Consider the following 129,492-nt stretch of genomic DNA (forward strand, 5'->3'; position numbering starts at 1 on the left):
TAATCAATGTACATTGATGATTAACTAAGGAAATGTTAATGTGATTGCCTAATTGCCATGAGATTGATTGGAACATGAAATTTTGTTCATTAAAAAGTTTCTTCTACAAACTGTTCACCTACAAATCAATCGATAATAAAAGAATTTCACCTAAAGGCCATGCAATGATCATCAAATCAATTAGCAGAAATCCTGTAAAACTCCAGGAGGAAGAAGCCTACCAGGCCAAAACTCCAGAACTTAAACCTAAACAAAGATAGTTTCCGGGAAACAGGGTAAAAACAGGGGACTTGTTTGATTGGCAGAGGTGAATTCGCAAAAGGGCTTATACTTATGCTTTCAATGGAAGTACCACTAATAAGCTTCCACGGAAAGTGCAAAACAATCCAAAGAGAAAGAGAAGAGATTAATATCTATTGAACGACATAATGGATATAAGTTACCAAATGAAACAACTACTACAATAACATAAGCAAACAAAAGATCTCCGTAGATGGTACTTCCATTAATAAGTCCTCAACGAATTATGATTTTCCCTAGTGTGAGAAAAGCCATTTAATTTATAATTGAAAAAGTAGACGGTTATGGTAGATGAGGAAAGTTGCAGGTTATGATTCTTAATTTAAATTATGTTGTTCAAAAGTCTATGGCGAATGAAAGGATTTTAATTGATAAACAGAGGAATTTAATTAATTTGGAAACCACGAGATAATTTCTTCGATAAAAATTAATGGAAGATTGAACGATCTGGCATTCACCATATCTAGCATTTCCATCCTGAACGAGAAGATGATCAAAATTGATGGAAAAATTAAAAGTTAGAGAAGGGAGGACTGTGTTAACCAACAAAACAACCATTACAAACATTACAAATCAAAAGTATTTTACATATTACCCAGAGGAAATTGATTAACAAAAGCTAGTAATACTTCATCTCTACCAGAGCATTACCCAAACAATACAACAATCACACAATGTCAGATATCGCCACAATACTACACCATTCACAAGAAAGAAGCACATAAAATCTTGGATTACCTGGTTTATTCATGAGGATGACAATTTAATCATGATCTTCCAACAATCCAAGATCATTGCCTGTTCATGATAGTAGAAAAAACACAAGTCTTAGTTATTTATAAGATAAAAAAAAAAAAAAAAAAAAATCACACTGTACTTGATATTCAGTTCTATGCATTAACAGCGTTAGAAATTCATCAACTAGTAGTCGTCTCTTGTAACTAGAGAATTTTTTTGGCGTGCTATGGTAACAAATTGATATTAAAAGGATCGTTCTAAACAATCTATCTATCTATATAATTTTAAATTCGAAAAATGATTGTGTTTGGCTGGGATTTGACTGAGAAAGTGCAACCACGTGAACTTTCTCCGTCCAATCCTAGACAAACATTGCATACATTGCTAAAAAAATTGTAGATACAGATAGGTCTCTAAAATTGAATTATTTTGATATCAATATTGTTACCCATATTGCCACCAAAAAAAAAAAAAAAAAAAAAAAAATGGGCGACCAGATCACGACTGTCGATACTGGATTTCGGAAATCGAAACTAATCAATTAATTAAGGTTTTTTTTTTTTTAAAAAAAACATATTAAATAAAACAAGTTATAAGAATATTTGTATTTACATTTATTAGATATTAGATTATGTTTTATATATATTATAAAAAAAAAATCACATTTAGAAGTAAATTAAAAAATTATACTTTTGCATTAGTGAAAAGTCAAAACACACCCTAAGTCATTGCTCATTTGCCATGAAAAATTATAAGATTTTCTTTTATAGTTGGACAATGTATAAAACCAAGTCACTTTATACAATTTAAATGGAGTACCTGTTGTTCACCGATAAGAGGATTCATTACGTTGCTCTTCAATCAATTGCTCAAAATCCACAGGCAAGATAGATGGAGAGATGCTTAATAGTGTGATAAGATAGCTTTCCTCCATTCAAAATGACAAAGACTTCGGGTATATGTTGAGTAACTTTCTTCCACTTCTCATCTTGTATCATATAATAAATTCTTTCAACATAAGAATAACAAAAGAAATTTAGGTTTCTTAGATGTCAATTCCAATTTGAATCTCTTTCAATCGGGCATGGTCCAATATGTAAGTTTTCAAGGTTACACATTGCACCTGCTCTTAATCATCAACTCCACCCCTAAAGTCAAAGAGGAACAAAACTTTTAGTTTGGGAACCAACCTTCTTTGAAATAGTAATTGCTCATCAGGGCATGTGTTGTGTAGCCTAAGCTCTAATAAATTAGGCAGGGCCTGAAGGACCTTATGGGATCATCAGTTAATCCTGACAAATCCAAACCAATTCTGACAAGATATTCAAGTTTAAAAATCCAATCTGGCACTTCTATATTTCCTTTTAAGTAGAGGCGCTGAAGACCATGAGGAGGAGAAGCCATGGATTCTATGTCAAGAACTTCGTCTCTATTGTCGACTGTACAACTAGACATTCAAGTTTTTCCATATTTGCAATGCAAGCACAAAGATCATTTCCATTTCCATTTTTCAGCCAAACTCCTAACTTTCTCAATGTGTTAGCTTCCTAGCTCTTCAGAGTTAGCTTCCACAAAAAATGTTTTACAAGATCCATTAAAGACCTAATCCCTGGGTATTTTCACTGCTCTTCCATAAGTACCATGCTCGCCCAAACTGTATGCCGCCAGATAGCGAATTTTTTCAAATTGATTTAATTGGGAGCATAACACGCGAGATAGCTTCAAATTCAATGTCTCCAAGTTGAGAAGTTACCAATGGACTGGGAAGTACATTTACTTTTGTATTTTTCACACTTAAATAGTGCAAATGGAGAGGTTTCCACTCCTAGGAAGATATTCTATAGGACTATCTTCAAAATCAAGTACTTTATAAGTTTAAAATCCACAACAAGTGTCGTCATGAAAGAATAGGCATCCTATCAACATTGAAAAGAGAAACAGAACGTATCTTTGAGTCCTTGATGCTCTCAAGAACACTATCAGTGCTTCCTTGTATGAAACGCGCCGATTGCTAGAGAGATTTGAGTGTTCTCTGTTCACAAAATGAGAGAAGCCCAAATATTCAGTCTTTCTAAGGATAATCTCGTGCATCAGATCATGGACTCGACAATATCTAGGTCTTCCCCACGATCTGTCTCTACCACTTGAACTAAGCTTCTGTTAATGAGATCAATTAAGAATTTTTCAGCAACTTGTTCAGATGTGAGGCGTTGGAATGAGGGACAAACCTCAGAATCCATAGGCGAATCAGTCTTGACAATTGATTGAGTAGCTTTCTGGGAAAAAACCAAAGTACAAGAGACAAGATTTGAGATGGTGAGGTAGACCTAATAACCTCAATAAAACTTTGTTGCAATTTTAGATGAGAATCTCTTCAAACCGTGACCCCAAGTCATCAAGTAGCTTTTTCCATTCAAAAGTAGCTTTGTCCTTGTTTGAGAGAAGCCACCTACGGCAACAATTGCTAGTGGTAAGCCTCCACATTTCCGAAGGATGTCATGAGACAGTTTCTCCAACTCGGGGGGCAACACCCTTGAGGACCAAAAGCCTTTCTACGAAAAAGTTCAAGCCTTATCTGAAGGCAAGGGTTGTATCCTACAGACATTAACAAAAGGAATCAGATCAACAATGCCCTTGTTTCTAGTTGTGAGCATAATCCTACTACTTTTGTTGTTCTCAGTAAGCATACTCTATATCCCCAAAAATCAGCTTTCACACATCACAAACACAACCATGACACTTGTCTTTTAATTGCTCCTAGTGTGCTGAGCAGATATTCTCTTCCATTTTGTCCATCTCTCCATAAGTAGGCCCTGTCACACCTCAAATTCTTGTATAGCTTTCCTTAGAATATCCCTTTGGTGCTTCTTTCCCACGTGATCCAAGCCTGCAATGAAATGCTTTTTCACTCTATCATTCTTATAAATTTCCCAGCAAGAGGTTTGCCAAGTCCTCCTTCGCCCACAACTGCAACTACTGAACGGTTGAGTTCCACTTACCAACAAACCAATCAATTGCTCTATAGTAGATTCGATGCCCAACAGCTGCTTGGATGAAAAAGGAACCAACTCGGAGTCATGCGGTACAACATCTCCTTCATCTATGTGCCTCAAGTTATAGTGTTCGCTCTCTCTGTATATCAGCAAGTGATGATTTGATATTTAATCTTAGATGAAATTCCATGACGCACTAAGTTCATTCATGAAGCAACATGTTTTACGAAGGAAACCAGTGAGACCTTTCCCATCATGCTTCGCCTCATTAAGTATGTACTCATCTTGACGTCTTCAATGTGGTAAGCTTTTCCCTTACTTGCTTTACCAGGTAATTACGACACGTCCATTGCTTTCTCCTTCTTCTTCGGCTGCTGCCCTTGCATCTGATCCCTGAGGAAAGATCTGATGAACTCCAATTCTTTTTAATGCTTTCAACTTCTTTCTTTACATTCTCAACAACTTGGTTTCTTGGAAAGCAAGGAAGCCAAGGTTTCTATAGCAAGTTACAGGAAACTCTGCCATATCATAATCTTTTTCTTGTTCACTCCATCCTATTTTAAGATGTATGATACATCCATGTAATGTTCGATGTTTGGTAAGAAACCATGGGTTGGGCAAAAGTGTGAACAATATAGGATCAAAATTTGTATAAATTAGGTTAAATATTGGATGCATAAGTCCTACACTACCAAATGTTAGTTGCAGTTTTTTAGTCTTTGAGACATCGATATTTCAGAAGAGTGGTTTAATTTATAATTAATAAAGTAGCAGGTTATGGTCCAAGAGATAAGGTAAGGTTCTTTATGCAAGGCACAATTATGTTGCTCCAAAGTCTATGGGGGAAAGGATTTAATTGGTAAACAGAGGAGTTTAATAATTAATTGCTCAAGAGACTGAGTAAAGGTTTCACCGTCGCTACACGTTAAAAGTTGGCACTTAATCATTTTAAATTAAAAAGCTCAATAATAGGAAGCTTTGTTTTTCTTAATTAGAATTTTTAACCCGCAATATGTTTTCTGTCAATACAATTAGTAGTAGGTGAAATCATACATATTGGGTCACAATCAGTGAAATATATTAATAACTTTTTATTTAGTTTCCAATGTGTACCTTTCAGCGTATTGATAATTATAAGTATCTATGATAACTATAAGTAACTTATTGGAGAAGGAGGATTGAAATTAAACTACTTCATCCAAAACTTAATGTTAACACAATGATCACATAGGAAGGGCTTGACAGAAACTGTAACAAGGTCAAGTTGATTTCTGTAGGCTGTACCCACCAGTAAGTTCACCTCATCAATTCACTCAACAAGTACACAATTTCACCAAGTACAAACCAATACAAGAGAAAGAAACTACTTTAATTAATAGAAACAAAGCAGAACGTAACTATCATGTTCAATTTGGAGAAAATATATACATATAGAAATCCAAATCTGGAATTGCGTCTTCCTCCGAAACGCACGTAATTATTAAGGAAATAACAACAGATTGACGCACTCAGCACTAAGGAAATGGTAGATATACATACTGATCATATAAAAATAAGGCCAAAGCAATACTTGTTATCAATAGAAAAGTAATTCAAGGTAACTATTCAGTTCAATGTTATTTTTAGCTTATCTCTGTATAATTTCTTATCTTCCACTATCATTTTTCAGTCCATGGAAACAGGGAACAGCATAAGGTCTTGTACTATTCCATGGAAAGGGATAAAAGATTCCTTTAATTGCCATCCTAAACGAGAAGATGGTAAAATTTAGACGAAATAATTTAAATGTGGACACGTAGGTTTAATCTACAAATGTACTGTCAAGACTTATTTAAAAAGTTGTGTTCGTCTGGAATTCTCAACTTACTGCCGTTTGTTAATTAGTAGTAATTAGTCCATGAAACAGGGCACAAAAACATGGCACCTAATTTTGATTTGCCAATGGTTCATGAAAATGTATAGGGATTGCGATGTAGCACATGCAACTAATAATACTCACAACAGAAAAGGATTTATACAAAGCCATTGTCATGAAAATACTGTAAGATTTTTTTACTCTATATCTTTTATTTCTTGCTCATTCCATCTTAATTCTCCAGATCCATGCTCACAGATACACTGTTTAATAAACTTTGGAGAGAAGTGTGAACACAATTCCCATACAAATAAACGATTAAATTTCATCCTTGGAATTTCATCAAATTTCATGGTGAGTGGACTATGTATTCACAGTGATTTGATTGATATTATTCAAGTTTGTATATGGTAACCTAGATATGATTTAAAAATAAAACGTATGTATTTCAATTAGACCTTCAATTCCATTAGGGGGGCTGAAAAATGAAATCAAATAAATATATTTTTAATTATAGGAACCTAAGTGTGAACATGCATATTATACACAATTGTTTATTTCAACAACCTGGAATTTGTCTTTTATCTTCTGCAAGTTGATTAATCATACCTAATATCTTATTTTAGTGCTGGCCGGCAGTGCCTTTTGTTTTCTTTCCTTTGTTTTAATTTTTTTTTTTCCTTCATCCGCTTTAGCTACTATAATATAACCATCTGGCATCTACCCTATAGAGCTTAATATTAAAAGATCCAGGTCTCACTGCCCAACATTTTCCATACTAAACGCTCGATATTTTAATCCTTGAGCAGGTAGCAGGTCATGGTCATAAGAGATAAGACAAGGTTTCTTTATGTAAGTTGCAGAATTATGGTGTTTAAAAGTGTATGGGAAAAGGATTTTAATTGATAAACAAAGGGAATTAATTAATCTTGAAGACAAGGACAACAAGCTTCTTCCCAGAGGCTACACAGTACAGGTTGGCACATTTTTCCTTTTAAATTAATAAGTCTTCAAGGATTTATGATTCTCCATTAATTTGCGTATCAATAATTTGACACTATGAGGAAGAAAGATGTAGTTTAGCCTCAACTAATATAGTTGTTAAGAAATACACAAGGTCCTCGTTCTCACAATCTGACATTTCCAATCTTAAAAGAAGAAATTCATCAAACTTAGGCGGATTAGGTTAAAATGTTGGATGCAAAATTTTTAGTCATTTGTGACAAATTTATTTGAGAAGAGCCATTTAATTTATAATTGAGAAAGTGGTGGGTTATGGTACAAGAGATAAGGGAAGGGTGAAATAAAAAGTCAAACTCATTAAATTCACTCTTCCATTCATTTTTTACCACATCACTTTGTATGAAGATCTTTGTACAATTTCTTTTTAAGTGTAGTATTACTCTTTAATTAATCAACGCACACGCACACTTATCTGGGATACATAATCCCACCCTCTTTGCCATTGCCATTGCCCATGCTCTACATAATTACTAATATTATAAGAGTCGTGGCGGCCTTATCGTCTCTTTTCTATTTTTAATTTCATTATCTTCTACACACACTCTAGACATGGCAACCTTTTATTTAGAGGACCTCCTATTTTTTTAATTAATAATTAATTAACTCTAATGACTTAAATTATTACAATGCAAATTGCTAAGAGTCAAAAGTAGGTATCGTTCTCATCAATACAATGTCGTTTCTAATTCCTTTGTTAATGGTTATTTACTTATTTTTGGTGTGTCCATATCAAGAAGTCGCATCTTCATGATCTTGTGACAGGGAACTTTGTTTCAATTTGATTAGGAAACATGTCTTCCAATTCTGTCATTTTCAGGTTAATATTAATCTTAAGCTGGTGTTGAGTGACATTGCTGGTGTGCAAGCTCAAAGTATATCATAATACTTTTGGATTGAAGAAGATTGAACACAGGGGTTTTAACACTTGAAATCACCAAGATTCTCAATTTTTTTTTCTGATTCAACGGTTAGATGGCGGTCATTTTGTGTTTCTTTTGTCATGTTCACAAGGATTAATCATTTTAAATTAAAAACTCTTCAAGTATTAGGAAGTTTATAGAGAGACTCCGTATAACTTGGTGTAAAATTGACTTATTTGTAAACTAATTAATTTGGCTAAGGTTAGGTATGGTTTTAAACATATATTACTTGAAAAAGTTGTAGCAGTTAAACCCTTCACCCTCCGTAACGTGAGGGTGGAGATGGGTCCTTCATATCAAATCAGCAAAGCTACTTTATGAATAGTAGTATTTGTTGTAAAATAATTGATATTGTTTAAAAAAAAAAAAAAAAAAAATTGATGTACTACTAGCTCAGAACATGAAATTACAATCTGATTGGCCAAATCAAAGATATTATTAAAGAATAATCATGTTAAGAAGCAATCAAACACAAACTTAACCTGTTCCTCAAAGAAACAGAACCAACACACAGATTCATTGCACAAATCAATCAAGAACGAAAACACAAACAACACAGCCAAGATTTACCCTGGTTTGTTTATTCCAATGGAATAAACTACATCCACGTTGAACTCAAAGAAATTTTGAGACTCCCTACACTATAAGGATTGAATTATTTACAAATTACAAACAAGAAATGCCAATAACCCAAATCTCTCTACTCACACAACCCTTCAATCTACCCGTAATCAACACAATCAAGACAACTGATACAAGCATCTCTACCAGAAGAATCTACTGCTTCTTCTACCCACAATTCTAATAACAAAATTGTGACCTGATTACAACTTGAAGGAATTAATACTAAGAACCCTGGTACTGACGAAGAACGCGAGACAGAGAGAGACAGTTTTTTCGATCTACTTTCTTCAGTGAAGTTCAACTTTAAATAGGTTGACCATTTGGGCTGATTTCCACCATTGGATTAAGCTGAGATTAATGGCTGAGATCTATCACTTAACATAGCTTCAAAACGACAGCGTATAGATCACTCTAATATGACATCGTTTGAAGCTTCACTCAACAATCTCCACCTTGAAGCTTCAACACATCACAGAATCAGATATCTTACCAATGCAGTTCACCCACAAATTACTCATCATAGCTCGATTGCTGCATCTCATTGAATATGCAATAGGTTCAAGCAGTGCTTGAACTTGGTTGGAGAGACCACCTTTGTTCCCATATCTGCAGGGTTATCCTCGGTTGGCACCTTTTTCAAAATGACCACCCCTTTATCCACCAGCTCCCTCACAAAATGGTATTTAACATTAACATGTTTGGTCCTCTCGTGATATACGGGATTCTTGCTCAAATGTATGGCACTTTGGATGTCAGAATAGACAGTGACTGCACCGTCCAGTAGTTTAACTTCTGACAGTAGCCCTTGGAGCCAGAGAGCTTCTTTGAAAACATCCGTTACAGCCACGTACTCTGCCTCAGTTGTGGATAGAGCAACGATTGGTTGGAGTTGGGACTTCCAGCTTACACAGTTTCCTCCCAAGGTGAACACGTATGCAGTGGCTGATTTCCTTGAATCCTTGTCACTTGCAAAGTCAGAATCTACAAATCCTATGAGATCAAGTGAGTCATATCTTTTTCCATATTCCAAGCCAACATGCACAGAACTATTAATGTATCTAAGAGGCCATTTGAGAGCAAGCCAATGTTCAAAACTAGGGTTTGACATAAATCTACTTAAGAGGGAAATTGGTCTGGTGCTAATCATGGCATACATGACGGACCCAACTACATTTGCATAAGGGATATTGTCCATTTTGATTAAATCAGCATCAGCTTTGGGGCATTGCGATTTACTTAACATAAAGTGTCCAGCCGAGGGTACCTTCACAGTTTTGGATCTTGCCATGCCAAATCTAGACACTAATTTTTGCAGGTAAGACTTCTGATGGACTTTTAACTCATAGTTCTTTCTATTTTTGTCTATTACCATGCCTTAAATTCGTTTAGCACTTCCTAAATCCTTCATATCAAATTCAGAGTTTAATTTTTTCTTTAACTCTTCTATCCTTAGACTTTCAAATTAAAAGCATGTCATCAACATACAGTAGTAAATATAAAGGTATGTCATCATATAAAGCATAATAGAAACAACTATCATATTTGCTTCTATTGAAGCCAATGCTAAGAATAAAAGCATCAAAACGCTTATACCACTGCCTAGGGGACTGTGTCAATCCATATAAGGATTTGTGAAGTAGGCATACATGGTTGGGTAGGTTTCTATCCACAAAACCTATGGGTTGTCTCATGTAAATCCTTTCTTCTAAGTTCCCATGCAAGAATGCAATCTTAACGTCCAGTTGTTCTAATTCTAAATCTTTATGGGCAACGACGACTAACATGATCCTAATGGTCTTGTATTTCACAACGGGGGAGAATATCTCATTAAAGTCTATTCCCTCCCGCTTTGTGTAGCCTTTGGCTACCAACCTAGCCTTATACCTAAGAGGGTCAGAAGAGTTTATACCTTCTTTAAGCTTGAATAACCACCTGCATTCAATCAATTTCTGGTCTTTGGGATTTGGAACCAAAGACCAGGTTCCATTTACCTTTAGGGACAACATCTCTTCCTCCATTGTAGCTTGCCATTTTTCTCTGTCTTTGGATCTGACTGCCTCTTCATAGTAGTCTGGTTCTATTCTCTAGACTTGAGCCCCTGTCACCAGGGCTGTGTAAATCAGATTAGCGTAGGAGTATCTTGTTGGTGGTCTGATTTCTCTCCTACTTCTATCCCTGGCTAGCTAATATTGTGCTAATGGATCAAGATGGAGTTCATTAGGTGTTGCTACATTTTCCTCTTCCAACTCAGGGTCCACGTCTGGCTCATTGACTTCAGCTTCTTGGCGTTCTAAATCAGGTTGAATTACAACAGGCTCCATCCTCATTGGGACTCTCCTGGGTTGATCCTGATTCGTAGGTTTGTTGCTTGTTGAACCTGCATCAGGGTTAGTAGTTTTGCAAGGAAATACATTCTCATTGAAAATAACATCCTTACTGATTATTATCCTAACTCCAGGGGCATTCCTCTCCCAAAGCCTATACCCTTTGGTTCTTTCTTGATAACCTAAGAAGACACACCTAAGGGATCTAGGATGTAACTTCCCTTCACTGTTATGGATATAGGCAGCATATCCAAGGGTCCTTAAGTGTCCTAAGCTAGGTTTCCTATTACTCCACCTTTCCTCAAGACACATAAGCTGATGGCACTTAAGGGACTTCTGTTAATAAGGTAGGCAGTTGTGTTAAGGGCTTCTCCCCAAAAAGACTTAGGTAGGCTAGATGTGAAGAGAAGGCATCTCACATTCTCTAAGAGGGTCCTATTCATTCTTTCAGCAACCCCATTCTGTTGAGGGGTTTTCCTAACTGTTCTATGTCCTAGGATGCCATGTTCAGTGCAGTAAGAGTCAAATTCCAGGTTACAGAACTCTGAGCCATTGTCTGTCCTAAGGGTTTTAACCTTTCTGTCAGTTTGGTTCTCTACGAGAACCTTCCAACTCTTAAACCTACCCAATGTTTCATCCTTAGTCCTAAGTAAGAAAACCCACACCTTCCTACTGTAATCATCTACTATGGACAGAAAATAACTACTACCCCCATGCGATTTTACCCTTTCAGGTCCCCAGAAGTTAGCATATGTATATTCCAAACAATTGGCAGCCAGGTGAGTTCCCTTTTGGAAACTCAGCCTCTGTTGCTTACCCATGATGCAAGTCTTACAAAACTCAAGGGGTTCAATGGGATCCTTACCAAATAGGCCTTGCTTGTGGAGGATGTCAAGGCTCTTTTGGCTCATATGCCCTAGCCTTAAGTGCCATTTTTTGGTTAGTGGAAAACAGTGTAGAATTTAAACAATCAGAGTAGTGGGTTCCACACAAGATATACAAACCATTCCTTGTCATCCCTTTAAGCAAAACACTGTTATTTTTATAGACATAAAGGCACCCATTTTCAGCTTTATAACTACATCCAGATTCATCTAAAATGCCTAATGAAATTAGGTTTCTTTTTAATTCTGGAATATACCTTACTTTAGTCAATTTGACAATTTTACCAGTGTTTAGTTTTAAGGTTATGTTGTCTATCCCTTCAACTTTACAAGCGTTGTTATTTCCCATATACACCGTCTCTAACCTATTCTCCTCAAAGTCCTAAAACCAATCTTTATTGGGACTCATATGAAATGAGCACCCATAATCCATTACCCAGTCATTTATATTGTCAGTTTTAGACACAGTTAAGACTTTAGATTCTTCAATGTTAGACTTAGAGGTTGCTAGGTTGCTTTCAATGTTCCCTTGTTTCTGTTTCTTAAGCCAGGCATAGCAATTCTTTTTTAAATGACCAGTTTTATTATAGAAGAAACACTTCTTGGTTTCTCCCTTGGTTTTATGGTTCATTTTTCCCTTTTTCTTATTCCTAGGGCCACTATCAGATTGAACAGTATTGCCTAACTGGTTTAGTTCACCCTTTCCCTTAACAAACAGATTACTACCANTTAACTCTTCTATCCTAGGCTTAGAATTTCAAATTAAAAGCATGTCATCAACATACAGTAGTAAATATAAAGGTATGTCATCATATAAAGCATAATAGAAACAACTATCATATTTGCTTCTATTGAAGCCAATGCTAAGAATAAAAGCATCAAAACGCTTATACCACTGCCCAGGGGCCTGTGTCAGTCCATATAAGGATTTGTGAAGTAGGCATACATGGTTGGGTAGGTTTCTATCCACAAAACCTATGGGTTGTCTCATGTAAATCCTTTCTTCTAAGTTCCCATGCAAGAATGCAGTCTTAACGTCCAGTTGTTCTAATTCTAAATCTTTATGGGCAAACGATGGCTAACATGATCCTAATGGTCTTGTATTTCACAACCGGGGAGAATATCTCATTAAAGTCTATTCCCTCCCGCTGTGTGTAGCCTTTGGCTACCAACCTAACCTTATACCTAAGAGGGTCAGAAGAGTTTATACATTCTTTAAGCTTGAATAACCACCTGCATTCAATCAATTTCTGGTCTTTGGGATTTGGAACCAAAGACCAGGTTCCATTTACCTTTAGGGACAACATCTCTTCCTCTATTGTAGCTTGCCATTTTTCTCTGTCTTTAGATCTGACTGCTTCTTCATAGTAGTCTGGTTCTATTCTCTGGACTTGAGCCCCTGCCACCAGGGCTGTGTAAATCATATCAACGTAGGAGTATCTTGTTAGTGGTTTGATTTCTCTCCTACTTCTATCCCTAGCTAGCTAATATTGTGCTAATGGATCAAGATGGAGTTCATCAAGTGTTGCTACATTTTCCTCTTCCAACTCAGGGTCCACGTCTAGCTCATTGACTTTAGCTTCTTGGTGTTCTAAATCAGGTTGAATTGCAACAGGCTCCACCTTAATTGGGACTCTCCTAGGTTGATCCTGATTCATAGGTTTGTTGCTTGTTGAACCTGCATCAGGGTTAGTAGTTTTGCAAGGAAATACATTCTCACTGAAAATAACATCCTTACTGATTATTATCCTAACTCCAGGGGCATTCCTCTCCCAAAGCCTATACCCTTTGGTTCTTTCTTGATAACCTAAGAAGACACACCTAAGGGATCTATGATGTAACTTCCCTTCACTGTTATGGACATAGGTAGCATATCCAAGGTCCTCAAGTGTCCTAAGCTAGGTTTCCTATTATTCCACCTTTCCTCAAGACACATAAAGCTGATGGCACTTGAGGGACTTCTGTTAATAAGGTAGGCAGTTGTGTTAAGGGCTTCTCCCCAAAAAGACTTAGGTAGGCTAGATGTGAAGAGAATGCATCTCACATTCTCTAAGAAGGTCCTATTCATTCTTTCAGCAACCCCATTATGTTGAGGGGTTTTCCTAACTGTTCTATGTCCTAGGATGCCATGTTCAGTGTAGTAAGAGTCAAATTCCAGGTTACAGAACTCTGAGCCATTATCTGTCCTAAGGGTTTTAACCTTTCTGTCAGTTTGGTTCTCTACGAGAACCTTCCAACTCTTAAACCTACCCAATGCTTCATCCTTAGTCCTAAGTAAGAAAACCCACACCTTCCTACTGTAATCATCTACTATGGACAGAAAATAACTACTACCCCTATGTGATTTTACCCTTTCAGGTCCCCAGAAGTCAGCATGTGTATATTCCAAACAATTGGCAGCCAGGTGAGTTCCCTTTTGGAAACTCAGCCTCTGTTGCTTACCCATGATACAAGTCTTACAAAACTCAAGGGGTTCAATGGGATCCTTACCAAATAGGCCTTGCTTGTGGAGGATGTCAAGGCTCTTCTGGCTCATATGCCCTTGCCTTAAGTGCCATTTTTCGGTTAGTGGAAAACAGTGTAGAATTTAAACAATCAGAGTAGTAGGTTCCACACAAGATATACAAACCATTCCTTGTCATCCCTTTAAGCAAAACACTGTTATTTTTATAGACATAAAGGCACCCATTTTCAGCTTTATAACTACATCCAGATTCATCTAAAATGCCTAATGAAATTAGGTTTCTTTTTAATTCTGGAATATACCTTACTTTAGTCAATTTGACAATTTTACCAGTGTTTAGTTTTAAGGTTATGCTGCCTATCCCTTCAACTTTACAAGCGTTGTTATTTCCCATATACACCGTTTCTAACCTATTCTCCTCAAAGTCCTGAAACCAATCTTTATTGGGACTCATATGAAATGAGCACCCATAATCCATTACCCAGTCATTTATATTGTCAGTTTTAGATACAGTTAAGACTTTAGATTCTTCAATATTAGACTTAGAGGTTGCTAGGTTGCTTTTAGTGTTCCCTTGTTTCTGTTTCTTAAGCCAGGCATAGCAATTCTTTTGTAAATGACCAGTTTTATTATAGAAGAAACACTTCCTGGTTTCTCCCTTGGTTTTATGGTTCATTTTTCCCTTTTTCTTATTCCTAGGGCCACTATCAGATTGAACAGTATTGCCTAACTGGTTTAGTTCACCCTTTCCCTTAACAAACAGATTACTACCAATTCTCCTTTGCACCTTAAGCTCTATCTCTCTAGCTTTTAATCCTGAAACTATTAAGTCCACGCTTGGGACAGTACCAGTGTATTATAGGGTATTTTTTACAACCTAGTAATCCTCGGTCAGGGAATTCAATAAAATCATAGCTAAACTAGAGTCCACGAGTTCTTAATCTGTACCCTTCAACACTTGGGTCATTTTCAAGAACTCGTCAAGATTTTCATCAATGGTCTTAAAGCTATCCATTTTATATGCAAACAAAACACCTTTTAAGTAAGCTAAGTTTGGTGCAGATTGTAAAGCATAAAGGAATTCAAGTTTACCCCATACCGCAGTCGGAGTTTCATACCCGTCTAATTTCCATAGGACGCCATCGGAGAGATTCATGATGATCAGGTTGTATGCCTCCTCCTCCAACTCTGCTTTCTTTTTCAGTTTCTCCTCTGACCATTTGGTTTCATCCTTCTCCAGTGCGATGGCTACCTTATTATGTGACAATAAGGCTTTCATTTTCTTCTTCCAACTGTTGAAATCAATTTTCCCATCGAATTGGGTGATTTCAACTCGTATAGTAGTCATAGTGTTTGGATTTAGGGCTTGTGTTTAGATTTTGGGTTGGTGTTTGGATTTAGGGTTGACACAATAGGAACCCTAATCTGTTTAGGATCGAATTGGAGTCAATTTCAAGAAATTGACAAAACAATCTAAGGTTTTCTTAGCCCTAGGATCCTAATTTGACTGATTTTCGAGAAACCCCCAATTTGTATAATCTTAGGTTACACGAACAAACAAGGCAGACCAAGAAAACCCTAATACTCGCTCTGATACCACTGTTAAAATTAATCAAACACAAACCTAACCTATTCCTCAAAGAAACACAACCAACACACTTATTCACTGCACAAAACACAAAGAACACAGCCAAGATTTACCATGGTTCGTTTATTCCAATGGAATAAACTACATCCACGTTGAGCTCAATGTAATTTTGAGACTCCCTGCACTATAAGGATCAAATTCTTTACAGATTACAAACAAGAAATGCCAATAACCTAAATCTCTCCACTCACATAACACTCCAATCTACCCGTAATCAACACAATCAAGACAACTGATACAAGCGTCTCTACCAGAAGAATCTACTGCTTCTTTTACCCATAATTCTAATAACAAAACCGTGACCTGATTACAACTTGAAGGAATCAATACTAAGAACCCTAGCATTGACGAATAACGAGAGAGAGAGAGTCAGTTTTTTCGATCTGCTTTCTTCAGTGAAGTTCAACTTTAAATAGGTTGACCATCTGGGCTAGTTTCCACCGTTGGATTTAGCTGAGATTAATGGCTAAGATATGTCACTTAACATAGCTTCAAAACGACAGCGTATAGATCACTCCAATACGACACCGTTTGAAGCTTCACTAAACAATCTCCACCTTGAAGCTTCAACACATCACAGAATTAGATACCTTACCAGTGCAGTTCACCTATAAATTTCTCATCATAGCTCGGTTGTTGCATCCCATATCTGTAGGGTTATCCTCGGTTGGCACCTTTTTCAGAATGACCACCCCTTTATCCACCAGCTCCCTCACAAAATGGTATTTAACATCAACATGTTTGGTCCTCTCGTGATATATATACAGGATTCTTGCTCAAATGTATGACACTTTGGCTATCAGAATAGATAGTGACAGCACCCTCTAGTAGTTTAACTTCTGACAGTAACCCTTGGAGCCAGAGAGCTTCTTTGAAAACATTCGTTACAGCCACGTACTCTGCCTCAGTTGTGGATAGAGCAACGATTGGTTGGAGCTGGGACTTCCAGCTCACACAGTTTTCTCCTAAGGTGAACACGTATGCAATGGTTGATTTCCTTGAATCCTTGTCACCTGCAAAGTCAGAATCTACGAATCCTACAAGATCAAGTGAGTCATATCTTTTTCCATATTCCAAGCCAACATGCACATAACTCTTAATATATCTAAGAAGCCATTTGAGAGCAAGTCAATGTTCAAAACTAGGGTTTGACATAAATCTACTTAAGAGGGAAATTGCAAAGGAAATGTCTAGTCTGGTGCTAATCATGGCATACATGACTAACCAACTACATTTGCATAAGGGATATTTTCCGTATTGATTAAATCAACATCAGCTTTGGGGCATTGTGATTTACTTAACATAAAGTGTCCAGCCAAGGGTACATTCACGGTTTTGGACCCTGCCATGCCAAATCTAGACACTAAGTTTTGCATGTAAGACTTCTGATGGACTTTTAACTCATAGTTCTTTCTGTTTCTGTCTATTGCCATGCCTAGAATCCGTTTAGCACTTCCTTTGCAAGTACTTCACTGTTTGCATGCACATATCGTAGCTGCTGCAACTCTGTTAAAGCCCCAAAACCTTCTTGTATTTTTGCTCTGTCTTCGTAAGGACCTTTGTTGTCCAAGCATCGTACAATTAGACAGCGCAATTTTTTCAAATTCTTGATCTCAACCGGGAGCTCACTCACAAAAGTCCACTTCAAATCAAGAGTCTCTAAGTTGAGAAGCATGCCTATGGACTTGGGAAGTTCTTTAACTTTTGTATTTTTCAAACTTATGTAGTGTAAATGGAAGAGCTTTCCTACTCCATCAGGACGACAATCCAAAGGGGCATTTTCAAAATCAAGTATCTTTAAGAGCTTGAAATCAGCAACAAATTTAGTCATGAAAGACTCAGGCAATTTGTCTACATTGAAATGAAAAAGGAACGGATCTTTGAATTTTTTATGCTCTCTAAAACACCATTAGCGCATTTGTCAATTGAAATACGCCTAGTTGTACTAATGTGACTCAAGTATTTTTCGTTAAAGAAATGACAAAAATCACATTCCTTCATCTTTTTGCGAATAATCTCGTACATTAGATCATGAACTCTACAACTTCCAGCTCATCCAAAAGGTTTTCTCTCTGAAACTTGAACCAAGCTTCTATCAATAAGTTCTTTCATGTATTCTTCAGCAACATGCTCAGATTAAAGGTGGTTGTTGCACTGAACAAAGCCTCAAGCTATCCAGAGGCGAATTAATCTCCCAAATTTAATTTCGTAGCCTTCTAGAAACATACCAAAATATAAGAGACATGGCTTGAGAGGGTGTGGGAGATCATAATAACCTTCAGACAAAACTCTATTACAATCTTCAAAATGGGAATCACTGCTTAATTTTGAGCCAAAATCATCAAGTATTTTTTTCCATTAAAAAAAAAATCTTGCTTTTTCTTGAGAGACGCCCACCTATTGCAACAATTGCTAGAGGAAGACCTCCACATTTTCCAATGATATGTTCTGATAATTCTGCCAAGTTTGGAGGACAACAACCGTTAGAGCCAAATGCCCTTCTACAAAAAAGTTCCCATCCCTTCTCTGAAGACAAGGGTTCAAGCATGTGAATAGTACGAATTCAACAACTGCTTTATTCCATGTCGTTAGCATTACTCTACTATTTTTTTTTTTTTTTTTTTTTTTTTTTGTTATCAAGTAGCATGCTCTACATCTCTCAAAATTTATTTTCCACACGTCTTCAAACACAATCATGTAACATTTGTCCTTTAAATGTTCCCTCTAACTTCATGATAAAATCTTTCTCTTCCATTTTGTCTATCTCCGTTAGAGTGGATTCTATTGAATGGTAAAGTTCTTGTAAATTTTCCTTAGTAAATCTTTCTTCAGTTATTATGAGGTAATTCACAATTGTGACAGATTCTGGCAACCACTGACAGTGGTTGACGGAATTTGACAAGTATAGATCATGAAAGTGTTTTGTTATTTTTTAAACTTTTTTTTTAAGGGGTTTTTATGAATTAATAACCTAGTTTAACAGTAATTAAAAATAAGATAATATTTCTAGAATAATATACCAAACATTATTTGGAGAATAGGATTGGGAATATAGACAAAATAATAAGCCAAAACTGCCCTAAATTGTCTAAATTCTTCCGTCATAAAAAAACAGGAACACATAAAACACAAAAAATTAAAAATCAGTGATATAATAATTACAAAGAAACTTCTTCTATTAAAACAAATTATAGTACCTACTGAATATTTTTGACCCCCTTCTGCACAATAAACATCCAGCTCAATTATTTAATGGTTTTATCACATATACATAATCTGTCGATGATTATCAAGCATACCATTGTTGAAACGCCAAACTTGTACCATATTAGCTCTTACAGGATTAAAAAAGAAAGAAAAAAGAAGCAGCAAAATATTTTGTAACAAATATTTACAAGAAATGTTCCACCATTGGAGACGGACATGGGTTATTCCCATCACTGACATTAACATATTAACACTTTCACGGTAGGTAAGCTTGCATGAGTGTTATGTCAAGAAGTGCTCACAACACAGAAAATGATCCCATACCAACCCTAAGGTGTCCTTAAACATATTAGATAGTATCAGTGTCCACTTCTGCTCCTGGAAATTGCAAAAAAAGAAACAATAACGCATGTAAGATCTTTCATGTACTGAAAGATAAGCTAATGAAAGTGCAGAAATAAATAAAACAGAAGCAATTGCTTGCTCCATATGATTCATTGCAAGCAAAAAAAAAAAAAAATCATTGAACCTAAAACAGCTAAACGTAAAATATTTTCATTATAATCTTCCATGTTGAAATTCTTCATAAAAATTTTGCAATTCATTGAAATTTTCTATGCTGAAATTGTTTTGCAACTCAACGGTGAAACTAGAAACAAGATCTGGAAAACAAGCACTTCAATGATAAATTTCTGAATAGCAATAATTTCAACATTTATTAAGTCCCACATGAAAAGAGAAGGTCAAGTGAAAAAGTTGAATGCAATAAATGACAATTACCAGTATGTCTGAAGCTAATCGCTTCAACTTCAGAGTAATCTCCAATGCAGACTCCCCAGTAGAAGACTTAAAACTAAATCGATCAGCATGTCTTACCTTGAGCCTCAGTGATGAGCTTTCATACAACTTAACTTCTGTGTGCCAAACCCCACTAACACGATACCGAACCCCTGAGTTTGACTTACCTAGGGGCCATCTCAAACCACCCTTCACTCCTGGATCTAAAACGGCTGAACTAATCAGATTTCTAAGGCTCTGCATTTCTTCATCCTGGAAGAACGCATATAATCAGTTTGATCATAGATGTCATTCTCAGGGATAACTGAAACAAATATAAACTAATACTTTGGAGTCTCAAAAGATAGACTACCACAAAAAAGGAAAAAAAAAATCAAATAAGGAACCTCATTGTACAAAGCAAAAGCATTAAATTTTTTTTTTAAGCCTACGAGTTGGCAATTAAAACTTTGATTCTGATGATTTTGTTTTTTACTTCAACCATTTGTTAACTTTCATGATGTCTGGAAGGAAAACTCACATAGATTGTAATCCTCAGTGAAAAGGTATTATATATATGACTGTATGTTTAACTCTTTGAGCTTTGTCTTGTATTTCTTCTTTCTTCATCCTTTAGAAAATAGAGTTTGGCCAGATAAAATCAAGTTATAGAACAAAGATTTCCTTCTACTGCTTTAAAGTTGTTTTTTTCTTTGTTTGAAATGAATAAATATTCTGATTAGTAACAACAAAGATAAAATTAACATGATTAAAACAAAGACAGAAAATAGAAACAAAGTTATGCTAAATTATTCTACCCAAAGCATCTAATGCGTAGGTTTGCACATTAACTTACAGTTAAGTCAGTGACAACACTCTTGGTCCATAGCATCAGCCTCAGGTCTAAATTCTTATCCACGCATGATATGTCTATGACCGTTTGACGAGTATGGTTTAGTTCAATCTACAAGAAAATATCTCTGATTGAGCATGAGGCTCTACATACAAAATAAAGATGAATTTAAAGTGAATATATAATATTTTTGGCAATTCAAAATATAAATAAACAAATGAATCCAATGAGGTACTTAAAATTTCTTTATGTCCCTGATATATTACCCAGATCCAAATCCTATGAAGCAAAAGGCACTCTTAAAGAAGGGCAAATTCAAGTTGGTTCATAATCAGCAAGGTTTTTGCAATTTAACACTCAGGATCACACCTGTAATGGTACATATACTTTGGTTTATGTCAGGGCTTCTTACTCCTGTATAAGCAAGTCCTTTACAAACAATTCAAAAGAGTTGAAAACTATTTCTTTTTTCTTCTTCTTTTAATGGTGAATTCAATTTAAATGTTTCTAGGAAGACTACAAAAAAAAAGGTCTTAATCAGATTCTAAAAATTTCTATCCTTATCCTGTTTCATCTTTTCTTGTTTATAATATAGTAGTTCCATCACTTTTTACATCAAAATTCATCTCACAAACTCAGTTCAATCCATTTTCTTTTTATTCAAAAACATACATATAGGTACTGCTGACAGCTTCATTTACCTCTACAGTTCCTGGTAGAATTAACTTTAGCAAAAGCCTTGTTTCATTGACTTTTCAAAAGTAACCAACTCTGAATGTTTAAGAATCATGATTATCAAATTGAAGCATTGACCTCCATCATCCTATTTTCACAACACCGATTTATTTTTATAATAGGTTAAAATAAGTTAAAATAATGGCGACATTCATGCAAAATCTGATATATTATCCACATATAATGTAAGTAACAGAAAACTTGCCTTATAGAGCTCAAGCATTTTATCTTCTTTTACTCTACATTTGCATAAAATTGTCTTTCGTCATGCATTGTCAATCACCTAGAAAATGAAATTTAAGTCAATAGCTATATTATATGAAGTACAAGTAACATGATTGTAATAGACAGGGGTTTAGAAGAACAATTACCCAGATATAGTATACATCCTTATCTGCTTCAAAATCAACTCCTACTTTTGGCACAACTTCACTTATAATGTTTTCCATATAAGACGTAGGAACATTTGTATAAAATTGTCTCCGCAATTGTTTCAGAGTGGTTTCAGCTATTGGATCTTTTTTGACCTTTTCTATGTTCACAGAATAGTTCCTGCATCACAAAGATTAATCTTATAATAGCTGCTTAGTCCAATTTTTTTGTCACCAACTATTAGTACATATGTTTGCTTCACATTACAAACTAATTGAGCCACAGACATGACTAGAAGGGGAAATACATTTGGTACATAGAGTATCATCATTGTATGGTTAGAAATAGGCCAGCCAGCAGATTGATTGTTTTCCCAATTAATATGTTATGTGACTGGTCAGTCAAGAAAAAGTCAGGCTGGGGAAATGATAAACGAGTTACTAGCACCAACAATCAAGCAATTCTCAGGTACGGCAAGGCATCAACAGCAGTGCTAGATATGTGCTTTTGCAAAGTGTTTCCATCTTCACAAAGGACAATGAAAGGGTTTGAGTGAACTAGTAAATCATAACAAAAAAAGTCGCCAATTCCAAGGCAAAGAGGTAGCGTGCATGATAAATCATTGTTTTAATTTTCTTTACTTTGGCTTTTTAAGAAATATTACCCGAACTTTCTGATTCACTCCTATCCCTTCCATGGGAATAGGTAGGGGACAACCTCATAATTTCCCTCTATTTCAACTGCTAATTCTTAATTGACCATAAGATTCTATAAGATTCTCGTAACAGTCTCAGTCATGTTGGCTTATGTAACATTCCTAAAGAAAGACAAATCAAGGAAGCATTATATAACATTCAAGCCAATAAAGCAAATCAATTCTTTACCCATGAAAAAGAATTTTGCCAAATCTAGCGACTAATACTGGCTTTACTTTCTCCAGCTCTCTGCACTCCATTTTGTTCCTCAGATTGTTAAAAGAAGTCAATAAATCTGGCCATGCATTTTTAGCAACAAATTCCCAAGGTCGTCTTGATATATTCCCTCCCACTTCATCATTACCTACAAACAAGAGAGAAAACGATCAGTACTACTACTTTAAACACTAGAATGAAATTAAAAAAAAAAAGTATAATAGATTAAGATAATACTAAACAGGGCATAACACCACCTTTATCTGCATGATTGTTCACTAAAACTAAGGACTTTTCTCCTATAGTCCGCTGAATGGGTTCTGAAATCGGCTCAAGGTGGACAAATGAAGGAAATTGGTGATTATCATCCAAATCAACAACGAACCATCTGTATACGCATTGGTCTGCAAAGATAAGTTTCCCAACCCTGTCTACATTATGCTGAGATGATCTCAAGTTCAAATCTCTCTTGAAATGTGGAGCAAGCAGCTCTGCAGTTGGAGATGGACGGTTCGAATCCTTTGAGTGTCGCTTGTGTGGTGGAATATAAGCCATAAAGATATAGCAACAATCTTAAACCCTGTTACAGTCAATCATTAACAACGGAACTTTGCCGAATAAAACCACTTTCCCAATTAACACACAATTCTTGCAAAAATCAACAAAATAATAGAAAAACCCAAAACCTCTAATACTCTAGCCTCAAAACCTCTGAAAATAATAATGAGAATTAAAAATAATAATAATAAAAAAAAACACACGCAAGAAATTTTCCTAAGTCTTCCCTCATTCATTGTTACTCTTTTCTTTGCCATTTTTATGTAGATTCAGTAGCATCTACAATCACAAAAGAAGGTGATTATTATGAGAAGAAAGAAAGAAAATCTAAAGTTTTCAGACATAAGTCGTCAAAACATATGATCCAATAACTTACAAACAAGTGAAAATCATTGTAACCTAAAAATTTGACTTCAAACGAGATACAAACTCTCAGTCTATCTCGAATTGGAAATTTAAGTGCGGTTTAAGTTAAGATTTTCAGTCAGGCTTTATTAACAGTAAAGATTACACCAAAACAAAAAAAAATATGAGCATAATATGACATGCAGGAAAGGGAAAAAAAGATAAAATACCGGAGAGTTCAAAGGGTTTAGAGGGTAAAGTGGATGATCTTGAACAGGCAGCCAAGAAATACAAGAAACGCAGCCATGTGCTCTTTCATCAAGAAGATATAAAAGTGGGGTTGAGTAGAAATACTATTTCTCCACTATGTAGGAAAGAGAGTGCCACTCACCAATCCAGTACAAGGAGGAAGGTTGGTAAAAACTCGGGTACAAACCGCTCCGACCAGGTCCAAGAAAGTCCAAAGTTAATGAGGTTTTATGTTTGGGCCTCAATCAATATCAATTGGGCTAGTACTTCACACTCCAAAAGCGTAGGCCTGGGCCTGGGCCTGCTAGAAGTTAGTAGTAAGGGTGGTTGTTTGGGTGTTCTCTCCGACGCTCAAGTCAATCTATAGTCAAATTACCGATTTATTAAATGTGCATTTACTTTAGAAAAATGAGAAAGAATATTTCTTCCTTTTTGATGAAAAAAGTGCCAAGGTCCTAGAGTTTTTTAATGTCTTGAATGACAAATATTCATTTAATTTACTAGTAAACTTTCATGTGGCGGGACACGTATATCAGATCAAGGATGGTTGTGATTTTATTTTTCTTAAATTTGACATACCAACTCTTGTCCTTAGTGGCCCCCGTAGACATACCTTCTACCTCGAGTGGATCTTAGGAGCAAGTTGGTATTAGATAAAATAACTTAGAATTTAGTGTTACTACTCAAAGAAAGCGCCATATGTCCTATCAAGGATATTGTGAAATTATCCGTGAACAAACTATTAAACGAATATTTAGCACACAGAGATATATGCAAACACTGTAAGTTGAAAAGAGAAATAAGATTTGGTCATGTTTTCTTTCATGGAATTAATTGATTATTAGTGTTTTACATTCAATTAAGAACACCAAGAAAGAAACATATGATTAATCATGTGGATGGGAGAAATTTGTGAGGACTTTGTTAAAAGGGAACAGAGGAAAACAGAGGACTTTGTTTTTTTATTGGCGAAGCTTTCCACAATGGTTTACAATTCATTGACTTTTATTGAAAGAGTAAACATAAAAGTCTTTTTATAAAATCAAGTAATCAACCAACAAAAATTGCTGAGCTTGGAGAACTAGCTATAGTGGGGAAGAAAATTTGATCATTACCATGTACTATCGCCTCAGTAGTCAGAATATTATCTTGGAGGGCGAAATTGAAGCTTAGAAACAATACTTTTTAGCAGGTTCATAGAATAAAATTCACCAAATAAATGGAAACATGGTACATCAGGAGAGCTGCTTACTATTGGCAGAGGTGACATACTTTCTTCAACTTCAAATGGAAGTAGCCACCATTAAACTTCCACTAAAAGAGAAAAATCTCAAGACAAGAAATTAAGTTTATGTGCACTAGGATATCATCTTAGAAGGTGAAATTTAACCTTAAATACAATATTTCAAAGTAGATATTACACGGAAAGTTTAAGAAAACTCCCCGCCCTACAACATGGAAATTACAAGAGGAAAACATTGACAGTAGATATTGCTTGTTGATAACAAGCAATACTGCACCATTATTGATGACACTACACACATGAATTACAAGCAATACAAATCCTTTATTACAAGAAAAAGCCATAGTCATCTTGGGTGATAACAGGAAAATATGGATTCATCAACATCATTCTTCATCTGCTCGTGAAAATAGAAGATTTACATCAGTAAGCTAAATTAATTCATAGGATAAGTAAAAAAACAAAATGTAAAAAAAGAAAAACAAACTAATAATTTCGTTTCCAGTAACCGAAGACTTTTTCGGCATGTTACAGTAACAAAATTGCTATTAAAATAGTCATCTCTAAACGATCTATCTGTCTATATAATTTTAAACTGGAAAAATGATTGCATTTAGCTGGGATCTAACCGAGAAAGCGCAGCCACCCGAACTTTCACCATCAGATCCTGGCCAAATGTTGCACATATTGCTGGCAAAAATTGCACATATAGATGGATCGTTAAAATTGAATTATTTTGATACCAATACTGTTACCTAATATCCTAGTTAGTAAATACGGGTATGGCCAAAAAAGGGTACCGAAATTTTACAGGTATAACACGGCAAACGGTGAAAAATAAGTTTATAAAAATTCGGCCATAAAATTCGGATACGAAAAAAATACGATACGGGTATATACGGGTTTAATACGGTGCATTGTCAATAATACGTTTTGAAAAATACGGCAATATCAATCTTAGTGTTAATAATTTTATGGATTACCTGGCTAAAATCAATATAGTATTTTAAATGCAAAGTATTTAATTAACCAATAACACAAATATACAATATATAACTGATATTCAAATTATAATCTCTAGACTCAAACACAATATTTAGTCATGATTCTTTAATAATTTAAAACTTGATAAGTTTGATATTAAATGCAACTAATTTTAACTTCCCATTAATCCATCAAGAAATAAAATTTTGTCTCACAAATCTATATAAAAGATTAGTGTTACAATAATCTAACTATTATTTTATACCTATAATATATGACAGTTTTTTTTTTTTTTCACAATAAATCATTATTTTAATATCATCAATCCAATCTAATTTATTAGATAGTATGAAAATAATTTAAGAATATAAAATAATTTTGTATGTGTTTTGAGTTTAAAATGTAAAGGTGTGGGCAGGAAAATGGATGTCAATAAGTCATTTTGAGTTTTGAATTTTCTGAGAGGATTATTTTATATTTTTATTCTCCTTTTCCAATAAAACAAATGGATGTCAGTGGGTAAATCAGTGTGAAATAGGCGGGAAAATGGATGTCAATCAGTTTTGTTTTTTTTTTTTTTTTTCAATTATTCGCGAATTATTCGGATACTCCAAAAATTCGCGAATAATTCAGCAGCTCTTTGGGAAATACTTGGATACGTGTTTTATACGCATATTTACTAATTAGGCCTAATATTACCAAAATAAATTCCAGTGACGGGCCTACGGCTGCCAGTAGCGGATTCCGGCAGTCGAAACTTTATCAATTAATTAAGGTAATTTAAATCAAATAAAATACAAGAATATTTTTATTATGATAATTAGACTTGTGTATTTATTAAAAAAAATTCAGATAATTGATGATTAATTACAATTACTACCATATTAGAATTAATCCAACTATTAAATTATAAAAAAACCTGAACTAATCTTTGCCCGTAAAGAACATTTATGTGAGTGAAAAACTTTCTCTTCCCTAATCGATACCATTGAGATATAACTAATTGTCCTAGTTTAGAGAATGTAACAAATATTATGAAAGAAATTAAACTTCATATCTTAGGCATAACCTAATATTTAATAGCAGAGAAGTGAATTTAAGAGAAACTTACTATTCAAAAGGCTTACGTGTTTTAGGAAATTGACCTATTGATTATGTGATGGGACTGCTCGTTACTCAGCCTCAATTTCTTCAATAAGCTCCTCGAAATCTTCTACCGAAAGAGATGACAGTTGTTTACTAGTGTAAAAAGAGTAATCTTTTTTACTTGTTATCTGTTTATAGTTGACATGTACTTGTGCAATGTGTTTAGTGACATTCTCCCAATTCTCATTTTTTATCATGCAATAAACCTTCTTCAACATCATATCAAATACAAGTGTCTTTAGCTTATTGAGATGCTCAATTCCAGTTGGAATCTCCTTCAACAATAGGCATGGTCCAATCACCAGGTATGTAAGACTAGGCATTGCACCTTTCTCTATCATCATGCATTTCAATCCTTTGAAGTTGTAGAGATACAAGCGTTGGAGCTTTGGAAAACAACCTTCTTTGAAATGCAATTGTTCATCATAGTCATGCACATAGAGGATAAGCACCAATAAATTAGGTAGAGCTTGAAGGATTGTCATGGAATCATTGGTTGATCCATTCAACCACAATTCTAATCTGGTTAGGTTTTGAAGTTTAGGAATCCAAACTGGTAGCTTCTTGATATTCACACTCAAGTCCAAGCGTTGAAGACATTGCGGAGGAGAAACCATGGATTCTATATCAAAAATCTCTTCTACACTTGTCAACATTGATATACTCAACTGCTCAAGGTTTTCCATATTCTCGACAATAGAAAACAGATCCTTCACATCTCTATATCCAAGTTCAACGCCCAACTTTCTCAACTGCTTTAGCATCCTAAGCTCATCAAGCACTTCAAAATTTGCATGCACTTGAAGTAGCTTATTCAACTCCGTTAAAGCCCCAAAACCTTCTTGTATTTTTGCTCTGTCTTAGTAAGGACCACCATCCCAGCGTCGTGCAATTAGACCACAATTTTTTTCAAATTCTTGATCTCAACTGGGAGCTCAATCACAAATATCCACTTCAAATCAAGAGTCTCTAAGTTGAGAACCAAGCCTATGGACTTGGGAAGTTCTTTAACTTTTGTATTTCTCAAACTTAAGTATTGCAAATGGAAGAGCTTTCCCACTATATCAGGAAGACAATCCAAAGGGGCATTTTCAAAATCAAGTATCTTTAACAGCTTGAAATCAGCAACAAACGTAGTCATGAAAGACTCGGGCAATTTGTCTACATTGAAAAGACAAATGGAACGGATCTTTGAAATTTTTATGCTCTCTAAAACACCATTAGCACATTTGTCTATTGAAATATGCCAAGTTTTACTAAAGTGACTAAAGTCTTTTTCATCAAAGCAGTGACAAAAATCACATTCCTTCATCTTACTGCGAATGGTCTTGTACATCAGATCAGTAACTCTACAACTTTTAGCTCGTCCAGAAGGTTCTCTCTCTAAAACTTGAACCAAGCTTCTATCAATAAGTTCTTTCAAGTATTCTTCGGCAACATGCTCAGATGGAAGGTGGTTGTTGCATTGGATGAATCCTTCAGCTATCCAGAGGCGAATTAATCTCCCAAATGTAATTTCGTAGCCTTCTAGAAACACACCAAAGTATAAGAGACATGACTTGAGAGGGTGAGGGAGATCATGATACCCTTCAAACAAAACTCTGTTGCAATCTTCAAGATGGGAATCACCACTTAATTTTGAGCCAAAATCATCAAGTATTTTTTTTCCATTCAGAAAGAATCTTGTTTTTTCTTGAGAGAAGCCCACCTATGGCAACAATTGCTAGAGGTAGACCTCCACATTTTCCAATGATATGTTCCAATAATTCTACCGAGTTTGGAGGACAACAGCCGTCAAAGCCAAATGCCTTTCTACAAAAAAATTCCCATCCCTTCTCTGAAGACAAGGGTTCAAGCATGTGAACATGAACTATTGAGAATGGTACGAATTTAGCAACTGCTTTATTCTGTCGTTAGCATTACTCTACTGCTTTTTTTTTTTTTTGGTTATCAAGTAAAGCATGCTCTACATCTCTCCAAAATTGAATTTTCCACATGTCATCGAACACAATCAGGTAACNGTATAATGAAGCTCTTGGATTTTTGGTTAATGGTGTAGATTTAAAGTGGACTAGAGTTTGTTACATACTCTCGCGTGTATATAAGACACAAGTGTACCTTAGTTTTATTGAATTGAAAAAGATGGAATAAGATAAACTTCTTCTTTTTCCAGAATTCTTTTACTTTCTGCTCTGTTTTTCATTTCTTTTTCTGCTCTGTTTTGTTTTTCCTCTGTTCAGTGTGAGTGAATCAGGTAGTTTTACACAACTAATTATTAGAGAGAGAAAAAACTCAAACTCAATTTTCCCTGCCCACATGGAATTTCAAACAAAAAAAAAAAATATGTTGACTGGTAAACTAGTAGGTTTATAAGAACATTTCTGAACTTATTTTATGTGTAAAGTTCTCTCTCTGAATTTATTTTTACTACAAATAATACAAAAATTAAATGGTCGATGTTTTTCAGAAATTGTTTTTCAGAAAATGACATATATATATATAATTGATGCAAGAAATTGCATAAAAATAATTAATTGAAGTTCCCCTAAGTGCAACTAGCCAACTACTGTTCTAACCCATACGGCACCCCATAATTAATTGTTTAAAAGATTTTATGAACCCACTCAACAAATCTTGTTCAATATGCGCTTCAGCAAAGACCTTCTTTAGTTGCCTCTTCTTTAGATTATTAGAATATATGATTTGATTAATTGAATTGATTGAATTTTATGTTAAACAAGTCCTTGCCATGTATGGTTGTAACACGTAGCAATGACTCCTACCCAGGCCTGCAATCGAACCGAACATGAACGAACAGGCCCGTTCAAAAATCGTTCGATAAGCACGTTCGATTGTTCGTGTTCGTGTTCGTGTTCGTGTTCGAACGAACATAGAATGTGTGTTCGTGTTCGTTCGATTAACAAAATTCTTGTTCGTGTTCGTTCGATTAACAAAATTCTCGTTCGTGTTCGTTCGTAACTTGTTCGTATTCGTTCGACTAACTTGTTCGACTAACTCGTAAATACCTGTTCGAATAACTCGTTCGATAATTTGTAAACACCTGTTCGAATAACTCGTTCGATAACATGTAAACACCTGTTCGAATAACTCGTTCGATAACATGTAAACACCTGTTCGAATAACTCGTTCGAATAACTGTTCGAATAAAAAATATATACCAACTTTTCAATTCATTCTCTAAAAAACAAATATACAACAATTTATAATTCATACCCATTTAATTCAACATTTGAAAATAAACCAACTCTCTATCTATATTTATATTTTAAATAAATATAGATAGAGAGTTGTTATGTATAGTCTATAGAAGTATTATAGCAATCAAAACACAAAATCTGAATTAATAAAAAATTTGAACAGATCATGATACTTACTGTCCCTGATTTCAGACTTATGGCAAACGATATATATATGAAAATGCATAACTACTTCATATTTCATTAACTGCTATAAAGTACCCCAATCTCTATCTATTGAATCAAATATTTTCCAGACTGCTCCACCAATAGATTAATTAGAATTAACGGATCACCACAACTAAAAATAAAAACCATGGATAAATCACAATACAATGAAACCTTTTTTTCTTCATGTATTTCTACAATGAAAGAAAACAGTCATATTAGTACCATTACATAGAATTTAAACAAACTGTAAAGAGACTGGATAGACATTACAGCACAACCAAAAGGATTCCAAGGAGTGAACATGCCACGATATAGTATATAGTGTGAACCTACAAAGAAAAAAAATTGAAAATCATTAGTAATAATAGACTGATTTTAAATATGGCTACACTTAAAAACATAATCATATATCAATATACTTGATTCAATTGATGGAAAGATCAATCTCCAATTTCTCCTCTGTCTAAAATACAAAAAGAAAAAAAAATTAAGTTAGAATAAATATCAAACCATTAAAATAATTAAATACTTATATAACTTAAAAACATAAATCTTACTTTGCTCTTTTTCTTTATTCCATGGAGATTGCGACACCAATCTCCACCACAAAGTAGCACTTCTACAGTTGTCGGAGACAATGATGATCGATAAGGGTCAATAACTCTGCCACCAGCACTAAAAGTCGCCTCCAAAGCCACCGTGGTTATAGGAATGGCTAGTATATCACGAGCCATCCTAGATAAAATCTTATGCTTCATGCTGTTCGCCCTCCACCACACTAGTGCATCAAATGTGTTTGTACCTGGTTGACAAACATAACATGACTCCTCCAAATAACAATCCAGCTCTGACTTTTCTGAATGAATATCTTCATCCTCAATAAGATAATGCTCTAAATCAAATTCCCCATAAGTATGACTTCGGTTCCTACATTCATCTGAGTAGACATGCTCATTCCAACATTTTCTTCATTGTTGGAAGAGTGGAATTCCTCTACATATTCCTTGTACAACTCATACAATGCATCCCGTACTTTGGTGATATTTGCTCGTGCTTCAGACTCGGGATACATTCTAGGGAAAGAAACTTCAATCACCCTCATTTTATATCTCGGATCCAAGACAGCGGCAATCGACATCAACAAATTAGATTCACCCCAATATTTATCAAACTTCTCCTTCATCTTTTTCACCATAACTCGAATAAATTCATTTTCATCTGTTGCCTTTTTATCAAGCATTTTTTTTATCCGAAAAACCTCATTTAAAAATATATTAGAAGTAGGGTAATCACTCCCAGAGATTAAATTGGTCACCATACTAAAAACTCCCAAAATATCACATACCTTCTGAACTTTCTCCCAATCCTCATCACTAGGAGAGTAAATAAACCCAGAGTCCCTGTCTTTTGATCTGGGAAACTATTTTTAATTGTAATGCAATTACCATCATCTCATACGTCGAATTCCATCTTGTTTTACAATCTAAAATCAACTTTCGACTAGGCAACTGTAGTTGTTGCACAATCGTGAGAAAATTTGGACCCTGCTCTCCATTGCTTGATGTACCACCCACTGTCATGGATTTTTTTAACAATATCCTTAATCTTAGAAAGGCCATCTTGAACCAAAAGATTCAAATATGTGCACACAACGCACATGGAATAGCTTCCCTCCACAAACCAACCGCCTGGTTACTGAAAAATTCTCTCTTAAGTTTTGATTGCTACATCATTACTAGAAGCATTATCGACAGAGATAGTGAACACCTTGTTTTCAATACCCCATTCCTTAGACATTATACAACGAATCAGCAATTTGAACACCCGTGTGAGGAGGTCAATATGTACAAAGCTCAATACCCTTTTCTGCAACCTCCAGTTACCATCAATAAAATGTCCAGTTATAACCATATATTCTATTTTCTGGTTACGTTACCTCCCAAATCCGTCGTCAAGCTTATCTTATTGACATTCTTCAAAACTTCATTAAATTCTTCTTCTCAATCTCAAACACAGACACACAATCTTTTTTTTTGTTGTGCGCGATATTTTTTCCCACTCAGCATCCCGCTTTTTTGCATTAGATTGAAACCTTCTTCCTCCAAATGGTAAAAGGATGCCTCATGCATCATGACCCATTGCGCAACTCTTTCCCTCATCCTCGCCATATCAAATTTGCCATCCCAAAGAACAGGGGGTTGTGACTCACCAGAACTTGAACTTGTGGAAAAATTGTTGTCCACCACTATCTGGCCTTTCGTTAAGCCTTTTCCTGAGACATTCCTCTGAATGTCGTTTAAGTTGAGTAGTGGGCCTCGTTTTCGTAGCACATAGATTATCTTACAATGAATGCATTGTGTCTTTACCTTTCCATCGGGCAGTTGTAACACCTCTTTGAAATCATTCCACACCGCCGATGTCTTTGCCCTCTTCTTCCTTCCAAATGCGTTAACATCACCCCCTTGGGTCTCCTCTTGTTCTTGACTTGTTGCTTGTAACCGAGGTAGAACTAATTGTATTGATTCCCTGTGGTTGGGGCTTCAAGTCTTCCATTATTTCACTGATATTTATATCATGAGAAAGAATTCACAATTGAAATGATTTACAACATTGAAGCTGATGATAACACAAGAATGTAAAATGATTTCGAAATTAAATTTAATACCTCCAGAAGCAATGGATGTTGAAATGCACACAAAACACCCTCCCTCGGCCTTCTCGGCTTGTCTAGATGTCACAGTGCTGCGTTACAGGTTAGCAACATAAATTATTTGTTACAGGTTGCAACAAAACATCAGGTATATCTAGCATCTCTAAAAGGAACTCTCTATGTTACAGGGTCAACATAAATTTTTTGTAGTAGGTTTGTTGGTATTGCAACAAAACTATAAAGGGTTTTTCTTTAACTTTAATCAGTCTACAACTCATAGAAACAAAATTAATATCAATGATCAAAATAGGAAAATCTGTAATTGCTTATACAGCTATTATACTTGAGTCGTCTTAACTCATATGAAAGAAACAATAGATATATGGAAACACTCATGTTATGTCAACTGCAGGTTAGCTATTATTGAAAAATACGAGCAAGTTTACATGATTTTTCGCTTCTTTTATAGCCCTAGAAACTTGCAATCTAGTATATTTACATGATTTTTCGCTTCTTTTATTAGCCCAATATGTTAGCAAAAAGCCGTATGAAAATTTTCAGACAAATATGTTATTTGAAAAATATATGGATCTGTTTGTCCCAAAGTAAAATGAGCAAAATTAAACGAATATGGACTTTCCTCAAGAGCCAAGCAGCGATTCATGAAAACAAACAAAAAAATAACTTACCAGAAAATTAAAACTGCAGCTTCTTTGAATATGGACTTTTCTCAAGTTGTTAACTGCTGAGTGTTTGACTGTTGAGGCATTGGGTTGTCGTTGACCAAGCGAAAATTGCAGAAAAAATTTGAGCTGAGACTGAAGTGTGAATGCGAATCTGTGATGTGGGTCGTGGATTGTGTCTGCGTGAGGGCTTTACTCTTGAGTCTTGAGGCTGTCGCAAATCAGAATTAGGGAAAGGAAAAAGGTGAATTGGGATTTGGATTTTGGACTTTGGGCCGGTAAGGAAAAATGGATTTGGACTTTGGATTTTTACAAATTTGGGCTAGAAATTGTGGGTTTGATTAGACTTTGGATTTTAAAAATTTGGCCTGGGAAAAAGTGGGCTTAGGAAATTGTGGGTTTGGAAATTGTGGGTTTAGACTTTGGATTTTAAAAATTTGGGCTGGGAAAAAGTGGGTTTCAACTTTGAAATTTGGATTTTCAAAAAAAAAAAAAAAAAAATAATATATATATATATATATATAGTGTGTGTGATTGTTCCCTCTGGTATTAGAGATTCAGAGCCAGGGAGGAGACAGGGATTTAGAATTGTTAAATTTTGTTTATTAATTTTTTTGAGTACCGAGTCTTTTTGGGTTGTGTAAGGCTGTAGGATCTAACCGTTGTAAGTCCCTTAGATTAACCATTGTAGGGAAAGAAATAAGTGATTCACAAAATGAAAAACTTTTCTAGATCAATGTCTACTTCCAGTTCTAATACTAGAGATGAACAGATTGTTCATCAAGAAGAGATTTGTATAAATCAAAATGACAACATAATTGAAACAAGTCATGCTTGTACACAAAAAGATAAACAGGCCATAAGACATCAAGATTTACAACATTTTGATAAATGGAACATTCCCAAAATTTCTGTATCTGATGTTTACAAAGAAGGAAAATTATTATCAAAATTTCTGTATCTGATGTTTACAAAGAAGGAAATTATTATCAAAATTTCTGTATCTGATGTTTACAAAGAAGAAATTATTTTGATAATTGTGTATGTACAAAATTATTATCATACAATATATAATTAAATTAAATATGTTTAATATGCTATAAAATTACTAAAATCATAGGTTATCATATATTTATTATCATTAAATAATTATCGTAAATTTTTAAAGTTTACATATATATTTGTATCAACACCCATAAATTCATAGTGAAATAGGGTCTATTTAATAAATTATCAATACATATGTGTGATTAATTTGTATATATAATGTGTAATTGTGTATATACAAATTATTATCATACATATATAATCATAGGTTAAATTTATTAAATTGTTATGAAATTATCGAAATTATAGGTTATCATATATTTTTATTATTACATAAATTATCATAAATGTTTTAAATGTTTACATATATATTTTGTATCAATACCCATAAATTTATAATGGATAAAAGTCTATTGTAATATATGATCAATACTATGTGTGATTATTTGTTATATTATCATTACTTTCTATATATATTTTTGTATCAATGCCTATAAATTCATATGGTACTGGTACGAGGGTTTATTGTAATAAATAATCATAAAAATGTGTGTTAATTTAGGTTTAATTAAGCTATTATATTATAAATTTGTTATGCTATACATCACTTAATTATACAATATGTTATGTTTATCATTTACCATACTATATTTTATTTATTAATTGAAATGCTATCTTATAATATTTAATTATTGATTACATTAGAAAAATATGAAGCTATTATGTTATTGATTTACTATATTATTATCACTTGATTATACAATCTATTATGTTATTAAATTTGTCATGCTATGTATCATAATAATTTATTACTTTTTAATTAAAATGCTATATACTTATATATTTAATTATTGAACATTTGGAAAAAAAAATCCAAACATAATATATATAAAGAAAACAAATTTATTACTTTTTAATTAAATGCTATATACTTAATATTTAATTATTGATGACATTTTGAAAAAAATCCAAACATATAATATATAAAAAAATAAAAGTACCATAATATTTTATTATTGATTAAAAAAAATTCATCCAAAGTTCCAAACTAAATCAAATATAATATAAAAATGAAAAAAAAAATTAATTATAATAATGCATAACATATTTTTCGAACATACGAACGAACAATCGAACGATTGTTCGCGAACAGAGATTGAGTTGTCGAACGTATAATGTTCGCGAACATAATCGAACAACAACCCCTGTTCGAACTCGATCGAACTATTTCGAACGAATATCGAACTGTTCGCGAACAAATGTTCGCGAACATTATCGAACAGTAATCGAACAACAACGAACGTTCGCAAACTGTTCGGTTCGTTTGCAGCCCTAGTTGTAAGTAGCTGGTGGAAAATAGGGGCTCTGTTTTTACTGATGTAAATGCAAGGGCCTATGTAAAATCGAAACAAATGAAAACAGTAACTGTTTTTTAGCTAGGCTAAACATAAAATTTAACCATAACAACAGTATTTGTTGCTTTGTTATATATAATATTGTCCTTAAATTATTTACCTATAAAAGACAAGGTTGCTATAGGCTCTCCACTTTTAGTTCTACGTCTGTCAAATCCCATAGAACTATATTCACAGTTTAATTAGCTACAAAACTATTTCATAGAAAAAACCAACTAAATCCAGGGAAATAGGGTAAGATGCTCTTCAAGCTCGTGAGGTGTTAAGAAGATGAATTTGGCATTTTTCCCGGGCCTGTTTGGTTGCTGAGAAAATGAAGGAAATTCAGACTAGATGTTAGTCATTTGCTCTAATACATTATAAGAGAACAAGAAACACATAGAGAGAAGAAAAACAGAGAAATCAAATTTTCGTAAACTAGCAACCTTACACACTTGATTCACTTGTTGTAAGTACTTATACAAAACACAAACTAACGTTGACTTTTACATTTTAAGTATGAAACTTAAAAGCTGCTATTGGTTGATAGCAATTGATTCTTAACACCATGAAACAGTCGATCAGCTGATTGTCGTAATTTCGAGTTTCTTATTCATACCACACTAATACTAGATTTAGGCCGTGGACCAAGTAACATCCACAACACCCGCCTCAATATTGAGCCCCAGAGCATGCCACACAGCATCAGACCCATCAACAATATCATTACTACAAGGTGGCTGATAATCATGCTCTTTATCACATCCATTCACTGAGTCACACTCACCAACCACGTTTGCCATCACATTCTTTCCATTACTAGCCCTTATCTTTATATTCTTCCCACACCTTGACCCTCCATTATATCACCCAGTCGATAGCGCCACAATCAGTTCCGAGTGATTATGATACTTGTCATCACACTTCCATGGACCTCCCCCATCGCCACCTTCGCTAAAATCATTGTTTGTTAGTTTAGCTTTCGTTGAGGAGGTGACGGTAGGGGAGCATTTTGAATTGAGGAAAATTTTTGCCGTTGCAACTTAGTGTACCTGAGGACTGGCATTGACCGCTGGGCGTAGAGCCAGGTTTTGCACATATATGAGTCCCAACGTCGGGATCGTCGTTGCACTTGCCGTTGATGCAAATGAGCTGACCGTCGCAGTCGTCAAGGGTTTTGCATGGCCCATTGCAGTGGGAGATGGCATTCGAAAGTAATGGATGGTTCATGATAAGAGAAAGAGAAGCCATGTTCAGCTTGCAATTAGCTTTTTAAGTTTAAGAGTTAGAGGCTGCTGGTTTCATTGAATTTGAACTTTAAAGAATTTAGTGACTCGTAATTGGTGCATAGCAGGCTCTACACAATTTGTCGGGTCATCAACTGACCACTATCACCTTCCGCCGCCCACGTACCAAACACCCTATATTATATGTCATATCTATCAATAATGTGATGTGCCGATATGAGAAGATTCATAAAGAAAGACTTACTAGTTAAGTCTGTCCACAAAAGCCATTAAATCTTATCGTTTGAATTGTCAGAGAACTGAAAAACTTCATAAAGAAAAAGAGGTTGTATGGTTTCATAAAAAAATATCTAGACTATTAGATTGAGGTCAAGTCAACATTTGACCATGATCCAAGGGTCTATGTTAATTTGATGTTTGTGTAGTCAACATTTTATCCATTATGGTGTATTTGATTCAGGGAATGTTATATTATTGAGAAATATTGTATTATTGGAAAGATAGATTACTAGAGAATCTTTAAAAAAATGTGTTTGATGGGTTGGAATAAATTAATGGGCATATTATAATAATATGTTTGGTTGGGAGGATAAATGAGTGGGTATGCTATGTAGAGAGAGGATAAATGAGTGGGTATGTTATATAGATTACTAAATTGCCCTCATTTTTAAATAATAATATAATATTATTTTTATTATTATTTTATTCTATTATTTTTTAAATTATTTCTTTTAACCCTCCTATATTTGAAATTTTACTAAAACACCCCAACCATATACAACTTTAATTTGTAGCAAAATCACCCCTACTCACCCCAAGCCACTGTCGGCAACCACCACCACCATCGTAATGTCCTGCTAGATCTGGCCGGTTGTACGCCGATAAGGCCTAATCCTGCCAGATCTAGCCGTGAATATGGCAGTTTCACGGCTAGATTTGGCCGTTAATATGGTCATTTCACAGCCAAAGATGTGGCCATGAAACAGCCATAGATCTGATCGTGAAAAGACTAGATCTTTGGCAGTGAAACGACGACCATTTCACTGCCAAAGATCTGGCCTTTTCATGGCCAGATCTATGGCGTTTCATGGCCATATCGTTGGCCGTGAAACAGCTAGATCTGGTCATTTTCGGCCATGGATCACAAATCCATGGCCAGAAATGTCCTTATCGACACACGACTGGCAAGATCCTGCCAGTCTTGTGCCGATATGACGACTTTTGCCAGCAGCTAACGGTGGTGGCTAGCGGCTAGCGGTGGTCTTAGATGGTTGGGGTATTTTGTTAACTTTTAAACTTTTTGTGGCGGGGGTGTGTTAGCTAAATTCTCAAATGTAGGGGGTCTGGGTGATTGTTAATTAGTAGACATATAAGGGCAAATATGTTCGAAATGATAAAATATTAAGCGCAAAATAGGGTCAAAATTAAGATTACCTCGATAATCTTATATTAACACCCCTTGGGAAGGTAATCTGATTACCCCCAATTTTACAACAGTAAACACTATTTACAATAAAAGATTACGTAATATTTTATTACTTGACAACCAAATTAGGGAATCTTGAAAATTAAACAAAGATTACAGGATTAATCTTATATTACCCTGAACCAAACGCTACCTATAAGTTTAGAATTATACCATGCAAATTACGATATTATTCCCTTGAAAACAGCTGCTATAACCGGGGACATGTCTTTGATTAGAAACAGGGCAAATCAGAGTAACCCAGAAAGTTCAAAACAATCCCTAGCCAAAAAAAAAAAGGGGGGGGTTATTAAATCATTTGATCAAAACAAGTTAATATACATAACCATTTTCCGTAAATTAAAAGATTGTTCATACAGTAATATCAAGAATAGAACATAGCAGTTGATTGAGAGTACTTGAATAGACACAATGGCGGTAACACATACAGTAAACTTTACAATAACAGCAGTAACAACAGAAAGCAGGAACACAATCGATACTTGAAATTTAGTATTGAATGAGAAAATGATTCATAGAATAAATAAAACCATTAGCATCAGAACTTGGCAGTCAATTGAGAGTACACACGAATAAATACAACAAAAAACATACAGTAGCGTTGAATTTGAGTATGATTCATAGGATAGATAAAAACATTAGCATTGGATCATTTTTCACCATTGGTAACAAAAGTTTTACCTTAGAGCCTACATCAAATTGCCATGAAAATATAAGGAATTACTTCTAGCCAGATATTTCGCTTTATAATTGGACAAAAGAAGTAAAATCAAGATGACATTTTTCGAAGTGTTAAAGAGATAGGATGACTCTCTTATTAATTTTTATTACAGATTTGAATGTGTTTTCTCTTGTGGTTTAGGTGTTATTATACATCATGTTAATTAGAGCAAAATTATATATTTCATGAAGAAACTTAAACTAAATCCACTGAAATAGAGTAAAACAGGGGATCTGTTTTTTATTGGCCGACAACAAGGAAGACCATAACAGTAATACAACACCATGATTGATGACACTACATCGGTTACAAGCAATGAAGCAATACAGAACCTTTATTACAAGAAAAAGCCAATCATCCTGGGTGATCACGGGAAAAGATGGATTCATTAACATCATTCTTCATCTGCTCATGACAATAGAATATTTACATTAGTCAGCTAAATTAATTCATATGATAATTGATGATTAATTACAGTTACTACCACATTAGACTGATTAAATTAATTTTAGAAAAAAAATTATTTGTTTACTCTTAAAAAAACTGCAATATTTAATAGCAGAGAAATGAATTTAAAAGAAACACACTATTCAAAAGACTTACTTGTTTTAGGAGATTGACCTGTTGATCCTCTGAGCGATGGGGCTACTCGTTACTCGGCCTCAATTTCTTCAATAAGCTTCTTGAAATCTTCTGCCAAAAGAGATGACAGATATTTACTAGTGTAAAAATAGTATCCGACTCTATCTACCTCTTCATAGCTGACATGTATTTGTGGAATGTGTTTAGTGACATTCTCCTAGTTCTCATTTTTTATCATGTAACAAACCTCCTTCAACATCATATTAAATGCAAGTGTCTTTAGGTTGTTGAGATGCTCAATTCTAGTTGGAATCTCCTTCAACAATGAGCATGGTCCAATCAACAGGTATGTAAGACTAGGCATTGCACCTTTCTCTATCATCATGCATTTCAATCCTTCGAACTCCCAGAGATATAAGGATTGAAGCTTTGGAAACCAACCTTCTTTGAAATGCAATTGCTCATGATAGTCATGCACAAAGAGCATAAGCACCAATAAATTAGGTAGAGCTTGAAGGATTGTCATGGAATCATTGGTAGATCCAATCAAATCCAATTGCAATCTGATTAGGTTTTGAAGTTTAGAAATCCAAACTGGTTGAATCTTAATAAACATCCCTCGCCAAGAAAATTGCTGAAGACATAAAGGAGGAGAAGCCAAGGAATGTATATCAAGAGGCTCTTCTCCACTTGTGAACACTGATACACTCAAACCTTCAAGGTTTTTCATATTCTGGACAACAGCAAACAAATCCTTTGCATCTCTATTTGCGACCCTAATGCCCAACTTTCTCATCTGCCTCAATTTCTTAAGCTCTTCAACTACTTCAGTGTTTGCATATACATACCATAGCTACTGCAACTTTGTTAAAGCCCCAAAACCTTCTTGTATTTTTGCTATTTCTCCATAAGGACCTTTGTTGTCCAAGCGTCGTACAATTAGACAAAGAAATTTTTTCAAATTCTTGATCTCTACTGGGAGCTCACTCACAAAAGTCCACTTCAAATCAAGAGTCTCTAAGTTGACAAGCATGCCTATGGACTTGGGAAGTTCTTTAACTTTTGTATTTCTCAAACTTAAGTAGTGCAAATGGAAGAGCTTTCCCACTCCATCAGGAAGACAATCCAAAGGGGCATTTTCAAAATCAAGTATCTTTAAGAGCTTGAAATCAGTGACAAATGTAGTCGTGAAAGACTCGGACAATTTGTCTACATTGAAAATACAAATGGATCGGATCTTTGAATTTTTAATGCTTTCTAAAACAGCATTAGTGCATTTGTGTATTGAAATACGCCGAGGATTACTAAAGTGACTCAAGCCTTTTTCATCACAGAAATGACAAAAATCGCATTCCTTCATTTTTCTGCGAATCATCTTGTACATCAGATCATGCACTTTACAAGTTCTAGCTCTTCTAGAAGGTTTTCTCTTTGAAACTTGAACCAAGCTTCTATCAATAAGTTCTTTCAAGTATTCTTCGGCAACAAGCTTAGATGTTAGGTGATAAGTTGCAAATTTGAGTGTTTTTAGGGTTGTTTTGATGTTAGTTTAGTTAACTTCTCATTTGTTTCCTTTGTTTTGATGTGTGTTTTTGTTAAGTTTGAGATATGAATGGTTACCTATTGATTTGGATAACTTTTGTGTTTTTTTTAGGCTTTGATTGAGTAGACTGGACTATTGGAATGAAATTGAGACTTAAAACTTGAAGAAGTTAAGATTACCTAACATTCTTGAAGGCCACGACCATGCCTTGGTGGTTCACCATGGCCATGGGGGTGGAACAAAGAGAAAACGAAGAGACCAGGAAACACCATGGCCTAGGCTGTGGTGACTTAAATTTGGCCACGGCCAGGGTTGTGGCGGAAACTATTAACGCGTTTTTATCAATTTTTCTTTCTTTTTTCACTTAGGACTCTTTTGGGTATTTAAGTATAATTGGGATAAGCTGTCAAGAGACGAATTTTGCATATTTTTTAGAGGAGAAGACGCATTCTTGGGGCTTGAAGACTGAAGATCAGATTAAGAGTTTGATTTTTATTTCTTTTCAAGTCTGAATATGTTTTCCTTCTTCTCTATTTATTTCTTTGTTCTTAGGATGAAGTAAATCTCTTTTGTTAGGGGAGGATGAAACACTAATTATGTTTTGAACAATTTTTATTCTTAATAGCAGATTTATGTTTATGAATTTGTGCAAGAGTTTAGGTTTAATGCTTTACGAATGTTGAATTGATTCAATTACCTTAATGATGTTTCGAATAGAGAAGTTAGGGTTTATTGCTTAATTCATGTTCATAATTGTTCTATGGGAATAACATTGCGCAACATATTAAAACTAGAAGTAATCGAATAGAGATTCTAGGATTAATTTGTGGTCCATCTAATTCATAACCGAATAGGGCGAATTAGTCATAAGGAATTGATGAATTTATGCTTCTTAATTTCAGAGTAACCGAATAGGTATCTGTATTAAGTTGAATATTATGCCTGAATAAGGATAATTGGCCTTAGAAGAATCCTACCAATTCATAACACAAACACTTATTAAGAGTAGTTGTCAAGCATAATTAGGAGGAAATCTGTACCCTAACTTCATTAATATTGCAAAGTTCATCACATTGTTTATTTGTTTAATTTAGTTATTTTTAATCCGTTGCTTTTACACTCTAAGATTTCGTTTTCTCAAACAACGTGTAGGTAGTTTTAAGTAATTACAAATATTCACTTTGATCTCTGTAGGACGATACTCAAACTCATCACTTTATTACTTGAACATGACTAGTGCACTTGCTAAGGTTGATTTAGTCGCATCATTAGGTGGTTGTTGCATTGGACAAACTCTTCAGCTATCCAAAGGCGAATTAATCTCCCAAATCTAATTTCGCACCCTTCCGGAAACACACCAAAGTATATAAGACATGACTTTAGATGGTGAGGGAGATCATAATAACCATCAAACAAAACTTTGTTGCAATCTTTAAGATGTGAATCGCTGTTTGATTTTGAGCCCAAACCCCAAAGCATCAAGTATATTTCTCCATTCAGAAGCAATCTTGTTTTTTTTGGAGAGAAGCCCACCAATCGCAACAATTGCTAGGAGTAGATCTCCACATTTTCCAATGATATGTTCTGATAATTCTTTCAAGTTTGGAGGACAAGAGTCATCAGAGCCAAATGCCTTCCTACAAAAAAGTTTCCATCCCTCCTCTGAAGACAAGGGTTCAAGCTTGTGAATATGAGCTATTGAGAACGGTACAAATTCAGCAACTGCATTATTCCGTGTTGTTAGCATTTTTTTTTAATCAAGTACAGCATGCTCTACATCTCTCCAAAATTCAATTTTCCACACATCGTCGAACACAATCATATAACACTTGTCCTTTAAATGCTCCCTCAATATCGTGATCAAATTCTTCTCTTCCATTTTGTCTGCCTCCATTAGAATGGACCCTGTTGAACGATAAAGTTCTTGTATAATTGTCTGTATTAAATCTTTCTTCAAGTATGCTTTCCCAACTGTGATCCAAGTCTGGCAATCAAAATGCTTCTTCACCACATCGTTGTTATAAACTTTCCCGGCAAGAGAGGTTTTGCCTAGTCCTCCTTCGCCCACCACTGCAATCACTAAGCGAATATTGGATGTTCCTTCTACCAATAAAGAAATCAATTTTTCTTTAATAGATTCAATACCCACAACTTCAGCATCTTCAATGAAAAAAGCATCAACTCTAGAGTCATGAGGGATAACATTTCTCCCTCCACTGCCTGACCCTTGATCAATGTACCTGAAGTTGTAGATTGCTCCTTTTCGTTGTATTTCGACAAGTGATAGTTTGATATCTTTAATCTCAGTGGCGATTCCATGTCGAAGCTTTAGAATCTTCATGAAGTACCACGCTTTATGAATGTAAGCAACGAAACCTCTGCCATGAGGAAGTCTCGCCGCCGTCATTGTGTACTCATCAATGGCATCTTCAATCCGGAAAGCTTCTTCCCTCAATTGTTTCACCCAAGTTTTGACACCTTCATTGGCCCCTGTTTCTGCTTCTTATGCAACTCTTGTATCAGCATCCTTGAGTAAAGATCTGATGCTCTCCAGTTCACGTTTGATGTCTTCAATCCCTTGTTTTGCATTTCCCAACAACTTGATTTCTTCGAGGAGCAAAGCAAGATTTGTAGTACAGAGTTCACTGCACCCTCTGCCATATCTGACCTTTTTCTTGATACTCACTGCATTGATATCAAAAGTTTCTAAAAAATTTACTCCACTAGTGGTTCTTTTTTCCTTTTTTAATTCATAACATTTCTATTAATGGGGAAAGCACAATATGAGTTATTAAGTTTATTTAAATTTTTTCTATCAATATATTATTTTTTTTTTTTTTTTTTTTTTTTTTCCTATCACCAAGGTTGGCTCGCTTAATACAATTTTAACAAAGCATATATCCCTAAGTCCTTAACTAAAAACAGAATTAAAAATCTAATCCAACCTATATTAATTTCTAGCTAATCTATTTCTACAATACTTATAATAGAATGCATTCAATAACTACAGTGATTTTGTTATGAAATTCATATTTCTTGTGGTGATAAATAAGCATAAATTACAAGTACTAAAGAAGCAAAGTTTAACTGACTACCTATTATTAGATGATATTTGAATGAGACCTAAGAAATAGCACCTGGATCTTCTTTGTTTACATAAACCTTTCAATTCAATAAATAAATAAAAAAAGGAAAGTTAAAACTTAATTACATTGTCAGAATAAAAGAAATATAACTAAAATTTTTTTTGCAGAAAAAGCAGAAAACTGGCACCTGCAAAATTTTTTGAGCCACCAAACCAAATTCAAGGTATCAGCTGTTTTAACTTCAGAAATATTGAATAGTTTAGAATTGTAGTTGAGACAAGAAGCCCAGTTGTATAAGCAACATCAAGCAGAAGGGGACTTACGTTGGCCTTTACATAATAGTTTTCAAAAGGTGGGAATTGGTTGGAACTTGGAAGAGATAATATTTTTTATTTATTCATCTTTTGGTGATTTGAAGTAAAGTATCTATGCTTTGTTTAATTGCCAGCCAAACACTATCTTAATTTTGAGTCTGCTTTGTGCCTTGCTGATGCTTACTCTTTAATTTCAATTGGTCTGGAGAATATTATGTGAGTTTCATATACAAATAAAAAGCTCTCTATGCAGATAAAGTAAAACACAAGTGCTATAGAAACCCAAGAGAAAGAAAAGAATTCAATATCTCTTGATTCTTGAACACATAGTGGATACAACTATACCTGGGAAAGGGACTGGTCCCAAATGGGACCAGTCTCTCATGGGCCTGGGACCTCTCATGGGCCTGGGACCGGTCCCAGGCCCATGAGAAAAATCAGGACCCGGACCAGGCCTAAGGCCTGGTCCGGACTGGTCCCATAGGGTTTGAAAAATTTAATTTTCCCCCCTCAATTTTTTTTTATATTTTGGGGGCAAAACGAAATTTTATAGGGGGTTTTTAGTATTTTTTAGGGGTTGATTAGTAAGTTTCTAAAAATTTAATTAATTTTAAAAAATAATAAATTAATAGTTAATTTTAATTTTTAACATAAATATAATATTCACATTTCACACATTCACGCTTCACAAATAAACAATTAAATAATTTTTTTATTAAATTATTCATCTTCATTTTCATCGTCAACACTAGTTACATTATTCAAATCTGTATTCCTAAAGAGTTCGAGTAGTTCGGGATCTTCAGGGTGCTGTTGTAGTCTTCTTTCTCCATGAGTCCAATCCCGTAAACACGTTATCACTTCAATCATCTCATCGGTTAAAGAACATCTTCTGTCTTCAACAATCCGACCACTCGTTGAAAATGTTGACTCGGATGCAATTGTAGAAACCGGCACAGATAAAATGTCACGTGCCATTTGGGATATAATGGGGAATTGACTTTCTTGTTGGTTCCACCATTGAAGAATATCCATGTCAAGTTGCTCCTTCATCGTCATAAAGGTTAAGTCCACCTGTAGGTAGCGAGTCATCTCATTTGGTCTATGTATGTACGAGCTGGAGCTAGAGCTGGAGCTTCCGCTACGTCCCACATACGCCCACTTGGTCGACCATTGAGGGGGGGCTACATCAAGGTCCTGATCGCCTCTCCCAGATGTTCCACTTCCACTTCCACTTCCACTTCTACTTGCATTGTATCTGTTCTCATATAAAGAAAAAAGCCTATCCAATTTGTTTTTAAAGTCAGTCAAATAAGACGTATAATCATGTCCTAAATAATGGCCTAACTCAGTAATTACACCGTTAACTACGGATAATTTAAACCTAGGATCTAGAAAAAGGCCTAATCCATATAAGAATGGAATATCTAACCAATATCTCTTATATTTTTCTTCCATACTTGAAACAATTTCACTAAAAATGTTATCATGTCTATATTGATCAAAAGTTTTAGCAATTTGAACTAAAATATCTAACACTAAATTAGTAGTTGGATAATAAATACCACTTAATGTATTAGTAGCATCATAAAAAAATTTAAGAAATGAATAAAAAAGTTCACAAACCGCCCAATCATCATAATCGACAACTTCCTCTGGATAGGTCTTCCGGTTGACGAAATCTGTAATTTGTTTCGCGGTTGGCAAAGCTTTTTCCAACATCAAGTAGGTAGAGTTCCAACGGATAGGCATGTCTGTACATAACTTCAAAGGTCGAACCGGTGGGTCCTCTTGCTTACAATATTTGACGTACTCCTGCCATCTTTTATTGCTACCGCCGACGATAAATCCGATAGCTCTACGCACCCTCTCAATCCTTGAATGTATAGCATCTAAACCTACTTTAACTATCAAATTGATGATGTGACAAGCACATCTCTGGTGATAAAATTTGCCTTCACCAAGCGGATCCAATTTCTTTTCAAATAAAGATATTGCCGCGGTGTTAGCAGCTGCATTATCAAGCGTTAGCGCTACAACTCTATCAGTTAATAAATATTCTTGCAAAACTTCAAGAATCGTAAAATAAATAGTTTCAGCACTATGTTTTTCATATAATGGTTTAAAACCTATCAATTTTTGTTGTAAACCCCAATTATGATCTAAGAAATGTACTGTAACAGTTAAAAAATCGGTTTTTGATCTACAAGCCCATATGTCTGATGTAAGTGCAATAGATATATTCCTAAAATTTTGAAATTCGTTTTTAAGTTTATTATTTATTTTGTTATAAAGTTTTAGTATATCTCTTCTACTTGTAGTTCTACTAACAGGGGTATATGCTGGACAAAATGCAGTTTTAACCATATTAACAAAAAAAGGATTTTCAGATAAACAAATGGGAGAGTCTGTAGCAACTATATATCTTGCTATTTCCTCTCGTGCAACATGTGTATTGTATTGCCATGTTGAGAGAGTTGAGGATTGTGGATTAAAATTAAGTTGAGTTTGAATTTGTCTACCTGATCCGCTTGAAGATGCATTTATTTGGGGATGCTTCTTCTCTACATGTCGTCGCATCGTCGAAGTCCCCTTCTCAGCCCCAATAATGGTTCCACATAAATTACATATCCCACACGATTCTTCCCCCTCCCCATTTGTCTTTGGCCATTTTGATTTGGTGAAGTATCGCCAGACATCGGACACGACCCTCTTTGACGGTCGGGGGGGTTGGGCTATGTCCGTGCCCGTTGACTCGCAGCTCACATGTGTTTGGCTACACCTCGTCCCGGCCGAATGTGGTTGTGGAATTACAGCTGCATCCTCTGGAGGAAATGATGAAAATGGATCGAAGGCTTCAATTTCTTCGGTGGATGGAACGTAAAACTCATTTGGGGAAGACATTATAAATTTATGATAAAATAATAAATAATTAAAATGAAAAGAAATTAAATAATAATATGAAATTATGATGATATTGAAAAATAGAAAAAAATTTGAATAATATAAATAAATTATAAATATAAATTGAATGAGAAATTGATTGGAGATTTGGAGTAGAGAGATTGAGAGAATGAAAGAATGAGAGATTGAGAGATTGGTGTGAAAAAAATTAAAGGTTTTAGGGTTATTTATAGTGTAGTTGTGGGGGGGGGAATGAAAAAAAAAAACTTATATTATATAAATAATAAATGTAACCGTTGGCACTTGGCAGTTACCGTTGGCTGCAACGGTTATTTTTTTTTTTTTAATAAAATTTGTAAAATTTTATTTTAGTCCTTGAATTTATACTGATTTTAGGGGGTTTAATGTAATTTTACAAAGGATTAAATTGATAAAAGACAAATAAACTTTTGGGCCCAGGCCTGGGCCTTGGAGGAGGGCCCGGGCCCTCCTCCTTAGGCCTGGTCCCGTTTTGGGACCAGGCCTCCTAGGACCAGTCCTCCGAAGGACCGGTCCTAGGCCTGGTTTTTGGAGCTGGGCTTTTGGGCCCGGTCCCAAATGCCCAGCTCTAGATACAACTATAATGTCAGAAACAAGACACTCTCAATTCATATTACAAGTGAATTTAGATGTTAACTCTGTGTCTTGATACCAGATCCCATCAATCTACAAATTTCCTGGACAATGCAACAAGTAATTAATACATTTACAGATTTGGTAGCAATATTACAGTAGCTATTACATTTTGATAGCAAGTAGTACTTCACCACTATGACAAGAATACAATGCACTTCATCAATTTATTCTCACGACTGTATTTCAATTGTTCGTGGCAATCATTTAAAAAATATAATGTTGTTGGTTAACTTTAAGAAATCAAATGTTTATATTACTCATAGGATAAATAAGAAAAGGAAAGCTTTACTAGACAGAAGTTTTGTCAAGCCAGTAGATAAAATAATTATATATTACACATTTAATGCAATAATCCTAGCTTCTGCTAATCAGATTATAACTTTTAGATAAAAATGTGTTGCCCACTTCTGACTTTGAGTCCACACTATTCAGTGAAATTTTCTCATAGGTGTTATGCCTGGGAAAGTAGGGCTGACGCAGTACCCTATCAACGCAAATAGTCAAACCTCGGGAAGGTCCCGCTGACATTCTGGCGCAGCCACATCGCGTGGTGATGTGAGCAACACACTCCTATCAGTGAACTGGGTGCGCGCCAGACTGAAGAAAGGCTGGAGGATGTCCACGTGTTTAAATCTCTGCACACGTCGCGTAAAACCCTCAAAATAGGTAAGCGACGGGACGCAGGGAAGGATCTACACGGTATATGCCCCCTTCAATGGTTTTAGCAATGATTACACCAATGTATCCCACTATAAATAGAGAGCCTCTCTCCCGTTTGTGGGATTCGCTCATTCTACTCTTTATTAGCTCAACTTACTCTGTAATAGCTACTCTCTCTTCCTCTCATTTGTAATCTCAACACTGTAAAGTTAGCTCAGTAGCTACGACCTGATCCCCCAAAATATAAATACTATACCAGTGGACGTAGGATTCGCTTTTGAGCATCCGAACCACTTTAAACATTGTGTTTACTCTTACACTCCCAATCCCTTATTCATGTATGTCTCCTGAGTCAGCTCAGCGTTTCCCACGTGCGAGTCGTTGGTGTCAAAATCAAGTATCAACAGTTTGGCGCTAGAAGGAGAGGCCTAATTTAGTATTCGTCCTTCATCAAGAGAACCTCTGACTAAACGGTCCTACAACAGCAAATGACTCGCAGATTTGAATCTAAACGAACCAATCATGGCAATGAAGAGATCCCCTAGGTACAAGAGGACACTTCTCCCAAGGTGCCCTTAGTCCCACCAAGTACTGCTGGAGATATCTTGTCGAGCTCACAGCTCGACCTAGCTGTCATGAGTTACCTGGATAGGTTCAATAATACTCTTCAAACGATCAACTGAAGGTTGGACCGATTAGATCAAGTCGCGCCACCTGAAGTGAACGACGTGATGCTACCGCAAAAAAAGCATGCAGGTCACGTGAAAGCGCGGAAAAGGGAAATAGTGTAATAGCCACTTTCTACTCAAATACTCATAATAAAATACATATGAAATAATATAAAGAAATTGGGCCCAAAATTTTTCTTTTTATTAAATATATATATATTCTTTACAAACATATACATTTTTACACAAACTTATAATGTGTACAAAAAGATGTTAAAACATGGTGGACAGTGTAACCGCTTCCCCTCGCGTGTCGACGTGCATCCGACTGTGCCCTCACCTGGATCCTGCAAAACATAGGAAAACAACGGGTGAGCACTAAAATAATGCTCAGTAAGTAAATCCTCTACTCATTCTATCCCCGTAACTCTCTCTCTAATACTTTCCCTACCATTTAATGACTCCTTCTCTTATACAACTCTTTATTTTCTCTTTCTCTTAGAGCTCTTTTCTAATAACTCTTTCATAAGTCACGGCCCCATCTTACCGGGGGCTCGGCCGGGACTCGCTCCCACTCTACGTGACCTCTACTCATTCTAGCCAATCGGACTCTTTTATGCATTGATTTGGAACCCTTGGCCATGTGAGTATATAATCTCTCTCTCGGGTACTCGGGTATAGCCCTCATCCGCATGCACTCTCACGGGCTACACCACTTCTCTACCTGATACTCATGCCGCTCTCTCAATGCGGCGTACATGCGGGAATACTCTACCCATTACTCACGGGTTCCCCATCGCATAACCTACTCTATTCTCTTTCTCTTAGCTCTTAAAGTAGCTTATACTCAAATTCTCTACTATGTCTCAAGCTACTTTTTAAGTGTATAAACAAATGTGTATAGCTAGCTCATGCTCACTAATGCACTAATGAAATGCCAAATACAAGATTTCCTCCAAACAGTCATTCTGCACAGGTCATACTAAAAAGGCCATAACTTGCGTTATACACCTCGGATTGCTACGGTTTTGGTCTCGTTTTAAAGCTTAGAAACAGGGCTATAACTTCTATGTTTTGGTCTAAGCCCAGTTCAATCCGTAAGATACCCAAAAATTACTTAGAAAGTTACGGCAGTGACAGGGCAGATTTCACTTAAGCATTTCATCAAACATAAGGCATGCATACTTTAACTCTATTTTTGATACCTCTTTACTTCTTTCTTTAACCATCCATTAATGGAGCAAAACTATTCCACAATAAATCTAAATATGGCCAAGAAAAACATTTCAAATATTCTACTTAATTTCTTTCTAAATGTAACCAAACTTCACTTGGTTACCACAACTTCATTTCTACTTCTCATGGCTCAAATCTTCTCATCAAAAGCCATCAACTCATCAATAATATCATTCTCTATAATCAATCTCAAGTTCATTAACATAATCATACATATGCATCATTTGATTGCTTGAACCTTAACTTGGGTTGGATTTACTTACCGTATGAAAAGGTGGCTTCTTTTACACTTTTCCTTTCCTTTGTTGCCTTGTCTCCTCTTTACAACTCAAAACCACAACAAGAACAACAACAACCAAATAAGACTTCACTACAATTATAAGAAAACTCACATCTAAAGCATGAATCCTTACCTTAGGATGCTTTAGATGAAATCTCTACTCAAAAACCCTCTTAAATCCGTTAGAAATCTTGGAAGATTGGATGGAGAAATTGAGAGAACTTAGGCAAATGGAAGAGGCGGTGGAATGGATGGACTAAAGGGTTTCTCTACACTTAACCCTTTTTAGCTCATATTATAAGCATCATTTCCCATTTTGCCCTTGTCCTTCCTTAGAAATCCCATCTATGTCCTTTGATTCTTTACAAATACACCCCTATTCAAACACAATCTCTACTAAATTTCCTTTCATTTTACTCCCCACTTTTCCTACTAATTACGGGTAGAATGGTCATTGTGCCCCAAAAGAAGGATTCTCTAGAAAACTCAAGAAACTTTGTATTAGGTTCGTCGCCGCGGCGAAGAACTTTCCGTTGCCCCGGCGAAACAGGGCAGAACCTACCCGTGGGTGCAGCTCCTCCTTGCCGCAGCGAAGCTTCTTCTTCGCCTCGGCGAAGATTGGATTTCCAAACTTCACCAAGATTCAACTAATTTCAAGGCAACCATTCAACCAACTCAACATACAAACTCAATTGAAATTGAAACAGTAAACTTTTAACTAACACAGCAAATCTTAAATACGTATCTCAAGTGGGATATTACAAATAGCCTATGCCACGCGCACTACAGCGCGTCAAAGAAAGGGAAAGCAAGTGGCAAGCAACGAGCTTAGAGGCTCCAAAGGGCTAGCGAACACCGACTGCACCCCTAGTAGAATACCCGCAAAGCTGCGGCTCGGTGACGTGTCACAACCACAACCGTCCCATGCCACGTCGCACAAGCAGTACCACAAAAGTGCAGGGTAGGGCGATTCCCATCACCGCCGAAATGACGACCTTGGTCATCTGGAGGAAAGTCATCACACTCCTCAGGTCGGTCAGTACCACCGCGGAGGTCGTGAAAATTCCCTGAATAATGCAACGCCATTACACAGCTCTAGCTAGCGTGTGTCGAGATTGGCCGAGACTACCGGCAGAGGCGAGGAAGAATCTGACATGCGATCATTCCTCAACCATAATTGTGAGAGTTGAACCCACGTTGTGGAAAGTAATCCTCAGGTAGCGCCGCTACCTCAAATCGAAGAGCTGCAGCGAGCTCTTGATCAACTAAAGACTCAGCAAAACGAGCAAGTGCAGGTCCCAGAGGCATCCTTCTTTTCTCCGGTGGTACTAACCGCCCCTCTCCCACTAAGATTTAGAATGCCCGACATGCGGGCGTTCGATGAAAATTCTGATCCGCAGGATCACTTGTACGAATTTAAGGACCTAATGGAAATTCGATCCGTAGGATCACTTGTACGAATTTAACGATCTGGCGAAGTGCCGTTGTTTGGTAGTAACTCTCACCGCTCATGCCAAGCGATGGTTCATATCGCTACTAGCGGGGTTGATTAGCTTATGGAATCAGACGAGCTCAAAATTTCTGAGGCATTTCCAAGCGAACAAAAAATTTTCCATGCCTTTGAGCTACCTCAGCAACATAAGACAAGAAAGGGATGAATCCTTTCAATCTTATATCAACAGATTCCACAGGGAGCTTCATAAAGTAGCCCATACTCCCAAAGAGTCTGTTCGGACTCTCATCATCGCTAGAGTTCGCCCACAAACTGATCTATGGAAAGAGCTACAAGCTAAGGATGATGTTTCCCTCACCTGCTTCTACAGCCTGACGGAGAAATATCTCCGTATTGAGAACTCCATGGTGGCACTCCAACGCCACAACCTCGGCACTTCAGGCAATGCACCTGGTGGGGGGGGGGGGGGGAGGGTGGGGGACAGAAGAACTAATCGTCATTAGGCTAATGACAATCAATGAAAAGGAAAGAAACACGGTTTGAGCCCAAGTCTTATGCTTAGGTTACTCGTTGCAATCGCGACAGGAATCAATATACACCTTTGAATGCTTCTGTATCGGTTATTTCTGACAAGTCAGAAGAAGCCAGCATGCTTGGAGAGCCTGAGCCCATGAAAAATCCCCCATCAACCAGAAACAGTAAAAAATACTGTCGCTTTCATCGGGACAATGGGCATCACACTGATGAGTGTCGAGCTCTCAAACAGGCAATCGAAAACCTAATAAAACAGGGGCATTTCAAGGAGTATATTGATGACTCCGCTCCCGTGCAGGAGAAAGATCAGGGAGAATCGAGCAAGAAGCGTCGTGATCGCAAGGGCATTTATAGCGTTGGAGTCATATTTGGGGGGCCGCACCTTGCGGGGAATTCACGAGGTGCCTAGGAAAGATATGCTTGCGCAGCTCATTACGACCCGATTTGTGTGATGAACACGACGCAGTGACCACCGAAGGTTCGCAAAGAGGAGGAAATTTCCTTCTCCGAGAAAGATGCAGCACGACTGCATCACCCTCATGATGATGGTCTCGTCATCAGGCCCCTGATCGGGCGCTGCAACCTCTACAAAGTGTTAGTGGACAACAGAAGCACTGGGAACATTCTGTTCCAACGAGCTTTTGACAGAATGAATCTGGAGGAGGCCGACCTGAAGCCAGCCTCTATTCCCCTGTACGGCTTTATCGAGGATCACCTCATACCCAAAGGAACAGTCTCGCTTCTAGTCACGCTGGGTGACTCTAACGAGGTGACCAAGGTCACTGAATTCTTGGTAGTAGATTGGCCCTCCGCATTCAATGGCATCCTAGGGCGACTTCTACTAAGAAGCTTCAAAGCAGTCACCTCGATTTACCATCTCAAGATGAAGTTCCCCACCTCGACGGGGATAGGGGAAGTGAGCGGATCTTAGTGCGCATCTCGCGACTGCTATGTAAGGGCAGTGTAGATAGCATGCAAAGGGAAAGACATTTCACGGGGTAATCCTGAGCAGTCAATGGCGATCAGTCGGATCGAACCATAACCTGGCCCGGCTGAAAACAACTTAGATCCCTGCATTCGGGAATGCCCTTCCAGTGGGCCTGTTGAGGACTTAACCGAAGCGTCAATCAACCAAGGCGAGCCGAGCCGAGCCAAGTGTTGAAGATTGGAAGCAATCTTATTCCCCAGCTTGCCTATGAACTGATCAGCTTCTTTAAGGAAAATATCGATGTGTTCGCATGCAGATATGATCGGGATTAGCCCGAATGTAATTTGCCATGCCTTAACATCGACAGTGAAGCTAAGCCAGTCCGCCAAAATAGAAGAGCGATGGATCCGGAGCGATATGCTACCCTAAAAGCCGAGGTGGATAACCTCCTTCGAAATGGATCCATCCGGGAAGCGCTCTACCCGAGCTGGGTTGCTAACCCAGTTCTGGTAAAGAAACCCAATGGCAAGTGGCGGACTTGCATCGACTTCACCGACCTCAACAAAGCATGCCCAAAGGACAATTTTCCTTTACCGAGAATCCACCAGCTCGTGGATGCCACCTCCGAGCACTAGCTGTTGAGCTTTATGGATGCATACTCGAGATATAATCAAATTCTGATGTATGCATCGGACGAAGAGTATACTTCATTTGTTACAGATTGGGGGCTATATTGATACAGAGTTATGCCCTTCGGCCTAAAGAATACTGGCACAACCTACCAGTGGTTGGTTAACCATATGTTTTTCGAGCAGATCGGGAAATCGATGGAGGTCTATGTAGATGACATGCTGGTCAAGTCGCATGTCGCGTCAGATCACATAACGCATCTCACTGAGATGTTCGATATCCTCCGAAAATATAGAATGAAGCTCAACCCCCTTAAATGTTCTTTCGGGGTTTCATCGGGAAAATTTTTGGGGTATATGGTTAACAAGAGGGGAATAGAGATTAACCCCGAGAAAATCCAAGATCTCCTCGATATGAAGAGCCCGACCACTAAGAAACAAGTTCAGAGTCTCAATGAGTGAATCGCGGTACTAAGTAGCTTCATATTAAGAGCTACAGATCGATGCTTGCCATTCTTCAATGTGCTAAGGGCCAATAAACGGTTTAAGTGGACTTTCGAGTGCGAACAGGCATTCTAGAGCATCAAAGCACACCTTGAGAAGCCGCCTATTCTGTCCAAACCTCTCCCACAAGAGATCTTCCTCCTGTACCCATCCGTCTCTCAATTCGCGGTCAGTGCAGCTTTAGTTCAGGAAGAAAACAGGGTCCAATGGCTAGTGTATTACGAGAGCAAGTGTCTGTTGGATGCCGAGATGCGGTATCCAAAAATGGAACGATTAGCTTATGCCCTGCTGATCGCTTCTAGAAAGTTGCGACCTTACTTCCACACCCATACAATCCATGTGATGACTAATTACCCACTTAAGAAAGTCCTCCAGAAACCGGAGGCATCGGGTAAATTGCTTAAATGGGCGATGGAACTAAGTCAGTTCGATTTGAAGTATAGACCGAAAGCGACCATCAAAGGGCAAGCTGTTGCCGACTTCATATCAGAATTCTCATATCATCCGACTGAGTCAGAGTAACAGCTCAGCGAAGTCATTCAGGAAACTGCCCAAAACCTATTGACCTGGAGCCTCTACGTCGATGGATCATCGAACAGAAAGAGAGCCGGGGCAGGTATTCTCCTTATGAGTCCGGAAGGGGCTTGCATTCATGGTATCCTCTGGTTCGGTTTCAAGGCAACCAATAATGAGGCCGAATATAAAGCTCTGCTCGCTGGATTGCAATTGGCTCGGGAAATGGGCAGATTAGTGTCCACAGCGACTCCATGCTGATTGTCAACCAGATTTTGGGGGAATATCAAGCCAAGGAAGAAAATATGATCAACTATCTGAAGAAAGCTAAGGCCGCACCCGAGCCGTTCAAGCACTTCACGATCACACAGATACCCAGAGATAGCAACTCTGTGGCAGATGCCTTGACAAGGATAGCCTCGTCATTGGATTCGGATGCACCGGAAAGCATTCCTGTTCGGCTTATCGAGACCCCCAGTATTAGCTCGACCAAATAGGCTGTGAATGTGGTAGAATCAGTTTCCTAGATGACCCCCATCGTTTAGTATCTTCGAGATCGGATCTTGCCCAACGACAAGGTCGAAGCAAGGATCTTATGAACAAGAGCTGCTCGTTACACACTCATTGGGGACCAACTGTACAAGGGAGGATTCAGTGCCCCTTTCCTCCGACATGTAACAGATGAAGAAGCGGACTACATCATGAGAGAGATACACAAAGGGATCTGTGGTAATCACACCGCCGCACGATCCCTCGCCAACAAAGTCGTTCGTCAAGGATACTACTGGCCCTTAATCCAAGAAGACACCTACAACTTCGTCAAAAGGTGTGACAAGTACCAACGGTTTGCAAACATACCGCAAGCTCCTTCCCACTAACTGATAACTATGACTAGCCCCTGGCCGTTCTCCATGTGGGGAATCGATCTCATTGGTCCCATGCTGGTTAGTAAAGGGGGAGTCAAGTATGTCGTGGTCGCGGTAGATTACTTCACCAAATGGGTAGAAGCCGAGCCATTAGCCGCGATCACGACCAAAAAGCTCAAGGACTTCGTTTTCAAGAACATTGTGTGCTGCTACGGGATTCCTCATACCCTCATCTCAGATAATGGTAAATAGTTTGACAAGGAGTTCAAGCAGTTTTGCGACGAGCTGGGTATTCATAAAAAATTTGCCTCAGTTGCGAGACCGCAAGCAAATGGTCAAGTTAAAGCTATCAACAAAACCATCAAGCACACTTTGAAGGCCAAACTTGATGCAGCCAAGGGGAATTGGGCCGATGACCTTTCCAAAGTCCTATGGGCATATAGGACAACTCCGAGAACCTCTACCTCAGAAACCCCTTTTTCGCTAACATATGGCTGCGAAGCGATAATCCCTATGGAGGTAGGAACCAGTTCACTTCGGAGGGACTTGTACAGCGAAGCCAACAGTGAAGTGCTCATACGCACAAGTCTGGACCTAGTTGAAGAACATCGCAGCAAGGCCCAGCTAAGAATAGCAGCCAATCACCAACGCGCGAAAAGGTTTTTCGACTCTAAGGTCCGAAGAAGAAACTTCCAGGTCGGCGACCTTGTATTGAAGAAAGTTCTTCTCAGTGCTAGAGAACCAAGTGCAGGAGTTTTGGGACCAAATTGGGAGGGCCCATACCGTATTGCCAAAGTGATAAGACCAAGGACTTACCACCTCAAAATGCTCAATGGTTCCGTAGTACCGCGAGCTTGGAATGCTGAACATCTTTGACCTTACTATCAGTAATTTCGGACTCAATTTTTCCTTGTAAGGCTTTTATTTTTCATAACCTTTGTAAACAACAAATGTAATCTAGTTCCTTTGTAATCACTTTACATGTACAATTCTGTTTGCATAGAATGTATAATTATGTTTGCATAGATTTGTTCTAGTGTAATTGTAAGCAATTAACATGTGATAATATATGTAATTGTTGAAAGATCTCGTAAATAATTGTGATTATGTACCATATTTGTTATACTCTATATTTAGTTAGTTTAGAAGTTTATGAGCTGTATTAGTAATCTTAGGAATCAATATTTATTTTCTTCTATATTAGGGTAGTAAGTTGACTAGTATATTTCTTCTTAATTAGGGAGATTAGCTGCCTTTTTTTGTTCCTAGTTAAGCTCTTTAAATAGCTATACATCAATATAGAAAAATCATTCAGCCTTCTTATATTTTTTGTTCACTGTTTTTAGGCCTTATTGGGTGAGGAGTTAGGCCCACCTCAAATTCTAACATGGTATCAGAGCCCAGGTTTAGTTGAGCTGAGCGTTTGACCAGCGAGTGAGGAGTTAGAGCCAGCAACTACCTCCAATAACAGGCATGACCCAACATATGGGCTTGACCGTGAGGGGGAGTGTTGGAGTCCCATATCGACTAGGCACGTTCAAGCCTATTGGGTTATAAGAGGGGCTAATCCTCCCATTCAACAAGGCCTTTTGGGTGAGGAGTTAGGCCCACCTCAAATTCTAACAGTAATAAAGGGTACGAAAGTTATAAGTACTCATGAAAGATTATCAAAAGCGATATCTTTATTTGTTTGTAATAAAAAGTACATAATCGAGCAGGATAAAGGCTACAAAGGCGGATCACTGGTCCTCGTCCCCAGGCCTCGGAGGGGCAACCTCAACGTCTCCAGGTTGGTCGCTGACCTCCTGTCCAGGTGCGAACTCCTCTAGGACATACTCCGAATGTTCTTCCAGATCAGATCCCCGAGCCATCTCCTCAGCCTCGACCCGCGCCAGGGTAGCAAGTTCGTCCTGGTACTCACAAGGGAGATCGGATAGATCCATCTTAGGGTTCTTCGCCTGAACGGCAAAGATAGACTTTATCTTCCACTCCGCAACCCTGTTCTCGATCTCTGCTTCCTGCTGCTGCATTTTCGCAGTTAGCAAAGTGACGCGACCTCGAGTTAAGTGCAGCACGGCCTCGAGCTCTGATCGCTGCTTCTCAGTAGCCTCCCATAGATCGGCCCTTTCCTGCTCAACTTGCGAGGCTCGCTCGGAGGTATTTTGCAGCGCTTGGTCTTTCTCACCAGCCTCCTTAGAGAGTCTGGCCACGATCTACTGAAGCTCCTTCACTTCCTCGCTGCGTTTGTCTAGCTCGATCCTCTGAAAGTCCACTGTGCGGTGGGCAGCGTCCCTCTCAGACAAATGCTGGCTTGCTTGAGCAACGGACGAGTCTTTGTCTGCTCGTTCGACCTCCAGCTCCTACTTAAGCCGCGCATTCTCCTCCTGCAGCTCAATCAATTCCTCGGCAGTCCCCAACCGAGCCTTCTGCTAGGACATATGAAGGGAAAGCAAGGCTTGCACGATAAAGAGTTAATCTACTTCCCTCTAAAAAGTGAACAAAAGTCCTCGTTGGGGATATCTAGTTTACCTGGCTCAGGAGTTGGAATGATGTGGACAACAGGTTGACGGAGTTGGATGCCAGAAATTGCTCAAACGAGTCCGCAAGCCCACATTCCAACAATGTTAGAACTACCGACTGCAAATGATCTGGTAACTAGGCCATTGAGTCTAGCATGGGTGTGCCGGAACCTCAACAGGTAGAGCCTGCCCCTCTTTGCCCGACCTCTTCCTGAGGACTGCAGCCGCTGGTCGTGTCAGTGACCGATGGAAATGCCGGTGGGCCCTCTAGGTGGCCCTCCCTCCCGAGACGCTTGGTAAGACTGCGACCTCTCGGGCAGAATGTCCAAGTCTTCCGCTTCGGACTCTGATTCCTAGGTCCAAATTTTTCACCTCTTCTTAGGCCTCTGGGCTGTGGTTTTCTGCTTCGGGCGATTAGCCAAAGACTGGGGAATGTCCGTAGGTCGGGTCAAAGTGCCCGTCGGTGTCTCTCCGACAGGGGAAACACTAGGAGCAGCTCTAGTTGGTCTGGTGGTATGCCTCCGGGGAAAAGAGAATTGCCTTGGTCGTGGTGACTTGGACACCCTGGGAGGCATGGTCACTGTATGCGAACACCGTTAGTAAAATAGTTCGCTGCAAGAAAAATTAGAAAGGACACGTCATGAAACTTACTTGGTGGGGTCTCAAAGGCCGCGTCCACGTTGAAAAAGTCGTACCTTTGCAAGTTTTCGGTTGTCACGAGCAACCTCGCATCTCAGCTTTCCTCAGGCAGAAGACCGAATGTTATGATTCTGTCTGTGAGCAGATTCAGATTGGTCGTTCTGTTAACTGTCAGAAAAACAAACAGCTCATTATCGAAGAATAGCAAAGTTTAACGAATTCAAAGGGAAAGAGAGCTTACTTGGATCCCGGAAGCAGCAGATGCCATCATAACAAAAGAAGAAAAATTTCGCATCATATGGCCCCACATTACTCGGATAACTATGTATCCCCGCTTGTATTGTGTTTCGCCTGGACAAGTAGTAGGAATCCTTGTCCTTGCTCTTTTTTAAGATGTAAGAACAACCGAGCTCAATTGCGGTTAGCTCGCCCAGTCCATTCTCCCGACACGCGATGGACATGGTAATGACAATCATGTACGCATTCGGGGTAAGCTGTATTGGTGCCATCCTGAAGTGGTCAAGGACCGACCTGATGAATGGGTGGAAAATGATCAGCCCCCCACCTTTGAAGATATCTTCGGAGATCGCGGCCAACCCATATGGCAGATCCTGAGCAATATGCGCCCTATCGCCAAAAACCTCTATGCTGACAGCGAACTGGTTAACCACCCTTTGCAACTCGTCATCAATAAGCATTGAGTAAATTTCTCAAGGAGGACTCGCAGGGGCATCCTCTGCGAGTGAGCTAGTCCCTTCCTCGGCTCTGGTCGTTGGGGGGTCCATTTTGCAATCTGCAAAAGCGACAAGAAGGGTACCATTCAGTCTTCATACACTATTTCGTACAATGACGTGGAGGAGAGATATTTCCTCCCTAAAACCTAGAGAAACCCTAATAGAATACTCAATGAGCCACCATTAATGGTTCTGACCCAACGGAGAATATTTCATCTCCGACGAGCAACCGATGGACAATCGTCGCACGACGACTATTGAAGAAAAAAAACAAAACCAAAAACAGAAAGAAATTGTCTGTACCTCTTAAAATGAAAAAGATGACTTCTGTTTCGAAAGAGAAATGAACACCACTCTGGAAGGCTAAGAATCAAGACTTGCGAAAGTTTCTCGCTGTGTGAAAATGAAAATACTATGACTTTGCCTAAAGAGAGCTTGGGGTTTATATAGTAGAGGAAATGACGCTTTGGTTTCTCGAAATCAAACGACGTTTGGACGGAAAACGCATCTGACCGTTGGTCGCGACCACGTGTCATGAATCAACGAGGAAGAGTGACCGTCACGCCTCGAGAAATCAGATCATCATCCCTTTCTGTTGAAACGCTCAAGCGATGACATATTTTCCATCCACATTTAATGTGCCCATAATCGCATTTAATGCTTTGGTAGGGAATGTAGTTTCAGCATGACTCGCATTTAATGCGTATGGCTGACACTTATTGTGCATAAGACACGTCTGTCAGAGCAAAAGGCATTTCATTTAGTGCACCTGCTACAAAAAGTGCAACAGATAACATCTGAAGAGGTCGTTACCTAAAACACTCTTCACCGTCGCGAAGCCAAGTGATTGTTCGACCTCATCTCACGTTGGCTACGAAACGACGCGACACCAGCTGTGAAGTAGCGTGACCATCTATCCTCTTGGAAGCTGCTAAGTGTAAACAGGTTGAGGATTCCACTCAGGACGGAATCATCACTCTAGCACTGGGTACTTGTGACTGGGTCGCTAACTCTGAGGTCGTAGGCTATCCCAGGTCGCTTGTGAAAGAATGTCCTCTCGATCTCCTTTGCAATCAGGTCGGACCGACCAGCATCTCCTCAAACTCATCGAATCAATGCATTTATAGTTTCCAAGGTTCGATTCTCAAACCTTAAAAACTAGGGGACTTCTGTTATGCCTAGGAAAGTAGGGCTGAAGCAGTGCCCTGTCAACGTAAATAGTCAGACCTCGGGAAGGTCCCACTGACGTTCTAGCGCAGCCACGTCGTGTGGTGACGTGAGCAGCACATTCCTATCAGTGAAGTGGGTGTGCGACAGACTGAAGAAAGGCTGGAGGATGTCCATGTGTTTAAATCTCTGCACACGTCACGTAAAACCCTTGAAATAGGTAAGTGACGGGACGCAAGGAAGGATCTGCATGATATCCGCCCCCCTTTCTATGGATTCAACAATGATTACACCAATGTATCCCACTATAAATAGAGAGTCTCTCTCCCGTTTGTAGGATTTGCTCATTCTACTCTTTATTAGCTCAACTTACTCTGTAATAGCTACTCTCTCGCCCTCTCATTTATAATCTCAACACTGTAAAGTCAGCTCGCTAGCCGCGACCTGATCCCCCAAAATATAAATACTATATCAGTGGACGTAGGATTCGCTTTTGAGCATCCGAACCACTTTAAACGTTGTGTCTACTCTTACACTCACAATCTCTCATTCACGTGTGTCTCCTGAGTCACCTCAGCATTTCCCACGTGCGAGTCATTAGTGTCAAAATCAAGCATCAACAATAGGCAACCTTGTTCTTGTTTGAGAGAAGACCAAGTACCACTACAATGGCTACCTGTAATCCTCCACATTTTGCCATATTATTCTACCAGCATGATAAAATAATCGAACTCAACTACACAATCATTTGTTATGACAAATAAATGGGCCTCGTATGATAGCAGATTCCTTGTAGAAATGCAGACTCTTAGTTAAAATCAAAAGAAGGGAAAACAGGGGAATCTGTTTCTGATGCGAAGCTTTCCATAGAGGTTTACAATTCATTGACCTTTTTTAATTGAAAGAGTAAAGCAGTTATACTTTCTTTAACTCTCCGATTAAATTGAAAGTCTATTGAACCGAGGATGAAGCTACCTTTGAGCTGGGGATGACCTCTCCAAATTCTTTGAATGTCTGTTGTTGTTGTGTCTTGCATCCATTACGACCCTGATAGAAATAAACAGTCACTTGAACTAGTCAACATCAGTTTTCCAGATTGCAAATCACTAAATTGTCTAAATTTCTTCAGGTTCCCAGTCATAAAAAAGAGGAACACATAAAATACAAAAAATTAAAAATCAATCATATAATAATTACATAGAAACTTCTTAATTTAAAACAAATTATAGGATATCTCCTGAATATTTTTGACCCACTTCTGCAACATAAACAGTCAACTCAATCAGTTGATGGTTTTATCACATGTACATAATCTGTCGATGATTTATCAAGCACACCATTGTTGAAACGCCAAACTTGTACCATATTAAGCTCTTACAAGGATTAAAAAAGAAAGAAAGAAAGAAGCAGCAACAATATTTTGTAACAAATATTTACAAGAAATGTTCCACCATTGGAGACGGACATGGGTTATTCCCATCACTAACATTAACATATTAACATCTTTCACAGTAGGTAAAGCTTGGCACGAGTTGCTTATGTCAAGAAGCGCTCACAACACAGAAAATGATCCCATATCAACCCTAAGGTGTCCTTAAAACATATTATATATAGATAGTATCAGTGTCCGCCTTCTGTTCCTGGAAATTGCAAAAAAAGAAACAATAAACGCATGTAAGATTTCCATGTACTGAAAAATAAGCTAATCATAAATGCAGAAATATGTAATAAACAGAAGCAATTGATTGCTCCATATGATTCATTGCAAGCCAAAAAAAAAAAAATCATTGAAGGTAAAAACAGCTAAACGTAAAATATTTTCATTATAATCTTCCATGTTGAAATTCTTCATAAAACTTTTGGAAAAATTCTGCATTTCATTGAAATTTTCTATGCTGAAATTGTTTTGCAACTCAACAGTGAAACTAGAAACAAGATCAGGAAAACAAGCACTTCAATGATAAATTTCTGAATAGCAATAATTTCAACATTTATTAAGTCCCACATGAAAAGAGAAGGTCAAGTGAAAAAGTTGAATGCAATAAATAACAATTACCAGTATGTCTGAAGCTAATCGCTTCAACTTCAGAGTAATCTCCAATGCAGACTCCCCAGTAGAAGACTCAAAACTAAATCGATCAGCATGTCTTACCTTGAGCCTCAGTGATGAGCTTTCATACAACTTAACTCCTGTGTGCCAAACCCCACTAACACGATACCGAACCCTCGAGTTTGACTTCCCTAGGGGCCATCTCAAACCAACCTTCAGTTCTGGATCTAAAACAGCTGAATTAATCAGATTTCTAAGGCTCTGCATTTCATCATCCTGGAAGAACGCATATAATCAGTTTGATCATAGATGTCATTCTCAGGGATAACTGAAACAGATATAATCTAAAACATTAGAGTCTCAAAAGAGACGCCCACAAAAAAGGAATAAAATGAAAAAAATTAAATAAGGAACCTCATTGTACAAAGCAAAAGCATTAAAATTTTTTAAGCCTACGAGTTGGCAATTAAAACTTTGATTCTGATGATTTTGTTTTTTACTTCAACCATTTGTTAACTTTCATGATGTCTGGAGGGAAAACTCTCATAGATTGTAATCCTCAGTCAAAAGGTATTATATATATGACTGTATGTTTAACTCTTTGAGCTTGGTCTTGTATTTCTTCTTTATTCATCCTTTAGAAAATAGACTTTGGCCAGATAAAATCAAATTATAGGACGAAGATTTCCTTCTACTGCTTTAAAGTTGCTTTTTTCTTTGTCTGAAATGAATAAATATTCTGATTAGTAATAACAAAGATAAAATTAGCATGATTAAAAGAAAGACAGAAAATAGAAACAAAGTTATGCAAAATTATTCTACCTAAAGCATCTAATGCGTAGGTTTGCACATTAACTTACAGTTAAGTCAGTGACAACACTCTTAGTCCATAGCATCAGCCTCAGGTCTAAATTCTTATCTGCGCATGATATGTCTATGGCCATTTGACGAGCATGGTTTAGTTCAATCTACAAGAAAAATATCTCTGATTGAGCATGAGGCTCTACACACAATATAAAGCTAAATTTAAAGTGAATATAAAATATTTTTGGCAATTCAAAATATAAATAAACAAATGAATCCAATGAGGTACTTAAAATTTCTTTATGTCCCTGATATATTAACTAGATCCAAATCCCATGAAGCAAAAGGCACTCTTAAAGAAGGGTAAATTCAAGTTGGTTCATAATCAGCAAGGTTTTTGCAATTTAACACTCAGGATCACACCTGTAATGGTACATATACTTTGGTTTATATCAGGGCTTCTTACTCCTGGATAAGCAAGTCCTTTACAAACAATTCAAAAGAGTTGAAAACTATTTCTTTATTCTTCTTCTTTGAATGGTTAATTCCATTTAAATGTTTTTGGGAAGACTTCAAATAAGGTCTCAATCAGATTCTAAAATTTATATCCTAATCCTGTTTCACCTTTCTTGTTTATATTATAGTAGTTCCATCACTTTTTACATCAAAGTTCATCTCACAAATTCAGTTCAATCCATTCATTTTAACTCAAAAACATAGATATAGGTACCGCTAACAGCTTCATTTACCTCTACAGTTCCTAGTATCATTAACTTTAGCAAAAGCCTCATTTCATTGAATTTTCTAAAGTAACCAACTCTGAATGTTTAAGAATCATGATTATGAAATTGAAGCATCAACCTCCATCTTCCTATTTGCACAACACTGATTTATTTTTATAATAGTTAAAATAATCGCATCATTCATGCAAAATCTAAGATATTATCCACATATATAAGCATGTAAGTAACAGAAAACTTGCCTTGTAGAGCTCAAACGTTTTATCTTCTTTTACTCTACATTTGCATAAGATTGACTTTCGTCATGTGCTGTCAATCACCTAGACAATGAAATTTAAGTCAATAGCTATATTATTTGAAGTACAAGTAACATGATTGTAATAGACAGGTGTTTAGAAGATCAATTACCCAGATATAGTATACATCCTTATCTGCTTCAAAATCAACTCCTATTTTTGGCACAACTTCACTTATAATGTTTTCCATATAAGACGTAGGAACATTTGTATAAATTGTTTCTCTTCAATCGTTTCAAAGTGGTTTCAATGACTGGATCTTTTTTAACCTTTTCTATGTTCAACATAACATGACTAGAAGGGGAAATACCTTTGGTACACAGAGTGTCATCATTATATGGTTAGAAATAGGTCACCCTGCAGATTGATTGTTTTCCCAATTAAATATGATGCGCGACTGGTCAGTCAAGAGAAAGTCAGGCAGGGGAAATGATAAACGAGTTACTAGCACCAACAATGAAGCAGTTCTCAGGTCAGGCAAGGCATCAACAGCAGTGCTAGATATGTGCTTTTGCAAAGTGTTTCCGTCTTCACAAAGGACAATGGAAAGTCAAACGATGGGTTTGAGTGAACTAGCAAATCATAACAAAAAAAAGTGGTCAATTCCAAGGCCAAGAGGTAGCATGCATGATAAATCATTGTTTTAATTTTCTTTACTTTGGCTTTTTAAGAAATATTACCCAAAGTTTCTGATTCAGAGATTTAATTCACTCCTATCCCTTCCGTGGGAATAGGTGGGGGATAACCTTATAATTTCCCTCTATGTCAACTGCTAATTCTTAATTAACCATAAGATTCTCGTGACAGTCTCAGTCATTTTGGCTTATGTAACATTCCTAAAGAAAGAGAAATCAAGAACACATTATATAACATTCAAGCCAATAGAGCAAATCAATTCTTTACCTACAAAAAAGAATTTTGCCAAATCTGGCGACCAATAGACGATCTTGAACAGGCACGCCAAGAAATAGAAGAAACGAAGCCATGTGCTCTTTCATCAAGAAGATATAAAAGTGGGGTTGGGTAAAGTAAATGGAGAAATTGAAAAGACTGCTTTTGCTAACAATGGATTGGATGGAAGTGAAAGTGAATTGAAGGGAACAAAGTAGAAAGAGAGTGCCACTGACCAGTCCGGGGCGAGGAGGAAGGTTGGTAAAAACCCGGGTATAAACCGGTCGAACCGGGTCCAAGAAAGTCCAACGTCTTGAGGTTTTACATTTGGGGCTCAATCAAATGTCAATTGGGCTAGTACTTCACACTCCAAAAGAATGGGCCTGGGCCTGGGCCTGGATAAAAGAGGATACCCTATGTCTAACATATCTCATGTTGGCCAGCAAAAGAGAAGGGTCAAGAAGGGGGTAATAACGGTGGTTGTCGAGTGTTCTATCTGATGCTCAAGTCAATCTGTAGTTGAATTAACGATTTACTAAATGTGCATTTACGTTAGAAAAATGAGAAAGAATAGTTCTCGATTTTAGATTAAAAAAACAGTAAAAGTCTATGATATCAAGATGGTAATATATAAATACATACTAAGTAATTGTTTCGTTTAATAACTATTAATTTACTGACTAATGAGATAATGTAGCGGTATTTTATATTTTCTTTCCAAAATATAACTTGCAAGACTACATTCATACTTAAATTGTAATTTAATAACTAATCATTTCAAATTTTCAATAATTTTTAGAGGAAGTTTATGAGTATTAATATTGCTTAGCTACTTACCTTCGATTGGCTGATGCGTATATTAGGGAAGAGTTAAAATTCAAGCCCAATTGGTTTGAGAGGCTCTTCCTGAACCACGGAAGCTAGTTTTAAGAAATGATAAATCTATCCTTACAAAGAAGTTTACAAAGTAGTTTACAAAGTGAAGGAAAAAACAAAAGAAAAACGGAAAAAGAGAAAGAGAGAGAGAGAGAAATGATGAAGATGAAGGGTGGAGATTAACTTTGTATGCCTCCTTTGTAGGCTTCTTTGTAAGAATAGCAACTCCCTTTGAGAAAATGCATGAAATTGAACAAGGCCTCGGAGGGACTTCGCAACCTCATCAATACAACAATTCTTTTCTTTAATTTTTTTAGGCATTTTCCGGGTCTTTTTCAATCGTTTTTATTGCGCTCTCAATTCTGACAACTTCAATTATTACAAGAATAATGTTATTTGCACTAACCCAAACCCATACTAATTCAGTACTAACTGATGTGACATACCATTTTTATTTCCACGTCAATTCCCTCTGAAAACTTAAAAAAAAAAAAAAAAATTCAAAATTTTAATTGTCTCAGTTAGTGCTTAGATCATTATGATTTGGTTAATATATATAACATTACTTTTACAACAAAGCAAGGTGCTAAAAGTCAAAAGTAAGTATGATTTTTGAACACTGGTACACTACAATGAAATATTATCTTATTTTGCAATAAAGTCTTATCTTATTTTGCAATAAAGTCCATTGAGACTTTATTGCAAAATTATCCAATAAAATATTATCTTACTTTGGTTGTTATTAACTTTATATTGTTTTATTCATAAAATATGTCCAAAAGGTATGAAATTAATTTTCTAAATGGGACAGTGTGGTATCTGGAGATCCTTCTTTCTCTCCCCCACTTTCCCACCATCGGCCCCACCCCGAACCTGACTTCCTCTCCCATCCCCACATTGTTGTGGCCTCACTTGAGACCATGATGCTGGCCTTGCGATGCCATTGTTGCGACCTCAGTTGAGGCCATAATGGTGTTCTTGCAGGGCTGCATCGCTAGTGGCCTTGCGAGGCCATTGTTGCGGCCTCACTTAAGTCCATAGCGCTAGCCGAGCAAGTCCGCCATTGTGACGTTGTTTGCACTATTTTTATCTTCCAAATTTTCTTTTCAATTTTTTTCTTTGTATTTTTTTGTTTGAGTGGTTTTTTTTTTTAATTTTGATTTATGTTTTTTGATTGTTGTGACAGTGAATTGTTTGTAAACGATGGTGAATGGATTTTACAGTTTTTTTTTTTTTTTTCCATTTTTATGGTGGGCTGAGTTAGCGTGACACAACACGCCGAGGCCCTCCCTATCCCACGAGGTTTCATCCTAAAGCCTAGCACTTCCTCATGGAGTTCCTTCTTCCTTTTCACCAAATCTTGAAAAAATCACGGTCTGTTTGGTTTATTATTTTGATATTTTTTAAAATAATATTTTGAAAAAAGTAAAATTGGGTTATATTTATAAGAAAAATAATTATTAATATTTTATGAGATGAATAAAGTAAAATATGATTTTGAGAATATTGAAACAAATGTATTTTTGAGTTTTAATTATATTGAAAAAACTAAAATAATATTTAGAAGAGTGTACAAAATTAAGACTGAAGGCATCTCCTTTTCTTCTTCACTTGGCCGGCGCCTATTTCTCTCTCACTTCCATTTTTCTTTCTTCACTCTTTTCTTCTTCTTTCTTTCTTTTCCCCCGTTTTCTTATTCTCCTTCTCGATCTTTTAATTTATAATTCACAAAAAATATCTTGACAAATTTCACTTTAATCCTCACTTATTTCAGTTATTACTACTCCCTTGAAAGTCTTTAATTTTTGCACTTTACCCTCACAAAACTCACAAAATAAAATTCAGTAAAATCCCATAGAAAATACGGGGTATTAGTTGGTGGGGATCGGATTTGTGCACTATGGAGTATGGAGTGGAGTTGGAAAGGTGGGTTACGGCAGGAGACAATGGGGAAGGGGGCAGGAAGAAAGAGGAAGGAGGAACGGGGAAAGAATATTATTTTAAGAATTAATTTTTTTAAAATCATTTTTTTACTAGGATAATTATTGTGGGCCAATATGGAAATTTAACTTCCTTGTCTGTGTTATAAATATTTTTAGTAACAAACAACAGATGGCGCTTGGCAGGGGGTTCATAGTTATTATGGATACGATGAAGGATTTATTTAATTTATAGAAAACTTGAGGGGGTTTTGGAGTTTTCTTGACAAAATATTGCACCAATTGGAGTGAAAAACACTTGCACGAAGTCAAAAAGCAAAATAAGATGAAAATATGGCATGGAAACACCGGCTGGATTAGAATGCAAGATAGAGAGACGCCCTTGAAAGTGTAGGTTAAATTGAGCAAATAAATTAAAAAAAAAAATAAACAACCTTAAACTTTGATCCTCAACAATATTCTTTAGAGATAGAATAATGGCAGAGATAGCAGTTGCAGCTGCAATATCGGTAATCGATAAGCTCATTAAACATTTCATTTTAGTAAATTCCCAGCGCAAGGAACAGGCCGCCGTCAATGATTTTCGTTCCATAAAAAACTGGCTGAACACGATGCAAGCCTACTTGAAGGATACAGAAGAAATAAAAGAAGTCACTGAAGGCTTCAAGGATCGGGTGAAACAAGTGCGTGATTTAGCATATGAAATACAGGATGCAATTGAAGAGTTTATGCTTGAGGTTCCTGATCACTTTCATGAGCATAAAATCACCCGATTTCTTCATGATGTGGCTCACTCTTTAACTGACAAAAAACCCCTCTCTCGGTTGTTCTCACGCATGGAGACTATCAAGGTCAAGATGAAAGGTATAGAAGAATTAGATCGTTTCCGCATACTTCCATCTGAACGAGCCTCGAGGAGTTCTGGTGCAGTTTGTTATCCGAAAGTCATGGATTATGAATTAGTAGGCATTGAGAAGCGTAGAGATGAACTTATTAATCTCATAAAAAGTCGAGAATCGAGGAAGATGGTGGTTTCAGTGTTTGGAGATCGTGGCTCAGGTAAAACCACTGTCATCGAGGAAGTTTATGGAAAGCTGAAGGAAGATTTTGAGTGTCATGCTTTGGTTTCAGTTCCTCACCCTGTGCCTGTGGAGGGCATATCAGATAAGATTTGTGCAGCAATGGAGATACCAGTTCCCAAAGGAACAGATGCAAACCAGAAGCTGCTTTCGTACTTACAGCAAAAGAGGTATATTATTTTTTTAGATGGAATTTGGAACAATGATGAGTGGAATAGTATTCAGCGTGCTTTACCTGATGGTCGCCCTCGTAGTAGGACAATTATTTCCACACATATACGTGATGTAGCCTCTTATTGTGCAAAGTCTTTGAATCACATCTACTCTCTAAAAGCTCTAACATGGGATGAGGGATGGGAACTTTTCTGTCATAAGGCCTTCCGAGGAAATGAATGCCCTCAACACTTGGTTAGCTGTTCTCAGCGTATCTTAACAAGGTGTGACGGATTGCCATTAGCAATAGTTGCTGCAGCTAGCCTTTTGGCCAATAAGCCACAAACTACATCAGAATTTGAGAAATTGCATGATAGCTTAGGTCATGAGCTAGGAAGCAGTGACCATTTATCAGTCCTGCGAAAGATATTACTACAAAGTTACTTTCATCTTTCCTATAATCTCAGACGCTGCTTCTTGTACTTTTGCAATTTCCCAGAGGATCGTTCGGTGACACGTGGAAGACTGGCTCGGTTGTGGATAGCTGAACAGTTTGTTGAGGAGGGAAGAAGTAAGACAGCGGAGGATATGGCCAATGAGTACCTCAATGAACTCATTCAAATGAATCTGGTGCATGTAAGTCAGAGCGATCTTCAAGGGCGAGTCAGAAGTTGTCGGGTTCAAGCTCTTGTGCGAGAGTTCATCATTTCCAGGTCCGAGGAAAATAACTTCAGTCTAGTTCTCACAGAAGGAGACAGGATTGTAGCACCTCTGCCTCCTAGACGCTTATCTATCACCAATTTTAGCAAAAATCCAATACCCGCAACGACGGACTTATCTCGTGTTCGCACCCTCATCTCATTTGGGAGAGAGAGTTTTAATCAGTTAATGTCTGGAAAGCCACTTGACAGCTTTAGGTTTTTAACAGTTTTAGATCTGGAAGATGCAGCTTTGGAATGTTTTCCACATGAGGTAGATGCTCTCACACTCCTGAGTTACCTAAGTTTGAGAAATACAAGGATCGAAACAGTTCCAAGATCTATTGAGAAGCTCCTAAACCTTGTGACTTTGCACCTTAGACAAACATGTGTCAAGGAGTTGCCCAAGAAGATCCGTAAACTTCGCAAGTTGATCTACCTCTTTGTTGACTCGATCAATGTGAATCAAGCTCGTGTAGGAGCAGAGATGCCTCCAGGAATTGGAAGGTTAGAATCTCTAGAGAAGCTGTCACTTGTCAAGGCAAGCAAGAAGATTATTAGAGAGTTGGGAAACTTGGTTCAGCTGAGGAAACTGGGGATCACAGAGCTTGAAAGTGATCATGGAAGGGATTTGTGTGCATCAATTGAAAACATGCTGTATCTTTCCTCTTTATATGTGTCTTCAACAAATGGAGAGGAGTTTCTTGCTCTAAATGATGTTAGTAGACCTCCTCGTTTCCTTTGTAGTTTATATCTGGGAGGTCGTTTACAGTACATTCCTGAATGGATTAGCTCCCTACACAGTCTCGCTAAGATATGTCTTAAAGGGTCAAAATTGATGAACTGCCCTCTTGAGGCCATTCAAGCTTTGCCTTCGTTACTGGAGCTTCGATTGGTTGATGCGTTTACTGGAGAAGAGTTGAAATTCAAGCCCAATTGGTTTCAGAAGCTAGTGATATTAGAGATCGAACAATTCAATGAATTGTGCAAGGTTGTCGTGGAGGAAGAAGCTCTTCCTGAACTTCAGAAGCTAGTTTTAAGAAAATGCATGAAATTGAACAAGGCCCCGGAAGGACTTCACAAGCTCATCAAATTGGAAGAAATTCTTTTGCGTGATATGCCTGAGCATGAGAATCTCATTGCAGAGATTCATGAAACCATTGATAGTGAAAAACGATCTTCGGAGGCTCGTCACATCAAAGTCAGTGCTGATTAATTATCTTCCATGCATAGGCAGTAACCTGCTGCCATTGCAAAATCTTTAATATATCTTTGGTAATGTTTCAATTTAAATGCCTATAATTTCTCATCTTTTCCTTTGCATCACATGTTGTGTTTAGGAGAAAGTATATGATATTATGATGATATTAGTGAGTATCACATGTCAATATATCCTACATACTAAGTAATTATTTCATTTAATAACTATTAATTTACAGAATGATGAGATATTAAAGTGATATTTTATATTTTTTTTTTTCCAAAATATAACATGCAAGACTACATTCATACTTAAATTGTAATTTAATATCCAGTCATTTCAAATTTTCGCTAATTTCTAGAGGAAGATTATGAGTAATAATATTGTTTTTCATTTCTTGAAATTTCTAAAGGAAGATTATGAGTCATTTCAAATCCTATAAACTTTTCATTTCTTGAAATTCAACTGATGGCTGTTTTTCTTGTATGTATTTCCATGAACAGATGATGTTTCTACCCTCGTGAGAATCTACTGTTGACTCGTCTTTCAAATTCAGCAATCAGGTATGTTATAACTAGTAATTGCTTCGTGCAGTATGCATTATCTTCTTCAGTATCGATAGCAATCAATTTATCAATGTGTTCTTGTTATATGGTAATAATGCGATCTGGGATCAGGGCATGCATGGAGTTTTCATTTAATTTCACTTGTGATATGTTGTTCAAGAGAAACTGGACGTACTCTTTACATTCTCTTGGGATTTCTATTGAAGTTTTGTGATGTATTATTTTATCTTTTAACAATTTCATGACATTGATTGGAATGCATAAAAATGGATTTAATGGGATAGAGCGTATTAATTAATTGATACTGAAAAAATTTCATATTATTATGAAGAGTAATTCACCAAAAGAGCTCTGCAATGATATATCAAATTAATTAGCAGAAAACCTGTAAGATTTCCGGGACAACAGAAGCCTACCGGGCCAAAATCCATGAACTTAAACCTAAGCAAGCCATAATTTAAGCCATCATAACTGCAACTGCAAAATCAAAACATGGACAGTAGATATTGCATGCTGACAACAAGCAATACTATACCATTCTTGATGACACTACACACATGAATTACAAGCAATACAGAACCTTTATTACAAGAGAAAGCCATAGTCATCCTGGTTGATCACTAGAAAAGATGAATTCATCAGCATCATACTTCATCTGTTCATGACAATAGAAGATTTACATCCGTAAGCTAAATTAATTCATAGGATCGCTAAAAAACAAAAGCAAAAAAAAGAAACAAAAAAAAAAAAAAAACTAATAATTTTGTTTTTGGCGGTAGCGAGCAGTTTCTACTTTCTAATAATCGGAGACTTTTTTGCGTGTTACGGTAACAAAATTGATATTAAAATGATCGTCTCTAAACGATCTATCTGTCTATATAACTTTAAACTGGAAAAATTATTGTGTTTGGCTGGGATCTAACCCAAAAAGTACAGTCACCCGAACTTTCTCTGTCAAATCCCGGCCAAACGTTGCAAATATTGCTAAAAATAATTGTAGATATAGATAGATCGTTAAAATTTGATACCAATATTTTTATCTAATATCGCCAAAACAATTTTTGGCGACAAACCCACGGTTGCCAGTACCGGTTTCCGGCAGCCGAAACTCAATCAATTATTTAAGTCTACGGGGGAAAGGATTTTAATCGGTAAACAAAGGAATTTAATCAGTAATGAATCAGAGCTTAATCAATAGAAAAAGATGTACGTATGGTGGGGCTTCGAAAAGTTTGAATCATACATTCCCAACAACTATATTTAATTTTAAACGAGTAAGCTGCTGCTCTAAAATAGACCTCTTGATGCCTCTCCACCATAAACGATTAAATCTTTTTTCAATCAGTGCCAGCTCAAGGAAATTTGAGGCCACAGGAGAAACTTTTCTATGAAGAATTTTGGAACAATTTCATATATCTTGATTATTGAAATTTTGAAGGAAATAGAATAGTAAAGCAGAGAGCCAAGAAATCAGCAGCTCGTCCGGCTCGAACTCGAACTCGCCTCCTCCCTTAATGAGCAGAGCTCGTTTAGTCGAAAACTCGGCTCGAAAATAGCCCTAGGTGTGCTCTCAATAAAAGTCTAAAAAGAGTGTATGATATATAAGAAATTGAAATTGTAAAAACATTAGCATCAGAACTAGCTGACAGTGCATTTGTAAAATTTTTAGAGGCAAAGCTAGACGTGCACAGAAACACTATAATTCATTTTCTTTAGAAGACACAGGAAAACTGTTTTTGACCGATGTAAATGCAAAGGAGTGATCCAATAAATTTGTAAAATCGAAACAGATGAAAACATTATTTGTTGCTTTCTTGACGTTTCAATGGAAGTATCAACCAATAAGCTTCCACGGAGAGTGGAAAACTATACCAAGAGAAAGAGAAGAGTTTAATATTTCTTGAACGACGTAGAGGAATTGGATATAACTTACCGAACAAAATAACTATTACAATGACATAAGCAAACAAAAAATGTTAATACAGTTTATAAGTGACAACTTGGTAAATTATAATAAAGTTGAAGAAAATTTGTCAAATCGAATGTATTGAATTATTACACAAGGAAGTTGATGAACAACTGCAATTAATACTTCATATCTACCTGCATTATTCAAACAAGTTTTGATTATGTATTCAAGTTTCAAAATCCAGTCTGGTAGCTTCTTCATATTACCTATCAAGACGAGGCAATGAAGACCATGAATAGGAGAAGCCGAGAAGTTATGGATTCTATATCAAGAATTTCTTCTGTTTTTGTCCATGCTATCCCCAAATATTCAAGTTTTTCCATATTGTAAGCGCACAGTATCTTTCTCATTTCCATTTGTCACCCTTTGCCCAACTTTCTCAAATGCCTTGGTTTTGTTGACAATGAGAATTGAACGATGGTAGAGACTCCGTACAACTTAGTTGTAATTTGTAAACAGCTGGTGTGAAATAGGCTTAGTAATTAGTCTCTCCATTAAATCTTATCGTTTGAATTGTCAGAGAATTGCATGTGAGTTTACTTCAAAACTGAAAGAGACTAGGGTGGAGATGGGTCCTGTTCCTGTATATCAAATCTACAAAGCTACTTTCTGAATAATATTCTCAAGAGACAGTGGCTTCATAAAAAATATCTACACTATTAGATAGAGGTCAAGTCAACATTTGATCATGATCCAAGGGTCTATGTTAATTTGATGTTTGTGTAGTCAACATTTGACCATTAGAGGAAAAGGTAGACGGTTTTGTTTAGAAAACAGAGGACACTGTTTTGGACTGATGTAAATGCAAGGGCCTTTGTAAAATCGGAACAAATGAAGACAATATTTGTTTTTAAGCTAGGCTAAACATAAAATTTAACTTTAACAACAGTGTTTTGTTTATGTCTGTCAAACTCCTATAGAACTATTTACAGTTTATGTACATGTAGTTTCATAGAAAAAACCAACTAAATCCGGGAAAATAGGGACTTGTTTTTGATTGGCAGAAAGTGTTCCGGAAAAGACTTATACTTTCTTTCAAGTTTCAAGCATCAAATTCAATAAACCCAATCGACTTGACTCGTGATATAAACGCAATAAAATTTCCAATTTTAACTTTAGAATTTTATTTCTGAAAACAAAAACATCAAATTCATTAATAAACAGTGTCCCTGTTTTCCTGAATTTTATTTCTACACTTATCAACAACTTGGCTTCTGCGACAAGCATGCAGAGTTCACTGTAGACTCTGCCATATCTCAAAACCTTTTCTTGTTCACTCCATCTTAATTGTTAAGATGTATGATCATGTATACAACGTTTGAATGTTGTGTTAAGAAACCACCGGATTGGACAGAAGTGTGAACACGATGCTTTTGTTGGCTAGTAAAACTTTTGGGAGTCCACGATAAAAATTGAACGATGGTAGAGAGTCCGTATAACTTAGCTGCAAACAGCCGGTGTGAGATAGACATCTCTCCACTAAAACCATTAAAATCCTATCGTTTGAATTGTCAGAGAACTGAGAAAATTCATAAACAAAGAGAGGTTGTAGCTTCCTGTTGCCATTAATTTGCATGTGACTTCAATTAACTCTAGTGATTTATAAATAATTAACCCTTAATGACTTCAATTATTATAAAGCAAAGTGCTAAGAGTCAAAAGTAGGTATCATTCTCCACCAATACAATGTCATTTCATTTAGACCTTTATTGCCAAATTATTCAATGAAATATTATCACATTTCTATTAGCCGAACGACATGCACCTATCCATAGTTTGTCATAAAAACAAGTTGGTACCTAAAAAGTTTGAGAATGACAAATACCCATTTTTCATCAAATTTTGTTAGTGAATTCTGTCTGCTGAAGAATAGTGTGGTAATTGCAATTGCTTATTTAGTTGAGAAAAAAAAAAGTGGATGTTTTCAAAACTAGAAAACTTTTGGTTGTTGGCGACAGGGAAATGGCCGAAAAATCTTACAATCACTCACCAACAAACCCATACTCCAACAGTTCTTTGTTGTGCAGATTGGGAGCTGGACGTGGCAAAAGGTCGGACATGTGGTGGGCGACGATGAAGCAACAAGGTTGGAGCGATGGGGGAGCGGCCGACGACTAAAAAAACACCATAACAGCAACACAAACACTTCTAAACAGAAACCCACCGATCAAACACCAAAAAACCAACAAAGCGCAAAAGAAAAGGTCGCAAAATGTGACTGTCTCGCAGCAGCAGATGCAGGTCATGGGCGGCAAACGGCGAATGGGGAGGGTTAATGGAGAGATAGGTTTTAAAGAGGAGAGGATGGGGAGTCGAACAGTGGTGACAGGGGTGGTCAAATCCTGCTGGGGATAGAGGAGGATGGTGATGGGAGGTGAGATTAACTGAAAAGGTGAAGGAAAATGGAAAGAAAGCTAGGAAAAATGCCGACGATGGTGGCTTTGAAGAAGAAAGATAGACTGAAACAAACTGAGATCGAAAAAAGAGAAACAACAAAAACCCAGAAATCTAGAAATCCATATTCCAAAAAATATCAAGAGTTTGAAAGAATAGAACCAAAGAGATCTTTAATGGCAAGAAAATATTTGAACTTATAATGGAACATTCATAGTGTAGAAAGAATTGAGTTGACATTCAATTCACAATCCCACTGATTGTGATTAGTTGTCATGAGTTGTGAAACGCTTGAATCCATACCAGGACTTAAAATCGTTTTTGTGTTCCTTGTCAATTATTAATTTCATAAAATATCCCTTGAATCTAATTTATATTCCGCTCAGGCATTTGACCGAACAGTTACCTGACGCACATAGGACTTTCAAGCTTTTAACTGAAAGGGGTAAAATGACATAATTGCGCTTTATTTGTTTTTCAATTTACTATTTTATCCTTTTTCAGTTAAACTTAACCAATAAATATTAATGGAAAGTAGGCGTTTATCATTTTCAAACTTTTTGGGTATCAACTGGCAAACTATGGGTGGATACATGTCGTTCCGCCCATTTCTATTCTTATCAACTTTACAAGTTATCCAATAAAGAAGATGGATCTTCATGATCTTGTGTTTCATTTTCATGACATCACAGGGCACTTTGTTTCAATCTGATTAGGAAACTTGTCTTCCAATTCTGTTATTTTTCTTGACCTTTTAGTGATGGAGTGTGATACAGATTGGCAATAGACCACTGCGAGGATAAGAATGAATTGTTTTAATCTTAAACTGGATTGAAGAAGATTGAACACCGGTTTTAACACTTGAAATCACAGAGATTATCGATCTGGGTTTGTGAATCAACGGTTAGACGGCGATCATTTTGTGTTTCTTTTGTCAAGTTCACAAGGATTAATCATTTTAAATTAAAAACTCTTCAAATATTAGGAAGTTGATGGAGACTCCGCATAACTTAGTTGTAAACAGCTGGTGTAAAATAGACCTAGGCAAATTAATTAATTAATAAACTAATCAATTTGCCTAAGGTTATGTATGGTTTTAACTTTTAGACATTTATTACTGTGATAAGACAAGGTTTCTTTATGCAAGTCGCACAATTATGGTGTTTAAAAGTCTGTGGGAAAAGGATTTTAATTGATAAACAAAGGGAATTAATTAATGTTGAAGACAAGGACAACAAGCTTCTTCCCAGAGGCTACACGGTACATTTTTCCTTTTAAATTAATAAGTCTTCAAGGATTTATGACTCTTATGGCTTGATTGTGAACGATTGACAAGGTCTAAAGGGTTTTTGATAAGTGGTAATATGAGTCGTAACGGTGTATAGAATATAAATTTGAATAATAAAATGATATTTTAGAAGTTTGTGAGTCGAAAAATATCGTCAAACCATTATTGGGGTCGGAAAAAGTCATTTACTCTATGATAAATGAATGAAAAATTTAATGTTAGACCTCGTGGCAATTGCGACCTCTGCTTTAGTGTTTTCGGAATTATACATTCAATTATCTAAAATGGGGAATAGGTGGAAGACATTGGAATATAAATAAATGGAGTTGACAACAAGCTACTTGATATTTCATCAGAAACTGCACATTTAACAGAGAAAATATGTTCATACTAGGATCCGCTCCCAACATGAACGTAAATAGGGGTTTCATCTTTCCCCATTGACACCAACACAAGACAAGTCACACCACTGCAATTCATTACTTTCCCAGTGCCCTATTCGGTTAAAACGCCAGGGACTGGGTTTGTATTCACCTTTAGAGTCCCCAATTCAGGACCCTAAGAACTGCAAACTCAGCCTATCTAACTAACAACTAACAAACATTACTAATTTACTTAAAAGTCCAATTTACCCCACTCAAATTAACACGTAATTCCCTGCCATCAAACATCTTTGGCCACAGCTTCTCCCCATTTGAAAGGCTATGGCGCCCTACCTAACTAAGATAACTCCTTCCCTGTATTCTCATCTTTTATTCTTTCTTCCTTGCTTCACATGCTGAAAGTGTATAGTTAAATGCAACATAGAGTTAACCCCTCCAATTGGTGTTTGAAACTGTAGGAGAACAAACAGCTTCAACAGATAAACGCTTCATGACATTTGGACATGGGTCCTGGCCAAAGTTACTGTTGGATATGGCGACTGTGCATTTCTGCTGTCCAATACATTTCTGGGAAATTTAAGAGTAAAAGAGGTGAGAAACACTGTATTTATTATAGTTTCTTGTACACACATGTGAGTGAGAGTGATTACCTTTTGCAAGATGTCATAAGATGTAGTAGCATGGCAAGCTCCTTGCTGGTAAGTCCCACAAGTTCCCAAAGGAGTTCCAAAGCTTGCAAATTTAATTGATGAAATGGTGTGGCCTGGACTACACCGCAGGTGAGCTTTGGGGCTGTGGAACTCTTCTGGTTTTCCATAGCTTTCAATTTGCCAGTTCTTGATAGTTGGATGATACTCAGTGACCTCAGCACAAACACTGGTTACTGATCTCTTCACAAGAGAAATTCTTGAAGGATTCCCTCCAAGTTCTTCAAAAAGGACCAACAGATTTTGGGTTGGCTTCAACCAAGACCGAGGCACGTGGTACCTGGAAATCAAAATTTGTTAGGGACTAAAATTCAAGGAAATATTCTACTTTGTAGGCCATTAAGATTTTTATAGCTGCATCATATACAACAGAATTTGGTTTGGTGTTTCTATCTTAACAGTAATACCATCTTTGGGTTGGTTGGCCACAACCAAGCTGACACTTTGGAGGTCGGTATGCCCCAGCATAATTGCAACCACTGCAGTTTCCATTAGCATATGCAGTCCAGTATCTGCCAATACTCTGCCCATTTATCCATATTTGACCCTTTCCCATACCCTGCATGTCCAAAGCCAAAGGCTCATCTCCTTCAGGTGCGTTGAAATGAGCCTGCAATGTTTTAAGAGAACAGGTTCAGATTTCCTAAAACAACGGCTAACTACCACAGTACTAGTTGAAATTTTCTATGTATTATACCTTATGCCATGTTAAGGGCTGTGGCCTTTGTACAGCTAATGATCCCTGCATCCACTCAACAGAGGAGAAAGCATTTGGGGAAACAAGATTCATTTCTTCTCCTTTCAGACCAACCTGTTCAAGGAGAAAGCCATTATGAGAAAAATCCCTCTATAATACAAACAAATGACAAATACAAAGGTAAGAATTAGCAACCTGGTAGGTCCACTTCTGCCAGGACAAGTCCCATTTTCCCTGATCAAGTCCATGCAATGCAACTGGACCAAGGATTCCCGTGTTCCATGTCTCAAAATGTCCACCCACATTCTTCATAAAAAAAATATATATATTTTTATTTTTTTGTTTTAATTTAAATGGGAGAAAAAACTGTCGTTTATCCTTTTCTTTTTTTGTATTTTTCATATGTTTCTACTCAAACAGATCACTTTCTCTTAAGAGTTCAATTGAATTGTCCCTTTTTCCATCAATTAAATCCCCAGATTTAGACTATTAAAATAGCAAATGCAAGGAAGGAGAACTAACAGGCAATCCAACAGCAACACTCAGCAGTGCAATTCTGTTTGTTCCAGCATGCAGATTCACCTTTCCAGTATATGTGAATCTCCTATACTGTCTTGTTCCAAAGGCAGAACCTATGACCAATACATGTTAAAATTGTTATTTTTTAACAGACAAAAAGGCAGTCCACAGGAAAAAATTCAACACAAATAGTCTACCTGACAGCTGTCCATTAATAAAGACATGCACAGCATGACCTGTTGATTGAACAATGAGAGTGGGGTGTTCCCCTCCATGCAGGAAGGATTCTGAAGAACCAATATCAACTCTGTAGTCACATTGGAAAGAAAAATTATTAAACATGTAAGTGAAGTCTTCTAGTACAGACCAAAGGCATATTTAAGTAACAAATTATTAAAAAATAGAAATCATCAAAGAGCATTCATGCTTTTGGAAGGACCTATTTCCCCAGTACTCAATGCTGTTTCTTTACTATTAAAGGATGAACGCTATATTGAACCTTACAGGAAGGTATAAGATGAGAAAGGCAGGAAATAGGGCATTAACAAACTCCTTGTCAGAGGAAAAACAATAGAAAAGCAAACCAATAACTATGATAAATGGAAAAGCTCACCCTCATTTTCTACGAGTTTAGTAAATGAATTTATCCACAAAACAAATTATTAAGTAAATGATGAAGAATCAGACAACAAAGGGAAAAACGTTTGCGGGATCAATCTCACCTAGTTATGTACCACAAATAATCACTAGCGTCCCTAGTGACATTTATCTGCTCCAATAGACCCTGAGTGGTGAATGTCGAGCTGTCATCTATTGAAGAAATATCCTCATTGTAACTCTCCCACGAAAACATCCCAGCACTTGTTGGCAACATTTCCATTTGTGATGTCTGAACTCCAACCTACAAAGAAGGATCAACTAATTGTCAAATATAACATAAAAAATAAATGACAAAAATGCTCATGAAAGGAAAGAAAAGTGTTGTGTCCTAGATTATGACCTTGATTGCTGTGTTCCTACTGAATAGGTTATAACATTGCACGAGGTCTTACAAATTTATACCTTGGCAGTATTAAAGACTACGTTTCTGCAGTCAGGGAGGATGCTGATGGACCAAGGAGGCAAGTTATAGTGCATGTTATTGAACATCACCCTTGCACTAGACTTCGTATCATAGTTTGAGAGAAAAGCTGCACAATCTCCATGTTCTGAAGAAAACAAATGAGCCTGGAAAACATTGACAGAGCTCAGTAAACTATTAAATGACAACTTTCAAAAGGGGATGGCTTCAAGATAGAAGGGATAACCTGTTGAAAGCTCCCTAATGAAGTAACTATAGGATCAGCAGAAACTAAAGCTCGCTCACACATCTTAATAGACCTGTGAAGCTCTTTTAGATGACCATACTTTGGTTGCCTGATCAGACCTATCAATATTGTAGTAAAGTAATTAGCTACATTTCCAAATATCATATATGCAGCAAACTATTCTGTTGGGCTTTCTTGCAGGTGGTAAAAAGGGCATAGATCAAAATCAAAATCTTACAATACATAAATAAAATAAATACCAGCACATATAAGCATTTTAGCAGCATTACGATTCAAAATTTATAGCTGTTGGGATAAACCAACGGTTTCCATGTTGCCCAGCACAGTTCTGTTTTCTATTTTTACTTCCCCAATGGAGCACATTAATCCTTCAAGTGTAGTTACTTGACAACATACACCAATGCAAACAAGCTTTCAAATCTCAGTTCATACCATATTCATCTATTGGAGCATCATAATCATAGCTCGTGGTGATGAAAGGGCCTCCAGCTGTCCGTCCGAAATTTGTCCCTCCATGATACTGTTTTACATACAAAGGAACTCGGGTTAGCTTCTCAAGTCATATATTGAAGCATTTCCTAGAAAGATTTTGAGAACCAAAGGTGAACCATGTAGTAGTTGATAAATGATCCTCCTTTCTGTATAAATCGAGCAACTGCATATGCCAAATCTTGAACTGGGCGCTGATGATTTGGGCCACCAAACTCCGAGAACCTTCACATAAAAGAAAAAGGTTTAACCAGTGAATTAACATTTCAACATTAAATTGCAAAGTGAGGTGACAAAATGACAACAACTTATGCATACCAGCCACTCCAAGCCTCTGTCCACATTGTAGGTTTGTATGGTTTGTTGGGAGTGAATGTATCACAGTAAAAACCATTACATGTGTTTATCTGTAACAAGCACCCCAAGTACTCAGGCTCAGCAAACAAGTATGATACTTAAAGCAAACTATTGTCAACCTCCATATGTCTACAACTGATAATAGTGGGTGTTTCATACATTCAGTCTAATCTCAACTTATATGTCACAGCATGAAAACATGAGATCAAAAGAACATCCAAAAAAAACAGTAGAATTAATCATCACTGTATGTTAAAAATTAAAGAGAATGCAATAAGGCTAAATTCATGCTTCAAGTGTTTAAGCGTAAGGCTACTCACCACTGGATCTGGGGCATCGTCTTCTTTGCACATCACCCAGGGGACCCCAGTTCCCATTTCTACAGCCATCTTGGCCGCCCAAGTCACGTAATTATAGCCTACAGAGCCTAGCTGTTTGCTTTGTGCTCCATACTCATTCTCAATCTGCACCAACAATTTTTTCTTTTTTTTCAAAACAAAGAGAAGGAGCTCGTCTACCTTCCGGTAACTAAAACAAAATTAAAGAATTTTAAAGCCATTTAAGAATTAAATCACTAAAAACCGTTTAGGGCATCAACCTATCACTACTGGCATTATATTTAATAATTATAAACGTCATATAAATATCATAAAAAAAATGAGTGAAACCACAAAAGACAACAACCCAGAAACCAAACCTGAGAGAGGATAATGGGGCCACCCTGGGACTCAAACAATTTTTCGCTCTTCATCAGCCCCACAATTTTCTCAGTGAAGCTTTGCATTGCCCTCTGCAGCAGCATTTAACACAATTACACTAATTTGTTATATAATCCAAGAGCTTATGTAATTTTTACTTCAACTTGTGGTGCAGTTCAAAGAAGGAAGCTGAACTAGAAGGTATAAAAATGTGACCTTGAAAGGTTCATTGTCTGTTCTGAAACTGATGCCTGGAACATACTTCAACCAAACAGGAAATCCTCTGCACATACCACATAGCGAATATTTAAGAAACAAAAATTTGAAACAGATAAAATGACTTAGCGAATGACTAATAGGGGAAAAGAAGAAAGAATGAAAAAAGAAAGACCTGACATTGCAAAACAACCGAAGAGGGAAACTTAGATCTAAAGAAAGAGAAATAGTGGGTACCCAAAATTCCATTCTGCACAAACATAAGGTCCAATACGAAGGTGAGCGTAGAGCCCAGCTCTTTGTACAGTTTTCATGAACCTCACCAGGTCATATCTCCCTTCAAAATTATACTATAAACCACAGAAAACATAATAGTAAGGACCAACAAATTAAGAAAACTAAATGAGAAAAAGAGTGGGAAGCAGAGTTTAGCCGAACTAGAGAGAAAGTAAAGTACATTGCCAGGAGAAGGCTCATGAACATTCCAGAAAACATAAGTTTCAATGACATCAAGACCTCCATCTTTTGCCTTCCGTATCAGATCCTCCCACATCTGCACCAAAACAACTCTGTAAGAAACCAAACAAGTACCCACAAACAAGGAAAGGAGATGAAGAGAAATGTGTACGTACATCAGGGGTGCTTCTTGGATAATGAATAGAACCAGAGAAGAGAATTCTTCTTTGCCCATTTATCATAATTGCCTTCCTATCGTAGGTCACGGTACACTGGATCAGCTGAGAACCCAAACACAAACACAGGCATAACACAATGAACAACCTGGAAACCACCAAAGTTCCCATTTTTTCTCTTCAATCTCAGGCAGCTCACACTCACACTTCACAGACAAAGAAAGCTCTCTCTCCTTTTGGCGGTGGAGGGAAACTTGAAGCTAAAAGATAAAAGGAGAAAACAAAATGCGGGAAAGAGAGAGAGAGAGAGAGAGAGAAGGAAAAGAGGTGTTTGTGTTTGAGGTCTACTTGGCTTATTGTGGAGTAAGAACAACAGGGTCCATTGCTTGCTTTGGAGACTGAAACTCTGAGCAAAGAAACAATTTATAAGTGATTGATATCCACAGCTTTCACTCGCTCATCATACAGTACACAAGTGTCAATAGTCATGGCTGCGTGGCCATGAGCTACTAAAGCTGTAGTTACAGTAAAAACATTGAATGACCTGACACAGAAAGTTAATTTAATTTTAAGTATACTTTTACGGTTTCTTAAGTCAGATTTTACGATGAATACCTACTTCTATACCACCATTGGTGAGTGTTTAGCACGCGTTAACAGAAAGAATCCAGTAAAATTAATGAAGACAAAATAAAGTAAAGTATTGCTTTGGAGGTTATTATTATTATTTTCATTATCTGGGTATCTGGGATCTTTCCCCTTCAAGCCCTATATCATTGTTTATTTAAAGCTCAATTTTGGGAAGAACTTCTTCTATATCCGCATACCTGTAAAATATATTTGTATTGGAAATTTAACTCAAATCATATCACCAATTTCTTTCTACGGTCTCAATCTATCTCATTCATATGAGCTGTCGTTTAAAATATGTTTTCTCCGAGAAATTGACAACAGTACGTCAAAATTACGTAACATGTTTTAAATCATGTTTGTCTTTTACTGTTTCACGGATGCACAAAATGCTATAACAAGACAAGTACTTAAACAATCAGTTTGACGCACTTGCTTCCAAATTTTAACCTACAGAAATATTGCACAAGCAGCCAACAGACACAGCACAAGTCTCTATAAACATGGATGATTGAGGGGACTTTGACTTGAAAATATGATTTACAATCAACGGTGTTATGGTAAATTACCAATGACCTTTCCTTAATCCATACTAAAGAACAGATTGCTTCAATGGTTGCGGTTGTCTCGGCTGGGGTCCGTCGTCCTTCTTGAAGAAATAAACAAATATGGCCCCACCATTAAAATTTCCATGTGAACTCAGCTAAGTAAGAAGCCTCCCATCAAAGTATGAACCAAATGAAAACCATCCTTTCATCACTTTTTTATTTTGTCACAATTCTGCCTTCCAACCTAACCTCTACGGCTCTATATACTTCCTACTTTGTCTTGTCTCTCTTTCTTTCTCTGTAGATATACCTAGTTCTCATGCATGAATATCACTGGGATTTCTGTCGAAATTCATATTCCAACCACCTCCATAGAGTTCCATTTTTCCCCTACTCTTTCATTCTTTAACAATATTCTATGTTCAAACCCTCACTGGGATTAAACTTGTGTTACAAGTAAATATTTCTGAAGCAGATCAGTGTAGACTGTAGAGGAAGGTTCTGATCTGAGTCATGATTTTAATAATTTCTAATTAATAAAGATATGATTTTGTCACCAAGATTTTGTATCCCACTTAGACAGCGAATGGCAGAAAAACCATGTGAATGTATTCGACCAAGTAAAAGAAAAAAGAGAAAATTATTTAATGAGACCTCAACATATATTTCTTTGAAATTCATGGACGGAGAATATTAAAATAAAAGTAGTGTTTTGAGTTTAATAATCACTTTCTTATGAGCTGTTTCATTCAACCATCAGGTTTTTAGTCAGTGTCTGCGTGGTCAAATTTTAATTCATCGTCTTTAAATCTGTCCCCACGTGGCATGTTTTTAACAAACTAGTCGTGATTTATGAACTGGTTTAGTGGGTTAGGTTTGTTCTAATGAAACTTTGGCTTTTGGCCTTTTTTATAGGGTTCAACGGCGGGAAGGACGGAGGAATCAATTAAAGTCAGAAAAAGAGGAATAAAAACCCTAAAACAATGGGGCCATAGTCCCAACTCCCAATCCGGTTAGTATGACCACTTTGCTTACCCTCTTCTTACCGCAGATTTCGGATTTTTATAACTTATTATTATTAGGTCACCCACTGATCTCCCATATTATGAGATATGTCAACCATTCATCAATGGCATACCTAACGTTTTCTAATATATTATCATATCATTCATTAAACTTCCATTAATGACTTTATCAAAAAATTCTTTCATGGAGCTCGAATATTGAGCTGATGATGGAAACGGTCCCATGAAATCAATACCCCAAATATCAAAAATTTCACATACCAATATATTATTTAAAGGCATCTCATCTTTCTTAGAAATATTACCTGTTCTTTGGTAACGATCACAAGAGGATACGTACCTTTGAGCATCTCGAAACACAGTGGGCCAATAAAAATTTGATTGCAACACCTTTACCGCTGTGCGATTTGCCCCGAAATGCCCTTCGATTTCTCTATCATGGCAATGACTCAAAATAGCTCCAATCTCTTCTTTCGGCACACATTTTCGAACAACTTGATCTGCACATAGTTTGCACAAGTAAGGGTCTTCCCAAAAATAAAATTTGACATCAGCCAAAAATTTCTTCCTTCGCTGCAATGTAAAATGCCTTGGAATCCAGCCTCCTGCAAGAAAATTAGCCAAATCAGCAAACCATGGAGATTTAGAAAAAGAAGAGTTAAGAGATAGAATTCGCTCATCAGGAAATTCTGCACTAATATCTTCCTCTTCAAGGATTGAATTATCTAGTCGGGATAAATGATCAGCAACTTGATTTTATGTCCCCTTTTGATCTTTAATCTCCAAATCAAACTCTTAAAGTAGAAGAACCCATTTGATAAGGCGTGGTTTGGCATCCTTCTTAGCAAAGAGATGCCGTAGAGCTGCGTGATCTGTGTAGACTATGGATTTCGTGCCTATGAGGTAGGATCTAAACTTCTCGAATGTGAAGACCACTGCTAGTAATTCTTTCTCGGTTGTTGTGTAGTTCAGTTGTGGACCATTTAAGGTATGACTGGCATAGGATATAACCTAAAACATTTTGTCTTTCCCTTACAATGGCATAGTCACTTGCGTCACACATAATTTCAAAAGGGTTGTTCGAATTTGGTGCGACCACTATTGGTGCTGTCAATAGCTTCTCTTTCAGCAAATTAAAGGCCTGCAAACATTCAGAATTAAAATTAATTTTTACATCCTTGGTAAGAAGATTAGATAGAGATTTTGCAATTTTTGAGAAATCTTTAATAAAGCTTCTATAAAATCCTGCATGGCCAAGGAAACTTCTGACTGCTTGAACTGTTGTTGGGGGAGGTAATTTTTCAATCACTTCCACTTTTGCTTTATCGACCTCAATCCCTTGCTCAGAGATCTTATGTCCAAGCACGATACCTTCTCATACCATAAAATGGCGCTTCTCCCAATTCAGCACAAGATTTGATTCCTCACAATGCTGTAAAACTAATGCAAGATTTTGCAAACAAGATTCAAAGTTTAGTCCATACAACGTAAAATCATCCATGAAAATTTCCAGAAATTTTTCAGTCATGTCAAAGAAAATTGCCATCATGCAACGTTGGAAAGTAGCTGGCGCATTACATAAACCAAATGGCATACGTCCATAAGCGAATGTGCCATAAGGACAAGTAAATGTTGTTTTCTCTTGGTCCTCTAGAGCAATAGGAATTTGATAATAACCAGAATAGCCATCAAGAAAATAGTAAAATTTATTACCCGCTAATCTCTCTAACATCTGATCAATAAATGGCAATGGGAAATGGTCTTTTCTAGTGGCAGAATTTAATCTTCTATAGTCTATATACACACGCCATCCAGTTACCATCCTAGTGGGGATAAGCTCATTATTTTCATTCTTCACTGCAGTCATTCCCGCTTTCTTAGGCAATACTTGCACAGGACTAATCCAAATACTATTAGAGATAGGATAAATAATACCTACATCGAGTAATTTTACCACTTCTTTTCGTACCACTTCTTGCATGGCAGGATTTAATCTCCTTTGCGGTTGTACTGTTGGCTTGAAATTCTCTTCCATGAGGATTTTATGCATGCAGATGGAAGGGCTTATTCGCTTGATATCAGCAATTGTCCATCCCATCGCCTTCTTGTGCTTCCTCAAAATGTCTAGCAGTGACTTCTCCTCCAAATCTGTCAAAGATGTAGAAATAATCACAGGGTAAGCATCTTTATCTAGAAAAACATATTTTAAATGTGAAGGAAGAGGTTTAAGCTCAAGTTTAGGAGCCTCATTAGGAGTTTTATACAAATCCTCCTTTAGCTCCATATTATTATCAGTAAGAGATTCTTTCTCTAACGCTTCAGCTTCTTCTCTCAAGCATGGGTCTTCATCTTCTGTTGTGCTTGACTTCATTAGACATCTCTCCAAAGAGTCCATCTGCAAAACTTCTTCTCTATGATCACCTACAATCCCACCAAAACTGTCAGAGTGAAACAAGATTCAATATAAAATGCAGTAGGATTTTTCATCGCTTTATGGACATCAAACACTATTTCTTCGTCATTTAGTCTTAGAATTAATTTTCCTTGTTGCACGTCTATCTCAGATTCAACATAAAGTGATGAGTTTGAGTATCGTCCCACAGAGATCAAAGTGAATATTTGTAATTACCTAAAACTACTTACACGTTATTTGAGAAAATGAAATCTTAGAGTGTAAAAATTAACAGATTAAAAACAACTAAATTAAACAAATAAATAATGTGATGAACTTTGCAATATTAATGAAGTTAGGGTACAGATTTCCCCCTAATTATGCTTGACAACTACTCTTAATACTTGTTTATGCTATGAATTGGTAGGATTCTTCTAAGGCCAATTATCCTTATTCAGGCATACTATTCAACTTCATACAGATCTCTATTCGGTTACTCTGAAATTAAGAAGTATAAATTCATCAATCCCTTATGACTAATTCGCCCTATTTGGTTATGAATTAGCTAGACCACAAATTAATCCTAGAATCTCTATTCGATTAATTCTAGTTTTAATATGTTGTGCAATGTTATTCCCATAGAACAATTATGAATATGAATTAAGCAATAAACCCTAACTTCTCTATTCGAAACATCATCAAGGTAATTAAACCTAAACTCTTGCACAAATTCATAAACATAAATCTGGTATTAAGAATAAAATTTGTTCAAAACATAATTAGGGTTCCATCCTCCCCTAACAAAAGAGATTTACTCCATCCTAAGAACAAAGGAATAAGTAGAGAAGAAGGAAAACATAATCAGACTTGAAAATAAATAAAAATCAAACTCTTAAATCTAATCTTTAGTCTTCAAGCCCCAAGAATGCGTCTTCTCCTCTAAAAAATATGCCAAATTCGTCCCTTTACAACTGATCTCAATTATACTCAAATACCCAAAAGAGTCCTAAGTGAAAAAGGAAAGAAAAACTGATAAAAACGCGCTAATAGGTTCCGCCACAACCCTGGCTGTGGCAGAATTTAAGTCACCACAGCCTAGGTCGTGGTGCTTCCTGGTCTCTTTGTTCCATCACCGTGGCCATGGTGAACTACCAAGGCATGGCCGTGGCCTTTATGACTGAAGGGCAATCTCAACTTCTTCAAGCTTTAAGTCCTAATTTCATTCCAATACTCCAATCTACTCAATCAAAGCCTAAAAAACATAAAAGTTATCCAAATCAATAAGTAACCATTCATATCTCAAACTTAACAAAAACAAAGGAAATAAATAAGAAGTTAACTAAACTAACATCAAAACAACCCTAAAAACACTCAAATTATGCAACTTATCAGTAAACAAAGGAATTTAATCAATAATGAATATGAGCTTAATCAATAGAAAAAGATGTATGTATGGTGGAGCTTTGAAAAGTTTGAATCATACATTCCCAACAACTATATTTAATTTTAAACGAATAAGCTGCTCCTCTAAAATAGACCTCTTGATGCCTCTCCACCATAAACGATTAAATCTTATCTTTTCAATCAGTGCCAGCTCAAGGAAATTTGAGGCCACAGGAGAAATTTTTCTATAAAGAATTTTGGAACAATTTCATATATCTTGATTATTGAAATTTTGAAGGAAATAGAATAGTAAAGTAGAGAACATGCATCCTATAGAAAAATTAATCTTGGAACTTCATATTTTGAACACTGCCTAAGGTTACCTGATGCTCACTCATGCATTTTGCTGCCACCCAATAATGAAATTTGGCTAATTAATAAAGTTTCTTTCTACAAATTGCTCACCTGCAACAATCGACAATGAAAGAATTTCATATATTGTGAAGTGTAATTCACCAGAAGAGCTTTGTAATGATATATAAAATTAATTAGCAGAAAAACTGTAAATTTCCAAGAGAACAGAAGCCTACCAGGCCATAAATCCATGAACTTAAAGTTAAGAAAAGCATATTTAAGCCATCATAACTGCAAATGCAAAATCAAAAGCTAAATGAAAACCATCCACGTTAACATCTTCCACAGTTCAATTGGAACAGGGTAAAATAGGGGACCTGATTTTGATTGGCAGAAGGTGTATTCTCAAAACGGCCTATACTTCGTGTTCTTACATGTGAAGATACTTCTGTTTATTATAATAGTTGAAACCCAACACAATTAGTTATTTAAAGGATAACAAAAAAACATACTTCATTTAATAGTCGTTGGATCTAAAACTTACACTTCAAAAACACTTCACATATAATGATAAACATTTCAAAATCTTATGAGTCAAGGGGAACTCCTGTTGTTCACAAATGGGATGACTTGTTACTCTGCTCAAAATCCACAGGCAAGAGAGATGAAAGGAACTGTAGTGGTGCGATAAACTGCTTTTCCTGCCCTTGTAAAAGAAACACGGAGTTCTGGTATATTTTGGGTAACTTTCTCCCACTTCTTGTCTTTTATCATATAATAAATTTCTATCAACATGAAAAAAAAAAAAAATCCAAGAATCTTAATGTTTTTTAGATGCTTAATTCTAGTTGGAATATCTTTAATCGTGGGCAGGGTCCAATCCTTAAGTCTTCAAGGTTAGGCATTGCAATGTCTCTTATACTATTTTAAGCATATTAATAAATACAAGTATGGTTGTTGCAGTAGGTGGTCTTCCCTAAATTTATTCATCTAAGTAGAGAAGCTTACCAATTGCCATTATTACAGTATTGCAGTAGATGATCTTCTCCCAGACAAAAACAAAAATGTATCTTATGGCTTTTTTTTTTTTTTCCTTGGCATCATATATCATCTAATTACTACATTTAAGCATATTAATAAATACAAGTATCTTAAGGTCAATTAATTATATGGAAACAGGGAAAAACATGATACCTGTTTTGGATTGGTAAAGGTGTGCTTAGGGTTAATTAACAAACTGAACCGCTCGCGAGCCCGCTCAGCTCGACTCTAGTCTTGCTCATTAACAGCTCAGCTCGGTTCATGAGAGAGAACAAGCCGAGTTCGAGCCTGCCTCAGCTCGGCTCGTTAGGCTCGTGAGCCAAGCCTGGCTCAAATAAGTGAGGGTTTTTTTAGGGTTTGCTGAAGTATGGGGGATTAAACTAAAATTTCAAATATAACAAGTTCTCAAAAATGACAAAGACCCCTCCAATTTTAAAATCCCTAAAATCGTCGACATAACCTCTTTGCCCCGAAAAAAACCAAACCCATACAATTTTCAACTGATTTTCTAGTTGTCTTCGGTGTGCTTCATCGTCGTTGTTGATACCATCTGATTCATCGAAGTGTTGTCAATGTCGCATACTCCATTTACCCCTTCAACTCTCGTTGTGAAACACTGAAACCCAATCCACCACCAGGTTGTCGTCATCGCCCAACACCACGTTGTCACCGTCACCCAACACCATGCTATTGTCGTCGCCGTCACCCACTGTTGACAGTGTCACCCAACACCACGCTATTTTCATCGCCGTCACCCACTGTTGTCGCCTTCTTATTATTGTCATCGTCATCTGGTCATTGTTGTCGCCGCTTTATTCTCACCGTCGCACTTGTGTTGGTATTGGCCATTGTTACGTTCTTGCTGTCAATCTCGTCGTCAATGCCTTTTGATTCCAACTTTTAGTAAGTTTTTTTAATCTAAATAATAGTCACTGCATGAAACGATTAGGATGGAAGATGCAGCGACTGATGAATTTGGGTCAATTTTGATGGCTTCAAATCATAACTTTGTTTAGTTTTTTATATATTTCTAATGCGAAGCGGATGTATTGCGCTTTCTTGAAGTTTCAATGGAAGTAGCAACCAATAAGCTTCCACGGAGAGTGGAAAACTATACCAAGAGAAAGAGAAGAGTTTAATATCTCTTGAACGACGTAGAGGAATTGGATATAACTTACCAAACAAAATAACTATTACAATGACATAAGCAAACAAAAAATGTTAGTAGAGTTTATAAGTGACAACTTGGTAAATTATAATAAAGTTGAAGAAAATTTGTCAAATCAAATGTATTGAATTATTACACAAGGAAGTTGATGAACAACTGCAATTAATACTTCATATCTACCTGCATTATTCAAACAAGTTTTGATTATGTATTCAAGTTTCAAAATCTAGTCTGGTAGCTTCTTCATATTACCTATCAAGACGAGGCACTGAAGACCGTGAATAGGAGAAGCCGAGAAGTTATGGATTCTATATCAAGAATTTCTTCTGTTTTTGTCCACGCTATCCCAAATAAGTTTTTTCCATATTAGCAATATTGTAAGCACACAGTATCTTTCTCATTTCCATTTGTCACCCTAATGCCTAACTTTCTCAAATGCCTTGGTTGACTAGTAAAACTTTTGGGAGTTCACGATAAGAATTGAACGATGGTAGAGACTCTGTACAACTTAGTTGTAAACAGCTGGTGTGAAATAGGCTCAATAATTAGTCTCTCCACATAAACCATAAAATCTTATTGTTTGAATTGTCAGAGAATTGCGTGGGAGTTTACTTCAAAACTGAAAGAGACAAGGGTGGAGATGGGTCCTGTTCCTATATATCAAATCTACAAAGCTACTTTTTGAATAATATTCTCAAGAGACAGTCCACATGTACGGCTTCATAAAAAATATCTACACTATTAGATAGACGTCAAGTCAACATTTGATCATGATCCAAGGGTCTATGTTAATTTGATGTTTGTGTAGTCAACATTTGGCCATTAGAAGAAAAGGTAGACGGGCACAGGGACACTTATAATCATTTTGTTTAGAAAACAAAGGAAAAGAAGGACTCTATTTTGGACTGATGTAAATGCAAGGGCCTTTGTAAAATCGAAACAAATGAAAACAATATTTGTTTTTAAGCTAGGCTAAACATAAAATTTAACCTTAACAATAGTGCTTGTTGCTTTGTTTTGTTTACGTCTATCAAACTCCTATAGAACTATTTACAGTTTATATACATGCAGTTTCATAGAAAAAACCAACTAAATCCAGGAAAACAGGGACTTGTTTTTGATTGGCAGAAAGTGTTTCGGAAAAGGTTTATATTTCAAGTTTCAATGGAATTAACCACCAATAAGCATCAAATTCAATAAACCCAATCGACTTGACTCATGATATAAACGCAATAAAATTTCCAATTTTAATTTTAGAATTTTATTTCTGAAAAAAAAAAACATCAAATTCATTAATAAACAATGTCCTTGTTTTCCTGAATTTTATTTCTACACTTATCAACAACTTGGCTTCTGCGACAAGCAAGGAACCTAAGGTTTCTATAACAGAGTTCACTGTAGACTCTGCCATATCTCAAAATCTTTTCTTGTTCACTCCATCTTAATTCTTAAGATGTATGATCATGTATACAATGTTTGAATGTTGTGTTAAGAAACCACCAGATTAGACAGAAGTGTGAACATGATGCTTTTGTTGGATAGTAAAACTTTTGGGAGTCCACGATAAAAATTGAACGATGGTAGAGAGTCCGTATAACTTAGCTATAAACAGTTGGTGTGAAATAGACATCTCTCCACAAAAACCATTAAAATCCTATCGTTTGAATTGTCAGATGTTATACCTAACACACCAGATCAACCAAAACAACAGCAAACCACACAACACAAATCCAACAGAATACACACACATAACACACCAAGATTTACCGTGGTTCACTTGCTCAGTGTGAGCAAGCTACGTCCACGTTGAGCTCAGGAATCCAGTGAGCTCGCTGCACTATATTGATCAAGATTACAGTACACACTTCTTCCAAGATTAAACCTTTTCCTAATCCTTTCAAAACCCGTAACACCCTAGAGACACAGATCTAGTATCCCAAATATACTGTGAACCCTAGCACCCTCAAGTGGCCTACAAACCAGCCACTCAACTCCGAGTTACAAGATTCAAGATCACAAACAAAAACCCCAACCCTAGCAGATACAGTTTTGTTTGACAGAGAAGAGAGAATACAAAATTGGTTCAATCACATGATTTGGACTGTGTGTCTGTTTTTATACCGTTGACTATCATACTGCTTTTCTACCATTGGATCCTCAGCCAGCCAATGAACAGGATTGATCTTTACTTGGCTCAAAACGACGTCGCTCCACTTAATGATGAAACGTCACCGTATAAAGCCATCACTCTAACAATCTCCACCTTGATCGATTTATTCGTGACTATAGTGTAACTCACTCTTCTTTGGATCCTTCATTGTTCTGGTCACTCTTGTCTACTATATGAATAGCAAGTTCAAGTAGTAGGAGTGACTGTCTTGGTGCCCATGTCTGCCAGATTTTCTTCAGTTGATATCTTGAATAGTGCTATCTCCTTTCTTGAGATCAGGTCTCTAACAAAGTGATAGCGCACATATATGTGCTTGGTTCGTCCATGATACACTGGATTCTTGCTCAAGTAGATTGCGGTCTGACTGTCAGAAAATATTACAGGCCTCTGATTTGTCAATTTTGCTTCACTGAGAATTCCTTTAAGCCAGATTGCTTCTTTGAATATGTTAGCTACAGCCACATATTCAGCCTCTATTGTGGATAATGCAACTATTGGCTATAACTGAGATTTCTAGGTGATATGGTTTCCACCTAAAGTGAAATAGTATGCAGTAGTTGATTTTCTGGTGTCCCTGTCAGCTGCAAAATCAGCATCTACAAAACCAACCAACTCAAGTGAAGTAGTCCTTTTATAATAATGCAACCCAACATTTAATGTAGCATTTACATATTTAAGAACCCATTTTAAGGCAATCTAGTGTTCCATACCAGGGTTAGACATATACCTACTGAGTAAGGATATTACAAAAGCTAAGTCAGGCCTAGTGCTAATCATGGCATACATTGGGGATCCTATCACATTTGCATATGGTATATGTTCCATCCTAATCAGTTCAGATTCAGTTCTAGGGCATTGTGACTTACTCAATGTGAAGTGACTGGCCAGTGGCATAGTGACAAGTTTTGCACCTACCATTCCAAATTTTTCCACTAATTTGTGCAAATATGAACACTGGTGTACTCTCAGCTCACATTTATTCCTGTTTCTGTCAATTTGCATGCCTAGAATGTTCTTTGCATCCCCTAAATCTTTCATTTTGAACTCAACACTAAGTTTTCTCTTCAATTCACAAATCAAGGACTTAGACTTGCTAATTATTAACATGTCATCCACATACAATAGTAAGTACATAGGCTGATTACCATTTAGGGCAAAGTAGAAACAATTATCGTATTTACTCCTAATGAAACCTATACTTACAATGAATGTATCAAACCTTTTATACCATTACCCAGGGATTGTTTTAGGTTGTACAAAGACTTAAGAAGCAGGCAGACATGGTTTGGGGTGTTTGGATCTATGAACTCTATAGGCTGGCTCATGTAGATCTCTTCCTCAAGATCCCCATGAAGGAAAGCAGTGGTTACATCTAGTTGTTTAAGTTCTAAATCAAGGTGAGCTACTATGGAAAACATTAACCTAATCATTTTATACTTGACTACTGGGGAAAAGACTTCATTTAAGTCTATTCCCTCTATTTGGGTAAAGCCCTTGGCTACTAATCTAGCCTTATACCTGAGGGGTTCTTTGGTTGTGATACCATCCTTCAATTTGAACAACTATTTACATTCGATTACCTTCTATTCTTTTGGCTTTGGTACTAGAACCCAAGTTTTGTTTACCTCCAAAGACTTCATCTTAGCTTCCATGACAGCCCTCTATTTGTCGCTTTCCTTAGACTTTACAACTTCCTCATATGTTTTTGGTTCGATTCTCAGCAATTCTGTACCTGCAAGAAAGGCAATATAAATGAGGTCAGCATATGAAAACCTTGTGGGAATTCTTACCTGTCTCCTAGCCCTATCTCTGGCAAGTTGGTAGTCTTACAAGTTTTCAGGTTGGGTTTCAATATCTTCAGCTATTTCTATCTCATCCTCTTGTTCTAGATCAGAATGTCCAGTTTCTACTCTAGATTCAAGAACAGCTTCAGTTTCCTGGATGTTTTCAGTTTCTTGTAGTGGTTAGGATTGGGCAAGGAGCTCCACCTCACTTGGTGTAGTCCCAAGCTGACTAGAACTCTCCCTTGAACTTGAGGTAAGATCTACATTATGGTTAGTACCTTTATAGGGAAAAACGCCCTCATTAAAAATCACATCTCTGCTTACTACAAATTTAACCCCGGGGGACTCCTTGTCCCACAGCCTGTACCCTTTTGTTCCTTCTCGGTATCCTAAGAAGACACACTTTGTAGACCTTGGTTCAAGATTTCCTCTAACAGTGTGTGCATATGCAGCACAGCCAAATACTCTTAAGTGTCTCAAATTAGGTCTTCTTCCTGTCCACATCTCTTCTGGATATTTTAGGTTCATGGCAGTGGAGGGGCTTCTGTTTATCAGGTAGGCTGAGGTGGTTAGGGAGTCTCCCCAAAAGGAGGTGGGAAGTTTGGAGGTGATAAGCATGCATCTCACTTTATCCAGGAGGGTTCTGTTCATTCTCTCAGCCACCCTATTCTGTTAAGGGGTGTATTTCATAGTCCTATGCCTCAAGATCCCTTGATCACTATAGAATTTATCAAACTCTTGGTTGCAGAACTCTAACCCATTGTTAGTTCTGAGAACTTTAACCCTCTTATTCATCTGATTTCAACTAAGAGTTTCCACTCCCTAAACCTTTCTAAGGCTTGATCCTTAGTCTTTAATAGGTAGACCCAAAACTTTCGGCTGTAATCATCTACTAGAGACATAAAGTAACTGTTTCCCTCATAAGTCTTAACCCTCCTAGGTCCCCACAGGTCAGAATGAATGTATTCAAGTTGGCTAGTGGCTTGATGTATTCCCTTTTGGAAGTTGTTTCTATGTTGTTTTCCTAATATGTAATTTTCATAAAACTCCAATGAAGAGACCTTATCTTTTCCAAACTAACCTTGGTTGTTCAGGATATCCATTCCTCTTTGACTCATGTAACCTAATCCAAGATACCACTTTTCTATATTGGACAAGTTGGTAGACTTAAGCACAGAGTTAAAACAATTTGGGGAGAGGTTCCCACAGAGTATGTAAAGCCCATTCTTCTTCTCTCCTTTTCAGGATTAGGTTTCTATTTCTATATATGTTCAGGCATCCATTCTTTGCCTTATAGCTACAGCCTGATTCATCTAAGGTACCTATAGATATTAGGTTTCTTTTTAGTTCTGGGATGTACCTAACCCTTGTGAGTTTAACCAGTTTACCAGTGTTAAGATTTAGAGTTATGAAGCCAATTCCCCTAACCCTACATGCATTGTTGTTCCCCATGTAAACTATTTCTAAATCAGTGACTTCAAACTCCTAGAACCAGTTTCTGTTTGGACTCATATGGAAAGACCACCCTAAGTCCAACACCCACTCATTAGTAGTGTCAGACATTGACACTGTAAGCACCTCAGGTTCATCTAACAGGTTTTTGGTGGTGGCTAGGTTACTCTTTGTGTTCCCTTGTTTTTGCTTCTTGATCCATTCAAAACAATTCTTTTTAATGTGACCAGCCTTATTACAGAAAAAACATTTTCTAGTTTCTTTATTCTTGTTATTACCCTTCCATTTTTTCTTATTTTTATTCCCCTGAAACATAGGATTACTCTTCCCTGTCTGACTGGACTCTGCTTTGGTTTTGACAAACAGGTTTGATCCATTTCTTTTCTAGACTTTCAATTCTAACTCTCTAGCCTTATGACCTGCAACTATTAGATCTAGGTTTGGTACAGTACCAGAGTACTGTAATGCATTTTTGACTACTTGGTAGTCTTCTGGCAGTGAGTTCAAAAGGATCATTGCAAGGCTAGTATTCCCTAGTTCTTGATCTGTTCCTTTTAGGATCAAAGTCATTTTTAGGAACTCGTCTAAATTATCCTCTATACTCCTAGAACTATCTATTTTGTATGAAAAGAAAATGCCCTTTAGAAAAGCTAAATTTGGGGCAGACTATAAAGCATATAAGGTGTTGAGTTTACCCCATAATTCCAATGGTGATTCGATCCCATCTACCTTTCTGAGAACGCTGTCGGACAGATTCAAGACTATTAGGTTGTAAGCCTCTTCATTGATCTCCTCTTTTTTTTTTTTTTTTTTTTTTTTTTTTTTTTTTTTTTTTCCTTCGGCCACTTCTTGATGTCATCTTCCACTGCGATTGCCACCTTATTGTGGGATAGCAGTGCCTTCATCTTTTTCTTCCAACTCCTGAAGTTAATCTTCCTATAATATTTGGAGATTTCCATTCGGGTGGAAGTGTTTGACATGATGGGTGTTTAGGTTTTGGTTAAAGAGGTTGCAGATTCAAGAATTCAGACTCGTTCTTGAATTTCAAGAAACCAAGAAAAGAAACCCTAGATTTCTACACTGTATGAAATCTGAGCCCGTTCGACTTGGGACCTCTACTACGAACCCTTAATTTTGTTTTGAAACCCTAAAATTGAGAAATCCCCAATGTTGGTTGAAAAACCCTAAAATTGAGAAACCTTAAAATTTCAAATAAAAAAATTAGACTCCGATTCTTCTCTCTCGATCCTCTTTTCTACGCTCTGATACTACTGTTATACCTAACACACCAGATCAACCAAAACAACAACAAACCACACAACACAAATCCAACAGAATACACACACACAACACACCAAGATTTACCGTGGTTCACTTGCTCAGTGTGAGCAAGTAACATCCACGTTGAGCTCGGGAATCCAGTGAGCTCGCTGCACTATATTGATCAAGCTTACAGTACACACTTCTTCCAAGATTAAACCCTTTCCCAATCCTTTTAGAACCCGTAACACCTAAAGACATAGATCTAGTATCCCAAATATACTGTGAACCCTAGCACCCTCAAGTGGCCTACAAACCAGCCACTCAACTTCGAGTTACAAGATTCAAGATCACAAACAAAAACCCAAACCCTAGCAGATACAGTTTTGTTCGACAAAGAAGAGACAATACAAAATTGGTTCAATCACGTGATTTGGACTGTGTGTCTGCTTTTATACCGTTGACTATCAGATTGCTTTTCTACCTTTGGATCCTCAGCTAGCTAATGAACAAGATTGATCTTTACTTGGCTCAAAATGACGTCACTCCACTTAATGATGAAACATCACCGTATAAAGCCATCACTCTAACATCAGAGAACTGAGAAAATTCATAAAGAAAGAGAGGTTGTAGGCTTGTAGCTTCCTATTGCCATTAATTTGCATGTGACATATATCAAATCAACAAAGCTACTTTATGAATATCATTTTAAAGAGAGTCCACATGAATGGCTTCATGAAAAAATATCTAGATTATTAGATCGAGGTCAAGTCAACATTCGACCATGATCCAATGGCCTATGCTAATTTGATGTTTGTGTAGTCAACATTTGACCATTATAAGGGTTCACATCCAAATTTTTAGAGGAAAAGCTAGACGGGCACAGGGACACTAAAATTTATTTTCTTTAGCAAACAGGGACACTGTTTTTGACTGATGTAAATGCAAGTGACCGATTCAATAAATTTGTAAAGGCCTTTGTAAAATCGGATCAAATGAAAGCAGTGATTTTTTTAGCCAGGCTAAACATATAATTTAACCTTAAGAACAGTATTTGTTGCTTTGTTATATATAATTTTGTCTTTAATTATTTACCTAGAAAACACCAGATATACTATTAGGCTCTCCAATTTTAGTTGATGTCTATCAAAGTCCCATACAACTATTCACAATAGTTTAATTAGCTACAAAACTTTTATGTACATGCAGTTTCGTAGAAAAAGCCAACTAAATATCCAGAGGAACAGGGTAAAACAAAGTGCTAAGAGTCAAAAGTAGGTATCAAGAGAAAGACAAGAGTTTAATTAATAATGCCTCCAACAATCTCTAGTGATTTATAAATAATTAACTCTTAATGACTTCAATTATTATAAAGCAAAGTGCTAAGAGTCAAAAGTAGGTATCATTCTATACCAATACAATGTCGTTTCATTTACACCTTTATTGCCAAATTATTCAATGAAATATTATCACATTTCTATTGGCCGAAGGACATGCACCTACCCGAAGTTTGTCATACAGACAAGTTGGTAACTAAAGAGTTTAGGAATGACAAATACCCACTTTCCATCAAGTTCTATTAATGAATTCTGTCTGCTGAAGGATAGTGTGGTAATTGCAATTGCTTATTTAGTTGAGAAAAAAAAAACAGTGGACGTTTTCAAAACTAGAAAACTTTTGGTCACCGGCGGCAGGGAAATGGCCAGGAAATCTTACAATCACTCACCAATAAACCCATACTCCAACAGTTGGTTGATGTGCAGACTGGGAGCTGGATGCGGCAAAAGGTAGGACATGTGGTGGGCGACGATGAAGCAACAAGGTTGGAGCGATGAGGGAACGGCTGGCGACTAAACAAACACCACAATAGCAACACAAACACTTCTAAACAACAACCCACCGATCAAACACCAAAAAACCAACAAAGCACAAAAGAAAAGGTCGCAAAACGCGACTGTCTCACGGTAGCAGATGCAGGTCACGGGCGAAAAACGGCGACTAGGGAGGGTTAATGGAGAGATAGGTTTTGAAGAGGAGAAGATGTGGAGTCAAATGGTGGTGACAGGGGTGGTCAAATCCGGCTCGGGATATAGGAGGATGGTAATGGGAGGTGAGATCAACTGCAAAGGTGAAGGAAAATGGAAAGAAAGCCAGCAAAAATGCTGACGGTGGTGGCTTTGAAGAAGAAAGGTAGACTGAAACAAACTGAGACCGAAAAAAGAGAAAACAACAAAAACCAAGAAATCTAGAAATCCAGATTCCAAAAAATATCAGGAGTTTGAAAGAATAGAACCAAAGAGATCTTTAATGGCAAGAAAATATTTGAACTTATAATGCAGCATTCATAGTGTAGAAAGAATTGAGTTGACATTCAATTCACAATCCCACTTATTGTGATTAGTTGTCATGAGTTGCGAAACGCTTGAATCCATACCAGGAATTAAAATCGTTTTTGTGTTCCTTGTCAATTATTAATTTCATAAAATATCCCTTGAATCTAATTTATATTCCGTTCAGGCATTTGACCGAACAATTACATGACGCACATGGGACTTTCAAGCTTTTAACTGAAAGGGGTAAAATGACATAATTGCGCTTTATTTGTTTTTCAATTTACTATTTTATCCTTTTTCAATTAAACTTAACCAATAAATATTAACGGAAAGTAGGTGTTTGTCATTTTCAAACTTTTTAGGTACCAGCTTGTCGTTACGGCAAACTATGGGTGGATACATGTCGCTCGGCCCATTTCTATTCTTATCAACTTTACAAGTTATCCAATAAAGAAGATGGATCTTCATGATCTTGTGTTTCATTTTCATGACATCACAAGGCACTTTGTTTCAATCTGATTAGGAAACTTGCTTCCAATTATGTTATTTTTCTTGACCTTTTAGTGATGGAGTGTGATACTGATTGGCAATAGACCATTAACGGAACATAGGCGTTTGTTATTTTCAAACTTTTTTGGTACCAACTTATCTTTGCGGCAAACTATGGGTGGGTACATGTCGTTCGGCCCATTTCTATTCTTATCAACTTTACAAGTTATCCAATAAAGAAGATGGATCTTCATGATCTTGTGTTTCATTTTCATGACATCACAAGGCACTTTGTTTCAATCTGATTAGGAAACTTGCTTCCAATTATGTTATTTTTCTTGACCTTTTAGTGATGGAGTGTGATACTGATTGGCAATAGACCATTAACGGAACATAGGCGTTTGTTATTTTCAAACTTTTTTGGTACCAACTTATCTTTGCGGCAAACTATGGGTGGGTACATGTCGTTCGGCCCATTTCTATTCTTATCAACTTTACAAGTTATCCAATAAAGAAGATGGATCTTCATGATCTTGTGTTTCATTTTCATGACATCACAAGGCACTTTGTTTCAATCTGATTAGGAAACTTGCTTCCAATTCTGTTATTTTTCTTGACCTTTTAGTGATGGAGTGTGATACTGATTGGCAATAGACCATTAACGGAACATAGGCGTTTGTTATTTTCAAACTTTTTGGGTACCAACTTATCTTTGCGGCAAACTATGGGTGGGTACATGTCGTTCGGCCCATTTCTATTCTTATCAACTTTACAAGTTATCCAATAAAGAAGATGGATCTTCATGATCTTGTGTTTCATTTTCATGACATCACAAGGCACTTTGTTTCAATCTGATTAGGAAACTTGCTTCCAATTCTGTTATTTTTCTTGACCTTTTAGTGATGGAGTGTGATACTGATTGGCAATAGACCATTAACGGAACGTAGGCGTTTGTTATTTTCAAACTTTTTGGGTACCAACTTATCTTTGCGGCAAACTATGGGTGGGTACATGTCGTTCGGCCCTTTTCTATTCTTATCAACTTTACAAGTTATCCAATAAAGAAGATGGATCTTCATGATCTTTTGTTTCATTTTCATGACATCACAAGGCCCTTTGTTTCAATCTGATTAGGAAACTTGTCTTCCAATTCTGTTATTTTTCTTGACCTTTTAGTAATGGAGTGTGATACAGATTGGCAATAGACCACTGCGAGGATAAGAATGAATTATTTTAATCTTAAACTGGATTGAAGAAGATTGAACACATGGGTTTTAACACTTGAAATCACAGAGATCATCGATCTGGGTTTGTGAATCAACGGTTAGATGGCGATCATTTTGTGTTTCTTTTGTCAAGTTCACAAGGATTAATCATTTTAAATTAAAAACTCTTCAAATATTAGGAAGTTGATAGAGACTCCGTATAACTTAGTTGTAAACAGCTGGTGTAAAATAGACTTAGGCAAATTAATTAATTAATAAACTAATCAATTTGCCTAAGGTTATGTGTGGTTTTAACTTTTAAACATTTATTACTGTGGTAAGACAAGGTTTCTTTATGCAAGTCGCACAATTATGTGTTTAAAAGTGTATGGGAAAAGGATTTTAATTGATAAACAAAGGGAATTAATTAATGTTGAAGACAAGGACAACAAGCTTCTTCCCAGAGGCTACACGATACATGTTGGCACATTTTTCCTTTTAAATTAATAAGTCTTCAAGGATTTATGATTCTCTATTAATTTGTGTATCAATAATTTGACGCTATAGGAAAAAAAAAATGGTTTAAGCTCAAATACTATAACCATCTACCTTGTTGTTAAGAAATACACAAGGTCCTCGTTCTCACAATCTGGCATTTGTAATCTTAAAAGAAGATATGGATTATGTTAGTTGCAAAATTTTGAGTCTTTTGAGACAAATTTATTTGAGAAGAGCCATTTAATTTATAATTGAGAAAGTAGCATGTTCTGTTCCAAGAGATAAGGGAAGGTTTCTTAATGCAAATTGCATAACTATGTTGTTCAAAAGTCTATGGGGAATGAAAGGATTTTAATTTATAAACAGAGGAATTTAATTAATTTGGCAGACCACCATAACAATCTTCTTAGCGAACTGTACCGAGGTGAAGTTAAATTCCGCAGGCTTTAACCACTAGCAAGCTTCACATTATCATTACTTTAGGGAATGGACCTTTCTTTATATTGATCCATTTCAATCCTTTGAAGTCATAGAGATACAACCTTTGAAGCTTCAGAAACCAGCCTTCTTTGAAATGCAATTCTTCATCACAGTCATTCACACTGAGAATAAACACCAATAAATTAAGCAAAGATTGCAGGACTGTCATGAAATCATAGGTTGACCCATCCAATGTCAATTCTAATCTGATTAGATTTTTAAGTTGAGAAATCCAAACTCGTAGAATTTTGATGAATATCCCTCCCAAGTAGAAACGCTGAAGACATAAAGGAGGAGAAGCCACGGATTCTATATCAAGATCTCACCTCTACTTTTGAATGCAAGTACACCCAATTGCTCAAGGTTTTCCATATTCTCAATTATAGCAAATAAATCTTTCAGATCACTGTTTTCAAGTCTAACGCTCAATTTTCTTAATTGTCTGAGCATCCCAAGTTCGTTAAGTACTTCAAAGTTTATCTGCATATGAAATAGCTTCCGCAACTCCGTTAAAACCCCAAAGCCCTCTTGTATTTTCGCTCTAACTTGGTAAGGAATTACGTTGTCCAATCGTCCAACTATTAGACAGCGCAATTTTTTCAAATTCTTGATCTCGACCAGAAGCTCAATATAGGACTCCACTTCAAATCCAATGTCTCTAAGTTGCAAACAAACTATCTATACAAGGTCACATAGCCCAAAAAGAACTCCGCGGAACTCAAAGGAGTCGTCTATGCAATCAAGAAAAAAAATGCTGCCACCTGCGCACGCAAACTTCCCACGGAACCAGCTCAATCAACTTGTCCACACAACCAGCCCACTTAAACGAACCTCGCACAGCGTAGTCAATGCATAATAGACCAGAATTGTATCTGCACAAGCTGCCCACACAACCAGCCCATGCCACCAGCCCAAACAAATGGAAGAGCTTTCCCACTCCATCAGGAAGAGAATCCAAAGGGGCATTTTCAAAATCAAATAATTCCTTTGCTTGCCTTCTCAAACAAGAAGATGGTACAAATTAGACGGATTAATTTTAGAGAACGTGAAGGCTTAATTTATTATAGAAGAGCCATTTTTATTTGTTAAGATAAGACAAGTTTCTTCACGCAAGTTCAAAATTATGTGGTTTAGGAGTCTCCGGAGAAATGATTGTGATTAATTAACAAAGGAACTTATTTTTTATTTTTTTATTTTTAGAAAGACACATATTTATGGGTGCGTTTGGTTTAGTATTTTGGATATGATTTTAGGAATAGTATTGGGTTATTGGATAGGGGAGTATTACGAGGTAAATTTTAAAAATTTGTGAAAAAACCCTTAGGTTTACTAATTTAACTAAAGACCCTAACATATAAAATGACAAAAACACCCCTACCACCTGTAGTGTCAGATTCCGGCCACCACCGCCGGAATCTGACCGGAAAATTTCGTTACGGCACAGACCGGTCGGATCTGTGCCGTAACACGCCGTTATGGCCTTTTCCAGCCAGATCCATGGTGGATCTGGCTGGAAAAGGCCAGATCTACGGTCTGTTATGGCCGTCCAAACGAGGGCCATCTTTGGCCGTCAGCGACGGCCAAAGATGTGGCCGTCGTTTTCGGTCAACGACGGCCATTTCTTTGGCCGTCGCTGACGGCCAAATCTGGCCTTTTCCGGCCAGATCCGTGGTGGATCTGGCCGGAAAAGGCCATAGCGGTGAACTTCCGGCTATTTCTGGTCAGAAATTAGGCCGTTTGTACAGATTTCGGCTATCACCGACGGTGGTTGCTGGAATCTGACAAGTTGGGTTGATGGGGGTATTTTTGTTAATTTTTAAACTTTTTTTCAGGGGGTATTTAGTGAAATTAATAACCTTATGGGGTTAAAATGTAATTAAAAAATAGGGTAATATTTTTGGAATAGTGTGCCAAACATTATTTAGAGAATAGGATCCAGAATAGGGATAAAAATATTAAGCCAAACATGCAGTATAATATTAGAAGTAGATAACCTGTCATTAGTTTTCAATGTCCATCTTTAAGCATATTAATAAAAACAGGTGTCTTAAGGGCAATGTTCCGTGGGATTATCTCTCAAATTAGGACTCTTACTATTCCAAAGGTAAGTAAACCAAAGACTTTCCTATTCACTAAACTTTTATCATTATGAACTTAGAGTCCTACTAGGATTCAAATATCTTATGACTATTGTATAAACAGAGGCATGCCCTCTCATGGGGGAGGGGAGGATCGAACATTCAATCTCGACTACTCAAAATCACATACTTGCTCCTAAGTTCTTGCTCACGAGAATTTTACACCTTTGTCATGGTCCTAGCCTTCGACAAGACTCTTATTAGTCCTTATTTTTCTTAACTCTTATTAAATATCATTTTTTAACCATGCTAACTTGAGTGTCGGAATGTCTACAGCAAACACTACCCTAGTGATTTCCGTAAACTTCACGCTTGTGTCTTCATGTATGTAGGTCCAACGGATTGTCAATGACTTCAATCACGAGATCAGACCCTATTTCTATAACCGTAGATTTTTTTCATTTATAGAGAGATATTCCAATCATTGCAAAAGGCAAAAGTACCATGAAGATGTTCAAAATTGGACCGGATAATTTAATAACAAAAGATGCAGACGGGAGACATTTGTGAGGCTTCGTTAAAACGGAACAAAGGAAAACAGGGGACCCTTTTTTTTATGGGCAAAGCTTTCCCCAAAAGGTGTATATATACTTTATTGGAAAAAGTTTCAGTTTAGCATGGAGAGTGGATGTTTGAAATTATCAAATTGTTCATCAAATACAGTGCAAATGTGCACTGCTTGCTTAATGTTTAACCAATGATCATATAGCATGAATGGTTACTATCAAGTTCAAGTTGATGAAAATATCATCTACAAATCCAAATCTTGGAATTTTGTCTTCCGAAACACTAGCAATTAATAAGGAAATAGAAGATATTACATACTGATCATATAAAAATAAATAGCCAAAGCAATACTTATTTATCAATGGCGAAGATTATTCACCCGTTCATCCTCATGCTTCAAGATTCTTCATCTATTAAGTAAAGACAATTTATAAAACATTGAAAGCCCAATAGAGCAACTGTCTCACAACGAAACAGCACGAAAGTGAACATTTACAGATATTACATATTATTTTTGAAGATATACCTCTTTAGAATTTCAGATACGATAGACTGTCTTTACCATTTTAATCTTTTGATAATGCGTCTCTATACAAATTAAAGTTTCTGTCTGCCTTTTGATGCTCCATTTTACATTTGAATTAAAAGCATAGATTGGCAGACCAAATAATTATGCTTGAGATAGCCAAGTCATATTATAGTAGTTTAGATAAGCATACCTTGGAAGAAATGGAAGTTTCTTTCTGTTCAGATGCTGACAACAGTTTGTCATCTCTCAGAACCACAGTTTCTTTATTTCTAGATGCTTCTTTTGACTTCTTGGGCTCTTCGGTTGAGTCTGTCAGAGAAAGAATATTAGCTGTGCCTCAGTCTGGTTGAAATCTTGTTTTCCAGAGCTTAAAACATCACCTGAAGCTGCTTCCTCCATCTCAGGACGGATAACCTCACCTCTATAAGACTTACAGGTGGATACAGTTTCATTCTTCAAAATGTGCTCTTTAAGTTTGACCTCAACTTTCTGATTATCCAAATTTATTCCTTCACTATGCTTGAAAGTGATTTCGATGCTATCCTCGTTTATTTTCCTTCTAGCATTAATTTCCTTTACTTCAGCAACTTTTATGCCTTTAGGCAATTCAGAAAGCCTCTCCACCAAGAATCTGATCAACTTATACAAGTCGTCTTCAGATGGATGCAGGAACTTCCTTAATCAACACATATAATCTGTTTTAAGCATAGTTTCAGAACAATAAGAATAGCAACAACAAGATGAAGAAAATTACAAAGATAAAAAAAGTCCCATCACAAAGAATTATCATCTAGTTCCTCTGTTAAGATATCACTAGGTATCCAAGTTTACAAAGATATGACAAAAGAACAACATAAAGAGAACACAACTATACAAGTGACACTACTAACTCCAATACCCACCTATTGAAATGCAGCAACAAAACGTAAAAGCAACCTGTTAAATTCTTTAGATTCCGTTCCATCCACCTGACGATAATGGCAGACAGTGTAGAGTTCAAGCGGAAATAAAAGAGCACTGAGATTACTATTTTTCATAGACTTCTGCAAGGACTTCTATAAAAGCGCTTCCAATCTAAACCTAAACCTCATGATTAAATTAATCTCCAAATTACAAACCATTATAGAAAATTCCAAAACACAATTATTCACAAAACTCAAAAAAGAATTGATTTTTCTTCTCAAGTCAATCTAAGAACTTCAAAACAAAGTGAAATCTTTTTATTTTCAAATGCAATAAATTGTTCATTTTTTCACCTTCTAATAGCTTATATTGCCGATATAACCAAAGTTCTCGCCGATTGAATCAGGCATAGAAGTACAAAACGAGGAGGCTTCGTTCAATCAAGAGATTGAGTGACTGTCCGTAGATCGAGACTAAGCTGGAAGGCGTCAGGTCTTTGATCGACAGAACGTTATCTGGGATCGAAACGCCGCCGGTTTGCAGTTCCGATTCCTCCATCTGTCTTGCTGTTGTGTTTGTATGTTCTTTCTGTTTTCTGTGCTTTTGTTTTTTTATTCTTATTTTAAGAAAAAAAAGGACTGATTATTGATAATATTAGAAGTAGATAACTTGTCATTTAGTTTTCAATTTCCATCTTTAAGCATATTAATAAAAACAAGTGCCTCAAGGGCAATGTTCCATTACAGGGCACCGACTTTGGGTTGGCAAAGTTGTGTTCTTCGATGGAATTCTCACTTGTTTTACACAAGTGCTGACGATACCTCCATTGCTTTCTCCTTCTTCTTCGGCTGGTGCCCCTGTGTCTGCATTCTTGAGGAAAGATCTGATGAACTCCAATTCTCTTTTGATGCTTTCAACTTCTTTCTTTACCCTTCTCAACATATTCGTTTCCTGGAAAAGCAAAGAAGCCAAGGTTTCTATAGCGAAGTTCACTGTAAACTCTGCCATATTGTTAGTTTTGCATGGAAACGAAAGAGAAAAATAGATGAACAAAAGAGAAATTAGGGACTGCAATGATGGTCTCTTTTTTATTCAAAAAACAGGGGTAAAATATACACTGCAAACGTTACTGTTCCAACTAATAACATTTCAAAATTCAAATTTAAACTTACTACACCTACTAATACACGTACAAACAAGTGAGAAACTACACTTAACCAAACCTAATACACCTAAACATGTCACTGAATCATTCCAACATAGTGACCAAAAAAACTGCTTCTGCATGAATTACGGGAGATCAACAGGCGTTAAACTGCAGTTCAAAATTCTGCCACCTTTCTGCATTTCCAGCATGATATCACTTTTCAACACTCCTCCTTGATATCATTGCTAGAAACACCAAGTCTGAACTGAAGATATTCAAACTTGGCTTAGGACAACGGCTTAGTCAAAATATCAGCGACCTGTTCTTCTCCCCGGCAGTGTATCAACTCAACTTCATGATCTTGCACAGCTTCCCTTACTGCATGGTATTTTATATTAATATGTTTGGTACGACCATGATTAACTAGATTTTTTGCAATAGAAACTGTAGACAGATTGTCACAGAAAATTATAGTAGGCTATCTCTGAGTTTGGTTAAGATCATTCAAAATCTTCCTGAGCCAAATGGGTTAGTTCATGGCAGCAGCGGCAGAGATGTATTCTACTTCTGCAGTTGACTGAGCTACTGTTGCTTGCCTTTTGGACAGCCAACACACAGCACTAGAATTTAAGAAAAATACATAGCCGGATGTACTCTTCATGTCATCTATTGATCCAGCCCAGTCACTGTCCGAATATCCCATAAGCTAAAAACTTTCAGATTTCCTGAACCACACACCAAGTCCAGGATTATCTTTAATATATTTGAGCACCCTCTTAGCTGCCCTGAAATGATTTTCACTTGGATTAGTCATAAACCTAGAGAGGAGACTTGTAACATACATTAAGTTAGGCCTGGTTGCTGTTAGATACAGCAAATAGCCTATTAAGCTTCTGTACAAACTCTCATCCACCCTGACAGCCTCGTCCTCTTTGTTCAATTTCTGAGTAGCAACCAGAAGTGTATTGACTGGCTTGCATTTATCCATGCCGAACCGTTTAAGAACCTCCACAGCTTACCTCCTCTTATTAACAAATATCCCACTTGAAGTTTGATTAATTTCCATGCCTAGGAAGTAAGACATTATCTCGAGATCTGTCATTTCAAATTCACAATTCATTGCTTCCTTAAATTCATCCACCTTACTTGGACTACTACTGGTGATGAGAAGATCATCAACATACAGCGAAACAATGATCAATTCATCCTCCACGTTTCTTACATATAGTGTATGTTCATTGGGACTTCTCAAGTAACCCAAGCTACTCAAGTATTCATTGATCCTGCTGTACCAGGCTCTAGGAGCCTGTTTTAGGCCATACAAGGCCTTCCTCAAAAGATAAAGTTTGTTCTCCTAGCCTTAAACCTGGTACCCATCCGGTTGCTCAAAATAGATCTTTTCATTAAGCCATCCATTTAGAAATGCAGACTTGACATCCAGTTGGAATATTTTCCATCCGAATTGTGCCGCAAGAGCAAGTAACAGCCTAATCGTTCAAGTCTTGCCACCAGTGCAAATGTATCATGTAAATCAATTCCATGTCTTTAAGCAAATCCCTTGACAACCAACCTTGCTTTGTGCTTATGTACAGGACCATCAGGATTATATCTCTTCTTGAAAATCCACTTGACTTGAATTACATTCCTATCCCTTGGTCTGTCCATAAGCTTTCAGGTCTAATTTTTTTTTATCATTGCCAACTCCTCCTGCATAACAACTCTCCAAGCTTCAGATTTTGTTGCTTCAGTGAAGTTAGTTGGTTCAAGTGTGGCCAAATTACACCTCTCATAAACCTCAGCCAATGAACGAGTACCTCTAACCGGGAGCTCTTATTCAATTTCACTTGCATCTTCTTCAGCAGCTTCATCACTAACCAAATCAATCTGCCATGGACTTTCTTCTTTATTAACTTTATTCTCTTCCCAATTCCAAACACCTTTTTCATCAACCCTTATATCTCTAGTGACATGTATCTTTTTGGTTTCTGGATTATACACTCTACAAGCCTTGGAATTATTACTATATCCAATGAAAATGCCTATAGTTGCTTTGTCATCCAGCTTCTTCCTCTTGGCTATTGGAACCAATACATAATAGGTGCTACCAAAGACCCTTAAATGATCCACATCAGGTTTGATCCCATACCAAGCTTCATAAGGAGTTTGGTTGATCAAAGCTTTTGTGGGAAGCCTATTTAGTAAATAAACCGCAGTGTTTACAGCTTCTGCCCAAAAACCTTTCGGTAGTTTCTTCTTAGCCAACATGCATCTTCCCATCTCCACAACGGTTCTATTCCTTCTCTCACTTACTCCATTCTTTTTTTTAGTATAAGGACTGCTGAATTGATGCTTGATTCTTACCTCTATGTAGATTGTTTCAAACTCTTTTGATGTGTACTCACTCCCATTGTCACTCCTCACCATTTTGATACTCAAACCAGTTTGGTTTTCAACCAACTGCTTAAACCTTCCAAAAACTCTAGCTACTTCATTTGTTTGCTTCAAGAAATACACCCAACACATTCTAGTTTTATCATCAATGAACAATACAAAATAACAACTCCCATTCAAGGAAGGTGTTTGCATAGGGCCACATAAGTCTGTGTGAATGAGTTAGAGTTTTTTTGAAGCTCTCCAAGCTTGGTTCATGGGAAAGGATGGTCTGTTCAGCTTGCCAAGATGACATGCATGACACATGGTGTTTACTTCATCAATTTCGGGCAGGTTCAGAACCATTTGTTTGGTCTGAGCTTGCTTGAGACCGTGATAGTGATAATGGCCAAAACGCTTGTGCCATATTTCAGATTCATCTAGCTTAGCACTATGAGCTCTGAATTCTGAATTTTTCTAGTCAATGGGAAAGCTTTTTCCCATCATTCTAACTCTCATGAGTTCACTACCCTTACTATCTAATATCTTACAAGATTGATCTTGAAAATGTATGACATATTTTCTCTCTAACATTTGTCTTACATTAAGTAAACTTTGATTTAATTCAGGAACATAAAGCACATCAGAAATAAGCTTAGTACCTAATTGAGTTTGCACAGCCACATCACCTCTCCCTTTAACATCCACAAATTGTCCATTCCCTATCTTAACTTTGGATTGAAACGCCATGTCTAAGCTGATGAAGCTTTGCAAATTTGGAGTCATATGACTTGTGCATCCACTATCAATCAACCAGGTTTCATTGCATGATGAGGCAGACCCGCAGGATGCCACAAATAATTGCTCAGCTTCCTGCCCTTGCTGCAAATCTTCAACCATCTGAGCTTGCTGCTTAGAGGATTTCCCTCTATTTTTACAAACTCTCTCTATATGGCCGAATTGTTTGCAGGCTCTGCACTGAATTCCTGAGGCTTACTAACACTTTCTCCACAATTCTTCTATCCGTCAATTCCACCCCAAGCAATCTAATTTTATTAACCACACTCATTAATCTATCAACGTACTCCTTTACCTTCTCAGTTTCTTGCATTTTCAGCAACTCAAATTCTCTTCTCAGGTTCAACACCTGCATGCCCCTTGTTGTATCACTACCTGTATACTCTTCTCTCAACTTATCCCATGCTTCCTTTGGTGTTTCATACGCCATGATCCTTGTGAATACAAAGTCAGTCACTGCTGCATGAATATGAGAGAGAGCTCTTGGTGCCTTGGCAGCTTCTTCTTCTTGCATCCTGATTTCATTTAGGGTGGGATTCGGTCCCAAGTGAGGCAGTTGATGATTCTCTTCCACATACTGCCACAAACCCTATCCACAAAGGAAAGCTTTCATCTTGACTACCTACATATGGTATTGGTCGCCATTAAACACTGGAGGAGTGAGAGAGATTGGAGGCTGTGCCATTGAAACTGAATGTTTTAAGTTTTGACAAAGAGAGTGACGAAGAATGGGGTTGAAAGTGATAAGAAAGAGGATTAATTTTCAGGCTCTCTAAGATCACTTAAGTCTCTGATACCAATTGTTAGTTTTGCATGGAAACAAAAGAGAAAAATAGATGAACAAAAGAGAAATTAGGGACTGCAATAATGCTTTGTTTTTTATTTAAAAAATAGGGGTAAAATATACACTGCAAACGTTACTGTTCCAACTAATAACATTTCAAAATTCAAATTTAAACTTACTACACCTACTAATACACGTACAAGCAAGTGAGAAACTACACTTAACTAAATCTAATACACCTAAACATGTCACTGAATCAATCCAACACAGTGACCAAAAAAACTGCTTCTGCATGAATTATGGGAGATCAACAGGTGTTAAACTGCAGTTCAAAATTCTGCCACCTTTATGCATTTCCAGCATGATATCACCTTTCAACACATATCTCATAACCTTTTTCTTGTTCACTCCATCCTAATTCTTAAGATGTAAGATCGTGCATACAATGTTTGATTGTTGTATTAGGAAATCGATGGGTTGGACAGAAGTGTGAACACAAATATCTAGATGGTTTTGTTGAGTAGTAGAACTTGTGGGAGTCCAGGATAAGAATTGAACGACACTTCCTATAACTTGGTTGTAAGTAGCTGGTGGAAAATAGGGACTATGTTTTTTACTGATGTAAATGCAAGGCCCTATGTAAAATTGAAACAAATGAAAATAGTAATTGTTTTTCAGCTACGCTAAACATAAAATTTAACCTTAAGAACAGTATTTGTTGGAGTCTTATACTGATTAGGTACGCTCAAACCTACTAGTTTATACATATCGACAATATACCACTACAAGAATGAACAATTTTAATTAAGCTGGTGTTGAGTGACATTGTTGGTGTGCAAGCTCAAACTATATCAAAATACTTATGGATTGAAGAAGATTTAAAACAAGGGTTTTAACACTTGAAATCACATAGATCATCAATCTGGGTTTGTGAATCAAAGGTTAGATGGCGGTCATTTTGTGTTTCTTTTGTTAAGTTCACAAGGATTAATCATTTTAAATTAAAAACTAATTAATTTGGCTAAGCTTAGGTATGGTTTTAAACATATATTACTGCAACAAAGTTGTAGTAGTTAAACCCTTCACCCTCCGTAACGCAAGGGTGGAGATGAGTCCTTTATATCAAATCAGCAAAGCTACTTTACGAATAGTATTTGTTGTAAAATAATTGATATTGTTAAAAAACAACAATTGATGTACTACTAGCTCAGAACATGAAATTACAATCTGATTGGCCAAATGAAAGAAATTATAAAAGAATAATCAAGAATAGTATTTGTTGCTTTGTTATATATAATTTTGTCCTCAATTATTTACCTAGAAAAGGCCTGGTATACTATTTGGCTCTCCAGTTTTAGTTTATGCTTGTCAATTCCATAGAACTATTCACAATATTTTAATTAGGGGTGTTCAAAAGCGGTTAATTGAATCGGTTAACTGCTTTTCTAAACCCAATCAGATTTTCGGTTTGGGAAAATTCCCAAACCAAAACCGAACCAGTTTTAGGGAAAACCGGTTTTCCGGTTAACCGAAAAACCGGTTAACTATTTTAAAAAAAGTAGTTATCCGGTTTTGAACTGTTTTCCCTTTTTTTTTTTTATAAAACTTTTTTTTTTTTTAATTTTGTCCTAAATTTAATTGTAAATATAGACAACACATTGGGAACTAGGAAAAAAAATTTGGGTTGGGAGTTTAGATTGAGTGAATTGAAGATTTATTTTAGTTTAGGTTATTATTTATTTATTCAATATATATATATATATTTATTTATTTATATATATCTGAAAAACCGGTTTAGAAAACTGGTTTTCGGTTAACCGTTTCTAATTTCTTCCAAACTGGTAACCAAACCGAAAATTCAGTTTTTTGAATTTTTCGAACCGTAACCAAACCCTTTTTTTGGTTAATCGGTTTTTCGGTTCGGTTCAGTTTTTGCATTTTTTTGAACACCCCTAATTTTAATTAGCTACAAAACTATTTTATGTACATACAGTTTCTTAGAAAAACCAAATAAATCTAGCGAAACAGGGTAAAATAGTGGACTTGTTTTTTATTGGCAGAAGGTGTTCTAAAAAAGGCTTATATTTTCTTCAAGTTTCAATGGAAGTAGCCATCAATAAGCTTCCATGAAAAGCACAAAACTATACCAAGAGAAAGAGAATAGTTTAATATCTATTGAACAACATAGTGGAATTGGATATAACTTACCAAACAAAATAACTATTACATTAATATAAGCAAACAAAAAACCTCAGTAGATGGTACTATAAGATATCGAAGAAAAGAGAGGCAAGAGAAGCAGTTCAAGATACTGATACTGCTAAAGTATGCCAAAGAGAGAAGCAATGCAAGAGAGAAAGAATTTCTATATATTTCTATTATGTATTGTAAGCTATAGAATGACCGATTTATACAATTCCTGTAAATGTAAAATAGGAAAAATAATGAATACAAATCCCTGTAGTTATTCAATCAATCACATGAATTAGGGTGACTGATTAAAGCCATAATCATCCCTTAATCTTAGCAAGCAGAGATCGAGGGAAAAGTTGTAATGCCATTCATATTTCGTCACTCCCCCTCAAGCTTGTGGTTTATAGATATCGAAAACTCCAAGATTGCTAAGTAGATATGAATGTTGTCTGCTGCATAATGGCTTTGTAAAGATATCTGCTGGTTGTTCTGAAGTATGAACGTGTAAAGTCTTAATTACCTATTCTTGTTGTTTTTTTCTTCTGACAAAGTGGCAATCAATTTCTATATGTTTTTTTCTTTCATGGAATACTATATTCGCTATTATGTCATTTGCAGCCTTGTTATCACAGTATAAAAGAACAAGTTTCCTTACTTGTACTTCTAGATCTTCTAACAACCTTATAATCTAGATGATCTCACATGTTATCTTTGCCATGGCTCTATATTCAGTTTCTGCTGAAGAAAGAGATGCTGTCAATTGATTTTTTGTTTTCCAAGAAATAAGAGCTCCGCCTAGCTGTGAGTGATTTTCTTGTCATTAGACATGTGGTCTAGTCTGAGTCACGATGAGCCATGATATCTAAACCTTTGTTTTGAGGAAGGAGAAGTCCTAGACCAAGACACCCTTTTAAGTATTTTAGTACCTTTGTTGCTGTATCCACGTGAGATCGTTTAGGTCCATGCATGAATAGACTAAAAATGTGGATTGCATAACTGATGTCTGGATGAGTCATGGTAAGGTAGATCAGTCGGCTAGCAAGTCTTTAATAGTTTGTGGGATCTTCCAAAGGTGGATCATCTTCTAAGGACGAGATCCCATTGTCATACTCTTGAGTAGTCAACTTGGTGTTTTGTTCTACTGGAATGCCACTTGGCTTGCATCCTGACAGCCCAGAATCAGAAATGAGTTCCAAGACATATTTTCATTGACTAAGAGATATTCCTATTGGGGTTCTTGCAATTTTAATTCCTAGGAAATATTTTGGTTCTCTTAGATCTTTTATTTGGAATTGTCTATTAAGGTGCTCTTTCAAGGATTTGATGTCAACTTCATCACTTCCTTTAATAAGAATATTATCGACGTAGATGATTAGAGCAATGAAGGTTTTACCTTTGTACTTGGTAAATAATGTATAATCATATTTAGACTAAACAAATCCTATGCCAGTGAGAGCTTTGCTGAATTTCTTATTCTATTTTCGGGGTGCTTGTTTTAGTCCATAGAGGGATTTCCACACATATTGTGTTCTCCCTCTATCTGTGAATCCCCGAAGGAAGATCCATATAGATTTCTTCATAAAGATCTCCATGACGGAAGGTATTATGGAAATCCATTTGATGCAGAAGCCAGTCACGAATGGAAACACCTGTAAGGAAAGCACGAACAGTGACATGTTTGGTGACAGCGGAGAAAGTCTCCTAATAATCAAATCCCTCATGCTGAGTGAATCCCTTGGCTACCAAGCGGGCTTTGTAACGTTCAATTGAGCCATCAGCACGGTGCTTGATTTTGTAGACTCATTTGTAGCTGATGGGTTTTCTATGAGAAAGACGAGGCACCAGATCCCATGTATGATTCTGAGTCAAAGCAGTGTCACGACCATGGACTATCATCTATCTTGGACCATGGGCTATCCCTACTGTGGGCTTTCCACATGCGCCCTTAGGTGCTTTCCCATGTGTTGTAACTCATAGGAATATCCCCACCCCTGCAAGTGGGTTTCTTTCGCCTCCCCCACCTCTCGAACACAAGACCTGCAGGCTAAGTACTTGTGATAGCCTGATGGTACTCACCTCTCTTGTCACAAGTACTTAGCCTGCAGGTCTTGTGTTCGAGAGGTGGGGGAGGCGAAAGAAACCCACTTGCAGGGGTGGGGATATTCCTATGAGTTGCAGCGCATGGGAAAGCACCTGAGGGCGCATGTGGAAAGCCCACAGTAGGGATAGCCCATGGTCCAAGATGGATGATAGCCCATGGTCGTGACAAGCAGTAACTAGTGAGAGTGATAAACAACATCTGAGTAACAAGTAGGTTCTCGGTTGGCAGAGATATGACTGATACAAACTCTATGGATAGGAGAGAGACAATCATAACTCACATAATTGGAGGTAGGATATAATGTACCTAAAGATTATGAAATTGTGGGACACTCATAATCTGCTGTCCAGATCGGTGGTCGAGTTTGTTGAGTACTTCAGCATATGGGTACTACCAAAACTAGAATAAGGGATGCTGGTAGAGAAACAAGAGTAGGTATCTGAATAGGTGATTCTGCTAGAGAATATCAATGGTTGCTGTGTTAGTACTAGAATAAGAGGAAACAGTATCTGGTTGAGAAACCTGAGAAGTAGGTATCATAGTGAAAAGAGGATTAGATAGAGTAGGAGCATCAGCTTTCGGAAACAGTTGAGGAGATGGAGGTGAAACAGTATCTTTGGTGGCAAAAGGAAAAATGTCTTCATGAGACACAACATCTCTGGAGATCAAGAATTTGTTTTCAATTGGATCATATAGCCTAAAACCCTTCTGGAGCATAGGGTATCTCATAAAAATATAGTAGGTGGCCCCGGTTATGAACTTTAAGTACTATGAAAATTGATAAGTATCTAATGGTTCTTTTCCTGTAAGTACATGTAATTCAGTAGTTAAAGTCTTAATTAACTTTCCCATTGGCATATTCAGTTTTCAAAGAGGGCTTCATAGTTGTTGACAAGTTTAGTCATTGGCATGTAGACTTTGTTATTGAAGTATTTAGTTTAGAGTTTCTAGCCCAATTCCTTATAATTAGCTTTAATTAAACGTAGGCAACTTGTTTTCTGGTTTCACTTTTGAAGTTAAGTAATTACTTTTTTGTTTTACACACTTGAAGTCAATTTGGGGTTGCTTTCAAAAACTACAAGCCAACTGATTGTCATGTTTAATAGTAATAATTTAAAGCAGCTCTATATATAGAGAGAGGAGCTCTTACTGTGATGAATAATAAAGGTAGAATATACAGAACTACTTAAATTAGAAGCCTTTGAGGTATCTATATGATTATGAATTTATGATGGTTCGATCTGATAGTGATGCATATCATAAACTATTTTGTATTTGATTATATATACGTACATATATTAACTATTTTAAAAGCCATAGATACGGTTGTTGAAGAGCTTTGTCAATTTCATGTCAAAATACCCCTGTCATTGAGTAATTATGTTAATTTGACATCACCAGTCAATGAAAATCTATATAAGAAGCCTTGAATACCCTTGATTAAATAAACACATTTTATATGAGACCATTAATGTGTTAAATAAAGATAGGCGTACCACATCATTGGTCCAACAGTATCTTAACTATCACATCGTGTTACGAACCTCTGATTACCAATAAATTTTCCAAGAATGTTGGATGTGTTACAATACTCCCATTTTCCATTGAAGATTTTTTGGTTGGGAAGACATGATGCACATTGAGGAACCTAACATGTATAATAGTAAAGTCTTTAGCCCACTGGCAGATAGGCAGTACTTGAGGAGGCTTTTCATGTCTGTCTATGTGATTTAAGATTATGCTATTTAAGTCTGAGGCTTGTAGACTTGTTATTAATAGTTGGGTTCAGAGTTTGAAGCCCATTATTTCCGATCAATTGGCTTGGTAACTTCCTTACTAAAATGTAATGACAGCAGCAACTTGGTTTAATCTATCACTAAATGAAAGTCAACCGTATTCTCTCACTTCTGCTAGGGCCAGTAACTAGGGTGAAAATCGAGCCAAGCCCAATTTTGGCTCAAACTTAGCTCGATATTAGTTGAGTCTAGTTCAATCACAATAAACTCAAACTTGAACTCGATTAAAGCTCGAATACTCGAATTGGGTTGAAGCTTGTATTCTCGAACTCGAATAAAACTCGATTACACAAACTCGAATTTCAATTTCTTTCGAACTTGATTTCTCAAGCTCGATCAAGCTTAAACTCAAACTTGAATTTGGTACTTGATAATCCGTAAATTATACAGTTTTTATATGATCTCTTTGTCGGATTTCAATTACTTTCTAGTGCATTTTTACCTGAATTGGTGCGTAATTCTCTACTTTTCGTGTTTCAGGTTAAAATGGACTCTTTTAGCAAATAAAGGCAAAACTTGGCAGTTTTGACTCAGAATTGAAGGATTCCAGAAGATAAGAGAGTTCCGGAGTAGGACAATGCACGATGAAGCTTGTTTCCAAGGTTAAGAGTCGAAAATCGAAGAATCGGAAGAAGAGGCAAGCAGAGTGGCAGTTCTGTAAATTTTAGAACTTTTGAAGGAGCTTCGCCCCGGCGAAGAAATTGTCTTCGCCGCGGCGAAGTTAGGCAGAATCGATTTTTGGTTTTCATTCTTCGCCGCGGCGAAAGTCATAAATTAAAGTTTTGTAAACGCACAGTTTCGTGTGTGTTTGTTTTGGACTGGGTTTTTAGGACTAGGTATAAAAGAAAAAGAAAAACCTTTTGGAAGGGATCCAGATTGTGGAGGTTAGCCGTCTTTTCATTTCTTAGAGGGAAAAAGCTGGATTTTTCGGATTGTTAGATTACAAGTTCAGATTTTGATTGGAATAATTATCTTTTGGGGGAGTTTTCTATTCTTTCATCTTAGTTTCATTATGTTTATTTTGTTTACTTGTATTTTCCGTTTTTATTCTGTTAAAGTAGCTATGAACTAATCTTCTATGGGTTAGGGTTTTGATTGTAGTTTGGATTTGTAATGGGTTTAGTTTTTGTTTGTGTTTTTTTCATTTGAATAAGCTTTGGTTGTGTGTTACTCTGAAATTAATTGCTGTATGTGATGAACATGATGAGATTGAGAAATAATTCATGTTAAGCTTCATGGGTAATAACCATTATAGTATTGGATGCTAGAGATAGATTCAAGAACTAATGAAATCAATTTAGGATTCTTGTGCTTCATGATTTAGAGTTATTAACCTTCAAATTGTTGGGTGCAGATTGTTAATAATGATAAATAGGAAAACATAGCCCGAGAGGGTATGTTATCATAGTAGTGAACCCGATTTACAACCATTGCATGTGAATGTGAAAATAGTGTAACTTTTAGGTATAACCCATAAATAATCCAAACGAAGTCAAAACCCTACCCGTTTTAATTAAATTGAATCTCTGAGTTCCATTTCCTTTTCTTTTTAAGAATTTTTCACTTGTTAGATTTTATTTTGTTTTTCTTTCAATTTCAAATTGCTCCCACAAATCCAAGTTTTTCGGTTGCTTCAACTTGTTAACGTTAGGGAACTTAGTGCTTTGCTACCAGTCCTCGTGGGAACGATATCCTACCCATCACTCTATTACTTGAGCGACTAGTGCACTTGCTAGTTTTGCATGTTGTAGAAAACACGCATCAGCGACTAGTGCACTTGCTAGTTTTGCATGTTGTAAGAAACACGCATCAGTACTATAACGCTCGAGTCGAGTTCGATTAACCACACACTCGACTCGACTCGATTTCACCCCTACTTGTAACAATTAAGTATTTGCATTGTATATTAAACAAAGCAAAGTCCATGACTACATACTCCACTCACATGTTTGATTTGATCAGTGAAAACTGAAAACTCGGATCACAAGAGGATCCTAATATATGAACTCTTGAACCAAATTACACAATATTGCAAGTTACAGATTGATGTTCGAACAAGAAGATTTTTCAGATCTTGTACATGCAATTTTCACAGGATTGAACAGTTGTTATTTGGGTACTCCTCATAAACCACTCCATAATATTCGATGGGGCGAGGCCAGTACTGTGGATATGCATTAATACAACTGGATGAAGCTGCAGAAGAACATAAATTTTCCTGGCTCACTGGGGTGGCATAGCCCATCTTTTTTCTTAGTGTATTAATAAGTTTAACTGAATCAACCTCAATGCCAATCACCACCACTCGATCTTTGCCCGACCTTTCAATTGCCATCGATTTAACACCTATCACACAAAGAGAAAAAAATAATTAATCCAGGATCAATTTGACCTTAAATCTCTAATGTTTAAGACAAAGTTTTATGTTATTGATTTGTGTACCATATGCTTCAGCTACAATCTATTAGTGTTTTAGCAAATGCCGGATGTGCAAAGAAAAGAAGAACATAAGAGAAATTGATTCAAATTCATTATCCAACAAAACCTACATATAACATGCTTTTGGCTTACTATTATAACCACTGTCAGTAAACTTTTTACATAATCTCAGCTAATCCACATAGATCTAACTACTACATTACATCTTGAGAAAATCAGCCTAGTCATCAAATTCAAAATTAACACACAAGTTGACAAATAAAGCTTAAACTACTGTTCTAAAAAAAGCAGCATGCACGTCCCTTTGGTTGTTGCAAAACCGGCTTCAAACTTTCAGTTCCAGCAAAACATACTTCTAGCATAGCATCATCCATCAACACTCCTCCTTGATGCTTTGGCTGGAAACACCAAGTTCTAGTCTTAAGGCTTTAAACTTGGATTTGCACAACGCCTTTGTCATAATGTCAGCAACTTGATCTTCCCCTCTGTAGTGCACTAAGCTCACTTCTCCACACTGTTCAGCTTCCCTAACAACATGATACTTAATCTTTATATGCTTAGTTTTGCCGTGGAGTACAGGGTTCTTTGCCATTGCCATTGCCGACTGGTTATCACATAGGATTAATGTAGGACCATCCTGCAATTGATGCAAATCATCCAGCATCTTCCTAAGCCACACCGTCTGGTTCATTGCTACTGCAGTAGAGACATATTCAGCTTTAGTAGTAGACTATGCCACAGTCTCCTGCTTCCTTGACAACCAGCATATTGCACCCTTATTCAGATTAAAAAAACATAACCAAAGGTGCTTCTAGCATCATCCAAGGATCCACCCCAGTCACTATTAGAATACCCCAACAATTTCAGACTTTCGGCTTTCCTAAAACAGATGCCTAACATGATGGTTCCTTTTACATACCTCAGCACACGTTTTGCAGCCTTAAAGTGTAGTTCACTTGGGTTGCTCATAAACCTTGAGAGATAACCTGCAGTGAACATAAGGTCAGGTCTGGTGGCTGTGTAATACAGCAAACTTTCCACTAAGCTTCTGTATTTCCCTTCATCTACCCTCTCTGCACCATCAGTTTTGCTCAATTTCAAGTTGTGAATCAGGTTGCAAACCTTTGTTGGCACACAAAAATCTCAACTGCATTCTGACTTATCTTTATGCCTAGGAAATATTTCATAAATCCCAAATCTGTCATTTCAAACTCAGTCTGCATGGCTGACTTAAATTGGTCCAATTCTTTAGGATTGCTTCCAGTCACCAAGAAGTCATCAACATAGAAAGAAACTACAGCCAACCTCTGTCAGTTTTCCTAGTGTAGAGAGTGTGTTCATTAGGACTTCTAGTGTAACCAAGGCTACACAAGTGGTCATTTATCCAGTTGTACCAGGCTCTAGGGGCCTGCTTCAAGCCATACAAGGCTTTCCTCAGTAGATACACATGATCCTCTTTGCCCTTAACTTTGTAGCCTTCCGGTTGCTCCAAAAAAATCTCCTCTGAAATCCACCCATTCAGGAATGCAGACTTGACATCCAGCTGGAAGATTTTCCAGTTAAACTGAGCTGCAAGTGCTAACAGTAGCCTGATTGTGTCTTGCCTAGCTACCGGGGCAAAAGTTTCTGAAAAATCAATACTTGGTTGCTGTGCAAAGCCCTTCATCACCAGCCTTGCTTTATGCTTGTAGATTGAGCCATCTGGATTGATTTTCAGTTTGAAAATCCATTTCACCTGAATTACTTTCCTGTTTTCAGGTCTTGGTACCAATTTCCAGGTTTGGTTTTTATCAATCATGTTGAGCTCCTCCTGCATTGCAACCTCCACAATTCAGATTTTGCAGCTTCAAGATAACATCTTGGTTCCACCACTGCCACATTGCACCTTTCGTACACATCAGCTAGTGATCTTGTCCCTCTAACGGCATGTTCTTCTTCCTTATCTAAATCTGCCTATTAGATCAGCCCCTCATTCATCTCTTCTTGTCTTGATTCAGCCTGCACGTCAACTCTCTTTTCTTCCCAATTCCAAACTCCACCTTCATCAACCTTTATGTCTCTTGTGATTACAATCTTCTTAGACTCAGGGATGTAAACTCTATACGCTTTAGAGTTGCTGCTGTAACCTATAAGTATCCCAATTTCAGCCTTATCATCCAATTTGGATCTTTTGCTTGCTGGGATCATTACATAGGCTATACTTCCAAATACTTTCAAGCTCCCTATAGCTGGTTTGACTCCACTCCATGCCTCAATTGGTGTTTAATGTTTGACTGCTTTGGTGGGCAGCCTATTTAGGAGAAAAACTGTTGTATTAACAGCTTCAGCCTAGAACACTTTAGGAAGGTTCTTCTCTGCCATCATGCACCTAGCTATTTCCATAATGGTTCGGTTTCTTCTCTCACAAACACCATTCTACTGAGGGGTGTATGGTGTTGTGAACTACTGCTGAATTCCAGCTGCACTGCAAATTGTGCTGAATTCATTTGAGGTGTACTCTGTCCCGTTGTCATTTCTTACGATTTTGATCAAGGTTCTAGCTTCATTCTCCACTAGCAACTTGAATTTCTTAAACGCATCAGCCACCTCATTTTTCTGCTTCAGAAAATACACCCAAGCCACCATTGAGTAATCATCAATGAAGAGTACAAAGTACCTGCTGCCATTTAAAGATTCATTCTTCATAGGACCACACACATTCGTGTGGCTCAATTGCAGCTTGTGACTTGCTCTCCAGGCTTGATCTGAAGGGAATGATGGCCTGCTAAGTTTGCCAAGTTGGCAGGCTATGCATAAGGACTTTTTCTCCTCTATTTCGGGCAAATCCAACACCATATTTCTTGTCTTGAGTCCCAAGTAGTGAAAGTGGCCAAGCCTTTTATGCCACAACTCAGACTCTTCAACCTTGCTGGTTAATGCTGAATTTACTGGTTTTTTCCACTCTACTGGGAAGCTTTTTCCTAGCATCCTAACACTCATCAATTCATTTCCCTCACAATCCTTTATTACAAAGCATGATTTTGAAAATGTAAGGTGTAATTCTTCTCTAACATTTGACCTACACTTAACAGATTTTGTGCAATTTCAAGGACAAATAAAACATTTGAAATGATCTTGGTACCTGTTTGAGTTTGGACTGCCACATCTCCAATCCCTTTTGCCTCCACATACTCACCATTTCCCACCTTGACCGTGGAGCTGTATGTTTTATCCAACCTGACAAAATTCTCCAGTTTTGCTGCCATGTGGTTAGTACAACCACCGTCTATTAGCCAAACATCACTGGTGGTCTACATGGAGTAGCATGAAGCTACAAACAACTACTCGGGTTCACTGCCCTACTGCTGGTCTTCTACACTTTGTGCTTGCTGTGATGGCTGTGCAATTTTGTTCTTGCACACTTTTTCAATGTGCCCAAACTGTTTGCACCCCCTGCATTGGATCCCAGGTCTGAACCAGCACTTACTGTTTGGATGTCCCTTCTTTTTGCAGTGGGAACATGGTGGATAATTCCTTCCTCCACTCGGTTTTCCCTATTGTCCACCAGTTCTCTCTTTTCCTCTCTTATCTCCAGCATATTTCCTATTGCTTCCCTATACATTCAGTCTCTTTTGAGTAGCCATCATTGCACCTTCATTGGAGTCCTCTTGCCTCATCAACCTTCTCTGTTCTTAGGCCTGTAGGGCATGAACCAATTCGGTGAGGCTGATTTAGGAGAGGTCTTTTGAATCTTCTAAGGAAGATATCTTGGACTCAAATCTTTCCGGTAGGCTGACTAACACTTTCTCAACTATAATCTTGTCACTCATCTCATCTCCCAACAATCTAATCTTGTTCACCACACTTATAAGCCTGTCTACATACTCTTTAACCTTCTCTACCTCCTGCATTCTTAGCATTTCGAACTCTCTCCGCAAGTTCATAACTTGCATGTTTCGGGTTGTATCACTTCCCATGAACTCCTCCCTCAATCTATCCCAAGCTTCTTTTGCAGTTTCACACGCCATTATCCTTGTAAATACAAGGTCTGTTTCTGCAAAGTGAATGTGAGAAAGAGCTCTTGGAGCTTTGGACATCTCCTCCTCATACATCCTCATTTGATTCAAGGTTGGGTTTGGACCAAGCTGCGGTGGCTGTTTCTCCTCTTCCACATACTGCCACAGCCCTTGCCCTCTTAGGTAGGCTTTCATTCTAACAGCCCAGATGTGATACTGGTCCCCATTGAACACTGGAGGTGAGAGAGAGGCCGACTGAGTTGACATGCAAAACCAAGTTTCAATTTTTCTGGAAAGTATTGTTCTTGCAGAAGGTTGAAGTTTGATGGTGATTCAGGTTGTGTTTTTGAGTGAGATTGTTAGATGATGGTTTGTTAATGCGGCTCTGATACCATGTTAGTGTTTTAGCAAATGCCAAATGTGCAAAGAAAAGAAGAACAGAAGAGAAACTGATTCAAATTCATTATTCAACAATACCTGCATATAACATGCTTTTGGCTTACTGTTACAACCACTGTCAGTAAACTTTTTACATAATCTCATCTAATCCACACACATCTAACTACTACATGACATCTTGATAAAATTAGCTGAGTCATCAAATTCAATTTCAAAATTAACACACAAGTTGACAAATAAAGCTTAAACTACTGCACTCAAAACAGCAGCATGCATGTCCCTTTGGTTGCTGCAAAACCAGCTTTAAACTTTTAGTTCCAGCAAAACATACTTCCAGCACAACATCATCCATCAACACAATCTTCATGACTTTGGCTCTACATTTTTCATCTTTCATTAGTACCCTTATGACTATCTTTTGCTGTAAATCAAAGAACAAATATTAACAAATCGAAGTGATCATATGTGAATGGTACAAAGAATACAAAAACCCCAAAAAGAAAATACCCCCATATTTGATAGCAAGAATCAAAAGGCAGCTCTATAGACAGGAAATGGATTATATCGCTTCTGTCAGAAATCAGTGCCCAGACTAAAACCAAGATCCTGAACTATTTATACACTAGAAGCAGTTAGGAAGAAAGAAATTAAAATTTTGATTACGTGGTGGTCTACATGATTATGATAGTTCCAGTGAGACATATACTATAAACTATTTGGCCATACGGTTGACATAGACTCTGTCAATTCCTGAACAATTCAAACATAATGAAGCAAATTTGAACAGAAAGACTGCAAAACATAATCATTGGCTAATATTAAGATCATTGGCTAATATTAAAATTTGAACAGAAATACTGCAAAACACAATCATTGACATTCATGATACTACTTGGAAACTTATTGACTATTTATATGTAAAAACTTACAGCTTAAGTAAAAGACAATGGGAACTGGCCTTGGTCAGTAGAGCTTTAACTTTTATTATTGCTCATTTTCTCATGGCTTGGCAAATTTGAATGTCATGCATGAGCCAACAGGGAAGCCCTCATCACATTTGTACCTAGAACCTCTCTTATTTTTGTAACCTGGATAATAATATTCGTAAAACCTTGCTTTTTCAACCAAAGACAGCCCTACTTCCACCGCTAATTTCTCTATCTCCCACCTATCAAATGGATTAGCAATTTTGTGGGTTACATGAACTTCCTCTTTCTCCTTCAGCATGTTCCTTGCACTTCTCAGAAAGCCTCTCACCAGATTTTGATGCATCCTTAAAAAATTAAAAATAAAAATGTCCATTGTTATCCATGACTAAATAAATTTACCTTGTTGATCCTTAAAATAAAATGTTGAAGCTTGATTTTAGATAATTACGTTTAGGTAACTTGCTCAACTTGTAGACAGTTACGTTCATTGTAAATGAAACCTGCATGAGGAAAATCAATTTGATCGAATGATTTGCCACGTAAAAGAGGGTGGTAGCTCATGGTATTGGCATCTACTTCATGCACAATTGTACATCCATGCTGATCCAGCTCTATCTAGTTTGAGTTTGCTCTGGAATAATTTGTCCTTAATATTTCTAGTATTTCCAGGATCAAAAGATACAAAAGTTTTAGAATCAAAACTTCCAACATAAACATTTATAAGCAAAATAAAATTAACAAGCTCTTTGGTTCTTTATACCTTTGGAGTCGCGAGAAGTGGCAATCATATTGGCATCCTTTTCTGAAATTACTTAGCCATAAACTTATATCCAAGTTTAATTGAAGAATATGATTATGTCAGAGATATTTATATACAGCAAAAAACTCTTGGTTAGATTCACGATTCATTATCTGTGATTGTGAGATACGTCTCTTAGTTTTCTTCATTTCCTTAAATTCACTTATCTAGGGAAATACAGGATATACAGTGGAAAATGAAAGGATAAGTCATGGATTATTAATTAATAGTAAATTCCA

The 129,492-nt window shown here is 36.8% G+C and overlaps 5 protein-coding genes and 1 pseudogene across 6 annotated transcripts; 1 reads left to right on the forward strand and 5 right to left on the reverse strand.

Moving 5' to 3' along the window:
* Nucleotides 1-19,638: 19,638 nt before the first annotated feature.
* Nucleotides 19,639-23,906, reverse strand: LOC116138888. Of its 2 annotated transcripts, none has more exons than XM_031424563.1 (7): nucleotides 23,762-23,906; nucleotides 22,886-23,208; nucleotides 22,602-22,776; nucleotides 21,717-21,897; nucleotides 21,551-21,628; nucleotides 20,614-20,721; nucleotides 19,639-20,030 (listed from the first exon to the last, which is right to left on the reverse strand). In XM_031424563.1, the coding sequence occupies exons 2-5, from the start codon at nucleotides 23,181-23,183 to the stop codon at nucleotides 21,611-21,613; spliced, it is 672 nt and encodes a 223-aa protein (XP_031280423.1). In that variant the 5' UTR covers nucleotides 23,184-23,208; nucleotides 23,762-23,906; the 3' UTR covers nucleotides 19,639-20,030; nucleotides 20,614-20,721; nucleotides 21,551-21,610. The 2 variants fall into 2 exon arrangements, with proteins under 2 accessions (XP_031280423.1, XP_031280424.1); XM_031424564.1 differs by lacking the exon at nucleotides 19,639-20,030 and adding an exon at nucleotides 20,194-20,388.
* Nucleotides 23,907-36,870: 12,964 nt separating this feature from the next.
* LOC116138941 lies at nucleotides 36,871-37,618 on the reverse strand (annotated as a pseudogene).
* A 5,748-nt stretch (nucleotides 37,619-43,366) lies between these two features.
* Nucleotides 43,367-43,681, reverse strand: LOC116138836 (putative disease resistance RPP13-like protein 3). The gene has a single exon (XM_031424493.1). The coding sequence runs from the start codon at nucleotides 43,679-43,681 to the stop codon at nucleotides 43,367-43,369; it is 315 nt and encodes a 104-aa protein (XP_031280353.1).
* Nucleotides 43,682-63,599: 19,918 nt separating this feature from the next.
* Nucleotides 63,600-67,240, reverse strand: LOC116138907. The gene is made up of 6 exons (XM_031424582.1): nucleotides 67,037-67,240; nucleotides 66,246-66,705; nucleotides 66,080-66,157; nucleotides 65,154-65,261; nucleotides 64,300-64,569; nucleotides 63,600-63,883 (listed from the first exon to the last, which is right to left on the reverse strand). Exons 4-6 carry the CDS (start codon nucleotides 65,235-65,237, stop codon nucleotides 63,848-63,850), a joined length of 390 nt encoding a protein of 129 aa, XP_031280442.1. The 5' UTR covers nucleotides 65,238-65,261; nucleotides 66,080-66,157; nucleotides 66,246-66,705; nucleotides 67,037-67,240; the 3' UTR covers nucleotides 63,600-63,847.
* Nucleotides 67,241-70,316: 3,076 nt separating this feature from the next.
* On the forward strand, nucleotides 70,317-72,751 carry LOC116138837 (disease resistance protein RPM1-like). Its single transcript, XM_031424494.1, has 2 exons — nucleotides 70,317-72,598; nucleotides 72,688-72,751. Exons 1-2 carry the CDS (start codon nucleotides 70,317-70,319, stop codon nucleotides 72,749-72,751), a joined length of 2,346 nt encoding a protein of 781 aa, XP_031280354.1.
* A 6,763-nt stretch (nucleotides 72,752-79,514) lies between these two features.
* LOC116138789 (beta-galactosidase 3-like) lies at nucleotides 79,515-85,611 on the reverse strand. The gene is made up of 19 exons (XM_031424459.1): nucleotides 85,215-85,611; nucleotides 85,040-85,135; nucleotides 84,820-84,932; nucleotides 84,583-84,649; nucleotides 84,366-84,458; nucleotides 83,989-84,132; nucleotides 83,630-83,718; nucleotides 83,431-83,536; nucleotides 83,255-83,342; nucleotides 82,802-82,920; nucleotides 82,557-82,721; nucleotides 82,217-82,395; nucleotides 81,692-81,801; nucleotides 81,498-81,607; nucleotides 81,171-81,281; nucleotides 80,976-81,089; nucleotides 80,686-80,888; nucleotides 80,222-80,558; nucleotides 79,515-80,138 (listed from the first exon to the last, which is right to left on the reverse strand). Exons 1-19 carry the CDS (start codon nucleotides 85,383-85,385, stop codon nucleotides 79,998-80,000), a joined length of 2,556 nt encoding a protein of 851 aa, XP_031280319.1. The 5' UTR covers nucleotides 85,386-85,611; the 3' UTR covers nucleotides 79,515-79,997.
* Nucleotides 85,612-129,492: the final 43,881 nt, after the last annotated feature.

The sequence above is a fragment of the Pistacia vera genome, unplaced genomic scaffold (genome assembly GCF_008641045.1).
Source record: "Pistacia vera cultivar Batoury unplaced genomic scaffold, PisVer_v2 Contig344, whole genome shotgun sequence".
Classification (NCBI taxonomy): domain Eukaryota; kingdom Viridiplantae; phylum Streptophyta; class Magnoliopsida; order Sapindales; family Anacardiaceae; genus Pistacia; species Pistacia vera.

What these genes read in the sequence shown, in the direction of transcription:
- LOC116138888 (XM_031424563.1), bottom strand. Translation starts at nt 23,183, where the DNA reads ATGGCTTATATTCCACCACACAAGCGACACTCAAAGGATTCGAACCGT. An exon ending in GAACAATCATGCAGATAAAG is followed by an intron (nt 22,777 to 22,885) that starts GTGGTGTTATGC and finishes TCTTGTTTGTAG; the next exon opens with GTAATGATGAAGTGGGAGGG. An exon ending in GGCAAAATTCTTTTTCATGG is followed by an intron (nt 21,898 to 22,601) that starts GTAAAGAATTGA and finishes TTTGTGATGCAG; the next exon opens with GAACTATTCTGTGAACATAG.
- LOC116138836 (XM_031424493.1), bottom strand. Translation starts at nt 43,681, where the DNA reads ATGCTAACAACACGGAATAATGCAGTTGCTGAATTTGTACCGTTCTCA.
- LOC116138907 (XM_031424582.1), bottom strand. Translation starts at nt 65,237, where the DNA reads ATGGCCATAGACATATCATGCGCAGATAAGAATTTAGACCTGAGGCTG. An exon ending in GTGTTGTCACTGACTTAACT is followed by an intron (nt 64,570 to 65,153) that starts GTAAGTTAATGT and finishes GCGTTCTTCCAG; the next exon opens with GATGATGAAATGCAGAGCCT. An exon ending in GATTAGCTTCAGACATACTG is followed by an intron (nt 63,884 to 64,299) that starts GTAATTGTTATT and finishes TGCAATTTCCAG; the next exon opens with GAACAGAAGGCGGACACTGA.
- LOC116138837 (XM_031424494.1), top strand. Translation starts at nt 70,317, where the DNA reads ATGGCAGAGATAGCAGTTGCAGCTGCAATATCGGTAATCGATAAGCTC. An exon ending in GCTAAGATATGTCTTAAAGG is followed by an intron (nt 72,599 to 72,687) that starts GTCAAAATTGAT and finishes TTACTGGAGAAG; the next exon opens with AGTTGAAATTCAAGCCCAAT.
- LOC116138789 (XM_031424459.1), bottom strand. Translation starts at nt 85,385, where the DNA reads ATGGGAACTTTGGTGGTTTCCAGGTTGTTCATTGTGTTATGCCTGTGT. An exon ending in CATTTATCAACTACTACATG is followed by an intron (nt 83,343 to 83,430) that starts GTTCACCTTTGG and finishes TATGTAAAACAG; the next exon opens with TATCATGGAGGGACAAATTT. An exon ending in AGCCCTTAACATGGCATAAG is followed by an intron (nt 80,889 to 80,975) that starts GTATAATACATA and finishes AAAACATTGCAG; the next exon opens with GCTCATTTCAACGCACCTGA.